Below are 137755 nucleotides of genomic sequence, written 5' to 3' on the forward strand. Positions count from 1 at the left end.
AGTGTGTGTGTGGGGAGAGGCATGAACTTCTTGGAAAACAACCTACTAAATGTTAAAGTTAGAATTAAAAAATTCCTCATGGAAAGCCAGGAGAAAACAGATGAGTCTTTTTGTTAGGCCCTTAGACAACCCAGCAAGGCCCTTGGGACCCCCAGGTGCGCTCCAGGTGGAGCACCTGGTAGCGTGGCAGTCGGTCCCCGAGGGTGGCCTTGGTCCCTCCCCGAGCGCAGGAAGACAGCAGGTGTAGCTGTGGATGGCAGCGTCACAGAGGGAGGCACAGGCAGTCACTGTGCCTCCCCCAGGAGCCCCGTGAGCCGACAGGCAGCGTTGTGGCGCCGGGTCCTGCCAGGCACCACCCGTGCACGCTGGCCAGGGGAGCGAGCTCAGGCTGGCCGGCGTACGGTGGCCATCCAGCTTTTTAACCAGCGTGTCAGAAACTCCTGGAATCACTCTGAAGGAGGATGGGCGTTTGTGAGACCCCTGCCAGTGACAGTAAGTGAAGAGAAGGCCCCTGGCTGTGTCCAGTTGGAACTAAGAGGGGCAGCAGCCGCTCACCTGCCCTTACCCCCTGCCTCTCACTCCATCCACGCTCAGCCGTCCTGGCCCCTGCAGGCGTCTGGTGTTGCCGTCAAGGTGACCTTTCCCACAGGGTGGCCCTGAGGACAGCAGCTGGACATGCCCAGTGCCTGTGTGCCCAGCTCCTCCCACCTCTCCACTTCCTCTCCCGGGCCTCCTGGTTCCCTCCAGGGCCCACCCTGGGCTGGGTCCCGGGTTCTCATGGGCTTTGTCACCGACCCCCCAGACGTGGGAGCGTCTGTGTGCCGAGGGCCCATGCCCCACCCTGTGCTGCACCAACTCCCAGCTGCAGCTGGTCTCAAGGGCCCACCCTGGGCTGGTCTGAGAGCTACCGGGAAGGGTGCTGTGGATGCCAGTGTCACTGCGGCTAAGAGCAGCCCAGCCGGCCCTCGCCCTGCTTGCCCAGTTGTTCCTGAGCTGCTGACCCCGACCCTCATCCTACCTGTTCCGCGCACTCTCCCCCGCTGCCCCACCACCCGCACCCAGTTTCCTCCTGGATCCTTTTTTGTGCCTCTGATGGCCTCCTCCCTGCTCCCACCTCCTCCTGCAAATCCACCTGGGCTTGCCTCCAGCCCAGGAATGCTCCGCAAACGCCCGAGCGGGTCGCTCTGCTCCCCACTGCAGCAGCCTGGCCCCCGGCCCCTGCTTCCGGCGAGCACCTGCTTTGTTGCGCTGGGCGTCCTCCTCGTGGCGTCCGGTGGTCCTGCCCGAAGCTGGTGTCACGCCTGGTCCTTGCCCCGGGACTGACTGCTGGAAATCCACTCCAGGGGTAGCAGCCCCCACACCAAGCTTTCTGTAGGAAAGTTTCGCTGCATTCTTGTCTGAAATGGTGAAAGCGTAGTGAGTAGGTGCGCACCCTGGCAGTGTAGTGCCTGGGCTTGATGCCGGCTCCGGCTCCGGCTCCAGCTTCCTGCCGATTCAGCCCCTGGAAGGCAGCAGTGATGTCTCAAGTACCTGGGTCCCTGCTGCCCACTTGGGAGACCTGGACTGGGGTCTAGGGTCCTGGCCTCAGCCCAGCCCTGCCTTGGCTGTGTGGGCAGGCGTTTGAGGAGTGAGCCTGCAGAGGGAACGTCTCTCTGTTTCTGTACTTGGCTCTCCACATTTTAAATACAATGAAAGCATAACAGTAATTTAAATATTGACCGAGAGAGTTAACCAAATTAATGTATATTTACCTAACTGAAGCATTAGGCAGATGTGAAAGACAGTGTGCTTGCTAACATTTTGTAGTAATACAGACGTATTATGATGCTATCAGAAATAAACATGTAGACTCGTGCGTCGTGTGCTAGAGACCATGTGCTGGGAACGTGGAGGGGCGTGGCATCGGCAGTCACGGCTGGGGTGGGCGGGGCCAGGTGAGACTCCACCTTCTCTGCAGGGAGGACGTCCTACTTGTAGGCCTCCTGGGCTGCTTACCAGAGACTCCAGATGCAAACAGAAACGTGCACAAAGATGAACAAGCAAAGGTGTACGCTCCAAATGCAAGCACAAAAGCCGCCTGGCCACCGTGGAGCACGCGCCTCACGGGTGGCCACAGGGCCACAGGCAGCAGTGCAGCGGCTCTGAGCGCCCTGGAAGGCGCAGGTCCCTGCACATACAGGGCAGCGCGTGGTCGTCGGAGACACCTGGGGACTGCAGGACAGGTTACAACCCAGTGTGGGAAGATGGCCGGTGCTCATATTCTGGTGAGTTCCCAGGCTCCTTTCTGCTTGTGGATTCTGTTCTGTCTGAAGCCGGAGGGAGACCAGGGTGTGCAGGAGGCACTTGAGGCAAAGGTTAGCACGGAGCAGCAGAGGTCACCGGAGCAGTGGGCACACAAAGAACCATGGGCGTCCCACACCCGCCTCCTCGTTGGAGGCGACAGACTGACAGATGTGTGACTCGTGAGCACAAGGAAAAGGGAAAAATAAAATCCTGGTTTACAATGAGAACAGATTTGAGACATAACTAATAATAAAACAAGCCCGTCTGCACGGTGGGATCGACGTCCTATGGAGCCCCTCGTTCACTTTGGATGTGGACGGAAACACCCCAGCAGTGGTCCTGTCGAGGCCGGGCTGGGCCACGGGGTCTGCAGTGGTTGGCAGGGGACACCTGAGGGGCAGGCTCCTTGCCTCCATCCTGTGCCTCGAGTGAGGACCTGTCCTCAGGATTGCAGGAGGGCTGCTGTGGGCCCAAGCACTGTGGTCAACTTCCAGGCAAGAGGAAGTGCAGGGGCGAGGGGACAGAACGTGCGTGCTGAACGGAGGTGTGGGCAGGAGGAAAAGCCGGTGTGAGGCAGTCCTGAGCCCAAGGGGAAGTGGGGGCGTGCCCCCACTGCTTCTCGGCCCTTGCAGGGCGAGGGCTGCCCCCAGCGTGTTCGCTCTCTGCCGCCCTGAGCCGCTCCCTGCCAGCTGAGGGGGTGAAGACGCTGTGGGGCCGGCGCTCAGCCTGGAGGTTAAGACCCGCGCGCCCTCCCTGCAGTCTGGGCCTGAGGCCTGCTGCCTTCTGATCCCAGGCTGCTACTGCACACCCTTGAAGGCAGCGGTGATGGCTCAAGTCCTTGGGTCCCTAACACCCACACGGGCAACCCCGAGGGAGTTCCTGCCTCTTGGCTTAGACCTGGCCCAGCCCTGACTGTCGTAGGCATTTGTGGAGTGAACCAGTGCAAGGGAAGTCTGCCTGTTCCTCTCTCTCTCAATCTCTCTCTTCCTCCCCACCCCCCATCCCGGGACCACCCATCCCACATCCAAGACCTGTACCCAGGCTTCTGAGCCATCAAAGCCGAGTGGTGGCTCTGATGTCCACAACAGAGGCAGAGAAAGGAACCCGTGGCCAGCGAGCAAGATGTTCTGCTACTGAGTGGGCCACCCAGAGGTCCCCCAAGCAGGAGGCGGGCAGTGGGGAAGATGGACGTCAGGAAGCATTGCCCTTGTGCTGAGCCGTGTGGAACACCAGGCACAGCACCCCAGAGGCCACGGCCCTGAGCTGGCCTCCCCTGCTGGGGACAGGTGCCGGTGGAATTGGCATAAAACCCGGCACACAGTCCTTGCCTGCCTGTCTCGTCCTGCAGCCCCCAAGGCCACGCACGCAGTGTCAGCCTGAACCTCGCCCTCTCCCATAGCAGTTCTGAAACACCCCTGCTGCCACTTGAGCTGACGGCCAAAGGACCACTTTGCTTCGATTTCTTGTTTCCTCTATGCAAATCTGGAGAGAGAGGAGCAGTCGGCCCCTGGTGTTTCCCAGGCCACAGAAGTGACTCTGGGGGTCTCACACCCACCACAACCCCTCACTTCCCTTGGGAACACCTTGGCAAGACATGACGGGGAAGTTCACTCTGGGAGGCGGCTCGGATCGGGGCTGTCCAGTCAGCAGTGACAGGGGAGGAAGGGAGTCAAGTGTCCAGACACAGCCCCTCCCCTGGGAGGGCGTGGCAGGGTGGGCGGGCGGTGTCCCAGGAAGCAGCCTCTGCCTCCAACCCCACGAACTGCAGATCTCTCCGCCGGGTCTGTGGGCCCAACTCTTGTCTCCAGCACACACTTGCTGGGATTAGAGCGTGGGGGTGTTAATATTTATTTTCGTCCTACACCAATGATTCTGTGGTCAGAGCTGACTACAGAAACTGATTCTGGTAAGTTAACCAACAGGAAATTTACTGGAGGATGTGGGGCACTGAAGAGGGGATGTGACAGCCTTGGGAGATGGGTGGGCAGGCTCTGTGGACAGGAACTGACCCCACCCCCTGGGCAGGCTCTGTGGACAGGAACTGACCCCACCCTCGGGCGGTTGTGCTGGCTCTGGGCTCCCAGCCCCATGAGGCTGCCAGGGGCGGGGCAGAGTCCCCGGAGGGAGTCGAGCGCACCTTGAGGAGGGCGGGCTCTGGACACGGCACAGCTGCGGGCGCTGCTTGTTCCGTTTCCTTGCTGTTTCCAAACCGCCAGGAAGGTGTTTCCACGCTGGATGTGGGATCCTGGACACGGGCACCCCAAGCTGCTCCTCCCTCCAGGGCTTGCGGGGAGGTGCCAGGCTCTCCCTGGCTGGAGAGGGACCTGGGGGCTGCCACAGCGGTGCGACGGGTGCCGGAACCCACCAGAGGCAGCCGCCTTAGCGGGGTCTTCACACAAGTGGCTGAGGAGGCTGGGGGGCTTCGTGACTGCTGCCCTCCCGCCCCCGGCCCAGGCCCCAGGGGTGAGGGGACACACGGGACATCCCAAAGGCAGTTTGAGTTGAGCTCAACAGCCAGGGTGAACATGCTCTTTGCAGGCCACAGAGCAGGATGAGGGTGGGGACGCCCAACCCCAGCACAGCTGACCCGAGGCCCAGCGACACCGGCAGTGCCCCGCCGAGAACTTGAGACAGATCTAGGAGGCAGTGCCGTGTGCGCCCCCTTCTGGTCACGGAGAAGTAGGTGAGCGGGTAGGAAAGGCAGGGCTCCCCCTGCAGGTGCAGCCAATCACGGCATGACTTGAAGGGAAACCAGGGAGCCGACAAGTCCCTGCCGAAGCTGCTCCGTGGGGACGCCAAGGCACAGGCAGCCTGGCCAGGGTTACTGCAACAGAAAGGTGCTGTTTTTTTTTTAATTTAGTTATTTTATTTATTTATTTTTTTTGATAGAGTGGACAGTGAGAGAGACAGAGAGAAAGGTCTTCCTTCCGTTGGTTCACCCCCCAAATGGCGGCTATGGCTGGCGCACCGCGCTGATCCGAAGGCAGGAGCCAGGTGCTTCTCCTGGTCTCCCATGGGGAGCACTTGGGCCATCCTCCACTGCACTCCCGGGCCACAGCAGAGAGCTGGCCTGGAAGAGGGGCAACCGGGACAGAATCCGGCACCCTGACCGGGACTAGAACCCGGGGTGCCGGCGCCGCAGGTGGAGGATTAGCCTAGTGAGCTGTGGCGCCGGCCTTAATTTACTTTATTGTTGTCAATCTCCTAGAATTGTTATGAGGATGAAGTGAACTGATCGTTGTAAGGTATGTAGAAGACCTCCTGACACATAATGAGAGCTCTACCATATTCTTTTATAAAAAGCATTTTAGGGACCAGCGCTGTGGCGCAGCAGGTTAACACCCTGGCCTGCAGCGCTGGCATATGGGCGCTGGTTTGAGATCTGGCTGCTCCACTTCCCATCCAGCTCTGCTGTGGTCTGGGAAAGAAGTAGAAGATGGCCCAAGTCCTTGGGCCCCTGCACCCGTGTGGGAGACCCGGACGAAGCTCCTGGCTCCTGGCTTCAGATTGGCATAGCTCCAGCCATTACGGCCAATGGGGAGTGAACCAGCAGATGGAAGACCTCTCTCTCCCTTCCTGCCTGTCCTCTCTGTGTAATTATTTCAAATAAATAAATAAATCTTTAAAAAAAAGCATCTTAGTTCAGAATAATTTTAAATTTACAAAACAAGAATTATGAAAGGGGCTGTTTTTAAATCAGCAACAGGGGCTGGCCCAGTGACGTGAGCATCCCTTGTGGGCGCCAGTTCATGTCCCGGCTGCTCCGCTTCTGAGCCATCTCCCCACTAACGCACCTGGGAAAGCAGCAGCAGATGGCTCAAGTGCTCGGACCACTGCACCCACGTGGCAGACCCAGCTGGAGTTCCAGGCTGCTGGCTTTGGCCTGGCCCAGCCTGACCATTGTGGGCATTTAGAGAGTCATCCAGTGGATGGAAAATCTGTCTCTAACTCTGCCTTTCAAATAAATAAATAATAAATATTTTTAATTTATTTTTTATAAAGATTTATTTATTTATTTGAAAGTCAGAGTTACAGAGAGAGCGAGGTCTTCCATCTGCTGGTTCACTCCCCAATTGGCTGCAATGGCCTGAGCTGAGCTGATCCAAAGCTAGGAGCCAGGAGCTTCTTCCAGGTCTCCCACACGGGTGCACGGGCCCAAGGGCTTGGGCCGTCTTCTACTGCTTTCTCGGGCCACAGCAGAGAGCTGGATCAAAAGTGGAGCAGCCAGGTCTCAAACCGGCGCCAATATGGGATGCTGGCGCTTCAGGCCAGGGCGTTAACCCATTGTACCACAGCCTCGGCCCCAATATAAATATTTTTTTTCTTTTCTTTTCTTTTTTTTTTACAGGCAGAGTGGACAGTGAGAGAGAGAGAGAGAGAGACAGAGAGAAAGGTCTTCCTTCCATTGGTTCACCCCCCAAATGGCGGCTATGGCTAGTGTGCTGTGCAGATCCAAAGCCAGGAGCCAGGTACTTCTCCTGGTCTCCCATGTGGGTGCAGGGCCCCAGCACCTGGGCCATCCTCCACTGCACTTCCGGGCCACAGCAGAGAACTGGCCTGGAAGAGGGGCAACTGGGACAGAATCTGGTGCCCCGACCGGGACTAGAACCCGGTGTGCCAGTGCCGCAGGCAGAGGATTAGCCTAGTGAGCTGCGGCGCCGGCCATAAATATTTTTTTAAAAAAGCAGCAGCGCAAAGAAAGTGCAGGGTCATAGTAACTGTGTGTCTACGAATGTGCATGTGAGTGTGATAGTAACTGTGTGTCTACGAATGTGCATGTGAGTGTGTAGGTGTGTGTGTATCCATGTGCATGCACATCCGTGCGTGTGTGTGCCTTAGGAAATGGGTGCAGGGGCCCGAAACAGCTCAGTGATGAAAAACAAGCATTTTTGCTTGAAAACGGATCACAGCAAAGCCTGAAGAGGAATGGGGAAGTACTTCCCAGTCACGCTCTGCACCACCGGGGCCTCTTCCTTTGGAGCACTCCTCACGGTGCATATGTTTACTGAGACACAAAACGATATCAAATACAGAGAATCCAAGGGTGCAGCCTGAAATCTCTACCTGTGTGTCTTCACCATTACGACGCCCAATGCGGAGGACGTCTGTAGCACTGGTGTCTGTGCACACGCGCTATGCACGCACAGGCCCGGCCCCACTGGAGGCCGTGGCTCCAGCTGAGCCTACGCGCGTCTACATCCCAGGGCGAAGCTCACTGCCGGTGGTGGCCTGCAGGCACTGCAGGAGCAGGGTGGTCTCCCCGTGAGCCCCAGGCCCCGTCCGTGCACACTGCCTGAGGAAAGCGGCTGCCTGCAGGCTGCACCTGGTTGGTAGCACTCAGAGTTCTTGCTGGAGGGCTGGTCTTTGGGGTTGTTTTGGAGAAGGCCCAGTGGACAAGAACTGAGAGCCAGCTGCCAGAGGAGGAAGGGCCTAGAGCCTGAAGGAAAGCAGGCAGGCCCAGCTCTGCCCGGGGGTGTTTACTGGGGGTCTTGCACTCAGACCCAGCGCTGCCCGGGGGTGTTTACTGGGGGTCTTGCACTCAGACCCAGTGCTGCCCGGGGGTGTTTACTGGGGGTCTTGCACTCAGACCCAGTGCTGCCCGGGGTGTTTACTGGGGGTCTTGCACGCAGGCAGTTCCAGCACTGCCCGGGGGTGTTTGCTGGGGGTCTTGCACGCAGACCCAGTGCTGCCCGGGGTTGTTTGCTGGGGGTCTTGCACGCAGACCCAGTGCTGCCCGGGGTTGTTTTTCAGGGGTCTTGCATGCAGGCCCAGCGCTGCACAGGGCTGTTTACTGGGGGTCTTGCAGACAGAAGCGTCCTCTGGGGCACCTGCCACAAGGCAGGAAAACAGACGTTCACAAAGGTGGCCTGTGGCCAACCACAGCACACCTGGGCTTACTCTACCTCGAGACATTGGGGCATCAGGTAAGAAGGTTGGGTAGAGTGAAAAGTTAGGTTAAGGACTTCATTTGCCAGTCACAGGACTCAGGCTGACCTCCAGGGGCACCTGGAGGGCAAGACAGCCATCGTACCGAAGACGGCAGTCCCGTCCACATCCAGGCCAGCTGTGGTTCCGTGAAGCTGAACCCCTACAGCGATACACAGACCCTGCGTGTGCCTTAGGTCCTTCCTGTCCTCACCCTACACCAAGACGCACCTGGGGCCACCCCTCCACTCAGCTCTGACCCCGAGAGCTGTGAGGAACCTGGAGGGGTCTGGGCACTGACAGCAAGGCTCACGCAGGCACATCCACGTCGCCCCCGGCAAGGCAGGCGGTGGAGGCCACGGGCAGCGCTTCGGCAGGCAGACAGCTGGGGACCCTGGCTTAGCAGCTGCAAGACCACCAGTCAGGGCCAATGACTGCTCCAAACCTTCTGACTGTGCTCACTCCTGGCCCCACCCCAGGACAACTGGCTCAAGCCGGTCACTCACTCCTGCCCATCACTGAGAGAAGCGGTCCATGAGTAAGGCAGGGGCAGCTGTTTGCTTGCCGTGTGGATGTCGTCCAGACAGGGTGCCTGGCCTCAGCTCAGGCGGCTGGACAGAGGCGGCGGTCAGCAGGTGCCCTCCCCAGGGGAAGCCAGAGCCAAGGCAGCACAGCCCGGTGACAGCGCAGCAGGGCACCCAGGCACTCTGGGCATAGAGGGGAGTCTGGGGATGTGCTAGGACATCATTTTGCTGGGTGGGAAATGGCAAGTCCTGGGTCAAAGGTGAATCCACGAGACAGGAGGAACGTACTGCCCAATGCAGGCTCAGGGAAGGGTGGAGGCGGCCCTAAAAGGCTCTTGGGAGTGGCTGCTGTGCCTCCAGCCCCCCCCCCCCAGGAATGTGCCTTCCTTCAGGCAGGTGTGAGAGGAACCCCTGCTCCAGGTCTCCCGCCCACAGGAATACTCCTCCTGCAGAACCCCCGTCAGGGCGCTGTGTCTTTGTGCCCTTCCAACACCTGGGCCCTCCCGCCTCCCACCCCATTCCTGGTGCCCAAGGTCCTGCTCCCTCGAGTGGATGTGTGCAGGGGGCTCCGACACACAGATCACAAGGTGGCGGACAGCTGCGGGGTTTTCCAGCTGAGGGAGCCTAACTACCCCTGTAGCTCTGCGCCTCCCAGAGTTCCTACACAGAGCGCATCCATGGCGACACCTCCAAGTCTCAGCTGTGTTATTTCATCTGTAGGAACAAACGCCCACACAGAGCTGTCCCTTCCCCCTCACCTGCCCGGGCCGGGCCAGGGGACCTGGGCTGGCCTCAAAGGGTCCCCCATGTGGACTTGGCCAGTGCCCTCAGGGCTGGGAGTCGGGGCAGTGGCAGCACACAGGGCGGGGGGTGCAGCTGGGTTGGCAGCAGATCTGCAGAGTGGGGTCTTCACCCCGGGCCATCTGGCTGGTGCCAAAGGTCATGGACGCATCAAACTCAGCCTTGAGCAGCTGGAGATGCTTCATGGCCTGCAGTGCCTCTGCCGGGACCTCGGCCACGCCCTCCAGGAGGTTGTAGTTCTCACCGGGGTCCTCCGACAGGTCGTAGAGCAGTGGTGGCTCATGGGCGGTCAGAGGGCTGGAGGCGTGGCAGGCAGCGTCTGCGGTGGTGTCGCTGTGTGGGGAGCCTGGGGAGAGGGCGGATTCTGTGTGCAGCTCAAGGGCAATGGAGCTGGGGGCCGGGGGGCTGGGGAGAGGGACCAGGGAGAAGTTACCCTGGGTGAAGAAGTGAGCCTTGTACTTCCCACTCCGAACGGCAAAGACTCCGCGCACTTCATCGGGGAAGGCCGAGTAGAAGAAGAGGGAGTTCCGAGGGCTCTGCGGGCACAGTCAAGCCGAGGAGTGGCGAGGGGCCCCGGGCACTGCCCACCCAGAACCGCTGGTCCTGTGCAGGCCCTGGTTGTGCACTTCCCAAACCTGGGTGGGGACAGCACTCAGCGTCGCTCAGCCACGGAGACCTGACGCAGACTCACAGGCGTCGCCCAAGGGCGCTGAACAGCTGGAAACAGGGGTCACTGGCTCTACCTTGCCTGTGCCCAGCAGCAGGGGACTGAGGTCAAAGCCATCCAAGGTGACGTTGGGCAGCGGGGCCCCAGCCAGGGACGCCAGCGTGGGCAGCAGGTCCAGGGAGCTGGCCAGCTCGTGGGTCACACCTGGTGCAGAGGAATGGCCAGTTACCCTGTTTTTTATCAAGGCTGGGGAGGCGGGGCCTGGAGAGAGCTGGAGGACTGACCAGGAGTGATGCGGCCTGGCCAGAAGGCCAAGGCAGGCTCCCGGACGCCTCCCTCGAAGGTCGTGCCCTTCCCGCAGCGCAGGAGGCCAGAGCAGCCGCCGCGGGACATACGCATGGTTTCAGGCCTGGGACACAAAAGGAGGTGGTCAGCGGTGAGGCACCCAGGGCCTCTGACCCTCACTTCTGAGTTCCAACCTTGCCCAGAAATGACCAGAACGTGCCATGGCTCCCCTCAGCTGACCTACCAACACCAGTACCTCTGTGTACCCGTGGCCCCCATGTCCCTGACCACATCTCTGGGTCACTGTCCCTGCCAGTGTGTCCTGAGACCCTAACCCACCACCAAAGAACCCAGACCCTGGCCCCAGCATACCCATTGTCTGCAGTGAAGATGACCAGTGTCTCTCCGAGCAGCCCCAGGTCCCCCACGGCCGTCATCAGGGCCCCCACGGCTGCATCCAGCTCCATCAGGGAGTCCCCAAAGGGCCCACGGCCTGAGTGGCCTGCAAAGCTGTGCCCACTAAACTGGGGGTAGTGGGTGTGCTGGGGGCAGAGACTGGAGTTAGCATTGAGTAGGGGTCACGGGCAGCCAGGAGGGCAGGGCCAGGGTCACTCACGTGGGAAGCGTAGTACAGGAAGAACGGACGGCCCTGGCGCTGGGCGTCGGCCATGAGGTCGCGGGCGAAAGCCACATAGCGGGCTTCCAGTCCAGGCAGCCAGGGGGGCTGTGCCTCCACAGACAGGTTGGCCAACAGTGGGATGGGAACCAGGCCCTGGTCACAGCCACCATCACAGGGAGTGGCTGGTGGGAAGCAGGTCAGGTTCTGGCAGGGGCCCTGGGGGAGAGAGGTCCAGTGAGGGCCCTGGTGGCTCCCTACCTGGTCATGGGAGTAGGGAGAGGGGGCAGGGAGGGCTCCCTACCTGGTCATGGGAGTAGGGGATGCCCAGGAAGCGGTGAAAGCCCTGATGGGGGGGCAGGAAGGCCCCCTCCGGCCCCACCCCAAGGTGCCATTTGCCGGCCATCCCTGTGAGGTAGCCTCGAGCAGACAGGACTTCAGCCAACGTCACCTCCTCCAGGGGCAGGCCGCCCCGGGAGCTGGGCTCCAGGACTCCAGGGTACATGCCCATCCGGATTGGGAGCCGGCCGGTCAGGAGCGCAGCCCTGCAGCACAGGTGAGCTCCGTGAGATAGACTGAGGCAGGCCCCTCCCGCGAAGGCCCTCTTCCTCCCCACCCGCACCAGGGAGCGAATCCGGCAAGAAGCAGACCGGCGGGCGTGGGCCCTGCTCACCGGGAGGGTGTGCACAGAGACACAGGGACGTAGAAGTCTGTGAACCGCAGCCCCCCTGTGGCCAGCTGGTCCAGGTTGGGGGTGGTGGAGCTGGGGTGTCCGTAGGAGCCCAGGTCCCCATAGCCCAGGTCATCAGCAAAGATCAGCACAATGTTAGGGGGGCTGGCAGAGGCCAGGCCCGCAGCCAAGGCCAGAGTGAGAGTCCACAGTGCTCGCATGGCGCGGGACAGGTGGGCTTGTCTGCAGAGACGCCTGGCAGGGAAGACAAGGCTGGTCCGTCGGGCTCTTCCCTAGACCCCGGGGCCCAGGCCCACCCTCCCCTGGACCTCAGACCGCCGTCCAGGAGCTCCAGCGGACCCGACAGAACCCCGGACACCGTGGCCGGGAGGTAACGCCCCCGGGCCCTCAAGGACCGGGACGCCTTCGGATTCCGCGCGGACACCCGACTCTCCTCGCCGACAGGCCCCGGCCCGGCCTCAGCGGCAGAAGTCACATGACAGGGCCCGGCGGAACCGAGCCGAGCAGCGCAGGGTCTCCGACCGCGGCCGCGCCGCCCGCGCTGCGCTTCCGCCTCCGCGCGCCCCGCCCCTCCTCGCCGGCCCCGCCCCTTGACCCCGTGACCCCGCGGCTGGGGCCCCGGGGCTGAGGCGGCTGGGGCGGCGGGGCGCAGCGCAGGGGCCGGAGCCGGGTCAGGCCGGGCGAGGAGGGGCCGGAGCGGGACTCAAGACTCGTCCTGCGCCGACGTGAGGCGGAAGCGGACGGCGGGCGTGGGCGGCGTGCGGAGCGCGAAAGCCCGCGGGCCCCGCCGGCGCCCCGAGGCCGTTGGCGACCGCGCGCGCGGGGCGGGGCCTGGGCGGTGGGGACGGCGCGAGGGGGCGGGGCGACGGGGGCGGGGCGAGCCGGAGGCGGGGGCGCGAGGGGGCGGTGCGCGGCGCGCAGGGGGCGGGGCCTGGTTGGTGGGGACGGCGCGAGGGGCGGGGCGACGTGGGGGCGGGGCGCGGCGCGGCGCGCAGGGGCCTGGGCGGTGGGGACGGCGCGAGGGGGCGGGGCGAGCCGGAGGCGGGGCCGAGAGGGGCGGGGCCTGGGCGGTGGGGACGGCGCGAGGGGGTAAGGGGGCGCGGCCGGAGGCGGGGCGCAGCGCGGCGCGGGAGGCGGGGCCTGAGGAGGGCGCGGCGCGGCGCGGGAGGCGGGCCCCGGGCTCCGGAGAGCTGCCCCGCGCTGCTGCCCCCGCCTCGGCGCTTGGTTCCCTGCGTGAGTGGCGCGTCCCCGGGCCTGAGCTCCCCGGGGAGGGGCGGCTTGTGCGCCCCCAGGCTTCCGGCGCTGGGAGATTTGCGGGGCCCTTCTTTAAAAGACCCGGATGTTGGCAGTGTCGCGGGCACCCCGTGAGTGGGCAAATCGGAAGGGTTCGCAATGGACAGCGGCTTTGCCTGCACCTTACCTCGGGCGCCTTTCTTCCGACCCCTTTCCCCCGTATCGGGGGTGTGGGCTGTGACACGTGTGTGTCTGGTGTGGCGTGGTGTGAGGTGTGAGGCGTGTGTGATGTGAGGCACGTGAAGTGTGTGTGTGGTGTGAGACGAGTGTGTTTGTGCAGGTTTGTGGTATGTGAGGTGTGAAGTGTGTGTGAGATGTGTGGTGTGTGAGGTGTGTCTGGTGTGAGGCACGTGAAGTGTGTGTGGTGTGTGAGACATGTGGTTGTGTGTATGGTGTGAGGCGTGTGTGTTTGTGGTGGTTGAGGTGTGTGGTTGTGTGTGAGGTGTGTTTGGTGTGTGTTGTGTGCGGTGTGAAATGTGTCTTGTCTGAAGTGTGTGAGGCGTGTGGTGTGTCAGGTATGTGGTGTGTGAGGTGTGTGGTGTGTGAGGTGTGTGTAAGGTTTGGTGTGAAATGTATCTTGTCTGAGGTGGGTGTGGTGTGAGTGTGAGGCTGTGGTGTGTGTTTGTGGTTTGTGTGTGGTGTGGTGTATGTGTGTGGTGTGAAATGAGTCTTGTCCGAGGTGTGTGTGGTGTGTGTGTGTGGTGTGTGAGGCGTGTGCTGTGAGGTGTGTCTGTGGTTTGTGTGCTGTGGTTTCTGACTGGTGTGTGTGATGTCTAGTGTGAGACGTGTGTTCCGTGTCTGATGTCGCGTGTGATTATGGAGTGTGTGTGTGTGTGTGGTGTGTGAGGTGTGTGCTGTGAGGTGTGTCTGTGGTTTGTGTGCTGTGGTTTCTGACTGGTGTGTGTGTGTGATGTCTAGTGTGAGACGTGTGTTCCGTGTCTGATGTCACATGTGATTATGGAGTGTGTCTGTGTGTGTGTGTGTGGTGTGTGAGGCGTGTGCTGTGAGGTGTGTCTGGTTTGTGTGCTGTGGTTTCTGACTGGTGTGTGTGTGATGTCTAGTGTGAGACGTGTGTTCTGTGATGTCGCGTGTGATTATGGAGTGTGTGTGTGTGGTGTGTGAGGTGTGTGCTGTGAGGCGTGTGTGTGATTATGGAGTGTGTGTGTGTGTGTGTGGTGTGTGAGGCGTGTGCTGTGAGGTGTGTATGTGATTATGGAGTGTGTGTGTGTTTCCGGCCTGGGTCTGGTCAGCCTCTGGGATACACGAGTCGGGAAGCCTCCGGCTAAGACTCGCCTGGTTCCTAGGCTGTCATTCTGACGCCTGGTACCTCGACCACAAGCAGTGCACTTGCCACGGAGGCGGGCTGTGCGGGTGTTTTACTCAGTGCGCGTGCGTGCACACACACACACACACACACACACACCACCGCCGCCATGTGACCCTCTTCAGGAGCTCGTGTTGGGCAGCTCTCTGGCCGTGGCACCCCCTGCACGCTTTGGGCACCTGTCTGGGAGCTCTGACCTCAGGAAGAGCAGGACCTGGGTGCCTGGGTGGGGCGAGTTTCCCCTGCGCACTGACCCTGGCACAGAGTTCGCACCGAGGCCCAGCTTGGCTGGAGAGCTGGCATCTCCCGATGAACCTTGAAAGCCCCGAGGTCAGGGCTGGGGCGGCAGGGATTCCCGACGATGGGACGGGGGAAGGGCTGGGCCCACCTGGCCTCACGGGAGCAGGAGGGAGCAGTCTCCCTGCAGCTTGTCACATTCCAGCCTCCTTTCTGGCCCGTGTGCCGTTGTGCTTCCAGTCCTGAGCCAGGACAGACGCTTCTTTGTGGCCCAGAAATCTTTGAACCTGTAATTGGAGCTATCACAGCTGGTCGGCGCTGTGAGTTGGAGTTTAAAAGCAACCGACCTAAAGCGCGTTCTTCTCTTTGAACAGCAGGCTGGGAAGTACCCCGGGACCTGCCTGTTATTCTGGGGAAGAGCCTGCGTGTGGTGGCAATGTCTTGCACAATGGTGGCACTTTCTCCCAGGGATCTGGGGGCCGCTCAGGTGTGTGCACACGTGCCATCTGACCTCGGGCTGGAGGAGGGGATGTGGTGCCGGCAGCTATGTTTGTTCAAAGCCAGGCTCTGCAGGCTGCCCTGGTCTTTTGGAGATGTGAGTTCTTTTTCTGCATTGACGGAGCCTCAATTGGAGGCAGCCTGCTGGGGTTCAGGAAGTGGCTGTGGACACCTAGGGCACTGCTAATTTGGGACTGACGCCCACAGTTAGGGGAGCGGCCTTGCAGTGAGCAGTGGGTCTTGTCTTTTTGTACCTTGGATAAGGGATGGGAAAGGCCTCTGTGTGTGGAGTTGGTGGGGGAGCGACGGGAATGCAGCTGTATCCGTGGGAACACACTTGGCCTGGATGAAGGAATTCTACAGCTCTTGAGGCGGGCTGAGTGTCCAGGGACATTGAGGACACCTGAGGACCCTGACCCCCACCTCCCCCATCCCTGTCCACCAGCTCCATCCTCCCCGCTGACAGTCATCACCTTCCTGCTGCCCCCACCCCTCCCCAGGCTGCGTTTTTCTCAGCCACCTTGAGGCCCTATGGTTTTCCCCGGTTCCAGAGGGCTGGTCCCGGCTGAGTGGTGCAAGCCTCTTCCAAGGGGGTGTCAGTACTGACTGAAGCTTCTCAGGCCGCCTGTTGGGGTGCAGGGGAAGGCTGGGGGGTTCCCAGGAAGGAGGGTGGGGTTCTGAGCGTGTGCGAGCCGCGCTGCCTCTCCGGCTGCTGGGTGGCACCAAAGATTCTGTGCTTGACCACACTGCAGTCAGGCTCCTGAACCTTCTGGGCCCGTCTGGCACATACTTGTAAAATCCAGGCCTAGCAAGGGCCCTGCTTAGCTTAGCACAAATTTCTGAACCCCCCTCCTTGATCTCCAAATCTGGGGCCTGCATATCTGGACAGGTTCCTCGTCCTCCATCCCCTCGAGAATTTCTCTCCAGCAAGAATCCTGTTGGGTGGGATTGGCTAACATCCCCCTAGCACCTGATGTCTCTTAATAGTGTTCCATTTCCTGACCCCAACCCATTCCTTGGCTGTAAATGCCTGCTTGCCTGTCTGTGCTGCACCCAGAGCTGGGTCCAGTCTCTGTCCCCTGCTGCAGTCTTTCTCCAGTGGTCGCTACACCTACTGTGGTCCTGATGAAGCTGCCTTGCACCGGGTGACCCACAACACTGTCCCTTAGCCCTCTATCCCTGCCGACTGTAGCCCAGCAAGCATCCTGCAGCCTCAGGCCTGGGGCCTTGCTGGTCCTCTCTGGAACTCTTGTCTGGCTCCCGAGGTCCACTGCAGTGTCAGGTTCTCTGTGAGGCCTTCCCTGGCCCCAAACTCTTCGCCCACCTCCTCTACCCAGGTGTGAGTGGCTTCTCTTTACTCCCAGGTAGGCTGAGTTGGGCAAGTTGCCGTTGCCCTCTCCAGGCCTTGATTTGCCACCTGTAAATGGGGTACAATAGTACCCACTCTGGTGTGTTGGCGGAAGGCACGGATCAGTTAACATAGGCAAGACGCTTTGCTAGGCTGGCCTATGGAAGTCTGTGTTCTGACTTGTCGTCACACAGCTGCTGGTGTTGTGTAGAGCTGGGTGGAGCCACGAGAACTCCAGACAGGGTGAGTCTTCAACACAAGGGGAGCCTTGTGGAGATGATCTGGTTGGCAAGATGAGAGGCCTGTGTGGCACCGCGAGGCATCACACGCCAGGGAGGCCGTGAGAGAACCTTCAAGTCCACTCAGGGACGGGATGAGCCACTATCCGACTAGACGTGCAAACAACCTCTGATTATGGATAACTTGATCCCCTGGATGACAGTCAGCTGCGCAGGTGACCAGGTCCCATCATCCCCAGCCCTTACTGTCATCATATTTCATAAAATTATAGAAAATTGCTTACGCGTTTTACCAGAAACATTACTTTCTTCCCAGGAGGAACTTCTACCCAGGCTGTTCCTTTCCCAGTGTTTCCAAGGGATCAGAGAGAGCTTAGGAGGAGCAGGTTGGCCCCCAAGTGACCAGGACAGCGATCCCGGGTCTGGCATCCATGGCAGCCAGGAGCTCCAGGGCAGGTGTGCCGTTGGCCATGGTGGGTGGGTAGGCATTCAAACGACCTGTGACTGCTGTAAAGTTTACTGTCTGTGGGGGAAGTGGTCATCTCTCCATTTGATTACTGTTTACAGCCCTCGTCTGTATTTTCACTACACCGCAGCCAGGCCCAAGGGCTTGGGCAGTGCAAGCACTGTGAGATGGACCCGTGACTAGGTCATTGTCCAGTCTTCCAGAGCAGGGTGGGGCAGTTCGAAGTGCACTCGGGAAGAGAAGACTTAGATACCAAAGGAACTGCATCCTTTTGCAGATTTTGTTGAGCAGAATTCCGAGGAACGAATGTTGGGGGAGGATGGTTCTAAATCAAGAGAAACCGATGCAGTGCTGGAGGTCAGGGTTGGCAGGGCCGGTGGAACGCCTGGCTATCTGCACTCTAGTCTTTCACCAGGTTAGAGTAGGCACTTGGCCTAGCAGTTTGAGTGCCCACACCCTATCTCAGGGTACTGGGTTCCACACCGGCTTCAACTCCTGACTCCAGCTTTGTGCCAGCGCAGACTTTGGGAGGCACGGAGATGGCTCAAGTGATTGGGTTCCTGTCACGTGTGGGAGGCCTGGACTGGGCTCCTGGCCCCGCTTGTTGTGGGCATTTGGGGAGTGGACCAGCAGATGTGTGCTCTGTCTCTCTCTGCCTCACAAATAAATAAAATTTAAAACAAACACCAGCAGGACTGGCACTGTGGCATAGTAGGTTAAGCCTCTGCCTGCAGTGCCGGCATCCCATATGGGCGCCAATATGTGTCCTGGCTGCTCCTCTTCCAATGCAGCTCCCTGATAATGGTTTGGGAAAGCAGTGGAGGATGGCCCAAGTGCTTGGGTCCTGCACCCATGTGGGAGACCCTGAGGAAGCTCCTGGCTCCTGGCTTCGGATCGGCGCAGCTCCGGCCATTGCAGCTATTTGGGGAGTGAACCAGCGGATGGAAGACCTCTCTCTGTCTCTCCTTCTCTCTGTAACTCTGCCTCTCAAATAAAAAGTAAATCTTTATAAAAATATATTATTTCAAAAACTAAAGAAAGAAACAGGGAGGGAGAGAAGAAGGGAATGTCATTATATATTTAGAATTGTATTTATGACCTATATTGAATCTGTCAAAAACTAAAAACAAATAAATAATTAAAGCAGAATAAAGGGGCCGGCACTGTGGCACAGTAGGTTAATCCTCCGCCTTCAGCGCCGGAATCCCATGTGGGCACCGGTTTGATTCCGGCTGCTCCACTTCCGATCCTCTCTCTGCTGTGGCCTGGGAAAGCAGTGGAAGATGGCCCAAGTCCTTGGGCCCCTGCACCCGCGTGGGAGACCTGGAAGAAGCTTCTGGCTCCTGGCTTTGGATCAGCGCAGCCCTGGTCATTGTGGCCATTTGGGGAGTGAACCAGTGGAAGGGAGACCTTTCTCTCTGTCTCTCCCTTTCACTGTCTGTAACTCTACCTCTCAAATAAATAAATAAAATGTTTAAAAAAATAAAAAAGAAAACCAGGTTTCAGTAGGCTATGGGAACAAAGGTGACATATGAGAAGTTCCTTGATATAACCAAGAAAAGGCATCCAGAGACTGGAGGAGCTAGGATGGCATCGTGCGTCACCGGGAGGCCCTGCCTCACCAGGAATTAAGGGCTGTGCCGTGCGACGGGAGAGAGGGGCAGGAGCACCCACAAGCAGCTAGGGACGCTGGATGCAGGGGCCAAGACATCCTGGGGTGGCAGAAGCCACGTGGCCAACCAGGCAGGCGAGGCCCCTGTGGTGGGCAAGCAGAGTTGTCACCTTCAGAGACCACTGGCCGTGGGGCCAACTTCCAGGACAGAAGCAGAGGGCAGCATGGAAGTGAGGGTGTGGGTGGTGGAAAAACCCTGGTCTCAGGAATATGCCTGGCCTGGGTCACAGGGCAGGGGAGCCGAAGTTCCCTTTGCAATTCCTGGATGTGAGTCACTGCCAGACCCGGAGCCTTCTGCTGGACGGACAGGCCTGGTGGGAACACCCAAGGCTGAGCTAAGTCTTCCCAGCCTCCCCAGAGGAAGGTGTGCCTGTCAGCCAGGACGATGCCGCTGCAGGCTCCCAGGGACTCGGCTGACTTTGCTGCCCCACTGTCCACAGGGCAGAGGCGGCTTGGGAGGGCAGATGGACTGCACTTTGGGCTGCGGTCCATCTCACAGTGGACACACTGGTATGTGAATCCACTCTGGTGTGTTTCCCAGCCGGCATCTGGCTGGGGCAAGGACTCTAAGAGTGAGAGCGGCCTCCCTAAATCGGTAGAGGAAACACCTCCTACTCTGACAGAGCAAACCCTAAATAAACCCAATCAAACCCTAAACTGGCTTAATAGAATGAATAGACATGTACTTTTGGCCCACAGAAAGTTCAGTTTGCAACCTGGGTGGGTGTGGGAGGCTCTCTGTTCTATTTAGTCATTCAGGGTCCCATTTTTGATATCTGGGTTTAAGGCTGTCCCGGAGTTCACAGCAGCCAGCAGGAGGGAAAAGCGTGCACACGGAGGACTGGGCAGGTGTGGCTGTGGCTTACAAATGGGACACATCATTCCCACTCATGCTGATTCTAGAACTCAGCGATGTGACACTGCCTTGACCCCGAAGGGGCTGGGACACAGACTGGCCGAGGTGTGGTGTGTCAGGAGCCAGCAGCTGGGGCATCTGCGTTCTCACCCTCAGCTGTCCGACCGGCAGACAGAGGGACTCGCCAGGGGCCGTCTGTGGGTGCTGTTTCAGGCAGATTGTATTTCTAGAAGCCAGGCCTCTTCTGTTTCGGTTTCCAACGGTGTTTTGGGCAGCATCTCCCTGTGTTCATTCCCTTTCTGCTCCCTCTAGGTACACAGGAGCCTGTGCTCTCCACCTGGACCCGGGCTGTTACCGTCAGTGAGACAAGGACCTGAGGGGCCACGGGAAGAGACACAGGTGAAGTCAGGAACAGGGCTGCGCAGGCAGCTGGTGATCCCGACCGCCGGGGCGCTGCGCAGCGACGTGTAAATGAAGCATCTCCTGTCCATCTCTATATTCACTCATGCTCTGCCCAGCAAGCAGTCATTAAAGTGTGTGCGCACACACACACACACACACGAGTACGAGTGCTCCGCTGAATAAGAAACAGGTTTCCAACAATATCACATAAAACCCATTTATTACAGAATGCTGGAAATGCTGATCAAAGCATAACAAACACTGTTATATGCACAGCCGACCTTGAAAGAAAATGGATGTATGCTCAGAAACACTGAAGAGAAGACGACCAGTCAGGTAAGAGCATGAAACCCGTGGGACTCTCCCTGCGAGGAACTTGAGCCTTGGGTTTAAGGCCGTGTGGTGGGCAAGAGGGAGGGGCCTGGGCCCACACCACAGAAGTTGGAAGGGAGATTCTCACAGAGAAGCAGGGCTTTTGAAGACCCATGGTATCAATGAATGACTAGAAAGACTAGGAAGGGCAGGCACTGTGGTGCAGCGGGTTAACGCCCTGGCCTGAAGCGCTGTCATCCCCTGTGGGCACCGGTTCTAGTCCTGGCTGCTCCTCTTCAATCCAGCTCTCTGCTACGTCCTGGGACAGCAGTGGAAGATGGTCCAAGTCCTTGGGCCCCTGCACCCACGTGGGAAACCTGGAAGAAGCTCCTGGCTCCTGGCTTTGGATTGGCGCAGCTCTGGCCATTGTGGCCATCTGGGGAGTGAACCAGTGGATGGAAGACCTCTCTCCTCAATCTCTCTCTCTCTGTAACTCTGTCTTTCAAATAAATAAAATTAATCTAAAAAAAAAAAAAAGGACTAGGAAAAATATCTGCCTTCCAGGAAAGAGAAATGAAAGATTTTGTGGTGACCTCAACATCAGATGGAAACCCAGTCTGAGAATTTGTGAGTACAGAATTGGACTTACCTTCACGTGGTGCAAGGCTGAAATACAAGCTGCCTGGGCAGTTTGGGATGGAGTGGAAGTCACTGCAGGGTGACAGCCCTGGGCACTGGTGGGAGAAGGCACCCACCACCTGACTCCCAGGCCCCACGTGCAGGAGCCTGGAGCTCCATCTCGCCTCCCCTGTGGCAGACGGACCCAGATGCTTCAGCGGTCACCTGCTGCCTGATTCAACAGGAAGCAGAATCAGGAGTGCAGCTGGGACTCAAACCCAGGCACTCTGATAGGAGATGTGGGTATCCCGAATGGTGTCTGCACTGCTAGGCCAAATGCCTGCCTGTTATTTGTTTTATGGCAGGTGAAAATTGTATATATATATATCATATAGAAAAACATGTTTTTAGTTATATATACATTGTGGAATGGTTAAATAAAGCTATCTGGGGCCGGTGCTGTGGCGTAGTGGGTAAAGCCACTGCCTGCATTGCCAGCATCCCATATGGGCACCGATTCGAGTCCCGGCTGTTGTGGGGAGCAACTCGGACTAGACTGTTACTGGAATTAAGGCTTATTCTATGCATCTGCTCTCCCACAATATGGCGCTGGGAGAGGAGGAAATAGCTTCTACACAGCTGCCTCCAGTTCAACCAATAAACAGCAGGACCTGCTCCTGATTGGAGGAGAGCAGCGTACTCGGCGTGTGGGCAGCAGAGTTGGGATTGGTGGAAGAGGACTACAAAGGAGGAGAGAGACAACATGCACCAGGAACATCTATCTGAAGGAACACCTGTGCAGCCCCCGAGAGAGCCGGCTGGTGGTGTGCCGCTCCCCCGCGGAAGTGGGGAAAGTGGCAGGGGGAACCGCCCTTCCACGGAGGTGGAAGGGTTGGTAGCCAACCCGGGAAGAACCAGCAGCAAACCCGGGAAGGGCCGAGCAGACAAAAGAACAGTGCAGGGTCCTGTGTCGTTCCTCCACGAAGAGGGGGAGCGACAGGCTGCTCCACTTCTGATCCAGCTGTCCGCTCTGGCCTGGGAAGGTAGTGGAAGATGGCCCAAGTGCTTGGGCCCTTGTACGTGTGTGGGAGACCCAGAGGAAGATCCTGGCTCCTGGCTTTGGATCAGCCCAGCTCTGGCTGTTGCGGCCATTTGGGGAGTGAATCAGCAGATGGAAGATCTCTCTCTGTCTCTGTGCCTCTGCCTCTCTGTAAACTCTGCCTTTCAAATAAACAAATAAATCTTTAGAGAGAGAGCGAGCGAGTAAGCGAGCGAGCTGGCTTAGCATTTAAAAAAAATAAAGCTAATCAACAAATTGCATTATCTCATACATTAGTTTTTGTGGTGAGAATGCTTAAGATCTCTCTCAGCAATCATTCTTTTTAAAAATATTTATTTATTTATTTATTTGAAAGTCAGAGTTGGGGCTGTGGCTCACTTGGTTAATCCTCCACCTGTGGCGCTGGCATCCCATATGGGCACCAGTTCTAGTCCCGGCTGCTCTTCTTCCAGTCCAGCTCTCTGCTGTGGCCTGGGAAGGCAGTGGAGGATGGCTCTGGTGCTTGGGCCCCTGCACCCAAATGGGAGACCAGGAGGAAGCACCTGGCTCCTGGCTTCAGATCGGCACAGTTCTGGCTGTAGTGGTCATTTGGGGGTGAACCAACGGAAGAAAGACCTTTCTCTCTCTCACTGTCTATAACTCTGTCAAATAAAAAAAAAAGAAATGAAAGAGTTACACAGAGAGAGGAGAGACGGGGGGGGGTGGTCTTCCATCCGATGGTCACGCCCAACTGGCCGCAATGGCTGGAGCTGCACCAGTCTGAAACAAGGAGCCAGGAGCTTCTTCCAGTCTCCCATGTGGGTGCAGGGGCCCAAGCACTTGGGCCACCTTCTACTGCTTTCCACCAGGCCATAGCAGAGAGCTGGATGGGAAGTGGAGCAGCAGGGACTAGAACCAGAGCCCATATGGGATGCCGGTGCTTCAGGCCAGGGTGTTAACCTGCTGCACCACAGCACCGGCCCCAGCAATCATTCTTGTCATTAACTGTGGCCACTGTGTCGTACAGCAGATCTCCCACACACACTGCTCCCTAAATGGAACGTGGTGGCTGGACCAGCATCCTGTGTGTCTCCCCTGGCCCTGCCCCTGGCAACCACGGATTCCTCTCTGCTTCTGTGAGATCAGTGGCATCTGCCTTTCTGTGCCAGACTTATTTCTCTTCACAGAGTCCTCCAGGCTCATTCATGTTGTTGCCAAGGCTGTGCATATATTCTCTCTTTTTCTTTCTTTCTTTTTTTTTTTTTTTTTTTGACAGGCAGAGTTAGACAGTGAGAGAGAGATGGAGAGATAGGTCTTCCTTCTGTTGGTTCACTCCCCAAATGGCCGCTATGGCTGGTGCGCTGCGGCCAGCACGCTGTGCCGGTCCGAACCCAGGAGCCAGGCACTTCCTCCTGGTCTTCCATGCAGGTGCAGGGTCCAAGCACTTGGGCCATCCTCTACTGCACTCCTGGGCCACAGCAGAGAGCTGGCCTGGAAGAGGGGCAACCGGGACAGAATCCGGTGCCCCGACCGGGACTAGAACCCGGGGTGCTGGCACTGCAGGCGGAGGATTAGCCAAGTGAGCCGCGGCGCCGGCCAATATTCCGTTTTTCTAATCCATTCATTCACAGATAGGTAGGTTGACTCCGTATCTTGGCTATTGTAAATAATAAATAATTGAAATTTCAATAGGCAGGTTGAGTAGCAGATTAGGCCCAGTGAAAGGGTGACTGAACTGGAAGATGCGTGTGAAGAAATACTCCAGGACACAGAAGAGCCTAGGAGATGAGGACTTCTTACAAAAGGCAGAACAAGCAAGTTTAGTACATTTTAAAAATTATCATTTTTATAAGTTTTTTTAAAAAAAGATTTATTTATTTGAAAGGCAGGGTTACAGAGAGGCAGAGGTAGAGGCAGAGAGAATCTTCCATCTGATGGTTCACTCCACAGATGGCCGCAAAGGCCAGAGCTGTGCTGATCTGAAACTAGGAATCAGGAGCTTCTTCCAGGTCTCCCACGTGGGTGCAGGGTCCAAACACTTGGGCCACTTTCCACTGCTTTCCCAGGCCACAGCAAACTGGATTGGAAGTGGAGCAGCCGAGCCTTGACCCTACGCCCATACGGGATGCGGGCACTTCAGGCCGTGGCTTTATCTGCTATACCACAGCATCAGCCCCAAATTATCATCTTTTAAAAAGTTTCAATAATTATATTCACAACCTTTTCATCATCCCAAACGTCAGGTGCTCTCTGTCCTCCCTCTCCCCGCCCTGTAACCTCTGTGTGGTTTCCACCTTCATGACTCACCCACTCTAGATGCTTCATTCAAAATCATAGAAATCGTAGAATCTTTGTCTTTTGTGTCTGGCTTATTTCATTTCACATAATGTTTTCAGCATTCATCTGTAAAGCCTCAAATTTTTAAATAGGAGATGCCAAGGAAATAAAATATTCAAAAATATCAGAGAGTTCCCAGATTTCATCAAAGATAGAAATTCTCAGGTTCAGGAATCACAACAAATCTCAAACAGGGTTAGTAAAATTGAAACAATGTCTAGGAAAATCATGTTGAAGCCCAGCGACATTAAAAACGACAGGGTCTTAAAAGTAACCGAAAGAACGCATTGCCTACTGGGAGACTGACGACGAGACTGACAGCACTGGATGGGATGGCAGCGACAGGACAGCAGTATAAAGCCCGGGTGCAGTGCCAGTGCTGTGCTGCAGCGGGCGAAGCCACTACCCGCGACGCCGGCATCCCATATAGGCGCCAGTTCAAGTCCTGGCTGCTCTACTTCTGATCCAGCTCCCTGCTAATGCTCCTGGGAAAGCAGTAGAAGATGGCCCAAGTATTTGCGGCCCTGCACCCACGGGGGAGACCCGGAAGAAACTCCCAGCTCCTGGCTTCAGCCTTGTCCAGCTGCAGCCCTGGCCACGTGGCCATTTGGAGAGTAAACCAGTAAATAGAAGCTCTCTCTTAGTGTAGCTCTGCCTTTCAAATAAGGAAATAAATCTTTAAAGCATTAAAATATAATGAGTGCAAATAACTGTCCTGGGTTTATACTTCCAGGGTGACGTTTGCTGCTGCCTTCTGCCTTCTCCCTCGGTAACAGGGTCCTGATTTCGCAAGGGCTGAGCAGTCCCACAAGAAAGCACCGGATTCCCCGGCCCCACTGCAGCCAACAAGATGCACACCGCGTCGCGGGCGAGGTTCCGGGCAAGCTCCTCATGAACTCAGATGTGTGCTCGGATGACGGCTGCAGACGGGACTAAAGAGAACGGACACTGATCGCGAAGTCTACCAGATCCCTTCAGGGACACCACGCTGACCATTTCCCTACAACTGGGAGCCCACCAGGGACGCCTGCGCTCATCACTTCTACACAGCACCTTCTGTGGTTCCAGCCATTGTACATAGGCAAGAAAAAGAAATAAAGGAGGAAGTAAAACTGCCTCTGTTTGCTGATCTGGTTGTTTATGTAAGGTTCTTCCCCTCCCCCGACACTCTCACCCCCTCCCTCTCCTGTTCCCATTCTTATTTACTAAGATCTGTTTTCAATTAACTTTATACACACATGATTAATTCTATACTAGGTAAAGAGTTTAACAAGTAGTATGAAACAAACCTGTTCAAAGTCGTTGCATCTCGAAGTGTCACCCTCAGTCCTGCAGGTGGCCTTGCTGGGCGTTACAGATCAGGGAGAACGTGGCGTTTGTTCTCTTGGAGCTGGCTTATTTCACTAAGTGTGATGTTTTCCAGTTTCATCCATTTTGTTGCAAATGACAGAATTTCATTTTTTAACCCCTGTGTAGTATTCCATGTAACAACATTTTTAGGAATAAATTAAGCAAAAATGTACAAGTAATTTTTAAGATGAGATACCAATTCAATTCTGGTGAATTGTAGTTGGGTATATAGATGATAAATACCACACAGGAGAGATTGGGTTCTCTAAGCATAAAACTGTTCTTGGTTTCAAGAGAATTAAAGAACAAAGAATAAAAAAAAAAAGAAAAAATATACAAGTACTCTACATTGAAAACAATAAACCTCGCTGGGATAAATTAATGAAAACCACAATAAATAGTAAATAGTAAATAATAAAAGAGGGGATATACCCTGTTGGTGTGTGGGTAAGTTTATTGCTACAATGTACATTCTCCGTAAGTATTTTTTTTTGTAAAAACTAATAAGCTGGAGCAGGCATTGTGGTATAGTGGGTAGGGCCACTGCTGCCTGCAGTGCCGGCATCCCGTGTGGGCACCAGTTTATGTCCCGGCTGCTCCACTTCCAGTCCAGCTCCCTGCTAATGGCCTGGAAGGCGGTGAAGATGGCACGTGGGCCCCTGCACCCATGTGGGAGACCTGGAAGAAGTTCCTGGCTTCCATCAGGCCCAGCCCTGGCTGTCGTAGCTATCTGTGGAGTGAACCAGCAGATGGAAGACCTGTGTGTGTGTGTGTGTGTGTGTGTGTGTGTCTCCCCTTCTCTCTGTGTAACTCTTTCAAAGAAATGAATAAATATTAATAAAAACTAAAGGGCTGATCATAAAATTTATACAAAAATGAAAATGATCTAGAATAGACAAGAGAATTCAAAAGGAATAAAGTAGTAGGAGTTACACTACCTAATTTCCAGACTTCTTCTTATAAAGTTACAGAAATTAAGCAGTGGCATTAAAGAAAGCATGTAAATAAAGATCAAAGGGAGAGGAAGGAGAGAGGGTCCAGAAACAGAGGGCGCATTGTGAGCAGCCCATTTTCTACAAGGGTGCAGAGAAGTTCCGTGGGGCGGCAGTCTTTCCAGGAGAGAGCTGGCACTGGGCGCTGTGGTCACAACCCCGCTTGGGACGCCAGCGTGCGGCATCACAGGGCCTGGGCTGCAGCCCTGGCTCCACTTTGAGTTCCAGCTTCCTGCTGGTGCACATCCTGGGAGGCAGCGGGTGATGGCTCATGGAGGGGCTTCCTGCCACCCACGGGGGCCTCGACTGAGACCCCTGCTCTTGGCTGCAGTCCGGCCCAGCCCCGGTCGTTGTGGACACTGGGGAGTGAACCAGCAGTTGGGAGGCCTCTGTCTCTCTGCTTTTCACATGAGTAAAATTAAGTAACTAGGAACATTTCCACATGGTGCTAGGAGGTGCCTAGAGCAGACAAATGCACGGAGCAGAGTGTACAGCAGTGTCTTCAGTGGGGCTGAAATGACAGGGAATTGGCTCTGGTTTGGGTTTGGTTTGTTCCCCGAAGGTTCAAGGACGGAGCCCTAGCTTTGAGAGGGGTGGGCCCCTGAGTGGGGGCCAGGGAGGACTTGGGTCCCTCAGAGGGAAGCGACCCGCACCCTGCTGTGTGGAAGGGCAGCTTCTGGCTTTGCCCACCTGCTCCCTCCCCACACAGCGGGCTGTCCACTACGGGGCAACACAGCCAGGGGGCCTTGCTGGAGCCAGTGCTGTCCTGCTTGGACTTCCCAGACACCAGAACTGAGCCAAATAAAGCACGTTTATTTTTAAAGTACCCAGCCTTAGGGGTTTGTTGTAGTAACACAAAATAGTTTTAGTTCAAATGACGAGAAGTTCTGGAGATGGGAGGTGGTGAAGACGGTACAACACGAATGTATTAAAGCCACGGAACTGTACACTTAAACTGGTAAAATGGCACACTTTATGTTATGTATATTTCACTACAATAAAAATATTTTTCAAAGGCTCTGGGACAACTGGAGAAATGAGTATCAACCTTTTCTCAATACCAAAAACAGAAGTTAACTTGAAATTAATGAGTTAAAAATGTAAAGGCTAAAACTATAAGTTTTTTATCTTTTCTTTAAAGATTTTTTATTTGAAAGTCAGAGTTACACAGGGAGAGGCAAAGGCAGAGTGAGAAAAAGAGAGAGAGGTCTTCTGTCTGCTGTTCACTCCCCAAAAACAATGGACAGGGCTGGGCCAGGCCGAAGCCAGGAGCCAGGAGCCAGGAGCCTCTTCCGGGTCTCCCACGTGGGTGCAGGGGCCCAAGCACTTGGGCCATCTTCCACTGCTTTCCGAGGCCATAGCAGAGAGCTGGACCAGAAGTGGAGTAGCCAGGTCTCGAACTGGCACCCGTATGGGATGCTGGTGTCAAAGGCAGTTGCTTGGCCAGCGCCGTGGCTCACTTGGCTAATCCTCCACCTGCGGCGCCGGCACCCCGGGGTGCTAGTCCCGGTTGGGGCGCCAGATTCTGTCCCGGTTGCTCCTCTTCCAGTCCAGCTCTCTGCTGTGGCCCGGGAGTTCAGTGGAGATGGTCCAGGTGCTTGGGCCCTGCACCTGCATGGGAGACCAGGAGAAGCACCTGGCTCCTGGCTTCGGATTGGCGCAGTGCACTGGCTGTAGCAGCCATTTGGGGGGTGAACCAACGGAAGGAAGACCTTTTTCTCTGTCTCTCTCTCTCTAACTCTGCCTGTCAAAAACAAACAAACAAAATAAAAAAAAAAAAAGGCAGTTGCTTTACCTGCTATACCACAGCAGTAGGCCAAAATTTTTTATCTTGAGGTCGACAAAAGACTTCTTAGCTGGGACCCACAGAATATGAAAGATAAATAAGGTGAAGCTTCACTCACTACACCACAGAGCCAGGGGCCCCGCCTTGCGCTCTCAAACTGTCAAGGCCTTTGCAATGGAAGGGAGGTAAACATATCGTCTATTTTTTTTTTCTTTTTTGGACAGGCAGAGTGGACAGTGAGAGAGAGAGATGGAGAGAAAGATCTTCCTTTGCCGTTGGTTCACCCTCTAATGGCTGCTGTGGCCGGCGCACCGCGCTGATCCAAAGGCAGGAGCCAGGTGCTTCTCCTGGTCTCCCATGGGGTGCAGGGCCCAAGCACTTGGGCCATCCTCCACTGCACTCCCGGGCCACAGCAGAGAGCTGGCCTGGAAGAGGGGCAACCGGGACAGATTCCGGCGCCCCGACCAGGACTAGAACCCGTGTGCCGGCGCCACAAGGCGGAGGATTAGCCTAGTGAGGCACGGCGCCAGCAAACACATCATCTTAAATTAAAAGATAACTGGAATCGGAAATATGAGATTAACTAGACAACTGTGTTTCTCACTTTTAATTTCATATTTCAATGTTAAAATAATATTTTAACTCTAATTCTAAGAAAATCAGACGAAGATCTGGTGACCCCACACAGCCACGCTGCTCTCCCTGTGAAGAGCGTCCCATGGAACGCTAACATCCACGGCACACCACACAGCTCTCCACTCGGTCCCTCGGGCCCACACGGTGGCCCAGGAGGTTGTGAGCCGGCCCAGTCCCAGCACTCCAAACAGGGCATGCGTGTGGCCCTAACGATGAGGAAATGAAACAGTTCCCACTATTGTTCTGACTTCACTGAGCAGACACGAGATGCAGGCAGGCCAAGGAGTTTCCTGAGGCCACCTGGGTGTCCAGGGCCCGAGCTGTTCTTCTAATCAAGTCACCTGTTCCAAGTCCAGCCCTTCAACCTCTATTATGTGGACTTTCAACCAAGAAGGGGGAGGGGTTTATTTCCTGCAGAAACATAACTGCAAGAAAAGCAGAAGTGATATCAGATGTCAGGGGCTAAAATTAGACTAAAACCCACTTGGAGTTTCTGTCACCGTCTGCTTGCTCTGAAGGCTGGACCCTGGGTGGCCTGTAGGGGAAGGGTCCACGCTCCTGCCCATCCTGTCTCTCTCTCCCTCACTGTCTAATTCTGCCTGTCCAAAAAAAAAAAAAAAAAAATGATAGTAGGGGGCTGGCACCGTGGGGTAGTGGGTTAAGCCTCTGCCTGTGGTGCCAGTTGTAGTCCCAGCTGCTCCTCTTCCAATCCAGCTCTCTGCTGTGGCCTAGGGCAGCAGAAGGTGGCCCAAGGGCTGGGGCCCCTGCACCCACATGGGAGACCTGGATGGAGCTCCTGGTTCCTGGCTTCAGCCTGGCCCAGCCCTCCCTTGTTCCTTTAGACTTCAGTCAAGTGTGTCGAAAATCTAAGTGTTTAGGCCGGCTCTGTGGTGTACTAGGTAAAGCTGCCGCCTGCAGCGCCGCCATTCCAGACGGGTGCTTGTTCAGGTCCCGGCTCCACTTCCAATCCAGCTCTTTGCTGTGGCCTGGGAAAGCAGTAGAAGATGGCCCAAGTCCTTGGGCCCCTACACCTATGTGGGAGACCTGGAAGAAACTCCTGGCCCCTGGCTTCGGATCGGCCTAACTCCGGCAGCTGCAGCCAATTGAGAAGTGAATCAGCAGTTGGAAGACCTGTCTCTCTCTCTCTCTCTGCTTCTGCCTCTCTGTAAATCTGCCTTTCAAACCAATCAATCAATCAAAAAAGAAAATCTAAGGTTTTTTTATTGAAAGATTTTATTTATTTATCTGAGAGGTAGAGTTACAGACAGAGAGAGGTAGAGCCAGATCCAAAGCCAGGAGCAGGGGCTTCTTCCAGGTCTCCCACGCAGGTGCAGGGGCCCCAACCACTTGGGCTATCTTCTACTGCGTTCTCAGGCCATAGCAGAGAGCTGGATCAGAAGAGGAGCAGCAGGACTCAAACTGGCAGCCATTTGAGATGTTGGTGCCAAGCTGGCCCCTCTAAGTGTGTTTAAGAAAATGATAGTAAGGGCCGGCGCCGCGGCTCACTTGGCTAATCCTCCGCCTGCGGGGCCAGCACCCGGGGTTCTTGTGCTGGTTGGGGCGCTGGATCCTGTCCCGGTTGCTCCTCTTCCAGTCCAGCTCTCTGCTGTGCAGGCAGTGGAGGATGGCCCAGGTCCTTGGGCCCTGTACCCACATGGGAGACTGGGAGGGAGCATCTGGCTCCTGGCTTCGAATCGGTGCAGTGTGCTGGCCACAGCGCGCCGGCCGTAGCGGCCATTTGGGGGGGTGAACCAACGGAAGGAAGACCTTTCTGTCTCTCTCTCCCTCACTGTCTAATTCTGCCTGTCCAAAAAAAAAAAAAATGATAGTAGGGTGCTGGCACCGTGGGGTAGTGGGTTAAGCCTCTGCCTGTGGTGCCAGTTGTAGTCCCAGCTGCTCCTCTTCCAATCCAGCTCTCTGCTGTGGCCTAGGGCAGCAGAAGGTGGCCCAAGGGCTGGGGCCCCTGCACCCACATGGGAGACCTGGATGGAGCTCCTGGTTCCTGGCTTCAGCCTGGCCCAGCCTGGGCCATTCAGAACATTTGGGGAGTGAACCTGCAGATGAAAGATCTCTTTGTCTCTCCTTCTCTCTCTCTCTGTAACTCTGCTTTTCAAGCAAATAAAGAATAAATCTTTAAAAACAAACAAACAAACAAACACAGGACTAAAGCCTTTTAAAGCAATCCAGCCTTACACGCCACTTCCCAGACACACAGCCAAGAACAGAAAGACAGAAAGGATAAAAGGAAAATCGAGGCGATCATGAGGCCGGCCCTTGTGAAAAAGGTGCTGCAGTCAATTAACTGCTGGAGAAAGATGAAATTAAGGCAAAAAGTACGGCCAGGGGCAGAGTGGCCCTGTGCTGCCTCACAGGCTCCCCCCGCCAGCGGCGCACTACGTGGTCTCCAAGTGCGCAGCATCCAGCAAGCAACGGCGAGGAGAGCCGCCAGAACGGACCCCTGATTTTCACGACAAATATAGTAACGTGTTAGCTGGCGGAGCAGCGCTGACACACACGGCAGCACAGGTTGTAACAGAATGGGACGTGGCCCCCGCCGGCACAGTCACCCCAAAGGAACGGAGGGGTCAGTCCTCAGCCCAGCTGGGGTCACACGGAATTGTTTCAAAACCAACTCATAACTGATGCCAAGTAAAAGCACTGTACCTGCTAAGCACTCCAACACCTTACAAAAGAGAGTGGCCCCAGAGAATGATAAAAGGAGCAATTTAGCAGGAGGCCATCATGATTCCAAAACTGTTAGCATTTCATAACAAAACCTCAAAATACATGCTATAAAAACTGGCAAAATTTCAAGAAGAAACTGGTAATTACCACATTACCACAGCAGAGACTCTAACACACCCCACTGTAACACTCATAAATCAAACAGACAAAATATTAGAAAAGGTATATGGTATTTGAATTACACAAGAAGCTTGGCTTAATGGAGACTGTATATGTGAACAGATATGAATTTATATTTATCTTATGCAAGGCTTCTTCAAAAATTCATGGAAACATGGAATTAAAGATATGAATTTATTTTGGTGCAAAATATTGCAATCCAGGCTTAATTTGCTAATAATACACATTTTCCACATCTTATGGAAGAAGCATATTACAAAATTACACATACCTGCATTTAACAATTCTCAACATTTGTTTTTTAAAGATTTTATTTACTGAACCAGTGGATGCAAGACTTCTCTCTGTTTCTGCCTCTCCTTCTTTCTGTGTAACTCTAACTTTCAAATAAGTAAATAAACCTTTTTTTAAAAAAATGTATTTATTTGACAGGTAGAGTTACAGAGAGAGGGAGAGCAGAGATCTTCCATATGCTGGTTCACTCCCCAAATGGCCGCAACGGCCAGAGCTGAGCTGATCTGAAACCAGGAACTTCTTACGGTCTCCCATGTGGGTGCAGGGGCCCAAGCACTTGGGTCATCTTTCACTGCTTTTCCCAGGCCATAAGCAGAGAGTTGGATCAGAAGTGGAGCAGCGGGGACTTGAACTGGCACCACAGGCAGAGGCTTAGCCTACTGCACCACAGCTCTGGCTCCTCTAAAGATGGGGGTAGGGGCCGGCCACTATGGCTTAGTGGGTAGAGCCGCCGCCTGCAGTGCCAGCATCCCATATGGGTGCCAGTTCTAGTTCCGGCTGCTCCACTTCCGATTCAGCTCTCTGCCATGGCCTGGGAAAGCAGTAGCAGATGGCCCAAGTCCTTGGGCCCCTGCACCCTCATGGGAGACCAGGAAGAAGCTCCTGGCTCCTGGCTTCAGATCAGCTCAGCTCTGGCTGTTGCAGCTATCTGGGGAGAGAACCAGTGGATGGAGGACCTCTCTCTCTGTCTCTCCCTCCTTCTGTCTGTAACTCAACTTCTCAAATAAATGATACTAAACACACACACACACACACACACACACACACAAAGATGGGGGAGTTAGAGTCTGTCCTGTTCGGTGATTCACTCCCTAAATGTCTGCCATAGCCGGGAGGGAGGGGGTGGTGGTCAGGCTAACCCAGGAGCCAGGAACTCCAGCTGAGTCTCCCATGTGGGTGGCAGGGGCCCAAGTACTTGACCCGGTCATGCGCTGCTACAAAGGGTGTGCATTAGCTGGGAGCTGGATTTGGTAATGGAGCTGAAACTCCAACTCAGGCACTGTGACATGGGACGTGTGAAACACCCGCCCCCAGTCCCCCTGAGCTCTCAGGGCTCCTGCCTTCGGTAACCTGCCCTGGTGTTTGGGCCAGGCTGTGGTCTGAAGGCAGAAAGCCCGGCATGAACTTGCAGAAGCAGGTTTGAGCTTTGCTTTATCTGTTCAGCAAAACACGGTGAGGCCACACTGTGCACAGGGGCTCAGACACGCGGCAACTGCAGAAGGCTGTGTCGCATCAGGCAGACAGACAGTAAACCACCAGCAAGTGACTCAGCCGAGGGGCATTTGAGGCCTCGGGGGACTGACGATATCCAGTAAGGGGGTGGATGAGCGGGGCTGAGGTGGGTCCACCCAGGGAACGAGGCAGGCTGGGAGAGGAAGAGCACGTGGTGGGGGGACTGGGAGGGAAGGACCCTCTTAGTTGTCATGGAAACCAAGGGAGAGGCGAGTTTAAAGGGGGCCAGGAGCCACACCTGTGTGGTCTGTGGCAAGCAGGTCCTGGTGGTGGCCTGTGGGGGACATTTGCAGGGGCTGTGGGGTGAGGAGCGTGAAGGGAGTATGCAGTTGGGGTTCGAGAGAGGAAGTGGCTGGACGCAGTGATGGCAGTGGCATGGCAGGAACAGCTGAAATGAGGCCAAGGACCTGGCCCAGACGGGGGCCAGCTGGTGGGCCAGCAGGCAGGGCTGGGCTGCAGGAGCCAGGAGGGGCCTGTGGCACCAAGGCCGCATGCTGACGCTGCGGGGACGCCTCGGGCTCAGTGGGCTCTGAGCTGTCGGGTGGCCAAGCTCCCACGCCTCCGCCAGGCACTCTTCGGGGGGTCTGCCCAAGAGCTCCCCCAGGCCCATGTGGCCTGTTTGTCTGAACGTGTGGTAGGAGGTGGGAAGAAGTGGAGATGATGAGAGATTTTCTAGAATTTTGGCCCTGATGCAAGCAGGAGGAAGCAGAGGGGCCACCCAGGAGCGTGGACGGGCCGCTGAGGTGGCTTTGCCGGGGTGGGGTGGGGTGGGTGAGTTCCCCCGGCAGGGGCTGTGCAGGGAGCACGCCATGTTTGCGAGCGCTTGTAGGTATTGCTACTTCTGCTGCTTGCCAGGCAGTGCTGGTGGGGCTGAGGGGTCAGCAGGTCACAGGTGCACAGAACCCAGCCAGCCAGCAGGGACCACCCATCTGCTGCGTGCCAGTTAGCAAAGATGTGAGATTTTCCTCTTAAAGTCTTTTTACTTATTTTATTTAAGAGGCAGAGAGGCAGCCAGACAGACAGAATTGCCATTTGCTAGTTCACTCCCCGCATGCCCACAACTGAATGCAAACCAGGTCTCCCACACGGGTGGCAGGGACCCAAGTGCTTTAGCCATCACCTGCTGCCTGCTGGAATCGGGGCAGTCGGGGCTGGAACCCAGGTTCTCTGGTAGGGGATGTGGGCATCCCAAGTGGCACTGAGCAGCTGCGTCAAATCCCTGACTCAAAGATGTCAGATTTTCTCTTGGTCAGCCAGGTCTCAAGGCTAGAGTGGGGTGGCAGGGGAGGCTGGAAGGGCTCCCATTGGGCCAGGAGGGACTGCATGGCCAGGGGGCTCTGGGCCCACCCAGGTCAAGGCAGGAGACCCTGCGATGGTCTGAAGTTCTGAGTGTGGGAAGGGGGCAGCCTCCCCCATCCTGTCCACTGCTGGTGCGCCCTGCTGAGCACTGTCCACCACTGTGAAGCGGCCACAGTGGACTGAAAGGCAGGTGCAGGCCTGGGAAGGCAGGGAGGGAGCTGGCAGAGCGCTTGTGGACTGCAGAGACAAGGGCAGGAAGATGGTGGAGACACCAAGGGCCGGGAAGCTCACGCTTCCGCTCTCCGGGGCTGGGCCGCAGGAAACCCAGTCCTCTGCTTCCCCAGGTGCTTCCTGCAGATAAGGGAGCCTCCCGGCCCCTTCCTGCTCCCTCTCCCCCACTCCCATCCTGCCCCAATCCCCAGGGGGCCCTTGGCGGCCCCGCTCCGGGCAGGCCAGCGGCCTTGGGAGGAGCCTGGACAAGGGCGGGAAGCCTGGGCATCCTGGGGCCCCACTCCCCCCCGCAGGGAGGGTCCACCCGGCTCAGGGAGAAGAGGAGCCCCGCAGACAGCGCGGGAGGCTCCGTGGTGCGGTCAGCGTGTCCAGGGAGGCAGAGACTGCTCCTCAGGGTCTGGCAGGAGGGGGTGAGTGTTCCCGAGAAGCGGCCTCGCGCCGGGGTTTGCCCAGAGGCCGTTCTGGGGCGGAGAAGAGGACAGAAAGCCTTGTGGGGGCCAGGGAGCGCTCTGGAGGTGGGCGAGCGGGCCCAGCACAGTTGTGTGGGGGGCCAGGGCATTTCCGGAACGACCCGGCTGCCATGGGGACGGTCAGCGAGGGTTAAGGTGCGTGGGGCGCTGGGCACCCCAAGGTTATTCCCAGGAGGCTCAGGAACAGCCCAGTGTCTTGGAGGATCTGGCACCAACGCCCTGGGCAGGGGTGTCCCCTCCGCTGGGCTGCGTTGGAGGACGAGCGTGTGGCGCGCCGGAGCTGGGCAGGAGTCGGGAGCCGCCCGGCGAGACCTCCGGACTCTCCAGACCTTTAGGGGCCGCCCTCGGCTCTCGAGGCACCCGCGGTCCTGCGAGGTCTCTGGGCGGGAGCCCCGCACGCTCCAAGGGGGCGGCGGCGCCCGAGCGGGCTCTGCGCCGGGCTCCGCGCGCCGCCCACTCACCACCCCTCCCCGTTGCCACGACAACGCGCAAAACTAAAATTCACTCCCCGCGGCAGGTGGAGACTGGGCGCCCCCTCCCCTAAGCCCTTCCCGCAGGTCGCGCCCCCATCCTGTCGTCGCTAAGGCGACGGGGAGGGGGCGACAGGCGCTGGCTCCGGGCCGACCCGAGGGTCCGCGGAGGGCTAGGAAAGGGGGCCTGGGAGTCCGCGGCCAACTCCCCAAACTCGGCTGCTGGGTCGGGGGCAGCCGCGCGGAACTGCGCCGGGTGCGGCCCGAAGGGTTAACTCCGAGGGCGCCGGGAAAGCCCCAGGCCGGGGTCCCCACCGTCCGACCCCCGGGAAGGGCTGGGTCCTCGCCAGCGCCTCCGGGTCTGGAGTAGGGGTTAGCAAAGTGGGGGAGCGACAGTCACCCCCGGAAGCCAGCCCTCCCGTTTCTGTCCCCTTTTCAGCCCTGCCTCTGCGCCTCCTGCCCCACGCGGCCCCCGCCCCGGCGCCGGGACCCCCGCGCCCGGACCTCTCCTCCGCGGCGCGGTTCCCGGCCGGCGGGTGCCCGCCCGCAGCGGAAGGCGGCGTGGCCCTCGTCGCTCAGCCACTCCCCCCACCCCCCGAATAGCCCCCCGCGGCCCCCGCCCCGGGGCCCGGGCCTCGCCCTCCGCCCACGTCCCCCCTGGGACCCCGCAGTGCCCCCCCCGCCCGACCGGCCCCGAGTCCTCCCGGCCCCCGCCTCCGGTGCAGCCCCCTCCCCGCCCCCGCTTCCCTCCCGGCTCAGGCCCCCTCCCCCCGCCGCCCCCGCCCCCGGGGAAGGCAGGCGCCGAGCTGAGCCGGGGCCGATGCAGCTGAGCCGCGCCGCCGCCGCCGCCGCCGCCGCCGCTCCCGCGGAGCCCCCGGAGCCGCTGTCCCCCGCGCCGGCCCCGGCCCCGGCCCCCCCCGGCCCCCTCCCGCGCAGTGCGGTCGGCGGGGCTCCGGCGGGGGGCCAGGGGGGGCCGGGGCGCCGCGCGGAGTCCCCGTGCGCTCCGCTCCCGGCCGCTGCCGGCCCTGGCCCCGGCCCGGGCCCCGGCCCCGGCGCGGGCATGGACGGCCCCGGGGCCAGCGCCGTGGTCGTGCGCATCGGCATCCCGGACCTGCAGCAGACGGTGAGCACCCGCGCAGCCCGCAGCGCCCCAGCACCCAGCTGGACGCCCCCGGCCCCCCGCTAGGCGCGCCAGACCCCCGGCCCGCGGCTACTCACCCCTCCCCCGCCGCCTCCGCCGGGACCCTCCCCAGCGCCGGGGCGGGGCCCAGGGAAGCCCAGCCCCCGGGGCGGGGCCGCGGAGCGCGGAGCGCGGAGGCGCGGGCTCCGGAGCCCGGCGCTCCCGCGGGGGCCCTGGGGCGCGGGGCCGGGCGGGGTCGGGCAGCGCTCACGAGTCCGTTGCGCCGCAGAAGTGCCTGCGCCTGGACCCGGCCGCGCCCGTGTGGGCTGCCAAGCAGCGCGTGCTGTGCGCGCTCAACCACAGCCTCCAGGACGCGCTCAACTACGGGCTCTTCCAGCCGCCCTCCCGCGGCCGCGCGGGCAAGTTCCTGGACGAAGAGCGGCTCCTGCGGGATTACCCGCCCAACCTGGACACGCCCCTGCCCTACCTGGAGGTGAGCCGCGGACTCGGGGCCGGGGCAGCGCGCGGGGTGCGACCGCCGAGCTCTATGATGGGAGCGGGAAGGGCCAGGAGGTGCACCGGGGGGGTTAGGGTTGTGGCGGGGGGCGGGAGCGCCCTGTGCGGTGTGCCTGGGCGATGCGTGCAGTGGACAGCGTGCAGAGAGCCGTGGTGCAGTGAGCAGCGTGCAGTGGGTGGCGCTGGCACATGCACTGAGCAGGGGGCAGTGTGGTGGCCGCGTGCACCATGGTTCTGGGAGGTGGGCAGCAGTGAGTGGCTGAGGTGTGTGTGGCCTGGGTGACCGTACCTGTGGGCACGTTTGGCCCCTCTGGCGGCTCCCATGACCTGCGCACTGCAGCTGAGCGTGGTGGGGGCAGCCTCTGTGACTGCCCTGTCTACCGTGTGGTCAGCGTGTCTGGGACCACGTGGTCTGCAGCGAGGCTGGGTGAGTGGTGTCTCTGTTGGCTGATGGCCTTCCCTCCACCTTGTCTCTCCCCGAGCAGTTTCGTTACAAGCGGCGAGTTTATGCCCAGAACCTCATTGACGATAAGCAGTTTGCAAAGCTTCACACGAAGGTAAAGAGACGTCGTGGGGGTGGCTGCAGAGTGGCCACTGCCTCCAGCCCCGCGTGGGGCTGACCGTGGCCCTTAAGCACTGGCTCAGCCTGTCTCCTGTCGGGCCTGTGGTGGGGTAGTGGGGGGTGTCTCATGAGACGGTGGCTGACAGCTGTGGTGAGCCCCTGGGTGAGTGGCAGGAGGAAGGCGGATGGACACTGGCTATGCGGCAGTTAGGGAGAGGGAGCCCAGCAGGCGGGCACCCTGGCCGGGCGCTCCCGATTAGGTTCTCATTACTTCTCTCTTTCGGGGAGAAAGGGACTAGTTCCCCACTTCACAGGTAAGGAAACTGTACCTGAGGAGTGAAGTCACCCTCTCATGACCGCCTGTTTGACCCCAGGCGCACCTGCGAGGGGCCTTTTCTGCTTGGTGTTCTTTGGGAGCCCCTAGCGTCTCCTCTGAGTGTTGGGGGGTCAGGATGCACGCTGCAGCCCCTCCTCGTGGGCACACAGGGTCTCTGAGACCCCACTGTAGGCCGTGAGGGCCAGTGGCCATTTGCCTGATGGATACTTCTTTGACGGGGTCTAGAGCCTTGGAGAGAGGACCCCTGTGCCCTATGACCCCATCTGACCCTGGAGCCTCAGGCTCCCCTGGGCAGGTGCCGTCAGGGCCGTGGCTCTGTGGCTGGGGAGAAGCCGTTGCAGAAGCTGGCCCTGGTCATCCTGAGAACCCCCTACCGGATGTCTCCTCAGGAACCAGCTGGGCGTGGTGGTGCTTGCTCTTCAGAGCTCCTTAGCACAGCCCTGACCGCCTTGGTGGTGGTGGGCTATCGCCTCCCACGGCAGTGGTCCCTGCGGCCTCTTCTCCAAGTGTTTCCAGAAGGCCTGGGGCCTTTGGCAGGGACACCTTGCCTTGTGCAGCAGCTGGGTCAAGTGAGCCCTTGCTGGGTGGACTTACCCACAGTCTGAGGCGTGTTTCGGGGAGCAGGTGTCTCAGGTGGGGAGGGGCTCCTGAGGGTGTCCATCTGCTCTGGGGAGAGCTGGCAAGGACGATGGACCCAAGAAAGAGCAGGTGCTGTGGGAGTGAACAGGTCGGGGCTTTCTAGGCGAGGCAGGTTGACGCGCTAGGGCAGGGGGCACAGAGCCTGACTGAGTTGGGGGAAGTCTCCTGGGCACACAGCTGGAGCTCTGTGCCTTTGGTGAAGGGCTGGCTGGAGTCAGGCTGAGAGGTGTGGGGAATTGGCTTCCAGTGGTGCCTGGGCTGAGGGTGGCACAGGCTGGCCGACGGGTCAGACTGATGGGGTGGGGCAGTGTACGCCTTACCCTAGGCTTGCTGGAGGAAGGTGGGTGATGACCAGGTGACAGTGGCCACAGTGCGGCTGACTGGGACCCTGGTGTTGTAGGCGAATCTGAAGAAGTTCATGGACTATGTCCAGCTGCACAGCACAGACAAGGTGGCCCGCCTGCTGGACAAGGGGCTGGACCCCAATTTCCATGACCCTGACTCAGGAGGTGAGGAGCTGGGCTGGGAGGGTGGTAGCCTTCTAGTGACTGGGACCCTGATCTCGACCTGCCTTCTGGACCCAGAGTGCCCCCTGAGCCTGGCAGCCCAGCTGGACAACTCCACGGACTTGCTGAAGGTGCTGCGAAATGGCGGTGCCCACCTCGACTTCCGCACCCGCGACGGGCTGACCGCCGTGCACTGTGCCACGCGCCAGCGGAATGCAGGGGCGTTGACGGTCAGTGGGGCAGGGCCCTGCTCTGGGGTGCATGTGGCCTTGGGGGAGGAAGTGGGCCTGACACAGATGCTGAGGCGTGTTGCCCGCAGACCCTGCTGGACCTGGGGGCTTCGCCTGACTACAAGGACAGCCGTGGCCTGACTCCCCTGTACCACAGTGCCCTGGGGGGCGGGGATGCTCTCTGCTGTGAGCTGCTTCTCCATGACCATGCTCAGCTGGGGACCACTGATGAGAATGGCTGGCAGGAGATCCACCAGGTAGGCAGGGTGTGCGAGTCCCAGGCTCTGTCAGGGGCAGGCGTCCTGCTCTCTGTGTGACAGTGGAGGGGGTCCTAGCTTCATCTGTGGTGGGCTGGGGCGGGGACCTGCAGCACCACCCTTTCCCCAGGCCTGCCGCTTTGGGCACGTGCAGCATCTGGAGCACCTGCTGTTCTACGGCGCCGACATGGGAGCCCAGAATGCCTCAGGGAACACAGCCTTGCACATCTGTGCCCTCTACAACCAGGTATGGCCTTGCGGGTTGCACCTGCCGTGTCTGTGCCCACTGTGTGCGTCTAGGATGTGGGCATGCCGGCCTGAGGTGTGTGTGTGCCTGTGTACCGGTGCACGTCCCAGCCTGGACGCTACTCCTCTGTGCATGCCGTGGGTTGTGGTTATAGCATGGCCTCGTGGGCCTGGGTGTGCACATACACCCCATGCACACCTGTGTGCAAAACAGCCAGGTAGGAGCTGCCTGTATGCACCTACCTGCCACTCGCGTATTCTGAGTACACAGGTGTGAGTGTGCACGTGTGAGTCCTGTGCCACGCACACCCACGTGTGTGTCCATGAGCATCTCTGCAGCCCCCAGCTGTGACCTCCACTGTCCCCAACAGGAGAGCTGTGCCCGTGTCCTCCTTTTCCGGGGCGCTGACAAGGACGTCCGCAATTACAACAGCCAGACGGCCTTCCAGGTGCCCGGGGCGTGGCGGGCGCAGCACTGTGTGGCTCGGCTTTTCTGGACCTTGGTTCTTCCCGTGCCCAGGCTTGCCGGGGGAGGAGGTCGGGGTGCTTGCCGGTGCAGTGCCTAGCACGTGGGGAGGTTCTTCACCCTTCCAGGGAGAGAGCCCTGTTAGAGGGGCCGGGATGGGGGTGGGGAGGTGAGAAGACTGGAGAACAGGTGTGGGCCTGACCCCAGAGGCCTAGTCCAGGTGGTGTTGGTACTGGATGCCCAGGTGGCCTGGGACTTGTGGGGGAGTCGGGAACACTGGCGCAGCAAGGGAGCAGCAGGGACTCTGTGTCGGTGGGAGCAGAGGCCTCCAAAGGCCTGTGGCTGCTGTGGCTTTGCGGCTGGGGAGGTGAGGGACCCAAGGGTCTGGGGCAGGTCGAGAAGGAGCCACCCAGGGTCTGTTGCACAGCCAGACTCAGGGCTGGGGGCAGGGGTAGGGCAGGAGAGGTGACCAGTGTCTATCAGTAGTCTGATGTCTGGGAAGCCCCCGGACCCAGAAGGCTGGGGCTCATCCCAGTCGTAGACAGGAGAACGTGCTGAGGAAAGGGGTGCCCTGGTGTGGCTCAGCACCCCCTGCCTGCTGACCCCTCAGGTGGCCATCATCGCGGGGAACTTTGAGCTTGCGGAGGTCATCAAGACGCACAAGGACTCCGACGTCGGTGAGTGTTGCCCACGGGGACCCCTCTGAGTGTGGGTTTGCGTGGGTCCCAGGGCCCGGCAGCCATGTGCCCATGTGGCTGATCTCTTCCTTCAGCAACCCCGTGTGTCACTGGGGTCAGTTAGTGGCCCCTGCAGGGGTAGAGGCTGTATGCAGGGAAGACCTGTGTGGAGTGGATGAAGGTTTTGGGCAGCACTGGGCTTAGGGGCCAGCTGAGGCTGCGTGGGGTTGAAGTTGGGGTCAGGACCTGTGTTTCCCACTCAGTCCTAGGAGCGACCAGCATGGCGTGTGGGGGCAGTGGGTTCTGCTCCGGGTGGGGATGCAGAGAGGGTGTAGTGCCCCTCGCTCTCCAACCTGCTTGCAAAGAACAGTGACTGGGACCAGAATGAGGCTGGGGATACGGTGGCAGTGCCCTGAGGACAAGGGGCCTTGAGCTCCCAGTGGCCTGGCCCATGTGACTGGGCAGGTGGGAGGGAGGTGCCTCAGCCCCTCCTGGGCCTCTGAGGGGTGTGGTGCCCGTGTTGCCAGGCCGGGCCATCCTGTGAGTGGGGCTCGGGCTGCAGGAGACACTGCCCCTTCCCAGCCAGCTGGCCCCCAGGAGTGCTCTCAGCCCCTCCTGTCACCTTGGTGCAGACTGCTGGAATGTGGCTCCCTGTCGGGCATGAGGGTTACTTGGCATTGTCCCCACGTTAGGCTTTGGAGATTCTAAAATTTGAAGTGACTGCAGGCAGCAGTGGGCTGGGGCTGGCTTTGGGGTTAGAATCTCGCTGGTTTCAACACGGGATTGTGGTGAGGACTGAAGTTGAATTTGGGACTGGAGTTGAGGTTAAGGTCAGGTTTGTGTTTAGGGACTGGAGAGTTCCCCTGAACAGCCGCTGCCTTGGCCTGGCTGTGAGCCCCTCCCCCCCGTGACGCCCTCGTGCCAGCGGACTGGCTGAGCAGGTGGATTGGCACAGGGCCGGGTCAGAGCTAGGGTGAGAGTGCGGCGGGGAAGTTTGGGGTTTGCATTAGGGCACAGAGGTCGCCTGGGAGATGCTGTAAGCGTCTGGAGCTGGCCGCTGGCCTGGCCGGACCCTGGATGTGGATGTGATCTCTCCTGTCTGTGGGCTGTAGTGCCTCAGTTTCCCCTAAGTGCACTGAAGTCCTTCATGACTGGCCCCGTCTCGCTTCGTCTCCTGTGGCGTTCGATACCGAGGTAGCCTGGGTGCAGCTGATTACAGGCCGAGCTGGCTGGCGATGAGGCTGAGAGGCAGGAAGACCTGTGATGTGCGCAGAAGTACCAGGGCTCCTGGATTGTCACCGGCTTCCTGCCCATCCGAGCTCTGGTGTGCTTGCTTGGTGCCTGGGCAGGGGCTGTGAGCTCTGCTGGCCCCAGGTGCTCTGGCGGCACAGCCAGATGAGGGCGGTACACTCCTGGGATCGGCTGTGAACCCCTCATCTCCGTGACCCCCCCAGTGAATGAGGCTGCCGAGGCCCCAGGAGTCAGAGGCAGAGTTGTCTGGGTCTGGGCGAGTCAGGTCTGTGTCCCCTCACTCCTGCTGCACACGGTCATTCCCAGATCTGGCTGAGTCCTAGCCCGGGCCTCAGGCCCCTGGATGGGACCTGCACTGCCAGTGGAGCCAGACAGGGGCTCCCTCCCGCTTCAGGGAACCTGCCTGCCTGGCGGGGTCTGTTGGTTGGGATTTGTGCTTCTCTTTGGGGACAGGGCTGGGATTTGCCTCTGTGGCCTTGGGCAGCCTGGCGGGTCCACGTTCTCTCTTGGGCGCACACCCATGTTCTCCTAGACTCACTGCCCTGTAGTGGGTTTGACAGATGTCCTGGAAATGCCACCCAGAGGCCTGGTCAGTGCAGATTCCGACTCTGCACTGGGTCTGGGTGGGGCCTGGGGCTCTGCATTCCAGGGCAGGTCCTTGGGCCCCACTGCTCACAGGAGTCCACAGCGGGGCTTCGGGGACGGTGCCCTGCGGCTAGGCGAGCCGACAGCCTGTTTAGTTTTCTAGTCGAGGTGAGACGTGTAGAACGAGAAGTTAATCATTCCAGTAAATAATTCAGTGACACTTCTTACATTCACTGTGTTGTGCAGCCCACGCCCAGGAGTGGTGTTCCTTAGCCCCTCCCCACACCTGTTAGCTGCCAACTTTCTGGTCCCGTGATTTACCTGCTCCTGACAGTTCTGTTAACAGTTGTGCGGTGTGTGCCGTCTCCGCTCCTCTGTCGACCTGTGTGTGTGCACTTGTTTGCAGCTCTGCGGGATGTGCCTGGGAGTGGGACTGCAGGGTAACGTGAGAGTTCTGTGTGACTTGGTGAGGAACTGCCACACGGTCTTCTACCATTTTGCACTCTGACCAGCTGTGTATGAGCTTTCCTTTTGTTTACATTCTTCCCAATACTTATTTCCTGTTTATTAATTACAACCATCCTGGGAGGTGTGAAGGGGCATTTCACTGTATTTTTAAAAGATTTACTTGGAGATATATATAGCATCCATCTGCTGGTTCATTCCCCAGATGGCCTCAATAACGAGGTTTGGGCCAGACTGAAACCAGGAGCCAGGATCTCTGTGCAGGTCTCCCATGTGGGTGCAGGGGCCCAAGCGTGTAGCCCATCTTCTGGCTTCCCAGGTGCATTAACAGGAAGCTGGATTGGAAGCAGAGCAGCTGAGACCCAAATGGGCACTCTGATGTGACTGTGCTACTGTGCCACAGTACTGGCCCCTTAGGGTGGGGCCAGTATTTTTGTATTTTTCTAATGCCTAATGATACTGAGCACGTTTCACGTGCTTGCTTTTATTTATATGTCTTCTTTGGAGAAATGCCAGTCCTTTGCCCATGTACTTTGAAAAGTGTATATATGTTTATTTTAATTTACTGGAGAAGTCTACTCTAATCTACTGGAGAGGCATCAAGGGGAAGAGATCTTCCATCCTCTGGTTCCTTCCTCAAATGGCTGCAACATCTAGGGTCTGGCCAGGCTAAATCCCAGCCAGGTACCTGGAACTCCATCGGGGTCTCCCACTTGGGTGACAGGAGCCCAAGCCCTTGGGCCCTCATCTGCTGTATCCCAGGAGGTGTTAGCTGGAAGCTGGATCAGAAGTGGAGGTGCTGAGACTTGAACAAACCCTTGATATAGGATGGGGCGGGGCTATTGCTATGGCGTAGTGGGTAAAGCTGCCGTCTGCAGTGCCAGCATCCCATATAGGTGCCAGTTCTTGTCCTGGCTGCTCCACTTCTGATCCAGCTCTCTGCTGTGGCCTGGGAAAGCAGTGGAAGATGGCCCAAGTCCTTGGGCCCCTGCACCCATGTGGGAGACCTGGAAGAAGCTTCTGGCTCCTGGCTTTGGATCAGCCCAGCTCTGGCCATTGCAGCCATCTGGGGAGTGAACCAGTGGATGGAAAACCTCTCTCTCTCTGCCTCTCCTTCTCTCTCTCTGTAACTCTTTCAAATAAATAAATAAACCTAAAAAAAAAAAAAAAAAAGAGGATGTTAGCATCTCCAGCAGTGGTCGCACCGCACCGCACCTCTCACCCATATTTTCTGTGTAATTTTGTTTGTTTGAGAGGCAGTGGGGAGATAGACAGAAAGGGAGAGGTGAGAGAGAGAGAGACAGAGTGAGCCCCCATGTCCCCACGTGCCTGCAATGGCCAGGGCCTGGACCACACCAGACTGAAGTTGGATCTGCACTGGCAGGAAGCTGGAGTCAAGAGCAGAGCCAGGCCTTGAGCCCAGGCGTCCTGGTGCGGAGCATGGGTATCTTAGCCAGGCCAGATGGTCTGTGCCCTCCTCACCATTGTTTTTTAAAAAAGATAGATTTATTTATTTGAAAGGGAGGGAGGGAGGGAGGCGGGGGGGGGGAGAGAGAGAGAGAGAGAGAGAGAGAGAGAGAGATGGATCTTCCATCCACTGGGCCACTCCCCAGATGGCTGTAATGGCTGGGTCTGGGCAGATGGAGCCAGAAGCCTGGAACTGCATCTCTTCCGTTGCTTTCCCCAGGTGCGTTAGCAAGGAGCTGGATCAGGTGTGGAGCAGCCGAGCCTTGAACTGGTGCCTTTATGGGATACTGGCATCATAGGTGGCAGCCCCCTCTTTGCCCATATATTTTTTTAAAGATTTATTTATTTGAGAGACAGAGTTACAGAGAGGCAGAGGCAGAGAGAGAGAGGTCTTCCATTCACTGGTTCACTCCCCAAATGGCTGCAACGGCCAGAGCTGGGCTGATCCAAAGCCAGGAGCCAGGAGCTTCCTGTGTCTCCCATGTGGGTACAGGGGCCCAAATACCCAGGCCATCCTCTACTGCCTTCCCAGGCCATCAGCAGGGAGCAGGATCGGAAGTCCCATATGGGACTGGCACCCATATGGGATGCTGGTGCCACAGGTGGAGGCCTAACCTTCTATGCCACAGTGTTGGCCCCCAATTTAAAACTGAGTGGCTTATACTGTGTGTTATATGTTGTGAGGATTCTTTATATGCTCTGCATACTAAACAAATCATTAATGATTGTAAATACTCTCGTATTTGCTCAGGTAACTTTTTGCTTTCTGTTCTTTGATGTACAAAAGTTTTTAATTTTTTAAAAATAAATTTTTTGTAAGGCAGAGCGATTGGGGGGGGGTGCAGAGAGAGAGAGAGAGATTGATCTTCCATCTGCTAGTTCACTCCCCAAGTGGCTGCCACAGGAGCCAGGAGCTCCATCCTGGTCTCCCATGTAGGTGTTGGATTTAGGCACCTGGGCCATCTTTTGCCTTCCCAGGCACATTAGCAGGAAGCTGGGTTGGAAGGGGAGGAGCTAGAACTGAAGCCGCCGCTCTGATGTGGGATGCCAGCTTTGTAAGCAGTGGCCCAAATGCATTCATTTTGTTGCTTATGCTTTTGACATATAAGAATTCATTGCCAAATCTAAAGTTATGAGGGTTTACATCTGATAAAAGAATAACTTAATCCTATTTAAATTTTATTGTTAAAATTGATTTGAAGGGCAGAGAGAGAGAGAGAGAAAGTGCTCCCATGTGCTGGTTCACTCCCCAGATGCCCACGTGGGTCAGACTGGGCCAGGCCAAAGCCAGGAGCCCAGAATGCAACCAGGGTGGCAGGAAGCCTGCTGCTTGAGCCATCACTGCTGCCTCCCGGGGCCTGCCCTGGCTGGGCGCTGGAGTCAGGAGTGAGGCTGAGACTCAAGTCCTGGCACTCTGGGATGTGAGCGTCCCCAGTAGTGTCCTAATCCACCGGCCAAACACTTGCCCCCTGTAAGTTTAAAACTTGTTTATCATTCACCCGTTCATGAGCTGGATAATGCAAGGCCCCAAAGGGCTCCCAGGCACCCTCTGCTGGGAGGTGCGAGAGAGGGGCTCTGAAGACAAGGGAAACAGTTGTGATTGGCTGGAAGTTAGGTGGTGGCTTCTGATTGGTGCTGTGCTGTCTACGCTGGGCTCTGGTTTGTTCCTACAGGAATTTAAAGTGCCAGAGCCGGTCCAGTCTAATGACCTCCCAGAAGGAATTCTTTCTTCAGCGATTCCCCACTTTGGGTCTGCCCCTCTTTATGAGATCGACCAGACGTGGGCGTCAGCGGCTGGATTTTCTTGTGGAACTCCTGAGTCCCGGCATCCGGCTTGAGGAAGAAAGATTCCTCTTGTTGTTCATCTCATTTTTGTTGCTCTAATCACAGCGAGACCATCTGGCTCGTCGCTGATGGCTGTGAACACACATTCAGGATCCTTGAGAGAGTGTAGAACAGAGCGGTGCTCTTGCTGTCAGGAAGTTGGGCATCGGAGGCAGACAAACAGCTGAGTCCGGAGGGGAGCGCGTCCAGGTGTCTGGGCCTGAGCGGGAAGTGTGTTTTTCTGGTCTGCAGCCAGTCTACGGTGGACATGGACTTGAAAACGATGTACAGGGCTGCAGTCTAGCAACAGGTGCACGGCCGCTTCCTTCTGAAGCCTGACTTTTCTCCCCATGACCATCCCAGTTTCTACGTTGCGATTGCCTGGTGAAGTCACATCAGATCTGCCTGGGAATGATCAGCCACAGAGGCTCTTTCTAAGTTGGTTTTGAGAGTCAGAATTAGAGAGAGGGAGGGAGAGAGAGGGATCGGTTTTCCTTCTGCTGGTTCACTCCCCATGTGGCTGCAGCAGCCAGGACTGGACCAGTCCCGAGCCAGGAGCCAGGAGCCTCTTCTGGGTCTCCCACATGGGTTCGGGGCCAAGTGCTTGGGCCATCTTCTGTTTTCCCAGGCTCATTAGCAGAAAGCTCGATTGGAAGTACAGCAGCTGGACTTGAACCTGCATCCATATGGGACGCTGGTGCTTCAGACTGCAGCTTAACCCACTGTGCCACAGCATCAGCCCCAGATTTTTAAGATTTATTTTGGGGCCGGCATTGTGGTGTAGCACATGAGTTGCAGTCAGGAGTAGAGGAGGGGCCTGAAGCTAGGCGCTGCGATGTGGGGTGTGGGCATCCCAGTCCACGTCCTTTTTTTTTTTTTTTTGACAGGCAGAGTGGACAGTGAGAGAGAGACGGAGACAAAGGTCTTCCTTTGCCGTTGGTTCACCCTCCAATGGCTGCCGCAGCCGGTGCACTGCGGCCAGCGCACTGCGCTGATCCGAAGGCAGGAGCCAGGTGCTTCTCCTGGTCTCCCATGGGGTGCAGGGCCCAAGCACTTGGGCCATCCTCCACTGCACTCCCGAGCCACAGCAGAGAGCTAGACTGGAAGAGGAGCAACCGGGACAGAATCCAGTGCCCCAACCGGGACTAGAACCCGGTGTGTCGGTGCCGCAGGATTAGCTTATTGAGCCGCGGCGCCGGCCCCCAGTCCATGTCTTAACTGACAGGCCAAGTGCCTGCCCTAGATTGTTTTTTTAAGTGTATTTTCACTTTCAGTTGATACACAGTAATTGTGTATATTTATGGGTACTGCTGACGTTTCAATACATGTATACAATGTGTAACCATCAGATCAGGGAAGAGAACAGATTCTTATTGAACTTATGCAAATAACTATATTGTCATAAAATAAAAATATCCACAAGTAGCTTTCCAAATTCTACAAGATTAGGCAGAGAGAAAAAGCCAACATTTCAATTTTTATTCAGAAAAGTATATTTTACCAAATTGCTACAAGCTATAGATAGCATAAGAGAAAATGAAAAAAAAAAGATTCTTAAGTCTGGAAACTAAAACATTAAAATAAAGAACAAGCAGAATTGCAAGTGAGAAGTTACGGTGTGTGTTGTGGCACAGCAGGTGGAGCTGCCGCTGTCAATGGCGGCGTCCCCTGTCATAGCGCCCGTGAGAGTGGCTGCTCCGCTCCCGGTCCAGCTTCCTGCTGAGGTGCCTGGTGGCAGCGGGTGAGGGCCCCCTCGGTGGAGTGGCCTGGTTGGCGCTCCTGGCTCACCCTCTGCCCCCTCGGTGGAAGTGGCCTGGTTGGCGCTCCTGGCTCACCCTCTGCCCCCTCGGTGGAAGTGGCCTGGTTGGCGCTCCTGGCTCACCCTCTGCCCCCTCGGTGGAAGTGGCCTGGTTGGCGCTCCTGGCTCACCCTCTGCCCCCTCGGTGGAGTGGCCTGGTTGGCGCTCCTGGCTCACTCTCTGCTCCCTGCATCTGCAGCCGTGGCTGTTGCGCCATGTGGAGGATGGACCAGCAGGTGGTCTCTCCCCACCTCTGTTCCTCCTCTCTCTCTCTCACTCTTTCACACAAACAACAGACGAATGACCCTCATCTGAAGCTGTCACAGCCAAGCTGTGGGGACAGTCCCCACTGCACTTGTAGCCTCTTCATCAGGGCTCTGGGATTCCTCAGAAGCCTGTGTGGCTCCTTGGAGAAGAGAAAAGTTCACACTGTAGTTGGTTGCAGGACCAAAGATGGCGATGGTGAAGTTCTGATGAGGGCCCATTCTAATAATTATCCCGCTGACAAGAAACTTGGTTATTTTTTGTGACATGCAGTATTTTAACATCATAACCAAAATGATGGCTGACAGCACTGTGCCAGATTTCTAGGAATTTCATATTGCTCTAGAGTATCCACAAATGTAACTTAAAGCTTGATATCATTTATCAGTTGACAGTGTTCCCCACATAGTTAACTTATCAAAAAGCCTAACCAGTTTAATCTTTCTCTTCTGGACGTTTCAGGGGTCCTTCTGGAATGTCCTAGAGTTAGTTGGGGTCAGAGAAGCTTAGCTCAGAGTTTGGCTTGGGAAGTCTGTGGACGACGTCGAGGATGTGAGCCCTTGACCCGGAGCCCGCGCAGTGCCTGGTCACCAGGCTGCTGAGCGGGGACTGCAGAGAGCCACGCGGCTAAGGAAGCCTCGGCTCTTTCAGCGGCGAGGACTCCACTTTCTTAAGGGTTAAAAACATAACAAAGACAGCATGATGCATAGGAAGCCACGGATAACTTACAAACCCTAGGGGCCGGCTCTGTGGCACAGTATGTTAAAGCCCTAACCTGCAGCTCTGGCTTCCCCTATGGGTGCCAATTCGTGTCCCGGCTGCGCCTCTTCCAATCCAGCTCCCTGCTAATGCACTTGGGAAAGCAGTGGAAGATGGCCCAAGCCCTTGAGCCCCTGTACCCACATGGGAGACCGGATGAAGCTCCTGGCTCCTGGCTTCAGATCGGCTCAGCTCTAGCTATTGCAGCCATTTGGGGTTTGAACCAACAGATGGAAGACCTCTCCCTCTCTCTGCCTCTACCTCTCTCTCTAACTCTGTCTTTCAAATAGACAAAATAAATCTTTAAAAAAAAAAAAAGACACAAACCTTAGTCTGCTAGGCTGACTGCCTAAAAGGTAAGTATACCTCTTAGGAATCCAGCTTCTGGCTTTATACCAGGGCAGTTGTGATATTAAGCCCCATTTTATTTTATTTTATTTTTTAGAACAGAATGTGAAGAGGCCAAGACTTCCCTGTAAGGTTCTGTCACTTTTTTAAAAAAGATTTATTTATTTATTTGAAAGAGTTATATGGAAAGAGGAAGAGAGGCAGAGAGAGAGAGAGAGAGAGAGAGAGGTAGGTAGGTCTTCCATCCTATGGTTCACTCCCCAATTGGCTACAACAGCTGGAGCTGTGCGGATCTTTTTTTTTTTTTTTTTTGACAGGCAGAGTGGACAGTGAGAGAGAGAGACAGAGAGAAAGGTCTTCCTTTGCCGTTGGTTCACCCTCCAATGGCCGCTGCGGCCGGTGCGCTGCAGCCGGCGCACCGCGCTGATCCGATGGCAGGAGCCAGGAGCCAGGTGCTTTTCCTGGTCTCCCATGGGGTGCAGGGCCCAAGCACCTGGGCCATCCTCCACTGCACTCCCTGGCCACAGCAGAGGGCTGGCCTGGAAGAGGGGTAACCGGGACAGAATCCGGCGCCCCAACCGGGACTAGAACCCGGTGTGCCGGCGCCGCTAGGCGGAGGATTAGCCTAGTGAGCCGTGGCGCCAGCAAGCTGTGCTGATCTTAAGCCAGGAGCCAGGAGCCTCCTCCAAGTCTCCCACATGGGTGCAGGGGCCCAAGGACTTGGGCCATCTTCCACTGCTTTCCCAGGCCACAGCAGAGAGCTGGATTGGAAGTGGAGCAGCCTGGACTTGAACCAGTGTCCATATGGAATGCTGGCACTGCAGGAGGCGGCTTTACCCGCTACGCCACAGCACTGGCCCCTGGAGTTTTCTTAGAACCTCTTAGTTTGTCCTGTACTCTTCCTCTTTCCCACTGTGAAACAGTTGTTCTGCCGGAGGACAGAAATTAGGCTTTATTCCCTTAAACTCACCCTCCTGGCTTCCTGTATGAGAGATGTCTGGGCTGGGCGTTCAGCCTAGTGGCTAAGATGCCGGTTGGGAACCCCATGTTGGGGCTGGCATGGTGGTGCAGTGGGTTGGCCTGTGACCTGTCATGCTCGCATCTCATGTGAGTACTGGTTTCAGTGCTGGCTGCTCCACTTCCAATCCAGTTCCCTGCTAACGTGCCTGGGAAGCCAGCAGGAGATGAAGTGCTTGGGCCCCTGCCATCCACGTGGATGGAGCTCCTGGCTCCTGGCCATCTGAGGAGGGAACCGCTGGAGGGAAGATACTCCCTCTCCCTCTCCCCCTCCCCCTCCCCGTCCCCCTCCCCCTCCCTCTCCTCCTCTGTAACTCTGGCTTTCAAATAAATGAAACACCTCTTTTTTAAGAAGATTGATGCCCACGGCCAATATGAGTGTCCCAGCTCAGGTCCCGACTGCAGCTTCCTGCTCGTGGAGCTCTTGGGGGCCACTGGGGGTGGCTCAGGAGGTGGGGCTCCTGCCATCACCCAGGAGCTCTTGGCTGAGTTCTTGGCTCCCAGCCTGGGCTTGGCTCGGCCCAGCCCCACCTGTTGCAGGCACTTGGGGAGTGAACTAGCAGGTGGGAGTGCACTCTCTCTGTCTCTCAAATGAAGTATGCCTTACTTCCCTCACATGCAGAATTATTTAACCGTATTTCTAGAGGTTTAATTACACACATTAATTAGAACTTTTAGCTCTTATTGACTTTGTAGATTAATAAGTGTCATGAACTGTCTGTGTCAGTGTTCTATAGGTGAGTACTATCCTACAATGCAGTTTTGTGCTTTTCACTAACACCCTGAATGTAATCTACGTGCTCTGTAGGCCAAGATGAAGGTGCAGGCAGACTTCAAGCTTGTACTCAGCATCAGCGTGTTAGTGTTTACCTAGAAATGCAGATGTTCAGTGAGTCTCTTTATTTAACGTAGCCTTGAGATTCCAGGGCACGGAAACATCTTTTTACAACCATTTTTAGGCAGGCCTGCTTGGTAAGACCTCCTGTTTTGAAGCATTAGTTTGAACGTTTGTTTCACTCACATTTACTCAGTTTACTTTTTCTTGATGGTTATTCTTGGGTCCTTCCTGGAAACAGGCGAGCGGCGGGCGCCTGAGAAGCTCCAGTTGTTGCCGCCGTTTGGGAGTGAACCAGCCAATGGAAGACTTTCTCTCTTTCGCTCTCTGCCTCTGCTTCTAACGCTGCCTTTCAAATAAATAAATAATAAATCTTTGACAGAGTTAAGAGAGAGGGAGAGACAAGAGAAAGAGAAATCTTCCATCGGCTGATTCACTCCCCAGATGGCCACAGCAGTCACGCGTGGACCAATCCAAAGCAAGGACTCAGGAGTTGTTTCTGGGCCTCCCATGTGGGTACAGAGCCCAAGCGTGTGGGCCATCTGCCACTGCTTTCCCAGGCACATTAGCAGAGAGCTGAATCAGAAGTGGAGCACCCGGGACTCGAACGAGCACCCACATGGGATGCCAGCGCTGCAGTTCAGTTCTTTAACCCACTGCGCCACAGTGCAGGCCCCTAAATAAATCTTTAAAAAAAAAGTTACCACCCTTAGTCTCAGCCAAATCTGGATTAGCAGAGCTTCATCTGGGACTCCCACATGGGAAGTAGGGGTGCAAGCACTTGGGCCATTTTCTACTGCTTTTCCCAGACCATTAACAGGGAGTGGGGTCGGAAGTGGAGCAGTGGGACATGAACTGGCACCCATATGGGCTGCTGGCATTGCACCTGGTAGCTTTCCCTGCTGTGCTACGCTGTTAGCCCCTGCTTCTCTATTAAAAAATGTTTGCTTATTTAAGTGAAAGGCAGAGTGACGGTGCTGGGGGGAGCAGAGATTGATTCCACTCACTGCTTTACTCCCCAGAAACCCACAACAGCCAGGCGTGGGCCAAGCCAAAGCCAGGAGCTAAGAACTCTGTCTGGGTCTCTCGCATGAGTGCTGCATGGCACTTGGGCCACCGTCTGTCGCCTCCCTGGATGCCGGGTTGCCGGGGTTTGGTTCAGGCCCTGGTGTAGGATGTGGCTCCGCCTGCTGTGCCACAGACCTCCCCGTCCTGTCCGGCCTCTCCTGACCCCACGTGGCTTTGAGGATTGCTTTTCTGTTTCTGCTAAGGGACTCTGGAATCTGGGTAGTGATGGGATTGAATCTGTTGTCACTCTGGGCAGTGTTAGCACGTCAGCAATACTGCTTTCCAATTCATGAACATGGGATGTTCTTTTTTAGATCTTTTAGCAGTTTAAAAAAATTTGAGTATACAAATCTTTTTTTTTTCTTTTTTTGATAGGCAGAGTTAGAGAGAGACAGAGAGAAAGGTCTTCCTTTCCATTGGTTCACCCTCCAAATGGCCACCAAGGCCGGTGCGCTGCGGCCGGCAAGCTGCACCCATCTGAAGCCAGGAGCCAGGCGTTTCCTCCTGGTCTCCCATGGGGTGCAGGGCCCAAGCACCTGGGCCATCCTCCACTGTCTCCCAGGCACAGCAGGGAGCTGGACTGGAAGAGGAGCAACCGGGACAGAATCTGGCACCCCAACCAGGACTAGAACCCAGGGTGCCGGTGCCGCAGGCGGAGGATTAGCCAAGTGAGCCGCGGCGCCTGCTGAGTATACAAATCTTACTTCCTCCGTTGAATTCAGTCTTAGATATTTTATTCTTTTGGCTGCTGTTATAAGTGGAATTCTCTTCTTAATTTCCTTTTTGTTCATTTCTGGCTTACAGAACACAAGTAATTTTTGGGTGTTGCTCTTGAACCCAACAACTTTATTCCGTTTGTTTATTGGCTCTGGTAGGATTTTTGGCGGATTCTCGGGTATTTTCTGTCTGGGTCCTTCCCTCTGCAGCTGTAGGGGCAGCTTCACGTCTTCCTCTCGGTTGGGATGCCTTCTTACGCTCCTCGTCTGATTGCTTGGCTACAGCTTCCAGCCCAGCGCTGAATCACACACTGCACACGGCACCCTTGCCTCGTTCCGATCTGAGCGGAAGCCTCCCATCTTTTGCCTTTGATGATGGTGTTAGCTGTGGGGTTTTGAGAACTGTCTGTTCCTCAGCTCCGTGTACTACAGTGAAACACCTGAGACAGGTTGCATAGGAAGTAGAGGCTTCCCAAGCTTGAGGAGTGGGAGGCTCACGGGCGTGGTCTACCATCACGCGTGGCTGAGAGCAGTGGTGGGTGTGTGCTCGTGGGAGCGAGCCATTGCATCTCAAACCAGGAGCAATTCCACCACCTCAGGAACCAAGCCTTTCCTCACAGCTGGGGCTTTGGGGACACAAACTGTCTTCAAACATAGCAACGCCTTGTGATGTTGAGGCACTTCCCTTCCAATAATAGTTTTCTGAGTGTGTTTATCATGAAGCAGTGCTGGTTTGTGGCAAATGCTTTTTCTGTGTCAGTAAAAATGCTCATGTAGCATTTCTTCTTTTTTATTTTTAGTTTCTTTTATTTATTTGAGAGGCAGAGTTACAGAGGGAGAGACAGAGAAGGGTCTTCCATCTGCTGGTTCACCCCATAAATGGCCACCATGGCCGGAGCGGGGCTGATCAGAAGCCAGGAGCCAGGAACTTCTTCCAGGTCCCCCACATGGCTGCAGGGGCCCAAGCACTTGGGCCATCTTCCACTGCTTTTCCAGGCCGTAGCAGGGAGCTGGATTGGAAGAGGAGCAGCCAGGACAGGAGCTGGTGCCCGTAAGTGCTGCCGGCGCTGCAGGTGGAGGATCAGCCTACGTGGCACAGTGCTGGCCCTGCCTATGTAGCTTTCTCTTTTTTTCTATTAATGTGATGTATTACCTTGATTACACTGGGCTGTGTGTTTCTTTCTATGTAATGTCTTTGGCCTTGATATCAGGGTGATATGGGCATCACAGAAGGAATTCAGAAGTGTTCCTTCCTGTTCTGTTTTTGGAAGGACTTGAGAAGATTTCGTGTTAATTCCTTCAGTGCTTAGGATTCACTGGTGAGGCCGCCCTGTGGTTGGCTCTGTTGGGAGTTCCATGATGACTGATGGATCTGTTTAGACTTTCTGTTTCATCTGGAGTCAGTTTGGTAATCTGATGGCCTGGTGGAATCCATCCACCTCATGTAGCTCACCTAACGTGTTGACATACGGTTATCCATGGAATTACCTTAGAGCTCTTTTTACTTCTGCAAGACCAGTAGTAATGCCCCAAATGCCATTTTTAAAAGCGATTTACTTACATGAAAGGCAGAGTTACAGAGGGGGGGGGGAAGGAGAGAGAGAGAGGGAAGGAGAGAGAGAGAGGTCTTCCATCTGCTGGTGCACTCCCCAAGTGGCTGCAACAGCTGGGGCTGGGCCTGGCCAAAGCGAAGAGCTGGGAGCTGCTTCTGAGTCTCTTACTTGGGTGCAGGGGCCCAAGCACTTGGGCCACCTTCTGCTGCTTTCCCAGGCGCATTAGCAGGGAGCTGGATCAGAAGTGGAGCATGGGAGACCAGGAGAAGCACCTGGCTCCTGGCTTTGGATCAGCACAGTGCGCCGGCCGCAGTGCGCCAGCCGTGGCGGCCATTGGGGGGATGAGCCAACGGAAAAGGAAGACCTTTCTCTCTGTCTCTCTCACTGTCCACTCTGCCTGTCAACAACAGCAACAACAACAACAACAACACCAACAACAAAAAAAAAAAAAAAAAAAAAGAAGAAGAAGAAGAAGAAGAGGTAGAGCAGCTGGGATGCAAACCAGCCAGCCCTATGGGATGCAGGCACTGCAGGCAGTGGCTTTACCTGAGCCACATGCTGGCTCCCCTCTCTCTCTCTTTTTAAAAATTAATGAATCTGTCATTTCCTTCCTTCTGCTTGCTTTCATTCCTTTTGGCAATTTGATTAGCTCTTCTTTTTTCTAGTTCCTTAAGATGTACAATTAGGTTATTGATTTGAGAACTTTCCCTACTTTTAAAAAAATTTGAGATGGAGAGAGATATCCCATCAACTGGTCCACTCCTCAAATGTCCAGAAGCTGGGCAGCGGGGGCAGCTACGTGGCTGTCATCTCTGCCTCCCAGGTGTGTTGGTGAGGAGCTGGATTGAAAGTGGAGCGGCTGGGACTCCGGCTGGTGCTCCAGGGTGGGTTGCTGGTGTTGCAGGCTGGACCACGATGCTGGCCCTCCCAGTGGCATTTTAACCACACCACCACCTGTCCAATCTGATTTCTTCTTTCTAAAGGAGGGGTTTAAAGCTATATATTTCCTCCAAGTACTGCTTTTGCTGCATCCCATAACGTTCGTTATGCTGTGTTTTTGTTTTCATTTGTCTCAGAGTTCTGCAGTTTTCCTTATGACCCCTTTTTTGACAAATTGGCTGTTTCAAGGTGTGGCGTTTAATTTCTACATATTTGTGAATTCTCCAAATTTCTTTCTTTCTGTTTTCAAGATTTATTTATTTGAAAGAGTTGCAAAGAAAGAGAAGGAGAGACAGAGAAATCTTCCATCGACTGGAAGCCAAAGCCAGGAGCCAGGAGCTCCATCCAGGTCTCCCATGTGGGTGCAGGGGCCAAGGACTTGGGCCATTGCCACTGCTTCCCCAGGTGCATTAGCGCCCATATGGGGGCCGGCACTTCAGGCTGTGCTTTAACCTGCTGTGCCACAGCGCCAGCCCCCAGGTTCTTTGTGTTACTTTTAGTTTCATTCCATTGGAGAAGACTGGGGAAGATATTTTGTATGTCTTCAGTCTTTTTAAGATTTATTGAAGCTTGTGTTGTGGATGAACGTATGGTCTCTGCTGGAGAATGTCCCGTGTGCACTAGAGAAGGCTTCTTAGGTGTATTTTCTGTGGAAGAGCTGAGTGTCTCCGGGCCCAGTGGTTGATCCCTCTAGAGGTTCTACCCATTCCTGAAGGAGGCACATCGACATCTCCACTGCTACTGTAGACCCATCTGCTTCTCTCTTTAATTGTGTCAGTCTTCTCTTGTTTGGTATGCTTGTTAATATGCATGTATGTAAATATGCACATATGTGTTAATAGCTGTTAATCTTCTAGATGACTTGATCCTTCTATCAATATAGGAGTATAATGATCTTCTCTGTCTTGTTACAGTTTCTATTTTTTTAAAAGATTTATTTATTTGAAAGAGTGACACAGAGAGAGAAGAGACGGAGAGAGAGGGAGGTCTTCCATCCACTGGTTCACTTCCCAACTGGCCGCAATGGCCGGAGCTGCACCGATCCAAAGCCAGGAGCCAAGAGCTTTCTCCGGATCTCTCACTTGGGTGCAGGGGCCCAAGCAGAGAGCTGGATCGGAAGTGGAGCAGCTGGGACTCGAACCAGTGCCCATATAGGATGCCGGCACTGCAGGTGGCGGCTTTATCCACTGCGCCACAGCGCCAGCCCCAGTTTCTATGTTAATGTTCGTTTTGTCTGACATTAATATATCCATTAATTAATTAATATATCCATTAATATATCCATCTTTTAGTTATTTGAGATGTCTTTTATCTTTCCAATTTTAATTTATATGTATTTGAATCAAAAGTGATTGTCTTGTAAATAGTATGTAGTTGGATCATATTCCTTAACTTACTATCTTTTCTTCTTCTTCTTCTTTTTTTTTTTTTTTTTGGTAAGATTTATTTATTTGAAAGTCAGAGTTACAGATAGAAAGGGAGAAACAGAGAGAGATCTTCTATTCACTTGTTGACTTCCCAGCTGGCCACAACATCCAGGGCTGGGCTGATCTGAAGCCAGGAGCCAGGAGTTCCATCCAGGTCTCCCATGTGGGTGCAGGGGTCCAAGCACTCAGGCCATCCTCCACTGCTTTCCCGGGGGCATTAGCAGGGAGCTGGGTTGGAAGTGGAGCAGCTGGGACTTGAACTGCCACTCCTGGGATGCAGGCACTTAGGCCATGGCTTAACCCACTGTGCCATGACGCCAGTGCCTGCAGTCTAGAGTACCTCTCATGGCTTCTCTGGCTACAGTTAGCTATAAGTGGTCTGTAGCAGACGGAGCTTGTGGGGCAGGCAGCTCTGAGAGCACATCTGGGCATCTTCAAGGCTTCATCTGGTTGAGGGCAGGAGCAGGCTCCTCCCTTGAAGCCAGAGTAGAGGTGGCCCGGCTGCCGCGTGATCCCTCAGTGGTAGGTCCTGTCTGAGGGCAGCCAACCTGTGGCTGAAGCAGTGCCTGGAACACAGGATTTGAGTTTTAAAATCCAGGGGGATTGGGTAGCGGGGAAAAGCGGGTCACCCAGCTGGTCGCTCACAGTCTCACCTGTGCCCCTCCAGTGCCGTTCAGGGAGACGCCCAGCTATGCCAAGCGGCGGCGACTGGCCGGCCCCAGTGGCTTGGCGTCCCCTCGGCCACTGCAGCGCTCGGCCAGCGACATCAACCTGAAGGGTGAGGTGCAGCCGGCCGCTTCTCCCGGACCCTCTCTGCGAAGCCTTCCCCACCAGTTGCTGCTCCAGAGGCTGCAGGAGGAGAAAGATCGTGACCGGGATGGCGACCAGGAGAACGACGCCAGCGGTCCCTCGGCAGGCAGGGGCAGCCAGAGCAAGATCAGGTACCAGGGGGCTGGGTGGCCCTGGAAAGTGCCAGGACCTGAGCCAGGAGTGGCTGGCCCTGGGAGGCCGGGAGATAAGGCGTCTGTGATGCTTGGCACTATGTTGTGATGTGCTGTAGCTGGGGGAGGGGAGCTCCCAGGCCTCCCTGTGGGCCTCCACGGTGGGGAAGGAAGAGGTAGGCTGCCCTGTGATCTGACTTGAGGGCTAGGAGGCTCATTGGGGTGTCCTGGAGGGCTGGTGGCCTGGGGTAAACAGATTGGGGATGGATGGAGGCCCCTCTCTATGAGGTCTCCCAGCCTACAGTGACCCCCAGTCCTGCCTCAATGGACAGCGCTGGCCTCTCCCACCCCCAAAGTTCAGTGATTTCTGTTTTACTGTTCACCCTGAGTCCCAGAACCCCGAGAACCCCGGGATCCTGAGCGACTCAGTATCCCCAGAACTAGCATAGGCGGCGTGAGCTGTGCAGTGAGGCTGGGGGACCCTGGCTCTTGGGCAGTCTGTGCCTGGGTTCCTCATCAGTGAGGGCGGCTGCCTGGGCAGGTGCTGATCCCCTCTGGGACCCCCGGTGCGCAGTACAGGCTGCTAGTTGAGGTGCCCTTGTGTCTTGAGGGTATGAGCTGGCATTCTCACGCCTGGTTGCCCCAGAGCAGACACAGAGGAGGCATTTGGAGATATGGCAAACAGCATTGGCATCACCCGGTGCCTGCCATTGAGCCGAGCGGCCTTAGCGTGTTGTCTCGTGAAACCTGGACAACACAGGAGGCTGTGCTCAGAGGAGGGGCCAGATGCCCGGGTCGGCTGAGGGGCTTGTCTGGAGTCCCAGAGCTGGGAGTGGGCTTCCCTGGGTGCAGGTGCTCACAGCAGCGGGTGCAGCCCACAGCCCGGTCCTGGTGGTCTTTCTGAGGCCCCGAGGCTGAAAGACCACATTCTGGGAGTTTCTGTCTCAAGGCTGCACCGGTCCCTCCTTGCGTTCCTTCCTGTGTGTGCATGTGTTGGTCTTTGCAGCGGATGCAGAATTAAGACTTGCCCTGTAAGGACAGCAGAATCCTTTATCTTCTTCCCCAAGAGCGTGTGTGGGTGCCAGGTGTGGTGGGCTGACATTCGGGGTCCTGAGAACATGGAAAGCTGGGGCTGGGTAGGTGGGCTGTGTCCAGGCGAGGGGGTGTTCTGGTAAGGGGGTGCAAGTCTAGCCTTTGGGAAGGTTGGGGCACTAAGGAGAGAAAAGCCGCAGGGCAGGGGTCACCGTGGTCCTGGGTGAGAAGACAGCCTTTGAGCGTGGTGGTCGGGGGCCCCCTGTTGGCGGAGCCCCTGCCCCACTGCTGTCCCTGGTGTGTGCGGCTGACAGTAACTGAATCCCTGGCAGAATGGGCAGCATCAGAGTAGTTCAGTGCTGGTGGCCGCGTGATGAGCGGCCCAGAAGGAAGGCAAGGACCCACCCCTGTGGCTGGGGCGCCCCAGAGGGCCTGGCCTCTCCAGTACTAGGGAGCCTGTGTAGGCTCCGTGCAGAATTGAAGTGGAGGACCCAGACCTCGGGCTGTTCCCAGTGGTCTGGGAAAGGTCGTCAGTGGGTGTGGGCGCCAGGGGCAGGTGTCCGGGACCGGAGGACGCAGGCCTGGCAGGGGCTTGGGGCGCCCAGCCCGTGGACGTGAGGAGGCCGAGGCCCCAGCCGGGAGGGCTGGGGCCCCGCTCCCGCCGCGCCCCTCCCTGCTCCCCGGCGCCCCAGCCCGCGGCTGCCACCCTCGACCCCTGCGCTGCAGCCCTCTGCTGCCGGCCGCAGCCCGTGGGGTCCGCGGCGAGGGGCGCGGGTGGCGAGCGAGGGAGCAGGGCCGGCCGCCGCCGCCCGCAGAGGGAGGAGCCGGGCCGCGGAGGAGGCGGGGCGCGCGGAGCGGCCGCGGCATGGAGCGAGCCCGGCGCGCCCGGGAGCGCAGCCCCGCGGCCCCGGAGCCCTGAGCGGGCGCGGCTCGTGCGCTGGCGGGAGCGGGCCGGGCGCGGCGGCGCGGCCCATGGAGCGGCCCCGGGCCGGGCCCCCGGCGGGCGGGCGGGCGGCGGGCGGCGGGCGGCGGGCGCTGCGGCGGCGGCTGCGGTGAGGCCGGCGGCGGGGCCGGGCCGAGCGCCATGGAGGCCCCGGGCGCCGGCTTCGCGTGCCCGCTGCCCCCCGGCATCGCGTCCGTCACCTACGTGTTCGTCTACAGCCCGAGCGGGCCCGGCGGCCCCGGCCCCGCGCCCGGCCCTGGCCCGGCGCCCCCCGCGCCCCCCGCGCCGCCGCCGCGGGGCCCGAAGCGGAAACTTTACAGCGCCGTCCCCGGCCGCAAGTTCATTGCCGTGAAGGCGCACAGCCCGCAGGGCGAGGGCGAGATCCCGCTGCACCGCGGCGAGGCCGTGAAGGGTGAGGGGCGCGGGGGGCGGGGCCGCGCGGGGAGGGGCCGGGGCGGCCGGCCAGGGCGCTCTCTCTCCTCGGGGGCGACTCTGGGCTGTGCGGAGTGCACCTGCCGCGGGGGACTCCTCGCGTCCCCGTGAAGGGCTCCGGCCCGAGCGGCGTCCACCTTGCTGGGGTTCCTCCTCACCTCTGCCCTCTCCCGAGTCACTTCCAGGGCTGCTGGGTTGGAATCCCTGGGCGGGGGGAAGGGGGGAGCCCTGGCCCCTACGGGGAGAGGGTCTGTGTGTTCTGCGGGTTTCTGTCACTAAGGCTTCCAGGGTCGTGGGACCCTGTGACGTGAGGGTCTCTGTCATCCGTGGGGTACTCAGCTCCCAGACACCTCTACAGCACCCTGGCCCTGGGCTCCTGGCAGTGGCCCTTGGTTGGCCAGGGAGGTGGGAGCAGGGTGATCAGCTGGTGAGGGCCAGGATGGTGGCCCCTGCCTTCTGCCCCCCCGGAGTGTGTCCATCCGCCTGTCTCTGTCCCCCACATGCCCATCCCGAGCTCAGCCCATCTGTTCCTTTTTCTCTTCTGTGTGGATCCCAAAATCTTCCCAGGGAGACAGCCAGGAGGATGTGGGAAGGGAAGGGCAGGGTGGGGGGCGGGGGGGCGGGGCGGGGGCCCTGCGCTCCTCTAACTCCTGTCTGGCTTCTGCCCCTCCAGTGCTCAGCATTGGGGAGGGCGGTTTCTGGGAGGGGACCGTGAAGGGCCGCACAGGCTGGTTCCCTGCTGACTGCGTGGAGGAGGTGCAGATGAGACAGTATGATGCCAGGCACGGTGAGTGACCCCACCATGCCCCCAGCAGCCCCCGAAGCGCATGCCCCTGCCAGCTTCCCTCTGGTCTCTCTTGGCACTAAATCCACATGAGTATTCACAGAGAAGGAACTAGATGTCACGTCAGACACACCTGAAGTAGACGCAAACTTGCGTGTCCGACACAGACACACCATGCATGAACTCATGAACATGTGTGCCTGTGTGCACACTGCCAGACGCCACCTACGCAGTGGGCATCCATGGGACATACCCACAAGAGTCACATGGGTGTGGCCACGCCTCTGCCCATGAGACTCCACATGTGACTCCGGCAGCGTCCTCACAGAAACACCAGGTGCTTGGAGCGCGAGTCATGCGTAGCTGGCAGACAAGGAAGGAGGTCAGTGTGAGAAAAGAGGCGTTTTTCCAAAATGGACAGATTGTCCAAGTGGGCAGAGCAGGGAGGCCTGGCTCGGCCAAGAGGAAATGAGGCCAGTCGGGCCCCGAGGGGCTGTCATGGGCGCCCGTGGCCCGGATGGTCTGAGGGCAGCAGGTGGGCCCTGAGACAGCAGGGGGAAGTGAAGGTGAAGGCCACAGCTCCTGGGCTTGGGGCACAGCTTCCGTGCAGCCCTGCCGACTACCCGGGTTCCCAGGACGTATACTCCTGTGTCCTGGGATCTGAGGGGCCCACTGTTGGAGACCCCCAGGCCAGAGCTGACCATGTGTGTGTCTTGGCAACAGCCTTCTGGGGCCCTGGGAGGCCCTTTGATCTGTGGTGTAACCTGAGGCCTGGAGAGCCAGTGGAGCAAGGGGTGCTCCTGGACTGAGGGTAGGCGGGTCCCACCCTCTGCGTGCCAGGGGCTCAGGCCTGGGTGGCTGCATCTCCTCCCTGGTTGGAGAATTTGCCAAGGGAGCCCACCAGGTGGCCCCTTGGTGGAGGCCTAGGGAGCCAGTTCAGCTGCTGACTCGCTCTTGGATGGCTGCCCCCTGCCTGCCCACGGGGCTCCCCTGGCAGTATGGAACGGGGAAGGGATTGGGCCCCTTTGCTGTGCTGTGCTGCGGAGGCAGATGGGGCGAGGTCCAGGTGGGAGAGGATTTTGGTCCCCACTGGACCCGTTGAGGGAGGGCCTGTCACGGTGATGAGAGTTCTGCTCGTGAACTGTGTGTATCCAGGAGTGTTTGGACCTGTCTGACGCTGAGGAGGGAGGGAAGCAGGTTTGGGCTAGGGTCAGAATTTGGGAGGAACAAGTGTTAGGTGTTTGCTGTTAGCTAAGCCCAGCTCACAGCCTGCTAGCAGGGACTCAGAGGGCTTCAGAGGGTAGGGGTCCCTGTGCCGCGTCCCCTACGTGGTCACCTGACTGGGGTGGGAGGAGTATGGTGTTCTCGGGCTGCAGGTGCCAGCACCGTGTGTTGGAGCAGCCCTGGGCGCTTGCACGGTTTTGCCACTTTTTTGGCTAAGAAGCCATTGACTTGTCCTGGTTGTTGTTAGTGCATTTCTAGGGCACCACTTGGCCCTGAGGGGCCGGCTCCTTTTGCAACACGGTAGGCAGTTAGCTGTGTGAGGGGTGGCAAGGCTGGAAGGGGAGCCTGAGGCCACTCAGGTGGCCTTGGGGGTCAAGGAGAGAGAGGGCACTGCTGCAGGAAGAGACCAGGCAGGCGCTGCCTTGCTTTGTAGGTTGTATGGGGTCGGGATCAAGGCCTGGGCAGGCTGCAGAGGTTACAGAGAAGGGAGGGTGCAGATGAGCAGGTTGGCGTGACGGAGCGGAAACCTCCAGGCAGTTGCTGAGTTCCTAGACTGGGACAGCAGCTGTGGCCATGTGACCCTGGGGGAGTGAACAGCAGAGCCACCTGGGTGGACAGGAGAATTTCATGGGAGGGACCTGCAGGTGGAGTGGGAGCAGCTGTGGTCCACCGAGACTCTGTTGTGAGCCTGGTTGGCTGTTCTGAGCAGAAACTCCCATCTGGGGCCCAGAGACCAGGCTCTGCCAAAGGGCAGCCCAGGAGCAGGAACCTGCTTCCAACAGGCCTAGATCCAAAGGAAAAACAATCTTCCTGGGACTGGAGTGAGAACAGAGAAGGACTTGAAGACCAAGGAGGGACTACTGTAGCCACAGGTACAGGGCTGGATCAGGACCTCTGGCCTGGTCCCTCACTGAGCAGAGGTGTGGAGCAAGCAGAGAGCTGAGCTGTGAGGGCAGGGGTTGCTGCCTTCTGGGGCCAGTTTATGTAGGGCCCTTGAGGCCCAGCGTGACAGGCATGGGACTGCCTCTCCTCCCACCCACCCTTTCTTTCCAGGGGGGCACTGCCTGCGGGACTTGTGCTGCGCAGTGTCACTCCAGCTGGCTTCATGTGACGGGCTAGGAAGGCCAGGAAATGCATTTGTATTATATAAGAAGAACAGTTTGGTCAACAGAAATCATGACGAGAGGCAGGTGAACTCAAGCTTGCCGGGGTGGGGACCCTTCTGTGGGCAGAGACCGTGAGCATTGCTGGGCTGGCTGGACCTGGAGAGGGCCTGGGGTGTGAGGTCCTTGGACAGTGGTGAGGCCTGGCCGTGCTGGTCTAGAGAGCGCCAGGGCTGTGGGTGTCGGTGTGTGAGGACCTCAGCGACAGGGGCCCTGGTGTGGGAAGAGAGAAGAGAGTTGCTTGGGAGATGACAGGCCTCAGGGCCTGAGGGGTCCTCTAGGGGAGTTCCCTGCTGTATAGGGAGAGGCCCAGTGGGGGCTGTGCACTCCCGAGGGTTACTCAGGTCAGTGGCAGAGACCTGCAGCCTGGGCCTGTGTTGGACATGGACAGGAGCTTCCGTCTGTGCAGCCTCTGCTCCATCTGCACCTGCTCCTGTCCTTGAGTCCCCACACGTCCCACCCCCTTACTCACCCACCAGTCCCCCAGCCAGCCCAGGCCACCCAGGCTCTCCCTAATCCAGGGTGGGGAACCTTTCTTCTGCCAAGGGCCATTTGGATTCGTATAACATCATTCATGGGCCATACACATTGTCAGTTTAAAAACCAGCCTGCTGTAGACTTACTGAATTGCAAGTCGCACCTGCAGTTGGCCTTTAGCAGGGCCAGACTGAGTGATTCTGTGGGCCCTCGTGGCCTGCAGGCTGGACGTTCCCCACCCCTACAAATCTGCCGGCCGCCCACCGTCTGCTCCTTGACTGTTGCCCTCTCACCCCTCCTCCCCTCCTTCCCTTCACCTGCCAGTTGGCCCCTTGTCCTCTATCTGTGCCTTGCAGCGTGCATCCTCCTGTTGTCCATCACAGATCCTCCTGCCCCGCCAGCCAGCACGCAGAGGGCCTTTCTGCTCCAGGTGCTGTCCCGGGTGCTAAGATTGCAGAGACAGATGCCCGTAAGCCCGCGATGAGTGAGAGAGACAGGCCCCTTCCTGCCCTCACTTCCTGCCCTCTCTCGAGCTCCTTGTGCTGCAGCCCCCAAACTGCCTCTCAGGTGCACCCTTGGTGTGGGCCTGGCCCTGACTGTCCCTCTCCTGGGAATGTTTGCCCGCAGAGCTGTAGGCTGCTCCCTCCCATCCTGGACCTCTGCGGAGCTGTGGCTTGCTGGGGAGGCCTTCAGACCATCACCCTAGAGCTGTGGACTTTCCCTGTGTGCTTTTCTCTAAAGCGCTGGCTGTGCTGGACGTATGTGTTTCAGCTGCCTGTCCCCACTCTCCCTGAATAGATGACAGAGACCTTGCTGTGTCATCAGATCCCAAAGCACACGGCACCTGGTATACAGTGAGGGCTCTAAAAGTACTTGTTGAAGGAAAAATGGGTTTCAGAAACTCTACAAGAGGAAAGGAAGGTGGTGCTCAGGGGTGATGGCGCCACCTGGGGGGCCTTTGAGGTCCTGCGAGTGGAGCCTGTGCACCAGGAAGTGGACTCAGACCTGCAGGCTGCTGGGGAGGGATGCAGGAGGCCAGGGAGACAGGACCCGGCAGCAGACTGCAGCTGGCCAGCTCCCCAGTGGCCGTGAGGGACTCAGATCAAGGAGACAGATGAGGGCAGAACTCTGGCTCGCATTGAGGGCAGGGAAGAGGACACCCAGCTCCCCACTCGGGAACCCTCTGCCCAACTCGGGGGCGAGGTCTGGAGCAAGGGACCCCGTGAGGCTGTTGTGAGGAGGTCACCTGACGACACTGCCGGTTCCATGCCAGTGCAGGTGAGCACAGTGAGGCCACGCCCACACAGATGCACACACCTGTGAGTCATGCACACACAGATACACACATGAACACGGGCCTCGCACATGCCTGCGGGCTCACACACACACGCCTGAACACAGACCTCACACATGCCTGCAGGCTCACACACACACGCCTGAACACGGGCCTCACACATGCTGCGGGCTCACACACACATGCCTGAACACAGACCTCACACATGCCTGCGGGCTCACACACACACGCCTGAACACAGACCTCACACATGCCTGCAGGCTCACACACACACGCCTGAACACGGGCCTCACACATGCCTGCGGGCTCACACACACACGCCTGAACACGGGCCTCACACATGCCTGTGGGCTCACACACACACGCCTGAACACGGACCTCACGCATGCCTGCGGGCTCACACACACGCCTGAACACGGGCCTTGCACATGCCTGCGGGCTCACACACACACGCCTGAACACGGGCCTCACGCATGCCTGCGGGCTCACACACACGCCTGAACACGGGCCTTGCACATGCTGCGGGCTCACACACACACGCCTGAACACGGACCTCACACATGCTGCAGGCTCGTGACACTTGCTTCCCTTCTTGGCCCTCAGTTTTGGGGCCCACTGATCCTGTGAATGGCTCTGGCTGTGCCTGTCCCCCGTGTCCAGCTGCGTGCACTCGGGAGAGCACTCAGGGTGCTGCCCCTCCGGCACCCACCCCCTGCATGCTTCCCACAGCGTCCCTCTGTACCCAGGACCCCGTGGTTTGGGATTCCACTTGCATGTGGGCAACAGCCAGGCTAAGGGTGTGTATGGGCAGAGACTGGTGGCCAGCACAGTGGAGAGCAGCTCAGGCCAGCTGGACACCAGGACCGGCTGTCATCTACTGATGCTCTCTTCAGAAACCCGAGAGGACCGGACAAAGCGGCTTTTCCGCCACTACACGGTGGGCTCCTATGACAGCCTCACCTCGCACAGGTATGGGCCCGTGGGTGAGGGGCTGGCTGGGTCACGTGGGCCCCGGGGTGGGGGCTGGAGGCGGAGTGCCCAAAGGAGAGGGAGGCCAGAGCTAGTCCTGGAGGCCAGGGTGTGAGGCGGTCAGAGGAGGTGGGGGGCAAGCCCTGGGGTGGCCTGGGCCTGTGGGATTCCATGGTCAGCCTGGCTGTCGAGCTGCCTGTGGGGCTCACCTCACCCCCACCCCTCTGTGCCAGCGACTACGTCATTGAGGACAAGGTGGCTGTGCTGCAGAAGCGGGACCACGAGGGCTTCGGCTTCGTGCTGCGGGGGGCCAAAGGTAAGGGCAAAGCCGCACAACCTCTGGGACGCGCCCCTTCCCTGTTCCCCTTCCTGTGCCCCCGGCCCCTCCCTCTGTCTGGGTTTGGCACATGCCCTACAGTGCAGCCGTTGCTTTCCTCCCATGGTTTCCGCCCTCCCTGCTGTGGGGGAGGTGGCAGAGTGGGGTCTTTCTGGTGAGAGTGGGTGGGGGTTTCTCGTGCTGCACTTGGGGCCCCCAGTAGTCACCGGCTCCACGCACGGGACTGTGGGGAGGTGGCTGTGTGGCAGCCGCCCCGCCTGAGCCACACTGTGAGGCGCCTTCCTCCCTGCCCTGCAGCAGAGACCCCCATTGAGGAGTTCACGCCCACACCCGCCTTCCCTGCGCTCCAGTACCTCGAGTCCGTGGACGTGGAGGGGGTGGCCTGGAGGGCTGGGCTGCGCACAGGAGACTTCCTCATTGAGGTGAGGCCTGCTGCAGCGCAGGGCCGTGTGGGGAGCCCCGAGGGGGATGCCCTGCAGCACCCCCACAGCTGCCTGTCTGTCCCAGGTGAACGGGGTGAACGTGGTCAAAGTTGGACACAAGCAGGTGGTGGCTTTGATCCGCCAGGGCGGCAACCGCCTGGTCATGAAAGTCGTGTCGGTGACGCGGAAGCCCGAGGAGGATGCGGCCCGGCGCAGAGGTGAGGGGGCTTCAGGCCTCTGGGCCTTGGACCTTTGACCTTGTCCCTGCCCGACTTCAGAGTCAGAGCAGCAGGTGAAGGGCCACTCTCCTCCTGGGTCCCCTCCCAACCTGCCCCCTGGCCTGGGGCCTCTGACCCCTGACCCCGGGTTGCCCCTCCCCAGATCCCCACCCCCTCCTTCCCGGCATCCCCCAGCCCCTGGCGTGGCAGAGCCTCCTTCCCGACACCGCCGGCAGCTGCCTGGAGGCCGGGGTTGCCATGGCAACTGTGAGGTTGACGCTGTTGCTGCTGCTTATTGTCGGAGGGAAGGGGGAGGCGGCACCTGAGGGAAGAGGAAGAGCGTCTTCTCCCCGCGCCACGACGCGGCACAGCCTGTGCCACGGAGCCTTTGCTGCCTGGCCCAGCCAGGCCGGTGGCTTGGCCGGCCACACCCTGGCCCACCAAGGGGCAGTGGTCCCCTGGGCTCGGGGGGCACCCTGGAGCAACGGGAGCCTATTCTGCCGGGAGACCCTCCTCCCAGCCCCCATCCCATGGCCCTGGTGCCCTCTGGCTTGGCCCTTGGAACCTGCAGGGTGGGTGCTCAGACCAGGGCCAGCCAGCACTGTGACCCCTGCTGGTGCCCTTGACCACTGCTGAGGCCCGGCTCTGGGGTCCCGGGAGCCCCCCAGGCCCCAGCTGCCCTGAGCTCTCAGCGCCATGAAGAAGTTCGCCTCCAGCCGCAGCCTGAACAAGATCTTGGCACAGTGCGACTCATCCTCCCGGGAGTACGAGGAGATCCAGGCGGTGGAGCGCAAGTGGCACCTGCACCTGGCCACGCCGCGCCGCCTGCTGCTGGACAGGAGGTCCAAGGCCTCCCTCTTCTTTGCAGCCCCGCCGCCCCCCAAGAGGGCTCCCAGCACCACGCTGACCCTGCGCTCCAAGTCCATGACAGCTGAGCTTGAGGAACTTGGTGAGTGCTGGCAGGGGCTGGGGTGGACAGTGCAGGCATAGCCCAGGGCAGGGTGGACACAGGCAGTGTGGGTAGCTGGGGGGCCAGGGTGGGGCTGAAGCTGGGCAGAGACATAGGAGAGGAGGGACAGGTGGCCGCGGGCAGGTCAGACGTATGGGTTGGGGTGCTGAGGCAGTTGGGTGATTTGCTTCCTGTGGGGTGAGGAGGGGCTGGCACGTGGAAAGGATGCAAGGGCTGCGCGGCTCGGGCCGGGGCTGGGGATGGACAGGGGTGCCCTGGTGTGTGCCCGTGTGAGCTTGTGTGTGTGCAGTACATCCTCTGGTTCCCTGTCACCACCCTGCCTTTGGTCAGGCACCTTGGGGTCTGCGTCAGCTGTGCCGGGTGTTGTCTGTGTCCCCTTTGTGCTCCATGTACCCTGGCCCCCACTTGCAGCCTGGTGACCTCACGCGGCCGTGGTGAGCGCCAGGGGCGCTGGGTTTTGATGGGGCATGTTGATGCTTGACAGTGCACGTGGCCATCATGCTGGTTTGTGTGCTGATGCACCCAAGCATTGACCACCGTGTGGGGTGCCCAGTCCCCCAGAGCTTGTCCTGGGCATGTTCCGACACGTGTACCAGTTACAGACTCTGAGCCAGCCCTCGTATCAGACTTTGCTGTGGCTCCAGTTACAGAAAGGACCCTGGCTCTAGTCTCAAATCCCTGGAAGCGTCTGGTCCTGGCTCTCAGCTGAGACCCAGTCTCAGCTTCAGTCTTGTTCTGCCGCAGCTGTGGAAGGAGCCCCCGCCCTGGCCCCAGAATTCCCGGACAGGGTCTGCCTCTGCCCTCGCCACAGCTCGGCAGCCCCGTTCCAGGCAGGTACTGCTGCCTGCAGTTTGGTTCGTGTGGAGAATGGCGACCAAGATAGAATGGGTGACATGGTCAGGGCTTTCTGTGCCATGAGCATTTTGAATAAAATAAAAGTAGGAAGCCACACAGATAATGCAAAGCCAAAGGAGAGGAATCTGCAGGTTTCAAAACTGGAGAAAACAAAGCCAGTGGGGAGTAGAGGAAACCGATGCTTCCACAGTCCACAGTGCAGGGCCCAGGAGCAAAGGGTGCGGGCCAGAGGCCCTCGGAAGGCCAGCGGGTGTAGCCGTGGACCTGTGAGAACTGGGAGAGCCAGGACCAAGCCCAGGGCCAGGAACCAACATCCGAAGAACTGGAAGTCACAGGGGTACATGAGAGAGATGGTAAAATGTGTAAATTATTACAGAGCTTACGAGAGCTCACAGAACTCCTCCTAGAAGAACAGGACAGAATAAGCACATTTGAAAAGGATCCCTAGGCCGGCGCCGCGGCTCACTAGGCTAATCCTCCACCTAGCGGCGCCGGCACACCGGGTTCTAGTCCCGGTCGGGGCGCCGGATTCTGTCCCGGTTGCTCCTCTTCCAGGCCAGCTCTCTGCTGTGGCCCGGGAGTGCAGTGGAGGATGGCCCAGGTGCTTGGGCCCTGCACCCCATGGGAGACCAGGAAAAGCACCTGGCTCCTGGCTCCTGCCATCGGATCAGCGCGGTGCGCCGGCCGCAGCGCGCTGGCCGCGGCGGCCATTGGAGGGTAAACCAACGGCAAAGGAAGACCTTTCTCTCTGTCTCTCTCTCTCACTGTCCACTCTGCCTGTCAAAAAAAAAAAAAAAAAAAAAAAAAAAGGATCTCTAAAGAACTATTGAAACAGAAAGTATGGTTACAGCTAAAAAAAATATATCCATGTCTGAGATAAACAGTATACCTAACCCAGCTAGAAAAGAAGCAATGAGTTAGAAAACGAAGAACAGTTAAGAGACATGGAGGCGGGACCAGCATTGTGGCTGAGGATGGAACTGGGAAAGCCACATCCCATGTGGGGGTCAGTTTGTATCCTGGCTGCTCCACTTCTGATGCAGCTCCCTGCTAATGTGCCTGGGAAAGCAGCAGAGGATGGAACAAGTGCTTGGACCCCGACACCATGTGGGAGACCAGGGTGAAGCTGCTGGCTTCTGGATTCGCCTGGCCCAGCCCCGGCTGTTACTGCCATCTGGGGAGTTAACCGGTGGATGGGAGATCTCCCTCTGTCTCTGTCTCTCCCTCTCTTTCTCTGTAAGGCTGCCTTTCAAATAAATAAATAAATCTTTTAAAAAAAGAAATGAGACGTGGAGGAGGTAGAACCCAGCACCTACCCAAGAGACTCCCAGAGGAAAGAAAAGAATGGCAGTGTTAGGAAAGTAAGTGGCTAAGAATTTCCTAAAATTGAACAAAGATGTGAGATTCTAGTTTGAAGAAGTGTAAGACCTGAGCGAGAAAATAAAAACAGATCCACATCTAAATCTGTCTCAGTAAAACTTCAGGGTACCATGGCCAAATAGGAAAACCTTAAAACTATAAGAGGCTGGTGCCGTGGCGCAGTAGGCTGATCCTCCGCCTGCGGCGCCGGCATCCCATATACGCGCCAGTTCTAGTCCCGGCTGCTCCTCTTCCAATCCTGCTCTCTGCTGTGGCTGGGAAAGGTAGAAGATGGCCAAGTGCTTGGGCCTCTGCACCCGTGTGGGAGACCCAGAAGAAGCTGCTGGCTCCTGGCTTCGGATTGGCGCAGCTCCAGCCGTTGCAGCCATTTGGGGAGTGAACCAATGGAAAGAAGACCTTTCTCTCTCTCCCTCTCCCTGTAACTCTCGCAAATAAATAAGTAAATAAATCTTTAAAAATTAAATTAAAAACTATAAGAGAGAAGGCAAGGAATGACAGCTTAAGCTTCTGACATACTTGGATCAGCATTAATAGTGACAGGAGTTGATGGAACAACAGTTTTTAAATTTTTTTAAAAATTAATAACTTGCGTTTATGAGATTCTTCAAATTCAGTTTATCCCTACAACAATCTTTTTTTTTTTTTTTAAAGTTATTTATTTATTTGAAAGGCAGAGAGTTGCAGAGAGGCAGATACAGAGAGAGAGTTCCTCCATCCACTGGTTCACTCCCCAGATGGCTGCAACGGCCAGAGCTGTGTGGGTCTGAAGCCAGGAGCCAGGAGCTTCTTCCATGTCTCCCACGTGGGTGCAGGGGCCCAAGCACTTGGGCCATCTTTCACTGTTATCCCAGGCCATAGCAGAGAGCTGGATTGGAAGAGAAGCAGCCGGGACTTGAACTGGCACCCATATGGGATATTGGCGCTTCAGGCAGTAGCTTTACCCACTGTGCCATAGCGCCGGCCCGTTTAAAAATCTTAAGTAGCCAGCACTGTGGTTCAGGGGTTAAGCTGATTGAGATGCTAGCACCCTATAACGGAGCATGGGTTTGAGTCCCGGCTGCTGTGCTTCTGATCCAGCTCCCGGCTAATGCACCTGGGAAAGCAGCAGAAGACAGCCCACGATGGACCCCTGGGCCCTTGCCACCCCCGTGGGAGACCGGATGGGGCTTGCCTCCTAGTTTCAGCCTGGCCCAGCCCCAGCTGCTGTAGACATTTGGGGAGTGAACCAGCAGATGAACAATTCTCTCTCTCTTCCTCTCTCTTTTTCCCTCTCTCTCTCTCTCTCTCTCTGCGCCTTTCTCCCTGTTTCTGATACTCTGCCTTTCAAAAAATAAATCTTTTAAAAAGATTCTTAAGTCAAAATACCTTTCCATCTAGAATTCTATACCCAGCTAAACCTGCTCACTCAAGACCAAGAAGCCAGCTGACTTCTGGCTCCAGGGTCACAAGGGCCAAAGGTCAGTCTCAGGGAGCTGACCTGTAAACTGACCATTAAGCCAATACCTGTAGGCAGCTGCGTCTGTCTGGACACCAGGCCGAGGCTCTGTAGTTCTCTGCCATAGGCTGTCACCTGGCATGCTCAGCTGCGTGCTTAGAAGGGACCCTGCGTTCTGCACTGAGGGGTCGTTGGCCTCTACAATTCTGGAACCCTGGAAACCCGCCTTTTAAAGCAGTAATCACCTTCTCACTGGGCTTTTCTGTCTGGAAACCGATGAATGAGTGCAGCTCATCATCCTCTCTGGTTCCGTCTGGGCATTTTCTCTGCTATGTAAGCTCAGGACAGGGACCTCACTCGGCTTTCAGCTTTTCCTTGAACAGACTGGCAGAGGATGAAGGGGTCACTTGGCACGTAGCCTCTGCCTGTGCTTACAGACTGGACTGGCTGTTCATGGTGCTTTGTCCAGAGGAGGGCCAGGGTAGCCGGGGGCTCCGAAAACCACCCTTTCCAAGGAAGGCAGCCCCTCTGCTGGGCTTCTGACCAGTTCCCTCTGGCTGGAGGAAGCCAGGCCAGTTGCAGGGTTTCCCCAGGTACCCAATCCACAACACAGCACTTGTGCTCCTAAAAGAGCAATAAGACCTTTTGGGTCATCATGGGCATAAACGTGTCCACTCTGCCAGCCACACTGCCAAACTGGTAGAGCCCTTTGAGTCTAGTGCACGCAGATGCTGTGGGCACGGGGAAGGAGGGGAGAGTGAGGTGGCCGCAGGTGGCCCGCAAGGAGGCTCAGGTAAGGCCTGCAGCAGGAAGGGGAGCGAGGGGGCTCTTGCTGGGGAATGGGATGAACAAAGCCAGAGAGTGGTCACAGAGGCAGGGTCGGGGCGAGGCAGCGCAGCCCCTCCGTCCGCTCAGCAGGACCAGGGCGGCGGGGGCCCAGGTCAGGGAGGGCCCCTCCTGTTTGTCCCCTTTCCCAGGAGCTATCTAGACGTGGCTGTGACTTCTGGGTCGTTGTTTTGTTTGTGATCTGGATGTCATCGTGGTGCCACGCTCAGTGTCGCTGACATTTGTTCTGCCTTTTGTCTGAAACCTGCTTTGCACGGACACTCAAGGGGCCCCCTTGGTTTTTGGTGGCCTCAGAACTTGGTTTCTGCCCTTTTTGTCTCAACAAGGCTTAGGTTGGACCAAGTGTGTTGTCTGTCTCCACTCGTGTGTGTCTGGACGAATGGGTGGGTGGACGTACAGTGTGGTTATTTCCTCCTGGAGTTTCCTTGGGCTGGGTGGGAGGATCTGGGAGGTCCTGACCCTGGAGAGGTGGGATGGCAGGGAGGGGGCGTGGGAGTGAGTGTGGAGGGGGCCGGTGCTGGGGGATGAAGCCTGCCTCTTACTGCTTGTTCTGTCTCTTGATTCCAAGCCTCCATTCGGAGAAGAAAAGGGGGTGAGTCATCTGCTTGTGTCCCAGGGCCCCAGCTTTGCCCGACCCCTGACCTGGGGGTGCTGGTGGTGTGTGAGGAGGCTCCGTTCAGGTCAGGGTGGTCTGGGAACCTGGGCTACGGCCTCCTGCTGGCTTTCCCCTGGGGATCTGGTAGGGGCACGGAAGAGGGGCCTGGGCATGATGGTGGGGCAACCCCAGGGGCGTGATGAGGGTCATAGCCATGGGCCTTGGGGTCAGGTGAGCAGATGTAGCTGGGTGGGCAGGAGCTAGGGAGGGTGTGGCGTCAGGGTACTCGGCCCTGGCCTGCACTGCAACTTCCTGCCAGCCTCTGGGGGCTGCCGGGACCCACGCCCGTGCAGAGCTACAAGCTGGCAGTGCCCTCAGAGCTGGGAAGGAGCACAGTGCTCCCTGCCCACACCAACACCTCCACCTCCACCTCCTCCTCCTCTGCGGGCTGTCGACCCTGCCACTCCTCTTCCGGACTCACCCTTTATCCTTTGAGGCCCCTCCCTGTGCATTCTGGGCGTTCAGCCTGGCTGCAGGGGACACAGTGTCCAGGCAGGGACAGAGTCACCTGGGCCTAGGCCTGGGCCCTGAGGTCCAAGTCTGGCAAGGTCTTGGGAGCAAAGGGAAGCTCCAGGGGACTTGGTGGCCCTGGGAGTGTGTACTTGCCCCTTGTCCGTGTGCCTGGCACCCACGGGTCCCTCGCTCTGGGTCCACTGGGCCTCCCCCAGGGCGGGGATGCTCACCTGTCCCCAGCCCCACTGGCCTGTGCTGTGTTCAGTCTCCACACTCCCTGACCCTCTCAGGTCTTGTGTCACCCCAGGCCCAGGGGAGGGACTTTCCCTGGTGTGTTTTCAGGTCTCCTTCTGGGACCCTTTTCTCTGCCTATTTGTGGAATATTTTGGTTCTGCCCTTCTGCTTATTAGTGGGGTCCCTGTGGCCTGTGGTGGAGGAAGTGGTGGGCAGCATCTCCCCCTGTGGACCCCTCATCCCTCCAGGATCTGCCACGTGCCCAGGGGCCCTGTGGAAGGCCAGCAGGAGTGCCTGGCCTTGGCGCAGTGGACTTCACTTCCTGTCTAAAGTACCCAAGTGATTTATTTAAGAATGTATCTTCTGATTTTGTTGGGGATTTATGCCACTCTCGTCAGCTTGTAGTTTGTTAAAAAATTTTGTCTTCCTTTTGAAGATGATTCTCCTGGCCCTCGTGCCATTACCTTGTGACCCAAAAGAGCTGCTTTGCCGAGCTTCACTGTGGGGCTGGGGCTGGGCTCTCCTACACCGAGAGACGCTCAGGTCGCAGGGTGTGCCGGGAGACACCCGCACGGGCCCACTCCCGTCCTCACGTCTGTGGTTTTCTCACTTGCTGGGGCTGTGATCTGGGGCAGTTTATGTCTTTGCCAGCTTCATTTTACTTCTGGGTGAAGTGAAGGTGACACGGGTCTGAACACAAAACGCTGCGCACCCTGGAAGTCTCCAGGGACTTGGCAGGTGGTGGTGGTGGGATCTTCAGCTTTCAAAAGGAAATTACTCACTTGTTACAAAAACATGGGAAGACCTGTCATGCCCGCAGTCCCTGGTCTGTCACCTGTTGGTGGGGGGAGCCACATTCCCCTCCCCCCACCACACACACACACGTGCACATGCGCACACATGCACACACACACACACTTGTTCTGGGGAGCTCCTGGACTGCTCAGTGCACACACATATGTGCACGCACACGCGTACACACAATGCACACACACATGCGCACACACATGTACACTTATTCTGGGAGCTCCTGGACTGCTCAGTACACACACATGCACACCCTCACACAATGCACACCTGTTCTGGGGAGCTCCTGGACTGCTTGGTGCTGAGGGCAGAGAGAGTGCTTGCTCTCCCAGGGGTCCACGGTGCTTGGGGAGACGGTGCACGCATGTGAAGCCATGAGAGTGGGTGTGTTCCCAGCTCCTGCACAGAGCCTGCAGGGCTGTGGGCCCTTCTTACGTGCTCGTTCTCACTGTAGGTCTGCTCTATCAGTGAGGTCACTGAGTCAGAGACAGGAGGTCAGAACAGAGTGGCAGGGTCAGTCTGATCTGGATTGGGTGCAGGAGTGTCTCAGCTCAGCAGGCTGCAGAGGTCATCAGCAGGTTCTGGCGGGCAGCTGCAGGTTGGAGTGGGAGGGGCAGGAGGCATCTGGGCTGATCATAGAAGCTCCAACAAGCGGTGCCAGGGTGGTGTCCTTGGAGAGAAGGCACAGTGCCCAGAGTCACAGCTCCTGGGGATGGTGGGATGTCTTTGGGCTGGCGTAGCAGCCAGGTGGGCACAGTGCGGGTGCTGCCCCCAGCCCCTAGTGCAGGTCCTGAATTGTCGCTGGGATAGAGCTGAGTGGACGCCCCAGGGGCGAGAACCTCTGTCTCCCGGAGCAGGGATGCAATCAGAGCTGTCACTGTCCTTAGGCACTCATGTCCCATGTCCCCAGGTCATCCTGGTCGTCAGAAACACTGCTTTTTAACACTCTGCTCTGACAAACACCTGCACACAAAGCTTTCTCTGGCCATGGCTGGTGCCTTGCCTTCCACTGTGCCTCCTTCAGCGTCGGCCCTGCCTGGTCTGAGGCTCCTGACTGCTTTCTCGGGGGCTGGCGCTGTCCAGCACGGTTGTTTCCCCTACAGGGGCTGCTTTCCTCCAGGGCAGAGGAAGGTGACTCCTGGCCTGCTGCCCAGCAGGAGTGAACCCAGCCCCCGTCCGTTGTTGATGGCTCACCGTTCTGACATCTGTGTGCGTCAGGGCCGTGATGCTGCCAAGAGTGGCTCACCTCCTCGAGTGAGCACTGAACAGTTCTGCCCCACTCTGGTCTTTCCCTCGTGGTCAGTCAGGGCAGGCTTTGCTTAGGTGGGGTCTGCAGTGTCACCTGAAGGCTGGGGTAGGGGTAGAGGGACTCGGATGGGAGGCAGGCCGTGGCCTCCTCCCGGGGCCCTGCTGCCGTCAGCGCTGGTGAGGGGGGCTGGGCCTGGCGCGTACAGGCAGTGGTGCTGAAGAGGAACTGTCCCCCTGGCTGCACAGAGAAGCTGGACGAGATCCTGGCGGCGGCCGCGGAGCCGACGCTGAGGCCGGACATCGCGGAGGCTGACTCCCGAGCTGCCACCGTCAAACAGCGGCCCACCAGTCGGAGGATCACCCCTGCCGAGATCAGTGTAAGCAGCCCTGGGCTCGGGCCGGGTGCCAGCGTGGCGCATCCCCTCTTCTGAGGCGGGGGCGAGGAGCCAGTCTCTCGGAGGAACGTGGGCCCTCAGCCCCCTGGAGGCTGCACCTGCGGGGTTTCCCCTCCCTTTGCCGGTGCCTCTGGCCTCAAGCAGCTCACGTCACTCCCATCAGGATGCATCTTTCTTTTTTTGACAGGCAGGGTTAGAGAGAGAGAGAGAGCAAGAGGCAGAGAGAAAGGTCTTCCCTCCGCCAGTTCACCCCCCAAATGGCTGCCACGGTGGTGCACCGCGCTGATCCGAGGGCAGGAGCCAGGTGCTTCTCCTGGTCTCCCATGGGGTACAGGGCCCAAGCACTTGGGCCATCCTCCACTGCCTTCCCAGGCCACAGCAGAAAGCTGGACTGGAAGAGGAGCAACCGGGACAGAATCCGGCGCCCCAGCTGGGACTGGAACCCAGGCTGCTGGCACCACAGGCAGAGGATTGGCCAAGTGAGCCACGGCGCCAGCCCAGGGTGCATCTTTGTCCCCTGCTCCCTCCCTCACTCCCCTCACCCAGTGTCTGCACCATTTTACTGTCCGCGTGGCCCCTGCTGCCTGAAGGCAGGGTCTGGGACTGCTTCCTGGGTCCAGGCCCCACGGGCACCAGCACAGTCAGAGGAGAGCGTGGGAGGAGCAGCCTGGGGCTGGGTGGAGAACTGGGGGCTCAGTGCCTTGAAACCTCCATTTCCTCTGCTTCCCCCACAGTCACTGTTTGAGCGCCAGGGACTCCCGGGCCCAGAGAAGCTGCCGGGTTCTCTGCGGAAGGGGCTTCCACGGACCAAGTCTGTAGGTACGGCCGGGCTCGGGGACTGCAGCGCTGGGGGCACAGGGCTAGGCTGACTGCATTCAGCGGTAGGAGACCCTGCCTCTCCCTGTGGGCACCTGGGGTTTCCCCAAGCCCTGTCTCTGCGGACTGCCCTGTGTCCTCCCCTGGCTGTGCCCAGGTCAGCTTTCAGACCCTAACCCTGCCCCTCCCCTACGCTTCGTCCTCCCTTCCACGGTCAGTTCTTAAAAACTCCCCACACTCGCTGCTGCTCCTCCGCTGTGTCAGGCGCGCTCCCTCTGTACCCAGGGCTGAAACTCTCCCAGCAGGGTCACCGTTGGCCTCCGGGACACTTCCCAGTGGACACACGAACAGCCTCCCTCCTCCTGACCTCAATCGGTCCTCCATCTCTTCGCTCCCTTCTCCATGAAAGTCCTCCTGGGGTTTGGGATGTTTCCTCGTTTTCTCCTCTTTTCTCCGTCCCTGCTCTGCTCATTCCAGCAAACATGGGACCTTCTCAAGGCCACGTCCTCAGTGTTCCTCCTGCAGCTCAGCCACCCCAGCCGCCGTCATGCCCCACGTGTGGCCATCTCCTTTCCCGACCCCAGATGGAGACGTCAACAAGCCCCTCTGCAGGCATCCAGTCCCCCTCATCTGCCCACCACACCACCAGCAGCTTCCCGTCAGAGCGCATGCTGCTTAGCACTCTGGGCTGTGCATTTAGTACTCACAGTAACATGCGGGGTAGCGTCAGGAGTGCTTCTGTCTTAGCGATGAGGGGATGCAAGCAAGCTGACCTTCCTGAGGCCGCGCTGCGGCTTCTGCCCACCCTCCTGCCAACCACTGCCCAAGCTGTGACCCTTGCCCCTCACCCTGGGCGGGAGCTGCCAGGTCTTAGGTCGGCCCAGCTGTTACTCGGTGTGTACCACAGGAGGCTGGAGTGTACCTGAGTGTGTGCGGGGCTGGGGTGGTGGTGGTGTTTGAGCCTAGATGGGTCAAGCAGGAGCTTGGACAGAATAACAGGACCAACTGCTGATAGAGAGCAGCGTGTAGAAGGCACAGGCACAAGGCATGGTCCTTCAGCAACCGCCAAGGATCCTTCTCGGGGGTGGGAAGGTGGGGCCGAAGGTAGTGAGACTGCAGCCACTGTGGAGTCGGGAGGCTGCCCCCTTCTCCATCTGAGCCCCACGTGTCCTCCATGGTTTCTTCCTTATCTTCCACCTCACCTGCCTTGGGGGTGGGCTCCCCCTCACAAGCCTCGCAGCCCTGTCCAGCAGAGGCCTTGTCGAATTGCATGTGGACCTTGGCTTTCTTCGCTTCATGGTCTCCTGCCCAGACTGGAGTCTGTCCTGGCCAGAAGCCACTTTGTGCAGCAGGGGGGCCACCCTCCCCCATGGCCCTTTGGGGGCTCCGCCCTGCCCTCCCCTGGCATCTGGGGACCTCTGACCTGGGTCTTCACTTGCTGTCCCCTGCCTGCCGTCATTTCCCACATGGCTTGTCCTTCAGCGCTGCCCAGTCCCAGAACTGACCGCTGCAGGTGCGGATCCACACATCTGCTCTGTAGCCCGGAGCCTCGCAGCAGAGATGGACGCCTGCTCCTCACTGGTTCCTCCTGCATGCTCCTGCGCTCAGTTGCTGTGTGAGCTGACAGGTGCTTGCATTTTTAAATATTTATAAGTTTCTTTGAAAGGCAGAGAGAGAGAGACACATCTTCCATCTAGTGTTTCTCTTCCCAAATGGCTGCAACAGCTGGGACTGGGTCAGGCCGGATCCAAGAGCCAGGAACTCCATCCAGGCCGCCCGTGTGGGTGGCAGGAGCTCAAGTACTTGAGCCATCATTCCCCGCTCCCCAGGCACAGAATCAGGGAGCCGGTTGGAAGCTGAGTAGCTGGCACTCTGATGTGGGATGCTGATGTCTCAAATGGCGGCTTAACCTGTCGTGCAGTGCCTACCCCGGGTGCTCATCTTGTACCCAGCCAGCCAAGTGTGGGTTGAGTTGTCAGGTTCTGTGGGCTCCCACTGCGTGTCCTGGCTGTGTGACCCCAGAGCAAGGAGATCACCCAGCGCCGAGCTCCCAGCACAGCTCATATGCAGGCTGCGGTCTGTGCTTGGTGCCCAGGGAATGCCTAGTGACTGTTCGCATTAGGAGAAACAGCTCCTACATCTTGCGAGTGCTCAAGAGGCGCTCCTGCCGTATGTGAGCAGAGAGGGTCTGCCTTTGCCCCAGGGGACCCTGCCACCCCTCCCCCACAGTGGTGCCAGAGTGGAGTCCCTATTCCTATGCGGCAGCAGTGACTTCTTGCCTGACATAAGAACTTGTTCCCTTCTTCATCTTCACACGTCACCCCCGCCTTCAGCACCCTTGAGGTGCGCTAGTTTTTCAAGCTGATGCACAGGCTTGTAGGTGTTCAGATGTACGGGGAGAAACGCAGCAAGGAGGAGACCAGGGGAAGCTGGGCACAGATTCTGTGTCCAGCAGCAGGCGGGAGGCAGACCTAAAAATAATGCGGATGACAATCTCGGCTTCCATCCTAGGACGCTGCTACCAGTTCAGCCTTCCACTGTAAATTTTAAGTGACCCTGAGACAGGGGCAGGCAGTCCTCTTAAGAGGGGGAAACTCTAGAGGTTAAGAAAGATCACACCCTGGTAGGGTTGGAATTCAAGCCCAAGTTCCTGCCCCAAGCTACAGTTTCTGTGCAGCGGCCTCATCAGCACTGTGGTGGGGAGCAGGCAGTCTGCAGGGTGGTGAGTTCACAAAAATGTTGACCACAGCGAGTGAGGCCTGCTGCTCTCCTGCACAGGCGTCCACGTTATGTCCACAGGAACGCGGAAGGCTCTGTCAGGCGCGAGCTGGCAGCAGGGTGATGGGGTCCCGGGCACTGGGGTCCTCCCTGCACAGACCCCTAGTGATGTCTAAGCCAGCCAGGCCTGGGCTGCGCATGGGAGGGGTCTTGTTCAGCCTGTGCTGGCCCTGAGAGAACTGAGGTTGAGAGTGTCCCTTCCTGGCCTGAGGTCACACAGCTAACGGGTAAAACCTGCACGGGGTGCCCGGCTGAACAGTTCCATTGCAATGCATCCTTCTTCCTCCCACCCACCACAGCATGCTGGCCCTGGGAGGAGCCTCTCCCCGGGGCTGTAACCCACCCCTTGTCTGCATCCACTGCGGCTGTGGGCCGTGGCCCCGCAGTTACTACCTCTCTCATTTCTGACTATCCGCCATCTCCCTCGCACCTCTGGCTGCCTCCCAGAGGGCTCTGCGCCATCTTAGGTGGGAAGCCCTGCACAAGCCCCTTCCAGCCCGTCTCCGTTCTCCCTAGGCCCAGGGCGCCGCCTCTTTCCCGGCGTGTCTTCTCCAGGGCGGCGATATCCTCAGGTGTGGGCAGTTTGGGGTCCTTCCCAGAGCCGCCTCAGCCGGGCCTCCCTCAGCTTACAGCTGAGCTGAGCCTTGCGCACAGGAATGCCCTGCACCCAGCGCGTGGCTTGGGCCAGCCCTAACCCTGCCTCCCCCGACCAGCCCCGACCCCACTCCGAGCCGGCAGAACGCGGGGCCGGGGCCGGGATTGGAGGGGGCTCAGCCCGGCTCACGGGGACCGTCGTTCGCAGGGGAGGACGAGAAGCTGGCCTCTCTGCTGGAGGGGCGCTTCCCGCGGAGCACGTCCATGCAGGACTCGGTGCGTGAGGGCCGCGGCATCCCGCCCCCACCGCAGACCGCGCCGCCGCCGCCGCCCGCGCCCTACTACCTGGACTCCGGGCCGCCCCCAGCCTTCTCGCCGCCGCCGCCGCCGCCGGGCCGCGCCTACGACACTGTGCGCTCCAGCTTCAAGCCGGGCCTGGAGGCGCGCCTAGGCGCGGGCGCCCCCGGTCTGTACGAGCCCGGCGCGGCCCTGGGCCCGCTGCCCTACCCGGAGCGGCAGAAGCGCGCGCGCTCCATGATCATCCTGCAGGACTCGGCGCCCGAGGCGGGCGACGGTCCCCGGCCCCCGCCCGCGGCCACCCCGCCCGAGCGCCCCAAGCGCCGACCGCGGCCTCCGGGCCCCGACAGCCCCTACGCCAACCTGGGCGCCTTCAGCGCCAGCCTCTTCACGCCGTCTAAGCCGCAGCGCCGCAAAAGCCCGCTGGTGAAGCAGCTGCAGGTGGAGGACGCGCAGGAGCGCGCGGCCCTGGCGGTGGGCAGCCCCGGCCCGGGCGGCGGCAGCTTCGCCCGTGAGCCATCCCCGACGCACCGCGGCCCGCGGCCGGGTGCCCTGGACTACGGTGCGGAGGACGGCCTGGGGCTCGCGTTTGGGGGCTCAAGCCCCGGCCCGGGTCCGGGCCCTGCCAAAGACCGGCGGCTGGAGGAGCGGCGCCGTTCCACCGTGTTCCTGTCAGTTGGAGCCGTCGAAGGCAGCGCCCCCAGCGTGGACCTGCCGTCCCTGCAGCCCTCGCGGTCCATCGATGAGCGCCTCCTGGGGCCCGGCGCCACCCCAGGCCGCGACCTGCTGCTCCCTTCCCCGGTCTCTGCTCTGAAGCCATTGGTCAGCGGCCCGAGCCTCAGTCCTGCGGGCTCCACCTTCATCCACCCCCTCACTGGCAAACCCCTGGATCCCAGCTCGCCTCTGGCCCTTGCCCTGGCTGCCCGCGAGAGGGCCCTGGCTTCCCAGGCGCCCTCGAGGTCCCCCACACCGGTGCACAGCCCTGATGCTGACCGCCCTGGACCGCTGTTTGTGGACGTGCAGGCCCGGGACTCAGAGCGGGGGGCCCTGGCCTCCCCAGCCTTCTCCCCGCGGAGTCCGGCCTGGATTCCTGTACCTGCCCGCAGGGAGGCAGAGAAGGCGCCCCGGGAGGAGCGGAAGTCACCCGAGGACAAGAAGTCCCTGATCCTGAGCGTCTTGGATACGTCCTTGCAGCGGCCAGCCGGCCTCATTGTTGTGCATGCCACCAGCAACGGGCAGGAGCCCAGCAGGCTGGGGGCCGAAGAGCAGCGCCCGGGCAGCCCCGAGCGGGCCCCGGCCCCCATGCCAACAGCAGCTGTGGCAGAGCCCCTGCCCAGCCCCCGGGCCCAGCCTGCTGGCAGCACCCCAGTAGACCCTGGGCCAGGCCAGGGCAGCTCAGAGGAGGAGCCAGAGCTGGTGTTTGCTGTCAACCTGCCGCCTGCTCAGCTGTCCTCCAGCGACGAGGAGACCAGAGAGGAGCTGGCCCGCATCGGACTGGTGCCACCCCCAGAGGAGTTCGCCAATGGGATCCTGCTGGCCACTCCACCTCCTGGCCCGGGCCCCTCACCCACCACGGTGCCCAGCCCGGCCTCAGGGAAGCCTAGCAGCGAGCCGCCCCCTGCCCCTGAGTCTGCTGCCGACTCTGGGGTGGAGGAGGCCGACACACGCAGCTCCAGTGACCCCCACCTGGAGACCACAAGCACCATCTCCACGGTGTCCAGCATGTCCACCCTGAGCTCGGAGAGCGGAGAGCTCACCGACACCCACACCTCCTTCGCTGACGGACACACTTTTCTACTCGAGAAGCCACCAGTGCCTCCCAAGCCCAAGCTCAAGTCCCCGCTGGGGAAGGGGCCGGTGACCTTCAGGGACCCGCTGCTGAAGCAGTCCTCGGACAGCGAGCTCATGGCCCAGCAGCACCACGCCGCCTCCGCCGGGCCCGCCCGCCCTCGCTACCTCTTCCAGAGAAGGTCCAAGCTGTGGGGGGACCCCGTGGAGAGCCGGGGGCTCCCTGGGCCTGAAGACGACAAACCAACTGTGATCAGTGAGCTCAGCTCCCGCCTGCAGCAACTCAACAAAGACACGCGCTCCCTGGGGGAGGAGCCGGTCGGCGGCCTGGGCGGCCTGCTGGACCCTGCCAAGAAGTCGCCTATCGCAGCAGCTCGGTGAGCGGGGCGCTGTGGGGAGGGGCCTGTCCTGTGCCTCCTGTCCTCCCTGTTTTTCCTCCTGTCCACCCACTGGCTCCCCTCCATCCCACTTCCGTCCTGTGGTATACCTCCCACTGGTCCTCCACCCTTTGTCTGCCTGGTCCTGCTGAGACAGAGGTCCCTTGGGCTGCCAGCAGCAGCAGCAGGACTTCAGCTCTCTGCACCTCTGCTGGTGCACATCAGACCCCCAAGCTGGACATGTGCACCTCCCCTTACTCTCACTGCCCGTGTCAAGCTGCCTGTGCCACTGGGGATTGGTCCATGGTGCACTTGGGAGCTGTCTGGCGTCTCTGTGGCTCTGCACACACCCCTACTCCCCACACACCATACACAGGCCTCATACCCGCCCATACCCACATATGTATACACTGCACACCCATACACACCCCACATACCCACACACCACTACATACATACCCACTCCTCCACACATACCACACACCCCCCCACACCTACCCACACACCTCTCACCCCACGTACACCCACACACCTACATGTATACCTCACACCCCCCCACATATCCCACACCCTGACACACACACACCCCACACCTACCCACACACCTCTCACCCCACGTACACCCACACACCTACATGTATACCTCACACCCCCCCACATATCCCACATCCTGACACACACACCCCATACCTACCCACACATCTCTCACCCCACGTACACCCACACACCTACATGTATACCTCACACCCCCCCAACACATATCCCACACCCTGACACACACACACCCCACACCTACCCACACACCTCTCACCCCACGTACACCCACACACCTACATGTATACCTCACACCCCCCCACATATCCCACACCCTGACACACACACCCCCCACACCTACCCACACATCTCTCACCCCACGTACACCCACACACCTACATGTGTACCTCACACCCCCCCACATATCCCACACCCTGACACACACACACCCCACACCTACACACACACCTCTCACCCCACGTACACCCACACACCTACATGTGTACCTCACACCCCCCCACATATCCCACACCCTGACACACACACCCCCCACACCTACCCACACATCTCTCACCCCACGTACACCCACACACCTACATGTATACCTCACACCCCCCCACATATCCCACACCCTGACACACACACACCCCACACCTACCCACACACCTCTCACCCCACGTACACCCACACACCTACATGTATACCTCACACCCCCCCACATATCCCACACCCTGACACACACACACCCCACACCTACCCACACACCTCTCACCCCACGTACACCCACACACCTACATGTATACCTCACACCCCCCCACATATCCCACACCCTGACACACACACACCCCATACCTACCCACACACCTCTCACCCCACGTACACCCACACACCTACATGTATACCTCACACCCCCCCACATATCCCACACCCTGACACACACACACCCCACACCTACACACACACCTCTCACCCCACGTACACCCACACACCTACATGTATACCTCACACCCCCCCACATATCCCACATCCTGACACACACACACCCCACACCTACCCACACACCTCTCACCCCACGTACACCCACACACCTACATGTATACCTCACACCCCCCCACATATCCCACACCCTGACACACACACCCCCCACACCTACCCACACATCTCTCACCCCACGTACACCCACACACCTACATGTGTACCTCACACCCCCCCACATATCCCACACCCTGACACACACACACCCCACACCTACCCACACACCTCTCACCCCACGTACACCCACACACCTACATGTGTACCTCACACCCCCCCACATATCCCACACCCTGACACACACACACCCCACACCTACACACACACCTCTCACCCCACGTACACCCACACACCTACATGTATACCTCACACCCCCCCACATATCCCACACCCTGACACATACACACCCCACACCTACCCACACACCTCTCACCCCACGTACACCCACACACCTACATGTATACCTCACACCCCCCCACATATCCCACACCCTGACACATACCTCACACCCCCCACATACCTACACACGCATACCTCACTCCCCCCATACACACCCATGCAGACACCCCATATGTACCCCTACACACATACACCCTGACCCCCCTACGCCCCACACACCTGCTGTGCCCCTCTGCCCTGCGTCCTTTAGAGCCTTGGAGTATGCACTGGCTCCTCTTCTCTCAGGGACTGGCCACCTCCTTCCTGTTTCCTTTCCCAGAAACTTTGCTGCTCTCCTTTGAGTCCCTTTAAAAACAGTCCTGTTTGTGGCTTGTGCGTTAGGAAAACACTTGGAGGCTGCACCCCTGCCCTCTCACCGTCTCCCACCCCCATCCCAGTCCCCCTGTCTGTCCTCCCCTCCCCCTTCTAGCCCGGGTGGGGCTGTGGGGGAGGTGCTGGCATGGGGAGAGGAGCTGAGCAGAGGCCCACGTGCTGCTGAGGGTGCTGCCGCTCTGTACAGTGCAAGTTGCTAGAGCCCCTGGGCCGACCCCCTTTCCTTGAGGACCCCTCCCCACTCGGGCCGGCAAGCTGAATGGGTGTTGTAGGGGAGCCGGGCACCCCCTGCCAGCCCTGCTCCCTGCCTTTCCCAAGCTGCACTTGCCTTCTGGGACCCCAGCCCCCGCCCTCCTCCTGGGAGTGGGGATGGGGTGCTGCCTCCTGAGTCCTCCTCGCCCTCTGACTCGGAGTTCACGGAGTCAGGAGAGGTTCCGAGGGTAAGGATTTTGCAGACCTTATTCCAAGGACCTGCTCCTTCCACCTTGTTCCAGCCCAGCTTCAGAGGATTGGTGGGAGTTTGGGGTGCTCAGGAAGGCTCCCTGAGTCATCCAGGAATGTGGCCTGCAGCTCCTGTCATCCTGGAGCCTTGCTCTGGGGCCTTCTCCCCTCAGCCTCTTCCAACTCCCAGCCAAAGTTGAAAGTTTTTTACTTGTGATGTAGGCACTTCAGGTCTGCACAGAAAGTGTCCAGTGAGGCTGAGCAGCCTGGGTCCCAGGCCTCTGCAGGACTAGATCCCAATAATGGGCCTTCTGACCCAGCCCCGGCCAGTTCCCTGTCTTGCCTCTGCCTCTCCTCCCTCCGGCAGCCCCTCTTTTCCTCCCTGCCTCTTGATCCCGTGAAGATCAAAGCCATGGAAGTGCATAGCTCAGTGCCTGGCCCCGTGTGATGCCCTCAATAAACGTGTGTTCAGTGCATGAAATTGTGAGGCTAAACGCAAGTACTGTCTCTTGTGATTTGAGCAGGGGACTTGGGATGCATTGCAGGAAAGGGTGGACACAGAGATTCAGGTCTTCAGGGTGCTGAGCCCCCTGGTCTGGCCCAGGTGAGCCTGTCTTATTGTTGGCTCTGCTTGCTGCCACAGGGTGGCTGGGTGGTCACAGGGCAGGGTCTAGGGAAGTCCCGTGAGCTTCGGGCTCTCCTCTGAGCTCGTCTTTCACTGTGACCGTTGGCGATTTGCCTCTGTCAGGTGGAGATTCTTGTGTCCAGTGGCTCTGCTTTTCAGCAGGTCCCTGTGTGTTTTCCGTTCTCAGGTGTGGGCTGAGGAAGGCAAGACGAGCGCCTCCAGCCCGCACGCCCGTCCGTTCGCAGGCCCTGCAGAGGGAGCTCTCAGTAGTCTGTGCTGAATTCCAGCCTCTGGTGTTAGCTTCACAGGATCCCTGCTTTCCTCTTACTAGTCCCTGGGGTTACTGGCTGGGCTTGTGTCCACCTAGGGGCCAGGCCACCTGGCAAACAGATGAAGGTGAGGAGTGTCCCTAGCACTGATGGCCTGGATTGTAGTCTCAGCAGGTCGATCTTGTTTCTGTGGTCCTGGGCAAGCCACTTAGCTTCTGTGAACAGCTGTCCCTCTGTGAGGTGGGCAAGGTAACGCTTGGACTTCAGGTGCCGCCACGTCACCACTGAAGCTGCACACGGGAGGACCAGGGTCTGTCCTCCTGGCTGTCCCCCGGTTCTCAGCTGCTGGGTGAAGTTTTAGGGTTCTTTTTGGGCACTGAGCATGCTTGAGATAGACTGGAGAATGTCACGTCATATTATTTTGTCTTCACAACCGTTCCGCTAGATAATACCATCTCCATTTTCCAGACGGTAAAACTGAAGTGGGGGCTTCTGTCTGCCCAAGGCCTGTTCTGGGATCTCTGTCGTGACCTCTTCTGAGGACCACACAGATCCCTTCCCCATGCTTGTCGCAGAGCACAACTCGCGCAGCCCTGTGTGTCATCATGTATGTCAGCAGCGGCACCTGCTGGGCCAGCTGCACGCTGTTCCTGCTGCATCTTGGCCTCACACCTGGACAGCATCATAGCCCTCGAGAGTGGCCCCACTGCCCCCGCTGGACCCTCTGTTTCTGGCTGCAGGCTGAGCAGGATGCCTATGGCCATGTCGGTGCCCAGTCCTGTGTCAGGTCTGGCTTCTTGTGTGGCTGACTGGCTTTGGTGTCCACCAGGACTGCTTATACACTCTTGTCCTACAGCTGAGGTGGCTGGGGTCTGGCACTCATGTCTCACTTAGGGATAAAACTGCTAGTCATCTGTCTCTTAGAAAAATGTCCAAAATGTGGGAAGTTCTGGTATCCAGGCGTGGCTGTCTCCCTCCATGACCAGTCCTGGCAGAGGCCCTGGGTCACTGACCCCGGCTACCCTCCTCAGCATCACAGTCCTGAGCTGTGTCCCTGATCCCCGTGGGTCTCCCTCTCCTTACCCCTCGACACCGCTGGGAGGGAAATGCCTATCTCGCTGGCCTTCTCCACCGGTGGCTGTATCCAGGCTCCGGTGAGCGTCAGCCACGAGGTGCTCTACGGCCTGAGTTCTTTATGGGCAGGGGAAGCCGCCCCGTGCGACACAGAACCACAGCTCAGTGTCTTGTGGAGAACCTGCCGCTCCTTTGCACTGGGCCTGTCCTTTGGCCTCTTTTGAAACCTGATCCCAGGAGCCCAGCGCTCTGGTCCTCTGTGCCAGCCCTGCTGAACAGAGCCATTGTCTGCTCAGAGCCACACGCCTGTCTTTGAGGCCCACACCTGTCTGAACCACATGTGTCTTCCAGGCCTCGCTTGTTGGTCTGAATCCCACGTTTGGTCTGAGCCCCACGGCAGTGCCAGGTCTGCCTTGGCTCTGTTTCACACCTGTCTGACCTGCACGTCTGCTCTGTGGAAAAGCTCCGTGGTGGTGTAGCTTTGGAAACAGAGTCAGCCCCTGCTGCGCTGCCTCTCGGTGCCTTTGATAAGGTTGTGTGGACGAGGCACCTGTGCTGTGGATTTGGGCGGAGTCTGTGCTTTTCCGGTCCTACCTGCAGGGGCTTCAAGGCCAGCAGGGCCCGTCCTGAGGACCAGACTGAAGGTGCCCTGGGGCACCCAGGCTTGGGTGTCCGCTGCGCTCGAAGGCCGCGTGCAGCTGGCTTTCTGCAGGTGTGTTCCCAGGAGGGAGTGGCTGTCAGGGCTGGAGCTGTGAGCAGGCGTGGGTGGTGAGGACTAAGATGCCATCAGCAGGACAGAGGCCCCCAGAAGCCTCTGGAGCGTGTCTGGGTTTGTGTTCCCGTGGAGGATTGTTCCTCTTAATAAGGCCCCCAAATTGCAAAAGGCCACAGGCCTAGACCTTCCCTGGACTGAGCCAGAGTGGCGCTTCTTCTGCTTGTTGGCACGGGAGGGTCAACAGAGGCGCGCATTCTTGGGAGAGACAGGCCCTGTTACTGCGATCTTCTTCCGGGTGTCTTGTGCTCCTGGCTTTGGGCGAGGAACGGGAGTCAAGGAGAGCCATTAGGACACGGCTGAAAGGCCCTGGGACTGTGGAGAGTCTGGGGGCAGAAGTGGCTGGAGGTGAGCAGGCGCCCCGTGCACACATTCGGGTTAGTGACTTGGAGGCCACTGAGGAGAGGGGACAGGTCCTGCCGTGCACTAGAGCTCTGGGAGAAATGGCATTGCTGGGCACAGCAGCCTTCATGAAGGGCGTGAGTGGGACACAGGGCCCAGAAGAAAGTAGAGAAGCAGAGGAAAATCTTCAGGAAGGGAGATGCTGAATGGGGTGCTTGGAGGGAAGACGGACAGGTCACGGGGTGGGGTGGGGGTCCTGCCGACAGCCTGAGCCACTGCAGGGGACAGGGGCCTCACTGGAGACGCTGGCACTGTCCAAGATTCAGATCTCGGTGAAGACCGCCCTGACACGTCACAGCCTGGACTTGGCCGTGGAGGGGGGCTGCTAAGGGTGCCCCATAGCTCTAGGACACCTGGAAGGTGGTAGGAGTGTGGCCCAGTGGAACCCAGTTCTCAGTTTCTTGCTCCCTGGTATCTTTGGAGCCTGCCTGCCCTCGGCCTGGGTCTCCGCTTACCCTGCTGAGCAGGACGACTCCAGTACCAACCAGACGGGCTCTGGACTCTGACGGCCTCCCCACGTGCTGCCACCACTGCTCAGCTGTGGTCACGCTTCTGTCACACTGAACTCCAAACCTCAGAGTGGGGTCAGAGCAGACATCTGTGCCGCAGGCCCCCAGGCCAGGGTTGCTCTGTGAGGGTCAGGGGTGGCAGGTGAGGTGCATGTGCCCGGCCTTACTCCTTGCTGGGTGTCCACTGTCTGGTCTCAGAGGCGCAGTTCCCTGAGTCTCTCCTAGCAGTCACCGCCCATGGGCACCCAGCACCCAGCACCACATGGTACCTCCCCCGGCTGCTGCCCCACTTCATCCTGAAGCCCTGGTGACTCCGTGGAGTCCAGGTTGGAGTTGGCTCCTGTTCTTGCACCCACCCGAGTGTTCCTGGAGCCCCTATCCAGCGGGGGCACAGTCTAACTCCTCGGGGAGCCTGAGCAGTTGGGAGGAGGCAGTGGGATAGGCTGAGGAGAGGGCCAGCGGAAGGGGGTGGAAGCCAGTCCAGTAGGAGAGACGGCGCCGCTCTCTGGAGAGGGCTCCCATTGCTCGTAGGACACGAGAGCAAAGCCTGCTGCAAGGGAGCCCGTGCTGCTGGGCGATGGGCACTGTGCGTGCCGTGTGCTCAGGACAGCACACACGTGGGTGGCAACCCAGAGAAGGGATCCTTAGCCCAGTGTGGGAGGGGAGGGATGGTGGCTGGACAGAGGCCAGTCAGATGACAGAGGATGGTGGTGGGGGTGCGGGGTGCTGCTGCGCACTTCCCAGGCAGTGCTGAGGCAGCGTGCGAGGTCTGCAGTGCACAGACGAGGGCCCCAGAGCACGGGTTCCATGCAGGCCATCAGGAGGCCGCTGTCTGCCAGTCCTCCGCACTTCCGGACGTCCTCAAGGTGTTCCCCTCTCCCAGCAGCTGCCTTCCACAGCAGCTGCACCCACTGCACCCAACTCCCTCCCTCCACAAGGGGCTGGCCAGGGGGTTCCTGCACCTGGCTGCCTGCTGTGTGGCTGTGACTGTGGCCACGTGAGCCTGGCCTGCTAACACTCTCTCTCATTGCTCTCTCCTGCCCATCTGCATGTGGCTGCTCTGTCTAGCTGCGCGGTGGTCCCGAGCGCCGGCTGTGTAAGTGAGCATGCCCATCCCATGCCTCTCGCCGTCCACCTGGGTCTCTGCTCTGCATGGCTGCGTGGGCCTTCTGTGTCGCTGACAGCCCCGAGGCTTCCCCTGGCCACAGTAAGGGATACGCTTAGGGACGGGAATGGGGGAATATGGGAGTGGGTGTTCTCAGGAATCACCACAGGCAGTCCTGCCATGGCCAGGCTGAAGAGGGGCTAGAGGTCAGGGTCCTGAGAGGTGAGCTGGGAAGTGAGGTGCCACCAGCCTCTGTGTGTGTGTGCGCACATGCACGTGCTGCCTCGTGTCTGCACCATGGGGTGCATTGCTGCCGTGCATGCTGCCCTGTGTAGGGCGGCTGCCTCGCCTGCCCTGCCTGTGCTGCTGCTCTGTGTGGGTGTGGGCGCCGCCTGGTGTCTTCGGTGCCGTGGGCCTGTTCAGCCTGGTGCTGCTGCCAGTCTTGACCACGACTCAGCCACCCCCCAAGGCTCCGGGCTCCACTCAGCACTGTGGGCACTGCGGGGTGTGGCCCCAGTCTTGCTGCCTAGAGCACCTGTGGATGGGGCGCATATCTGAGGCTGGTAGGGAGGGGACAGCCCAGCCCTGTGCCAGGAGAGGCTGTCTTGCCACTGGAGCCTCAGCGGAGGGGGAGGGCACCAGTCCTCTCAGAATGCAGTCTAGGGCCCGCCAGAGCCAAGCCCTGGCTCTGACTCTGGCGGCCAAGAGACGGCCAGGGTAATGTGGGATGTTCCCACCAGCCCACCCTTCTCCCCTCCGCCCATCCCCTTCGCTGCGAGCCCCTCGCCTCGCCCTGAACCCCTCTCCCTCCACAGGCTCTTCAGCAGCCTCGGTGAGCTGAGCTCCATTTCAGCGCAGCGCAGCCCCACGGGCCCGGGCGGCGGGGCCTCCTACGCGGTGCGGCCCAGTGGCCGCTACCCCGTGGCGCGACGCGCCCCGAGCCCAGTGAAGCCCGCGTCGCTGGAGCGGGTGGAGGGGCTGGGGGCGGGCGCGGGGGGCGCGGGGCGGCCCTTCGGCCTCACGCCCCCCACCATCCTCAAGTCGTCCAGCCTCTCCATTCCGCATGAGCCCAAGGAGGTGCGCTTCGTGGTGCGCAGCGTGAGCGCGCGCAGCCGCTCCCCGTCGCCGTCGCCGCTGCCCTCGCCCGCGCCCGGCCCCGGCCCCGGCGCACCCGGCCCGCGCAGGCCCTTCCAGCAGAAGCCAATGCAGCTCTGGAGCAAGTTCGATGTGGGCGACTGGCTGGAGAGCATCCACCTAGGCGAGCACCGCGACCGCTTCGAGGACCACGAGATCGAGGGCGCGCACCTGCCCGCGCTCACCAAGGAAGACTTCGTGGAGCTGGGCGTCACACGCGTGGGCCACCGCATGAACATCGAGCGCGCGCTGCGGCAGCTGGAGGGCAGCTGACGCCGCACCCCCGCTCCCGTCCCAGCCGCGCCCTGCGGGCAGGGCCCTGACCCCTCCCGGGCCGCGGGCTCGGCCCGCCCCCGCCATGGCGCCGGGCCGGGAATGTTGCATGAATCGTGCTGTTTGCTGTTGCTCGGAGACTTGCCCTGTACATTGCTTAGTGCCCTCCCGGGCCGCCGAGCCGGACCCAGCGCGCAGTCGGGACGGCTCGGACCAGGGAGGCCGGGCGGGAGGGCCGGGGTGCGGTGCTCTGACCGGCGCCTCCTCCGCAGCTCCTGGTGGCCCTTCTCCCAGAGGGGGAACCTAGTCCAGCATGCGAGGCCAGGACACGCCTTGGCGACTCGGGGGGAGGGGGGAGACATTGGGGTTCTCGACGGGGGCCAAGGAGCCCCCTGTTTTGCATATTTTAATCCACTCTATATTTGGAACGAGAAAAGGAACAAATATCTCTGTCCGTAACAGTTTCCTCTTCCCCCCACCCCCTGGCCCTCCCGCCGGTCCCGCTGCAGCTGCCCAGTCTTCCATCTGCGGCCCTCACTGCCACTGCCGCCCCACACGGGGCAGGGGACGCTCCAGCTGGTCTGGGGTTGGCCAGGGTCCTGGTGGCCGGCCCTAGGGCCCCGCTCGCTCGGCCCCTTCCCTCGCTGAGCTGTAGTGAGCCCCATCGACCCTTCAGGTGCTGCTCGGGGGAGGGGCGGCAGGCGGCCCGTCCTGCTGGGCGCCAGCGCGGTCCAGTCCGGTCACAGGTGGCCTGGGAGGCCAGCGCCCTGGGGGTGGGGCAGGGTCCCTAACACTCCACCCTCAGCCATCTTCCTCACAGGGTCTCTCCCCAAGGAGGGGTCCAGCCTCCTCCCACTTTTTTGGGCAACTACAGCAGAAAAGTCTCCCTGCCTTGGGCCCCACTGTCTCTTGCCCCTGCCCTGTGTGTGCGCGCGTGTGTGCGTGTGCACGTGTGTGTGAAACTGGGTGCGACTGAGCACATGGGAGCCCCCGTGTGCGCTGGGCTTGCAGAGGGGGGCTGTGCAAGTGTGTGCCGGGAGCCGGCGGGGTGGGGGGCGGAGGTGTGTGTGTGCCTGTGACAGCGTCCTGTCTCCTCGTGGAGAGAAGGTCAGAGGCTGTCTTGCCCCGGGTCCTTCCAGAGCCCCACCCAGCCTGAGCTGGGTTCGCTGTTGAACCCTGGCCGCTGGGGGCGGCCCCAGAGACCCCTTGGAGGCAGCTCTGTTCTTTGGGCTTCTGAGGGTATCCTGGGGGACCGCTAGAGTCAGGCCACCACGGGGCCCTAGGGAGAGTCAAAGACCCCTGAGGGCGCCCCAGTCCCCCTTACTGTGACTCCTCACAGTCAGCAGCGACCTGTGGGGCGGGGGCCCTGGGGCGTTTTTAAACCTAGGGTTTGGAGTCTGGACTAAGCTCCATCCACGTCACTCACAAGTTTCTGTTTATATTTATAGCTTTTTTTAATAAAAGAAAAAAAAAGAAAACATAAGTTTTCACAGCCCAGGGGCCTGGCACGCCGGTCTGTGCCCGCCTGCCCCGCCCCCGCCCACCGGCCCCATTCCCTGGGCAGAGTCACACCCACACCGTCTCCCGACACACCAGGTCACACACAGCAGTCACTGTAACGACTGCCACATACACACGCGGTCTCACACTCACCTGTGGGTTTTTGGTTCCGTTCAATTTGGGTTTTTAACTTTACAGGGTCAGTTCTGCTTCACCCTCCTTTTGTATGGAGTTCCATCCGGGGGAGTTCGCCCCCTGCTCCAGTCCTGAGGCCTCCTGACCCTGACGTTGTGATACACCCCACAGAGATCTATGTTTCTTATATTATTATTATTATTATTGATAATAATTATTATAATATTATGTAATAAATTTATAAGAAATGAAGCCGCGTCTCACTCGCCTGGTTGAGGATCCTGGGAGCATGCGGCTGTCCCTCAGGGGGGTCGCAGACCCCGCGCCTGGGGCCGCCGTGACTTCCACGGAGCAGACCCTGGCCCTGTGCCGACGCCTGCCTCGAGTCTGCGGGGGCCTCACCCCTGCTTCCCTGGACTCTGCCTTCCGCTCAGCACCTCCTGAGCGAGAAGTCTGGCCGTCCCCCGGCACCCCTATCAGGGCTGCTTCCAGCGTCCAGCTGTTTTACCAGGTCTGCTGCCCCGACCTGTGGCCCTCGCCTACTTCTCCGCCATCCTGCCTGTGCTGCGGCTGTGTTCAGGCCTGGCGTCTTCCCCTGGGCAGGTTCAGTGGTTTTGTCTCCATCCCTGCCTTTGGCTCCCTCACCGCAGAGGGTACCTGCAGTGAAGAAGCTGACCGGCCCCGTCTGCGCCTGCCTCTCCCTCTCCCCCGTGCAGGTGCTGAAGCCCACCGCGGGCATGGACTCTGTCCCTACTCAAGCCCACTCCTTCCTCTGCCTCCACAATGCCCACACAGCCTCGGAGGCTGCACTCCAGGTCGCTTCGTCCAGGAAGCCATTCCCTGACCCCCAGAGTGTCAGGGTTAGCGTCTGTGCTCTCACTGCCCTGGTGGCACCTCAGATTGGAGCAAGGGACGCTTCTTGGCTTGGGTCCTCTCCCTCCCTGACTTGGGTCCTCTCCCTCCCTGCACTGGGCTCTGCACGGACGTAAGGCTGTCGTTTGTGCTACCCCAGCCCTGCAGACACTGTCCTTCAAGGGTGGACAGGCGACCATAAGCCGCTACCTGCCTGTGGTGCGGCAAGGGAGGCATGTCCTATTGGCACCTGGTGAGGGCGGCTGGGCCACAGGGGAGGCAAACACCTCAGCAAGTGGACAGAGAGGGCGTGCCGTCTCGAAGGATGGACAGTGAGTGAGCAGGCACTGGAGACAAGATGGAGCGGAGACCACCAAGGGCCCAGGGCTAAGAGGGTTAGTGATGTCTCCTGAGGGGAGGGGCTTACGGAGGGCAGTGGACCAAAGCCATGCTGTGTCGAGGGAACTACTGTAGATGCTGGCTCTGAGGTTGTCCTAGACTGGGGCTGGAGCCGAGGGGAGCGAGGCCTGGGAAGTGTGGCCTGGGATCTCTCAGCAGGAGGGTCTGCCTCAGAGGTCACTTCAAGGGTGGCCCAGAGGGAGCTGCTAAGGCTGGGGACCATGACCCTCAGTCTGTCTAGAAAGTCCCAGAGTCCCATGTCTTCAACATTTTTTTAAAATTTTTCATCTCATGTTCAAGTCATCATACAGAAGGAACTACACAGGAAGTTAGGGAGGGTCCCTGGGAGGAAATGAGTGGGAGGGCAGAGAGACCCCAACTGCATCTGGCTGAGCACTGCAGTGTGGGGACCAGGGGTCTCCTCTGAGCTGCACCTGGAACCCTGGATCTCTAACCAGGACCCAGCTGGGGTAGCGGGAAAGGAAAAGTTAAGGCACAGGGCCCCTGCCTTCCAAGGAACAGCAGTGCCCAGCTGGTACCAAGGGACCCGGGGGCGGGGCAGAGATGAAGGCCTTCCAGGTTCAAAGACCTTCAAGACCTGCACGGCCTGGGCCATGGAGACCTGCTGCAGGGGTGGGGAGCGGCAGGGCTCCTCCTGCCCACGCTGCTCCAGCAATCCCTCGGGCCCTCAGAACACTCTGGAACCTGCCCGGGGAGGTCTGCGTGGGGAGCGGAGGTAGGGATGGGCGGGGGGCTGGAGGGAATGGGGATCCGGGTGAGAGACAAAGGGGTGGGAGTGGGGAAGCAGGGGTGTCCGGAGATCAGGGGCTTGGAGAGGGGGCAGGGCTGGGGAGATGAGGTGGGGAGCGGTAGGAGCCAAGAGCAGGGAGGAGGAGGGTGGGGACCGCTGGGCACCCCGTCCTGCCGCCTGTGCTGGGAGTTCCGCCTCAGCCTCAGCCCAGGCCCCAGTGGCCACCAGGACTCCGTCCTCTGCCCCCAGAGCCTGCTGTCCCGCACCTTCCTCTCCCTCCCTCACTCTTGGAATGGCGTGGAGAAGCCAAGCCATTCCCACTCCCTCCAGGACTCCGTCCTCTGCCCCCAGAGCCTGCTGTCCCCCACCTTCCTCTCCCTCCCTCTCTTGGAATGGCGTGGAGAAGCCAAGCCATTCCCACTCCCTCAAGGTGCTCATTGGCAAACAGCCCTGGTTGGCCACATGCCTCACCATCACTTTGGGTGGGGCCTTTCTAGAATCCGAGCGGGTTAGTTCAGCAGGGCAAGCAATAATCATCTTCTAGAAGCTGCACGTAGGGTCTCCAGAATTTGCTATTGCATACCTCCTAAAGATTTATTTATTTATTTGAGAGATAGACTTACAGACAGTGAGAGGGAGAGATAGAAAGAAAGGTCTTCCATCCGCTGGTTCATTCCCCAGATGGCAACAACAGCCAGAGCTGCCCTGATCTGAAGCTGGGAGCCAGATTCTTCCAGGTCTCCTATGCAGGTGCAGGGGCCCAAGTGTCTGGGCCACCTTCTGCTGTCCCAGGCCATAGCAGAGAGCTGGACTGGAAGAGGAGCAGCAGGGACTAGAACCACCACCTATATGGGATGCTGGCACTGCAGGCAGAGGATAACCTACTGAGCCACAGTGCCAGCCCCCTAAATATTTTTTTAAATTAGGTACTAGGGCAGGCATTGTGGTACAGGAAGTTAAGCCACTGCCTGGGATGCCATTATCCCATATCGGAGTGCCAGTTCAAGTCTTGACTTCACTGCTTCCCAACCAGCTCCTCCTAATGCAGATCCTTGGAGGGAGTAGGTGATGGCTCAAGTACCTGGACCCTTGCCACCCATGTGGGAGATCTGGATTGAGTTCCAGGCTTCTGGTTCCGACCTGGCCCAGCCCCTGTTGTTGTAGGCATTAGAGGGGTGAATCAGCAGACAGAAGATCTCTCTCTCTCTCTCAAGTCTTTTGCTATCTCTGCCTTTCAAATAGATAAAAATAAATTTTTAAAGATTTATTCATTTGAAAGGTAGAGTTACAGAGAGGGAGAGACAGGAAGCAGAGAGTGAGATCTTCCACCTGCTGGTTCACTCCCCAAATGGCCACAACCCCCAGGACTGGGCCAGCCCAAAGCCAGGAGCCAGGAGCCAGGAGCTTCATCTGGGTCTCCCAAGTGGGTGCTGGGGTCCAAGCACTTGGGCCATCTTCTGTTTCTTTCCCAAGTGCATTAGCAAGGAGCTGGATCCAAAGTGGGGTAGTCAGGACATGAGTTGTGCCCTTATGGGGTGCTGGTGCTGCAGGCAGCAGAGTAACCTGCTGTACCACAGTGCAGGCCCTGAAAACACACTTTTTAAAACGAGGGGCCAGTGTTGTGGTGTAGCAAGTAAAGCTGCTGCCTGCTATGCCAGCATTCAGCATAGGCGCCAGTTTGAGGCCCAGCTGCTCCACTTCAGATTAGTGCCCTGCTAACGTGCCTGGGAAAGCAGTAGAAGATGGCCTAAGTGCTTGGGTCCTGCACCCACGTGGGAGACCCAAATGAAGCTCCTGGCTCCTGGCTTCAGCCTGGCCCAGCCCTGGTCATTGCAGCCATCTGGGGAGTGAACTAGCAGATAGAAGACTTCTCTGCTTCTTTCTCTATCTCAGCCCTTGTCCTGACTGTTGATGAACAACTTAATACTTTATCCCTTTTAGTATTTTTTTTTTGTTCTACTTAATACTATTGGTTGAACTCTTTAATTAACACACAATTATTCTTAGGTGTTTAAATTTAACTGAAAAGTGATTCCTGTTAAATATAAGAATGGGAATAAGAGAGGGAGGAGATGTACAATTTGGGACATGCTCAATCGGACTTGCCCCAAACGGTAGAGTTAGAAGCGTGCCAGGGGATTCCAATTCAATCCCATCAAGGTGGCATGTACCAATGCCATCTCACTAGTCCAAGTGATCAATTTCTGTTCACAATTGATCATAATGATAAGATTAAGAGTCAAAGGGACCACACAAACAAGACTAGTGTCTGCTGATACTAACTGATAGAATTAAAAAGGAGAGAACAATCCAACATGGGAAGTGGGATACACAGCAGACCCATAGAATGGCAGATGTCCTAAACAGCACCCTGGCCTCAGAATCAGCCCTTAAGGCATTCGGATCTGGCTGAAGAGCCCATGAGAGTATTTTAGGCATGGAAAGCCAAGACACTCTGAAAAAAAAAAAAAAAAACCCTAAATGGAAGATCTCTGTGAGAGAGATCCCAGTGGAAAGAATAGGTCATCAAAGAAGGTACCTTTTTCTGAAGGGAGGAGAGAACTTCCACTTTGACTATGACCTTGTCTAAATAAGATTGGAGTTGGCGAACTCAGAAGGCTTCCATAGCCTTGGCAACTCATGACAAGAGCCTAGAGTGATTACTGACACCATAAACAAGAGTGTTAATTGTTTAGTCAACAACAGGAGTCACTGTGCACTTACTCCCCATGTAGGATCTCTGTCTTTAATGTGTTATACAATGTGAATTAATGCAATAACTAGTACTCTAACAGTACTTTACACTTTGTGTTTCTGTGTGGGTGAAAACTGTTGAAATCTTTACTTAATATATACCAAATTGATCTTCTGTATATAAAGAGAATTGAAAATGAATCTTGATGTGAATGGAATGGGAGAGGGAGCGGGAGATGGGAGGGTTGCAGGACAGAGGGAAGTTATGGGGGGAAGTTATAGCCACCCACTATAATTCAAAAGCTGTACTTTGGAAATTTATATTTATTAAATAAAGTTAAAAAATAAATAACTAGGTACTACCTTTCATTTTACAGTTTATCCTAACATTTTCATGTTTAAATAGTTGCAAAGGTTATGATCTCTATAAAATTGTACATATCAAAATTTACAATTAAATGTTAATCATTCTTTAAGTAATTCTCATGGATCTAAATGCTATAGCAATTTTATGCCCATGAAAGTCCTCCTTTAAAAACACTGAGGCTGGCGCCGCAGCTCAATAGGCTAATCCTCCGCCTGCAGCACTTGCATACCGGGTTCTAGTCCTGGTCGGGCGCCGGATTCTTTCCCGGTTGCCCCTCTTCCAGGCCAGCTCTCTGCTGTGGCCCGGGAGTGCAGTGGAGGATGGCCCAAGTGCTTGGGCCCTGCACCCCATGGGAGACCAGGAGAAGCACCTGGCTCCTGCCTTCAGATCAGCGCGGTGCGCCGGCCACGGCGGCCATTGGAGGGTGAACCAACGGCAAAGGGAAGACCTTTCTCTCTGTCTCTCTCTCACTGTCCACTTGCCTGTCAAAAAAAAAAAAAAAAAAAAAAAAAAAAAAAAAAAAAAAAGAAAAGAAAAGAAAACACTGAATAATCTTTTCTTTAACAATCAAAAAACTTTAATATCAGTTCCTTGGTGCCATTTCTTGGACTGCTATTCTGAAGTCCTTTTTAGTTATTTATCAGGTACAACCTGACACTCAAGTAAACTAACAGAGGCCTGGGACTGGCATTTTTTGTAGTGGTTAGATGTGACTTAGATGTCTGCCTTCCACATTCCCGCGGATTGGGTACCAGTCCCAGCTCTGAGCCCAACTCCAGGTTTCTGCTAAGGCATACCCTGGGAGGAAACAAGTGATGGCTCAGACGGTTGGGGCCCTACCACTCACGTGCAAGATGGGGACTGAGCCCAACCTTGGCTGTTCTGGTCATTTAGGGAGTGAGTGAACCTGCAGATGGGAAATTGCAGTCTGTCTCTCTCTACCTTTCAAATAAATTATATTGATAGATTTTAAAAAAAGAGGCCTCTGACAGTGCTAGCACTGAGGCTAGTGCAACAGGGTCTTCCGACCTTCAGTGGAGGTGAGACCACCCCACACAAAGGTGGAAAAGACTCCACTCGCTCCGTGGGAGACAGGAGCCCTCCTGACACTCAGGCAGAAGAACCGTGTCCGAGGGACACTCAAGTGTGAGCGTGCAAGAGCACCTGATACTCAGATAAAATTCCCAACAGCCTGACACTGATGCGGGGAGACAAATTCTTACACTGACGCAGAGGGGTGACCTCCTGATGCACAGGCAGCAGAGATAAGAATCTCAGTGCTGAGGTACTGTTGAGATGACCTCTCATATTTACCGAGAGGAAATTTTTAGAAGGTTTTTATTTAATGAATACAAATTTCATATGGACAGCTTTTAGGAATATAGTGGTTCTTCTCCCCATTCTTGCCCTGCCACCCCCACTCCCATCCCACCTCTAATACCTCTCCCATCCCATGCTTCATTAAGATTTGTTTTCAATTGACATTATATACAGAAGACCAACTCTAGACAAGTAGAGATTTCAACAGTTTGCACCCACACTGACACACAAATTATAAAGTACAGTTTGAAGACAAGTTTTACCATTAATTCTCATAGTATACCTCATTAAGGACAGAGTTCCTACATGGGGAATAAGTGCACATGACTCCTGTTGCCTAGAGGAAATTAAACCTCTTGCTTAGCAGATCAACACTCAGGGAAGATAATTAGATCATCCTGCCACTCCCTGGGAAACAGAGATGAGATGTCCTGGCCCAGTGATGGGAGAGCCCTTCTGACCTGCAGGGACAGGAGACAGTGGACACGTGTGTAGAGGAAATGATAGCTCCTGGTATTCAGGTGCAGGAGAGGAGCCCTCCGGACAACCCTCTGGAGGAAATGAGGTGCTCTGACGACCAGGAGACAGAAACTCGGGTAGGGAAGGTAAGACCTGGTGACATTTAAACAGAGTAGACGAGACGTGCTGGCCCTCCAGGGGGACAACGAGGTCTTTAGGAAAAGATTGACTGTCCTCACAATCAGACAGAAAACAGGACCCTTCACGAAAACTCTTAACTTTTTTTTTTTTTTTTGACAGGCAGAGTGGACAGTGAGAGAGAGAGACAGAGAGAAAGGTCTTCCTTTGCCGTTGGTTCACCCTCCAATGGCCGCTGCGGCCGGCACACCGCGCTGATCCGATGGCAGGAGCCAGGAGCCAGGTGCTTTTCCTGGTCTCCCATGGGGTGCAGGGCCCAAGCACCTGGGCCATCCTCCACTGCACTCCCTGGCCACAGCAGAGAGCTGGCCTGGAAGAGGGGCAACCGGGACAGAATCCGGCGCCCCAACCGGGACTAGAACCCGGTGTGCCGGCGCCGCTAAGCGGAGGATTAGCCTAGTGAGCCGCGGCGATGGCCGTAAACATCTAACTTTTGAGGAGGTGACACCTTGCTGCACTGGAGAAACCTGGAAACATTCAGGAAGGAAAAGCAAAATTCTGTGATTTTTGGCAATGGACAGGAAGGTGAGCTTCAGGGTCAGGAATCAGAGAAGTTTAACAGGCTCGTCGAAACCATTGCTGATAACATGTACTTGAAAAGAGGATTCGGGGCTGGCGCTTCGGTGCAGCAGGTTAATGCCCTGGCCTGCAGTTCCGGCATCCCACTTCCAATCCGGCTCTCTTCTATGGCCTGGGAGGGCAGTAAAATATGGCCTGAGTCCTTGGGCCCCTGCGTGGGAGACTCAGAAGAAGCTCCTGGCTCCCGGCTTTGGATCAGTGCAGCTCCGGCTTTGTGGCCAACTGGGGAGTGGACCATTGGATGGAAGTTCTCTCTCTCTCTCTCTCTCTCTCTCTCTCTGCCTCTCCTCTCTCTAACTCTGACTTTCAAATAAATAAATAAATAAATAAATCTTTAAAATAAAAAAAAAGGAGGATTGAAAAGGGTTGGTGCTGTAGTGCAGTGGGTTAAGCCGCTACCTGTGATGCCAGCATCTCATATAGGCACTGGTTGGAGTCCCGGTTGCTGCACTTCGGATCCAGCTCCCTGCTAATGAGCCTGGGAAAGCAGCAGAAAATGGCCCAAATGCTTGGGCCCCTGCACCATAGATGAAGCTCCTGGCTCCTGGCTTCGGTCTGGCTAAGCCCTGGCCATTGTGGCCATTTGGGGAGTGAACCAGCAGATGAAAGCGCCCTCCCAATGTCTTTGTCTCTCCTTCTCTCTCTGTAACTCTTTCAAATAAAATAAATCTAAAATAAATAAATAAATAAAAGAAAGGCGGGTTGGGCATGTGGTGTGGCAGTTAAGCTCCCACTGGGGACATCTGCATTCCACATCAGAGTGCCTGATTCAGTCCCAGCTCCTGCACTTCCAATCCAGCTTCCTGCTAATGAACTGGCCAGGAGGGCCTAAGACCTTGGGTCCCTGCCACTCACGTGGGAGACCCACAGTGAGTTCCAGGCTCCTGGCTTCAGACTGGCCCAGACCTGGCTGGTGTGGCCATCTGAACCGGTAGATGTAAGACCTCTCTCTGTGTCTCTCTGCATTTCAAATAAATAAATAGAATTTAACACACAGACCAAAAGATGGAAAGACAATTCCCCCCAGCGGGCATTAAGGATCTGTTCTCTTAAACCTGACCCTTTGCAGGCACTGGCAGGTGGAAGCTCTGTCCATCACAGAGGCATGCTGAGATGCTCGTAGTCCGCGAGTCTGACAGCCAGAACCTGAAATGCGCCGAGCCAGAGCTTTGGATGGGGGGGGGGGGGGGGTGTCCAGCAAGAGCAACTGGAATAACGACCCTGGCCTTGGGACTGAGGGAATGGGGCTGCACATGGGTCTCCCATCCTCTGGCTGGGAAGGGCGTGTGGGGAGCCTTACAGGAAGTCAGGAAGTCACTTCCACGAATCAGTTAAGCCAGGGGCTTGCCTGGCCTTGCTGCTGGGGGTGGGGGTGGGAGGTCCCCCTGCTGATTGGCCAGCAAGCCACGGAGCTTTATGAGGTCACCAGGCTCGAGGCCAAGGCTGGGGCAGGAGTACGGCGGAGATGCTGCCAACTGCCGTTCTGCTGGTCTTGGTAGTGTCCGTGGTTGCCAAGGATAACGCCACGTGTGAGTAAGTGTCAGGACGCCTCAGCTGGGGAGAGCAGGCCACACTAGACTCCCCCTGCGGCCTGGGCCTTAGCTGTGCCTCAGCTCCTGTGGTCTCCAGCTCAGACTCTCCTTGCTTCCAGAACTGTCAGTCTGGAGCTCTGAGCCCCCAGTTGTGCAGTTTCTCCCTGAAGCGGACCCTCCGCTCCTAGAACCTGCACAGCACCAAGACCTGTGTCCCCTGTCGTCTCTGCTGTGGCTGAACCCCCCTTGCAGATCTCAGCCTGATTTCCAGGGCCCCGTCTTCCCACAGACACCTGAAGCGCTCCCCCGACTCCGTGGCTGACTCCAAAGGCCCCAAGAGCATCACGTCATGCCCTTAGCACCTCCCTCCCTGTGGCCTCTCTAAGACACCCACAAGCCAACACCTTCCCGCCTGTTGGTGGCTGCACTTCTCCGTTCCGGATCCTCCATGGCTCCTCCTACCTGTGTGCTACTGCGCCTGCCTGTGGCTACTCTCCTGCCACTGCTAACCCAGCCCTGAGACCCAAGACCCGCTTGGTCACCCACGATTTCCCTGAAGGCCACAGGCTTCACAACCCTCTCCCCAGGCCCTCCCCCCACCCCTCTCTCTGCTCATACCTCCAGGGTCTACATAGTAGGCCCCCCTTTTTCCTGTAAGACTCTAGAAATTATAACTCCAAAGCCGTCTCATGAAGCCTGCAGCTTCCTGCATGCCCCAGAACCCTACAGCCCTGCCTCCTGTGGGTGTGGGGGCCTACTGACAGGCTGTGCGGATTCTTGGTTTGACCCGTGCCCTGGTCTCTCCTCAGTGGCCCCTGTGGGTTGCGGTTCAGGCAGAACCCACAAGGGGGGTTCCGAGTCGTCGGAGGGCAGGCTGCCCAGCAGGGGGCCTGGCCCTGGATGGTCAGCCTCCAGATCTTCACGCCCCGCAACAATCGCAGATACCACGCGTGCGGAGGCGTCCTGCTGAATGCCCACTGGGTGCTCACTGCTGCCCACTGCTTCAACAACAAACAGTACGTGTGGGGACACAGCGGGCGGCCTGCAGGGTGGCTTCTGTCTGACACGGCCCCTCTCCTGGGCCTCTGCAGGGCCTCCCTGTGGCAACCTGCCCCCAGCTGGGCTGACCCAGCCCCTGGTGGGGGCAAGGCGCGGAGGGCCGCCTTCACCGAGGGGGTCTGCCCAGCCAGCCCACCCTGCCAGTGACCGGCTTACCTCTGCGCCCACAGGAAAGTCTATGAGTGGAGGATGGTTTTTGGGGCACAGGAAATCGAGTACGGGACGGACAAGCCAGTGAGGCCACCTCTGCAGGAGAGATACGTGGAGAAAGTCGTCACTCACGACCAATACAACTATATGACAGAGGGAAATGACATCGCTCTCCTGAAGATCACTCCTCCTGTTCCCTGTGGGCCCTTCATTGGACCTGGCTGTCTGCCTAATTCAAAGGCAGGCCCACCTAAAGCTGCCCAGACGTGCTACGTGGCCGGCTGGGGGTACGTCAAAGAGAACGGTGAGTATGGGAGGGACTCCCGGGGGGCAGCACTGCCCCTCCTTCTCCTGGGGTCTTGGGGGTGCAAGATGTTATGCAGGCTGAGGAATTTTCAGTCCTTGTCTCTGTGCCCTTTCACAACTGGAGAAGCTGAGGGTGAGAGGAGTGAAGTCCCTTCTTCAAGGTCCCACGACTGGTGCCTGGGCTTGCCTCTTTGGGGAAGGCTGCACGGCACGCATTTTTAGAGTGCGGTCAAGACTGTGTCTGTATTTGGCACATGGAAACGCAGTTGGGAAACTGGGAGCAGACCCTGAATCAGCAGCTGGGAGAGAGCTGCAGCCGTGGTTCTGGGGCCATGTTTTCTGCATCTGTAGAGGGAAGGGCTGAATCAGGTGGTCTCTGAGCTGAGCGTTTCACAGCTTGGTGCAATTCCAGGGCTCAGCCCTCCTGTGTCCAGGACTGTCTGTATCCCTGGGGAACTGTAGCCCACCCTTGGCCAGTGAGGGCACCAACATCCACCCCTCCCAACCGAGTGCCTTGAAGTTTTCTCTGTAGGCTGGGAGGGGGCAGCTGGTGTGGTTTTCTGTGAGTCAGGTATTCAGGTGTTTGAGGCTCCTTGGAGCTGTCCCCCAGGTTCCTTGCCTTTCCAGATGGGCATGGCTGCCTCTCTAGACCTCTCTGTCCTGTCCAAGCAGCCTGGCCCAGGAGAACTGGTCACTCAGCACTGCCTTGTCCTCTTGAAACTTGAGTAGTGGCTGAGTAGGGGGTTCTCTCCCACACCAGACCAAGCTCACCAAGGGTCCAGGGTGTGACCTAACAAGTGCCACTGCTGACCTCAGGGTTACAACTGTGAGCCCCAGAGACCCCTCCCCCCATTCTGAGAGTCTTGAGACACTGTTTACTCCAGAAGCAACCGGTGACCCCACTAGCTGGTGGTAATGGACAGCAAGGTTTTGCCAGGAGAACAAAGTCACAAAGGGCTAGGTCTCTGCATGTGACCCATGCTTTCAGTTCCCCCCAAGTGGCCATATGACCTTTAATCAGACACACTAAGAATGTGAAACTGTGAAATACTGACTTAGCTATCAATCTCTTCTTTTTCTTTGATATTGGAAAATTTAAGTTCCTAATTCAAGGCAGTTTAGTCACTTGGACCTTAAACTCAGCCTTTTTTTTTTTTTTAACAAAAAATAATTCCAGCATTCCTCCCTGAACTCTTACTCCCAGAGACCGAACTGAATTTCTGACAGGTTTGTCACCTGCCCTGTTCCTCAGAGCAGGGGTCCCATCCCAGCCCCTCGTTGCCACCCTTTCTTGGCCTATGGTGTCCACCTCTATTTCAGCTGCTGACGCCCGTGGCTCTGCCCTAGTGTTTGGAGTGAGGACATGTGTTCTTCCTGTCTGGCCCTCTCTCTGTCCACCCATCTGACCATGTCCACAGCTCTTGTATTCCCTGGGAGGCTGATCTCAGGGCCCCCCGGCACCCACCTTTGCTACCCTATTGAGCAGGATTCTGAGCTCCCAGATGCACCTTGGATGTCCTGCAAGATCTTTTGTTTCTGGAATCCCCTTAAACTTAATGGAGTCTCTATCTCTCAGTCTCTCTCTCTCTCTCTCTCTCCCCTCCTCCTCCTCTCTCCTCTCTCCTCTCTCTCTCTCCACAGCCCCCACCCCTAAGTCCAAGTCATAAATTCCCAGGCTCCAAATTCCTCTTACTTTCTAACTACCTACTCCTTGGACTGGTTCACTTTGGGGGCTGGAAGAACTGTCCTAGGTGCTATCCTAGCATTTCTGTGGAATGCTGAGTTCCTGCAGCCTCCTTGCATTTGTCGTTTAGAGCTGGGGTTTGGATTGAAAAAACTGCTGTGCGCCTGCCCTAGGTCTAGAAACCATCCTAATTGCTAGCAGGCCGGGGTTGCTGTCATTGTCATCTCAGTGTCACTCCTACCCCAAGAGCAGTGCAGGTACAACTCTCACTGCTGTTGGACTGTAAGGAAGGTTGAAGCTGAAGGGACTGAAAAATGTAAGAAAGATCCAGCAAATTGTGCTTGGCATGCGCTTACCAAGGGCCTGTTGCATGTGAGCCTGCGCTTCCCGCTTGGCCTTCTGGCCTGCACAGTTCTGTTCCACTCCCTCAGGCAGGGTCCTCCCCTGCGCTGCAGACAAGATCCAGACCCACCCCTCCGGCTGAGGGTGCTGCTGCCAGTGGTGGGGGCTAGTGTCTGTGGCACCGATTGTTGGGCTCTAAGCCATACGCAGTGCAGGCTGCACAGGCTGGGCCTTCCATAACCCAAAGTGCAGGACCTTACGTGTCCAGGGGCTACGGAGGAAGTTCTAACAGCTTCAGAGGTCACTGTCCATGCTTGTAACAGGTGCTCCTGAGTGTGGAGGCACCGCCCCATGTCCCCTCCCTAGAATCTCAAAGCAGATGTAAGGGAAGATCTCGTCCCCACCCAAGTGGAGGAGGCCTAGTAGGGGATGGGAAGCAGGGAGGTGATTTCCAGCCACAATGCAGGGGAAGAAGGTATGTCTCAGACGAAGTGTGGAAGGGGGAATCCGGGGCCCTGGTTCAGCTCCACCACACTCCTGCTGTGGCCTGCACAGATCCAGAGCAGGCGTAAGAGGACCTGTGGCCAGAGTGAGCACTTGCTTGGCACCCGCTCCATTCCCACCATGAACACTCGCATCCTCTGGCCCACCCTTCTCTCTCCCCACTCTTCCTGGGAACACTCAAATGTCACCACTACCTCTGCTTTCTCCATTGCGTATTATCTTCCCTTGAGGAGTGCATAAGTCAGAGGCCAAGGGCACAGACTGTGTGGATCTTAGGTTTAATTAGAGCACCACAGAGGAGGAGGTGGGGCTTCCTCCACAGCCTCTGTGCTCTCTGACCGCGGTGTGGCCTGACTGCAGCCCCCAGGCCATCACCTACACTGATGGAGGCGCGTGTGGACCTCATCAACCTCGAACTGTGTAATTCGACTCAGTGGTACAATGGGCGCATTACTGCAAGCAATCTGTGCGCAGGGTATCCTTCAGGCAAGATTGACACCTGCCAGGTAACCTCCCTTGATGTGCCCAGACCCCCTGGGTCCCTGCAGGATTCCCCAGGCCCCTAAGGACACCTCTTCCTGGAGCCCTAAGCTCCACCATCTCCAGTCCATCGTGCAGGACCCTATTCTAGTGACTTCTTCCCTGGTTCCTTCCTGGGAGGTGACCCTCACCAGCTGCCCTCACAGTAACAGTCACCAGACTCAGCACTCTACCCCAACCCTAATATCCAGAGCAGGTTGCTGAAACCTTGCTCCCGAAGACACTGTTCACCTCTCTCCCCTGAACACAAAGCACCAAAGCCACACGTGCTCAGGGGTGCAGGTAAAGCCACATGCATGACACGCACGCTCACACGGAGCTGTTGGCACCGCCTCAGATGGTGGCACACCACGTGCGTTGAAGGCAGCAGCCAGTCACTGTCCCCCAGAGCCCTCTGGCCAGGGAAGAGTGGCTCAGGCAGAGTGACCTCTGTGTCCTTCCGAGCAGGGGGACAGCGGCGGGCCTCTCATGTGCAGAGAAAACCAGGGCGAGCCCTTCGTGGTCCAGGGCATCACGAGCTGGGGCGTAGGCTGTGCTCGTGCTAAGCGCCCTGGGATCTACACGGCTACCTGGCCCTTCCTGGACTGGATCGCTTCTAGAATCGGCTCTAATGCCTTGCGCATGATTCAACCAGCTACCCCTACCCCTCCCACTACCCGATCCCCGCCCCCCACCCGCCCCCCCGGCGTGCACCAGCCGCCCTCTGCGCACCCTCCTTGGTATTTCCAACATGCTTCTGGACCACCTCACCCTCACCCTCACCCTCACCCTCACCCTCACCCTCGACCCCCGCAACCACCTGCAGCCCAAGCCCCGCCTCCGCCCCCGCCCCCGCCTCCGCCCCCTCCTCCGCCCCCGCCCCCTCCCCCGCCCCCACCCCCGCCCCCGCCCCCGCATCACACCAAGCCTCCCCAAGCACTTTCTTTTGCCAAGCGCCTACAGCAGCTGGTAGAGGTGTTGAAGGGGGGCAGCACCTTTTCTGGTGCCAAGAGGGTTGACACCGCGGCAGCGGCAGCGGAGGCCACAGAGATCCCAGAAGTGACCCTGGCTTCCTGATCGGACCTGCTCTCAGTAGACCCAGTGGACTCTTCAGTCCCGAGAGGAAAGGATGAAATAAACAGATATATTTATACAAATACATATCCATACGTGTGTAAAAATATACACAAAGAGACGTTCTGGAATTCTTTCTAGGTGCCTTCCCTAACTCAGCCCAGACCCCATCATGCCGACCTTGCACCTTCCACGAAGGTGGAGCTCCTTGTTCGTGCCTGTCAGCTGTGTTTTTCAAATCCTGATTGTTAACACCAAAGAGGAGCCAGGGCCACCCTTGGGCACAGCAGTGGTGGGGTGGGGTCCCGGAAGGCAGCTGCTGCTGCTGGCCTGACCGAAGGAGTCGAGCGTCTGGGTCTGATCACGAGGCCGTGTGCTCCTGGTGCTCTCAGAGATGGCTCTGTGGGGAAAGTTGGCTTCCCCAGATCACAAAGGATAATAGGGCCGCAGGGACAGCCACGGGTCACCAGGAAGCACAGCGTTGCCGGTGACCGACAGACATCTGAATGGACATGGCTTGTTCAAGTCCATTACTGCCTTTCCTAGTTCCTGAATTCATGCAAATTTAAAAAATGATTTCTAAACTTTCCAGGAATATCAGTGTGGGAATCTTTTGGGTGCCCAAAGTGTGGCTTGCCATCCTGGGGAGTTTATTTTAAGGTCTTCCATTTTATTTATTTATTTATTTATTTATTTATTTATTTTTGACAGGCAGAGTGGATAGTGAGAGAGACAGAGAGAAAGGTCTTCCCTTTGCCATTGGTTCACCCTCCAATGGCCACCACGGCCATGCTGATCCGAAGGCAGGAGCCAGGTGCTTCTCCTGGTCTCCCATGGGGTACAGGGCCCAAGCACTTGGGCCATCCTCCACTGCCTTCCCTGGCCACAGCAGAGAGCTGGCCTGGAAGAGGGGCAACCGGGACAGAATCCAGCGCCCCGACTGGGACTAGAACCCGGTGTGCCGGTGCCGCTAGGTGGAGGATTAGCCTAGTGAGCCATGAATCTGGCCAGGTCTTCCATTATAAAGAAGAGAAACCAATTGGAGGCATTTGAATGATGAAGACACAAAGAGGTCACACAGAGCCAACAGAACAGGTCAGAGCACACCGGGGAGTCCAGGTGGGGCCTGGCTGGTCTGCAGTGTTGGCAGAGGCTGGGTGCCAGACTGGCCCTCTCCATTTCAGGTGCCGTCGACCAAAACTGCTCCCAATTACTTGAAAATTGCTGGGAAGGGAATCCTGGTGGTGCGGTGTCACCTGCTCACTGTGATTAGGGAGTCAATCAGACTTGATGGCTGGATTAGCCCCTTCAGGTCCCAGAAAGAGAAAACCGTGTTTTCTAGCAGAGCAGTGTGTGGGGGTCGAGTGCAGGACAGACCAACTCTGGTTACTGTCGGACAGCCAAGAGCAGGGGCTGGAGCTGGTGCGAGGAACCTGGGCTGAGTCAACGTCCATGGGTGTTTGTCTTTGGGATTCACTGGCCTTGGGCTCAAACAAAGCCGCCATCCTGCCCCATCAGCTCTGTGCCCTTGGGCAGATGTACCGGAGAGTCACATGACCATGAAGTAAGGCCAAGTGGGGAGCATTCAGAGCAGGGCTTGGCGCACTCGCTGCAGGTGCTCACCAATGGAGGCTGCAAAGTCGCATACTTCGTGAACATGTTGACACATCGTACAATTCCTTCCTATTCTGTCACTCGTCATAATATTCTATGGTTTCCTTTGCCATTTAGCAACTGCAGAGACATTTCTACAATAGCATATGCAGACCCACCTTGTTTCTGTAGGTTGATCTTCCACTGAGAGGATATCTCTAAGCCATAGTGCCACATTTCCTTCCCAGGGGGATTGTGTTACTCTCTGTGCATAAAAATGCCCACCTCCCCACATCTAACCAACACTAGTTCTTATTGTATGTACTGATATTTGCCAATGTAATTAGCATTCTGACTTTCACTTTGTAAACTACAAGTTGCTGCTTGAGATGCCTACGTCCCATGCTGGAGTGCCTGAGTTCAAGTCTCAGCTCTGCTTCCAATTCCAGCGTCCTGCTAATGTGCATCTTGGAAAGCAGGTGATGGCTCATGCACTCAGTGGAAACTGTTAGCAAGTCCAATTTAGAGCAGCAGGGAGTGAAACGTTGGCTCCCTGAGGCTGGGGAGCTGGAAGATTGAGGAGACGCTGGTGAAAGGACACATTTCCATTAAAAGAGGAAAGAGCTCAGGCTACTGCGCAGCGTGGCAACTACAGTGACTAACAGCACAACATTGACATGAAGATTGCCACAAGAACAGGGCTAGATTTTAAGTGTCCACACACACACACACACACACACACACCCCGTGTGTGTGAGGTCACTCAAGCAGGAAAGAGCTTGATGCGCCATCCCTCAGGTGCACACAAGCAGGAAAACGGCACGATGTGCCACGAGCGTCTGCGGAGCTGACTGTTGACTAAGAACCCTGCTGGGCTTTTGGTGCTGCTGGTGGTGAATCTATCGCCCGCTTCTGGGAGACAGGACATCTTAGCAATATCAAGTCTTGTGGGAAACAAGCCCACCTGAGACCACCTAGCCACCGAAGGATGGACTCAGACACGAGAAGAGAGCGAGAAGCAAAGCTTTGTTCATAACCTTGCAAGGCAGGCTCACTGGGGACAGAAACCAATCACTCTGATTTTCTAGTGTACAGCCCCCTGCTCCCGGTTCCTCAACCCCTCAGTACTTTGGGAGTCACAGTCTTCTTGGATGCTGCCTAAGATGGGGCAGGCGACTGGGTGTCTGGCCAGCCGCCGGGCAAACAGGAAGGGGAAGGGGCTTGGTTGGCACTGTGGCAGAGGCCTTGTAGGGGGAGACGCCGCAGTCCCACTTTGTTTTAAAACTACAGTAGGTGCATCTGGAGGGCTATGTGATGTATGGTCATGCCCTTTGAAGACAACCCATGGAGCGTTTTCTCAGCCTGCTGAATTGTGAGCATGCCAAGTCTACCTGCCTTTTAAGGGCTTCTTCACTTTCTACACAGCTTTGAGGATGCATGTTTTCACATATTCTGTCAGAATTATTCCTAAGTATTTCATATTTGGATACGCAATTGCTGATTTTTTGGTATGCAAGAATACAACTGATTTTTTTGTTTTTGTCATGTATCCTGAAACCTGCTGAACTTACTAATTCTAACAGTTTCTGCAGATTCCATTGGGTTCCTACATGGACAAGTCTGTGAATAAAGACAGCTTTATCTATTTTTCCATTATGAATGCATTTGCTTCTTCTTCTTGCCTTATTTCACTGACTAGAACTTCTAGCACAATGTTGAACGCAAGTGATGAAAGTGGACATTCTCGCCTTGTTCTAGATCTTAAAGGTAAATAATTGAGGTTTTCACCAGTAAGTATGTTAACTGTGGGCTTTCTACAGGTATCTCTTATTAGGTCGAGGTTACTCTCCTTTAGACCTATTTTGCCAAGAAGTTTTTATTTTAAAACCAGGAATAGGTGCTGGTGGTGTGGCACAGCAGGTTAAGCCACCACTTATAAAGCTGGCATCCCATAGTTGGTTTGAATTCCAGTTAATTTGCTTCTGATCCAGCTTCCTGTTAATGCTCCTGGGAAAGCAGAACATGGACCAAGTAACCCGGGCCCCTGCCACTCATGCAGGAGACCATGACGGAGGTCCTGGCTCCTGGCTTTGGCCTCACCTAGATTTGGCTGTTGCCATCATTTGAGGGCGTGAACCAGTGGACAGAAGAGTTCTCTTGCTCTCTCTCTGACATTCTGCCTTTCAAATAAATAAATAAATCTTTTTAAAAATCAGGAATAAATGTTTACTTCTGTCAGAAGTTTTTTCTGCATCTGTTAAAATGGGCACATAGTTTTTCTGTTTTACTTTGTTTATTTGGTGAATCATATATTTCTAAAATAAACTTTTTGGGGCTGGTGCTGTGGGGTGGTGGGTTAAGGTGCTGTGTTGTAGCACCAGCATTCCATATGGGCACCTATTTGAGTCCCGGCTACTCCACTCCCTGCTCCCTGCCTAGGAAAACAGTGGAAGATGGCCTAGGTGCTTGGGCCCCTGCATCCCAGTGAAGCTCCTGGCTCCTGGCTTCAGTCTGGCCCAGCCCTGACTGGTGCAGCCATTTGGGGAATGAACCAAAGGATGGAAGATATTTCTCTTTCCTTCTCTCTAATTCTGACTTTCAAATAAAATAAATACATCTTTTAAAAATAAACTTTTCATCTTGGAATAATTTTAGATTTACAGAAAAGATGCAAAATAGAGTTTTCTTCTGACCACTACCCCACTTGGTTTCCCCTAACATCTCACCTTGACATGTGAAGTGGTACTTGTATATCATCTTCCACACTATCTTACAAGACGGTATTAAGATATCAATACTGATACATTCTATTAAACTTGTCCAGATTGCATGCTTTTCCATTGCTGTCCTTTTTTCTGTGTCAAGATCAGTCCAGAGCACCACATCCCTATCATGTCTCTAGTCTCCCCTTTCTTTGCTTTTGTAAAAGATTTATTTACTTGAAAGGCAGAGTAGAGTGACAGAGAGAAGGAATGAGAGAGAGAGAGAGAGAGAGAGATCTTCCATCCTTTGCTTTACTCTCCAAATGCCTGTGTCAGTCAGGGCTGGGTCAGGCCAGAGCCAGGTCTCCCACGTGGGTGGCAGGGACTCAAGTACCTGGGCCATCAATCTGCTGCCTCCCAGGTGGGTTAGCAGGAAGCTGGATGAAAAGCAGAGCACTCTATATGGGATGTGGGTGTCTCAGATGGCGACTTACCTTGCTTCCCCACAGCTCCCTCCCATTTCTTTTTCTGTTCTATTTTTATGACCTTGACAGTTTTCAAGAATATTAGGATTGTGAGTTTTGAGAAAGAATCCCTCAGAGATGAAATATCCTTCTCATCACATCCTGTCATAGATTCATGGTACACACATAACAGCAAATTTTTTTTTTTGAGAATGTAGAAAGACAGACAGAGCATGCCCACTCCCATCTGTTGGGTCATTCCTCAAATGCCTACGATGGCTGGGTCTGAATCCTGGAGCCAGGAACTCTTCCCATATGGGGGTGACAGAAACTCAACTACTTGAACCACTGCGTTCCACAGTCTGTATTAGTAGGAAGCTGGAGTCCAGAGCTAGAGCCAGATATCAAGCCCAGGTACTCAGATGTGGGACACGGGCATTTAAATCACTAGGTTAGACATCTGATCATTTGGATAGGATGCTGCGTCCCAGGTTCTCCCACTGTTCCCTTCCAACATGCTCTACAAGTCAGCTCCTTACTGTGGTGGTGGTGTCCGCCTGAAGGTGGTAGTAGTTACACATACTATCTGGGTTCTTCTATAGGGATCTGTCATTCATTCATTCACATCATTCATAAACGTAAGGTTATTTGCATATTGGAGCACTTTTACATTGGCGCTTGTGTCTCTTTGACAAGGGCATCCTTTTTTTTAAAAAAGATTTTATTTATTATTTAAGAGGTAGAGTTACGGACAGTGAGAAGGCGATGAGACAGAGACAGTTCTTCCTCCCCAAACACAATGACCAGAGCTGCGCTGATCTGAAGCCAGGAGCCAGGAGCTTCTTCTGGGTCTCCCACGTGGATGCAGGGACCCAAGCACTTGGGCCATCTTCCACTGCTTTCCCAGGCCATCACAGAGAGCTGGATCGGAAGAGGAACAGCTGGGACTGAAACCAGTGCCCAGATGGGATGCTGGTACGTCAGGCCAGGGCTTTAACTCACTGAGCCACAGCACTGGCCCCAATAAATAAGTATTTTAAAAGATGTTCTAGGTTCATTTTGCATTTTCTTAAGCCCTGACATGAGTTTTTTTTTTTTAAAGATTTATTTATTTATTTGAAAGTCAGAGTTACACAGAGTGAGGAGAGGCAGAGAGAGAGAGAGAGAGAGAGAGAGAGAGAGTCTTCCACCCACTGGTTCACTCCCCAATTGGCCGCCAATGGCCAGAGCTGTGCTGATCCGAAGCCAGGAGCCAGGAGCTTCCGGGTCTCCCACGCGGGTGCAGGGGCCCAAGCACTTGGGCCATCTTCTACTGCTTTCCCAGGCCATAGCAGAGAGCTGGATTGGAAGTGGAGCAGCTGGGACCCGAACTAGTGCCCATATGAGATACTGGCACTGCAGGTGGTGGCTTTACCCGCTAAGCCACAGCGCCAGCCCTGACATGAGATTTTATTTAAAAAAAGATTAAAGGATGTCCTGTTAGACTCTTGTTTATCCATTTAATTTGGTTCCTGAAAAGACTGGTTGACTCACAGAGGATGACAGCGGTGTCCTCAAAACTTAACCAAGTAGTAGTCTAATGACAGCTACTGTGCAGGATGTGGTCTCTTTACTAGAACAGAATTCCAGAAGCTTGGAGACATAGCAGGTGACTGCTGAACTAAAAATGCATTCTTGGGGTGGTGCTGTGGCACAGCTGGTTAAACCACCACTGGGGATGCCAGCATCCTATTACCATACTGTGGGTTCAAGTGCTGGTTATTCCACTTCTGATCCAGCTTCTTCTTTTTTTTTTTTTTTTTTTTTTTTTGACAGGCAGAGTGGACAGTGAGAGAGAGTCAGAGAGAAAGGTCTTCCTTTTGCCGTTGGTTCACCCTCCAATGGCCGCCACTGCAGCCGGCGCACCGCGCTGATCCTGGCAGGAGCCAGGAGCCAGGTGCTTTTCCTGGTCTCCCATGGGGTGCAGGGCCCAAGCACCTGGGCCATCCTCCACTGCACTCCCTGGCCATAGCAGAGAGCTGGCCTGGAAGAGGGGCGACCGGGACAGAATCCGGCGCCCCAACCGGGACTAGAACCCGGTGTGCCGGCGCCGCAAGGTGGAGGATTAGCCTATTGAGCCACGGCGCCGGCCTGATCCAGCTTCTTGATAGTGTATCCTGGGAGACAGCTGGTGTTGGCTGGAATGCTGGGCTCCTGACACCCATGTGGAAGACCCAGGTGTTTTTTTTTTTTTTTTTTTTTTTTTTTAGATTTATTTGTTTTTATTTGAAAGGCAGAGTTACAGAGAGGCGGAGAGAGAGAGAGAGAGAGAGAGAGAGAGAGAGAGAGAGATCTCCCCTCTGCTGGTTCACTCCCCAGATGGCCGCAATGGCCAGAGCTGAGCCAATCTGAAGCCAAGAGCTCCTTCCAGGTCCCCCATAGGGGTGCAGGGCCCAAGGACTCCACTGCATTCCCAGGCCACAGCAGAGAGCCAGGTCAGAAGTGAAGCAGCTAGGACCTGAACCAGCGCCCATATGGGATGCCGGCACTGCAGGCGCTGGCTTTACCTGCTATACCACAGTGCCAGCCCCGAGACCCAGACTGATTTCCAGGCTCCTGGCTTGGCTTGTTCTGATCCAAGCTGTTGCAGGCGTTTGGGGGAATGGAATCAGTAGGTGGGAGTTCTCATTTATCTCTCTATTGTTCGGCCTTTCAAGCATTTGAAAATAAACATTTATAAAACATCTCTGGGACCAGTGTTGTGGCATAGCGAGTCAAGCTGCGGCCTGCGACACTGGCATCCCACATGGGTACCGGCTCGAGTCCCAGCTACTCCACTTCTGATCCAGCTCCCTGCTGATGGCTTGAGAAAATGGCCCACATGCAGTAGGCACAGTGGCAGGGCTGGAGGCTGAGCATGGGCCCCACAGCAAAGCGTGCGCTGCCTTCCACCAAGGCTGAGCCACCACTGCTGCAGCCACCTGCCAGGAAGTACACACTGAAGCCGCGTCGATGGCACCTCTGGAAGCCGTCACGCAGCCTTGGGTGAGCACACTGGAGTCTCCCACCTTAGAAAGTGCAGTGCTTCATGCTGAGTGGTATAGAAATGCACTCTGGGCATGGGCTGCCCTCCCTGCCTGTGGTGACTTTTCCAGCACCACTCAGCTTCCAGGGTCTCACACTTGCCCTATCAACACAGGATCCTGAAAAATCATCACCTCAGACCAAGGCAACTACTTTACGGCCCAGGAAGCAAAGTGGTAGGTGCATGATCATGGGACCCACTAGGCACCATCATGACCGGAAGCTATGACCCTGACACAGCAAGGGAAGTCTCTAAAGACCTTCCTGGGAAGGCCAGCTTGGAGATGACCCATGGAAGGATGGAGTTACAAAACCCAGTGGTTGGGACTGGCACTGTGGCGCAGTGGGTTAACGCCTTGGCCTAAAGCACCGGCACCCTATATGGGTGCCGGTTTAAAACCCGGCTGCTCCACTTCCTGTCCAGCTCTCTGCTATGGCCTGGGAAAGTAGTGGAAGATGGCCCAGGTCCTAGGGCCCCTGCACCCGCATGGGAGACCCGGAAGAACCTCCTGGCTCCTGGCTTTGGATCGGCGCAGCTCCGGCTGTTGTGGCCAATTGGGGAGTGAACCAGCGGATGGAAGGCCTCTCTCTCTCTCTGTAACTGACTTGCAAATAAATAAATAAATAAATATTTTTTAAAAAAACAAAAACAGAACCCAGTGGTCATCATGCGGCTCTGTCTCCAACGCGCCGGTAACAAATGCTGGGTATGGGCATGCCCTGCTCGCCATCACTCACAGCGACACACTCGGGGGACTGCTGCTTCCTTCAGAGCTGCAGGCTCTGTGAGTGGGTGGGGGAGGACTTTTTGCATACAGCACGTGCCGGTAAACTGGCAAGCTAAGAGAAGTTAGCATCTGGAAGAGTAATTGGCCCTGGGCACCATTAGGTAAAGGTGCTGCTACATGGTAGAGGCAGGGAGGAAAGTGTTTGGCAACCAGGTGATCTGTACTGTCTCTTGCACTTGCCTGCGGGCTATAAATGCAACCACAGCCTTGGGCAAAGGGAGCAGGATCAATTCACCAGGAAAACCTAGACCTGCAGCAGCAGGTGCAGAAGAGCCACATCAAGTCTGCGTCACAGAGGGCCTGAATGCGGGGCAGCTCATCTCACTGTCCATCCTGTTGTACACACCCCCAGAACTTGTGACAAGCCTGAATTCTGGGGAACCCTGCCTGCGTGGAATGAACTTTAAGAAGTGGCTCTAAGGGGCCAGCACTCTGGCACAGCGGGTAAAGCCATCACTTGCAGTGCCACATCCCATATAGGCACCAGGCCTGGGAAAGCAGCAGCAGATGGTCCAAGTCCTTGGGCCCCTGCACCGATGCTGGAGACCTGAAGAAGCTCCTGGCTGCAGATCAGCCCAACTCTGGCTGTTGTGGCCATTTGGGGAGCGAGCCAGACAATGGAAGTTCTCTCTGCCTCTCTGTAACTCTTTCAAGTAAATAAACCTTACAAAAAAAAAAAGTGGATCTGAGGAGATGGTGTTGTGCTGTAGCAGGTAAAGTCACTGCCCATGACTCTGGAATCCCATATGGGTACAAGTTCAAGTCCTGGCTGCTCCACTTCTGATCCAAATCCCTGCTAATGAGCCTGGGAAAGCAGAAGGTGGCCCAACTCCTTGGGCCCCTGTAACCATGTGGGAGACCCAGAAGCAGCTCCTGGTTTCAGTCTGGCCCAGCTGTGGCCATTGTTCATTGGGGAGTGAACAAGTGGATAGATGTCTGTCTCTCCCTCCCTCTAATTCTTTCAAATAAATAATTTATTTTTAAGTGGATCTGAGCAATGTAAGGGTTGGCGGCTGTAGATATTTTTGGCAACTTGCCTGAGTGTCTGACAGATAAAAGTCACAGCTGTCACTCTCTCCGAGAACTGCTCTTGCTGAAACAAGCTGCCTCTCTGCTCATATGCTCGCCTGACTAGCACAAAAGGCTCCTGGCCTTAGGGTAGGACCAGCTCTGGAGGTCATTTGTCCTCCAGCTCCCTTGGATTGGGCAGGCAGGGTGGCTGAAAGTGGCTTTCTGCTAAGACTGCAAACTTGTGCAGCTGCCTCCTACCCTCATCTTCTCCGAGAACGGACCTGCTCAGTCACTCAATCGCTTTCTCAAGCTCTGCTTCTCAGGCATCTGATAGAAAAGTCACACAAAAACGACTGATGGTGAATTTTAAGGTACGTAAACATTTTAAAAAAATATCTGAGAACCTGTCTGCTGGTTTACTCCCCAAATGGCCACAATGGCCAGGGCTGGCTCAGGCCAACCAGGAGCCTGGAACTCCTGCATTTCCCACATGGGGCCCAAGCAACTGGGTCGTCATCTGCTGTCTTCCCAGGCACATCTGCAGGGAGGTGCATCATAAGCAGAGCAGCTGGGACTCACAGCAATACCACTCTGGTGTGGGATGAAAGGCAGAGTTACAGAGAGGAAGAAACAGAGAAATCTGCCTTCTACTGGTTCACTCCCCAGATGGCCACAGCAATGACCAGGGCTACGCCAGCATCACAAGTGGTGTTGAGCCACAACACCGGCCACAAAGCTGTTGTATTTTAAGAAAATTCTTAGTCATCTACAACAACAAAAATTTCACTATTCTTTGTTTTAAAATCCCACCTTATGGGTAAGGTATGCCTGAAACCTTAGTCAGGTGAGAGCTCTTAAACTGGACATACATCACTTAAATTTATATGTATTTGAAAATAACAGGGCTGGTACTGTGGTGTTGGTGGGTTAACCCAGCACCTGTAGTGCTGGTATCTCATATAGGCACTGGTTCTAGTCCCAGCCGCTCCACTTCAGATCTACCTCTCTGCTAATGGCCTGAGAAAGCATTGGAAGATGGCCCAATTGCTTGGGCCCCTGCCACTGAAGTGGGAGGCCTAGAAGCAGCTCCTGGATCCTGGTTCCTGGCTTCAGCCTGGCGTAGCCCTGGTCGTTGCTGTGGCCATCTGGGGAGTGAACCAGTAGAAGGCAGATTTCTCTGTTTCTTCCTCTCTGTAACTCTGCCTTTCAAATAAATATAAAAATTAAATAACAAGGCATGCATGCATACATATACACACACACACGAGTGGGGGAGGGAGAGAGATGCCATATCCACTGGTTCACACCCCAAATAACACCCTGGAACTTGGTCCAGGTTTCCCATGTGGGTGGCAGGACCTAATTCCTTGAGCCATGACTGCTACCTCCCAGGGTCTGCATCAGCAGGAAGCTGGAATTGAGGGCAGAGTCAGATTTGACCCAGGCGTTCATTCAGAATGCAGGTGTCCAAAGTGGCATCTCCACCACTATGTCGGACGCATGACATGAAGGAGAAACATACTTGTTCTCGAGTGGGTGGGCATGTGATCTCTAAGTCTGTCACAGCAACCAGGTTCGAGGTTTAGCTCCATCTCCGACGCCAGCTTCCTCCTAACACAGACCCTGGGGAGTAGCAGTGATGGCTCCAGTGACTGGGTTCCTGTCACTCACGTGCAAGATGCAGGTTGGGTTCCTGCTTCCCAGTTTTGGCGTGGCCCAGCCCTATCATTATTGGTGTTTGAGGAGTAAATCAGAGGATGGGACCCCTCTTTCTCAACTAAGTAAAAAGTAAGAAATTTTAAAAATCAGCTTATTGTTAAAACACCAAGTTTCACTGAAACAGTCTCCATTGCAATGAATCATGAACCAGCTTGGTCACCCTGACAGGTCAAGGCAGCCTTCATGCAGCAGATACCCACGTTCTTCCGTCTTTTTGCTTGGCACACTTCAGTCCCACAAAGCACACATATACACTGTTTTTGCAACTCAACTTTAATGTAAAAAAAAAATAAATTAATGAAAGCAATGCAAATGCTGCACAAGTTGATCACAAAAACATACCAGTAGGCCCTAAGCACAGGGAAGGGGCAGTTCTTGGCCACCTAGAGGAGGCACAATATCCAAAAAAGGAAGACAAAAGGAAGCTTCTTATGCGAAATAGGAATTTTAACGCATTTAAACACAAACTAAATTTAAACTCCAGGTGGCGTCCCTTGTAGCACAGTTGCATTAACCTTTTGCCAAGGGCAGTGTCTCTGCATCATTAAATATGGCCAGGTCTGCCACCTGCTTTCAATTTTTATGTAGACCTGCTCGCATGATCCTGGCATACCTGGAGAAGCCCCTCAGAGCAGGTGTTCAAAAATACGGAATGAATTTACTGTCTGCTCAAATGGTTTTTAAAAAGTTAGCTGGAGACTGAAGAGGAAAGAAGGGAGAACTCAGGGAAAAGGATGGAGGCCTTACAAACGCTGCAGAAGGCTGGGCAGGTGTGGCCTAGGGTCAGGATGCTCACAGCCCCGTCAGAGAGCCTGCACTGGACACTTGGCTCTGGCTCCTGACTCCAGCCTCCTGCCAACGTGGACTCTGCGAGGCACCAGTCACGCCTCATTAGCTGGGTCTCTTCCACCCGTGTGGGAGAACCAGACTGAGTTCCTGGCTCCCAGCTTTGGCCTGGTCCACTCCTGGCCACTGGGCTTTCGGGGATTGAACCAGTAGATGGGAACCATTCCTCTGTTTCTTAAATAAATATTAAAGGGGGGGGGCAGGAGGAGAATTCAGCAATTACCTTGGTAGAAATAAATTTGTCCCTGAAGTCAGTTTTGTGAAGAAAATAAAACCCAACTATCTAAATTTCTTTTTATTCCAAAACATACCACATATACCTACATTCCCTTGGCTGATACGATTCCTAACTCTGCCCCAAGGAGGCATGGTGAGGATCACGTACCCCTGCCCAGTCTGCTGGCGCTGACCTCATCCTGCATTACAGGTCACAGATGTGGGAGAGGCAAGTGGGTGGCAGGGTCTGCAGCAGCTGGAGGAGGACATGGCCCGGAGAGTTTCCTAATTCAGAGCTGCAAGGTTCTAAAGGGGAGGGTTTTCTGAAAGCCCCCCATCCCGCTCCCCAAACCCCGAAGGCTGACTCAGGAGGGAGAGGGGCTCCCAATGCTGCCACTCTGTTCTTGGTCTGGCACATTCTCCTCTTTCTCTTCCAGCTTGAAGTTCTGTGAACAAGGTCACGGGTGAGGCCGGGCTCTGCACTTGCCCAGCTGTGGCTATTTGGGGGGAGCAAAAGCATGCAAGGGCCACTATACTGTGTATCTCGGAGAGAATTCTTGCTTTTCCCGCCCCACCCAAAATGTCTCCTGACCTACCTCAAGCTCTTGCAAAACTTCATCCATGAAGTCCGGGGAGGTCTGTTTGTAGTTCACAGCTAACTGAATTGCATCACTGAAGAGCTGGGGGTGACACGTGGTGGAAGCAAGGTGTAGCAGTCAGTAGGCGGGCCCTGGACCCTGCTGCTAGAGTAAGTAGGCTCACCCTTCAAGTCACCTTTTCCCCATCACCATGAAACCACATACGGTCAATGCATTTCTGCTTCAAGCCCGGGCCCTCCCTCCCCTCCCCTCCCCGATACACATGCCCATACGTTACCCCTATCCTCCCTAGCCCTTAGACTCTGCCTGCTGGCTTTACCGCCTGGCCCCCAATCTCACTAGCCCACTTCTGCAGGCTACTATTACCTTCACAACATTGGTGCCATCAGCAGCTGAGACAAAATACAGGGGTAGAGAGAATTTCTTTGCAAAATTGAAGCTTTTCTGGGTCACTTTTATGTCTGCTGTAGAGAAGAGTGGGACACTGGCCTGTCCATCAAGGAAAAGGGAGGGGCCCCATCCCAGAGAGTGAGATATGCAGGGATGGCCAGGTGGTGTACCCTGGAGAATTCAAGCTGGGAAGGGAGCAATGCATGCAAAGGCTGTGTCTTGGGGAGCAGTTTGGATCACAGGGCTCCCCACCCCAGGAAAAGTAGGAATGTGCAGCAGCGGGTCCCCCATGAATTGTTGATGCCCAGGTGCAGGGATGGCCCCACCATCAATTTTATTGGCCACTACGATGCACGGGATCTTTGGCCTGTACTCCCGAAGCTCGGCATACCAGGTGCTCAGGTTCTTATAGGTGATTCTCCTCTGCACATCAAACACCTGCCAAGGGCAAAGGACGGCAGCTCAGGTTCACCCACGTCTGCACCCCACCTCCAGGTGACACATACACCCAAGCAGACAAGCCATCAGCTTGGGAGTTCAGACTGGGTACCGGCTCTGAACTGTAATTCCTCTGATCACACAGGATTACACCTGCATGTCCCTGCAAGGTCTCTGAGCCTTCAAATCCAAAGGTGTTTTTAAAAATCTTCTATTCCTTTTTTGTTATCTTGTCATCTAATCCTATTTACCTAATTCAACCATTATAAACTGTACTGATTTACTGATCAAGGTTAGAATTATACTTTCTTTAAAAAAATTAATTTTTCTTTGAAAGGCAGAATGACAAAGACAGAGATATTCCATCTACTGGCTCGCTTACCAAATGGCTGTAGAGCTGGACTCAAACTGGCACTCCACTAGGGGGCGCCAGTATTGCAGGCAGTGGCTATACACAATGCAGGCCCCAAATTTTGTTTTTTTCTTATTTTTATGGCTGTTTTAAAATCCCTTTCTAATAAATTTAAGTGCTTGCAGAACTTTTCTTTAGTAATTATGACTTTTAAGCTTTTCTTTATTCTTGAGTTCATTTCGTATTTTGAATTTTTTAAAAGTAATTTTTCTGAATTATTTTATAGCTTATAATTGATTAACTTTCCATTGTTTTTCACCTACTTAAAAACATCAGGAAGAAACACAAGCCCTGCAGGCCACTCCGAGGGCAAAGATCTTCAGAAAGATTCCAAGCTGCCACTGCAGAAACCCTTCAAGCCCCTCACAGGAGGTCCTCCCGGACTCACATCCACAAAGCACTCCAGTACCAGTCAACGGTCACATCACAGATGGGGCAGGCGTCTGCACAGCTGCTAAGCTGCTGGTGGGTGCCCCTCCTGATTCCAGATTTCCACTAATGTGTTCTGGGAGGCAGCAGGCGATGGCTCGAGCAGCTGGCTTCCTGTCACCCACATGGGAGACCTGTGTTTAATTCCTTGCTCATGGCTTTGGCCTGGTTTAGCCCGAGCTGTTGTGGGTATTTGAGGGCAGGGGGTGAACCAGTGGATGGGAACTCTATCTGTCTCAAATAAAAAATTTCCATAAAGGTTATGGATGACAACAACCTGGTAGCTGTGGGAACAGCTACCAGATTTCTCAATCACCCAGCCCAGGGGCTCGTCCAGCACGTGGTGGGCGAGTCAGCAGCCAAAATACTTCGAGAAGTGTCAAGAAGTAGAGCTGGAATCTCTTCCATGGCACTTCCCAGGCCCAGTTTCAGTGAGTGATGATGAGCCCCAATAATGAATTCCCAACAACGGCTTCTTTTTGAAGCATGTTTGTAATGCAGCTTCTGGAATCTGCTTCCCACCAGGCTCAGTCATCATCTGTCCATGTCCGATGTCCTCAGTAACCTCTCATTCTTGCCAACTGTACACCTTCATCAGGGCTCCTTCCATGACTCCCTGGGACGGCAGTGAGTACATTCTCCCTGCCAGGCCCTGGACAGCAGACCACAGCTGGAGGCACCCAAGATACAGGGATGCTGGCAGGGCAAAAACTCGCAGCCGCAGGAAGAGGGTCTGACAGGAGCCAATGAAAACGTGTCAGAGGCAGGAGGAGGTCACTCCCAGAGAGGAAAAGTGAGCTCCAAACAGAAAATGCCAGAGCAGGGCTGAAACCGAAAGGCAAGGACCATCTGCCTTACCCCATAACCCCTGCAGTCATTAATATTAACATTTTGCAAGTTTTCAAGGCATTTTGTGCCTAAAGGACTATGGGAGGAGTCAGGGGATAAACTCCTTCCTTTACCCTCTGCAAAGGGCCAGGAGGGAGGGCTCGGCATTGCCCTCCCCAAGAAGCTCCTGGGGGAGGCTCCCAAGCTGTTCTACCCGTGGCATCTTACACACGCACAGGACAGAATCCACGTGCTCGACGTAGTCAGGGTGCTGTGGTCACGCAGACAAGTATCAGAGCAGGTGGCCTGGAGGTGGTGACATTTATGCAAGCCTGAAAAATGAGTTTACGTGGCCGGCGCCGTGGCTCACTAGGCTAATCCTCCACCTGTGGTGCCAGCACACCAGGTTCTAGTCCCGGTCGGGGCGCCGGATTCTGTCCCGGTTGCTCCTCTTCCAGTCCAGCTCTCTGCTGTGGACCGGGAAGGCAGGGAGGATGGCCCAGGTGCTTGGGGCCTGTACCCACATGGGAGACCAGGAGGAAGCACCTGGCTCTTGGCTTCAGATGGGCGCAGCGCGCCGGCCGTAGTGGCCATTTGGGGGGTGAACCAATGGAAGGAAGACCTTTCTCTCTCTCTCTGCCTGTCAAAAATAAATAAATAAAAATGAGTTTACAGGCAAAGGTTGTGAGGTAGGGGCAGCACAGAGGAAGGTGTGCAGAAGAGCAGAACCTGCGAGTTCCTGCTGCTGCTCCTGACACACGGGAAGACACCCGCTCAGCTGCAGGTCCTCCTCACGCCACGGTCCTTACCTTGCACACTGTGCGTACTGCAGGCAGCTGCTGGGGAAGGTGGGCGGAACAGAGCAGGGCTGGTTTTGTGGCATGTCAAGTTAAGCCCTTGGTACGCCTGCATCCCATCCTGGAGTGCTGCTACTCCACTTTGGTCCAATTTTCTGCTTAATGTGCTTGGAAGGTAGTTGATGATGGCCCAAACACTTGAGCCTCTGCCACCTACATGGGAGAACTGTATGGAATTCCTGGCTCTGGCCTGGTCAAGACCTGGCTTTTTGCAGGTATTTGGGGAGTGGACCAAGGGACAGATCTCTCTGTCTCTCCCTCCTTCTCTGTTACTCTGCCTTTCAAATAAACAAACAGCATACCTCTGAAGGTGCTTCCATACAGTTCCAGCCTATCACCCAGTCTTGGGGTCTTAGCTGAAGCCCCAGACATTATGGATTCCTGACCCATTAGAAATGGTTGCTTTGTGCCAATGCAAGACCTTGAATGCAGTTTGCTAAGTTTGAATGACCGAGGTTTTCACTTAGTCTAAACTGCCATGGATCATCAACCAGAAAAGCAGTCATCTTTTTTTTTTTTTTAATGTTTTTTTAAAAAAATTTATTTGAAAGGCAGAGTTAGAGAAAGAGACCTTCCATCTGCTGGTTCACTCCCCAAATGGCTGCCATGGCCAGGACTAGGCCAGGCCGAAGCCAGGAGCCAGGAGTTTCCTCTGGGTCTCCCACGTGGGTGCAGGGACCCAAGAACTTGGGCCACCTTCTGCCGCTTTCCCAGGTGCATTAGCAGAGAGCTGACTGGAAGTGGAGCACCCGGGCCTTGAACTGGAGCCTTCATCACAGGTGGAGGCTTAACCTGCTATGTCACGGCGTCAGCCCCAGTCCTTGTTTCTTGGGTTATAGATGGCTGGTATTCCTGAAAACATTTTAGAAGTGAACCAAAGTGAAATCATGCTCTTTTGAAACATCTAAATGTGGTGGCCTGAGAGTAAGACAGAGGATCCATGGACAGAAGCTCCCAGAAAACACAGGTTTATGTTGCTCCTTTCTCATTTCTTTGCCCTTTCCACAGCCACATTTCTTGTGGCACTGACCACACCATGGCTATTGGGGTTCAACCTGAGGACTGTGTCTTGGTCAGCAAAAGAGGCTAGGGAGGGGTCAGAGCCAGCACTGTGGTACAGTAGGTTAAGCTACCACCTGTGACACCATCATCCCATATGAGCACCAGTTTGAGTTCTGGCTGTTCCACTTCTGAGCCAGCTCCTAGATTATGCAACCTGGGAGGCAACAGATGATAGCCCAAGTGTTTGGGCCCCTTCCACCCACATGGGGTATCTAGATGGAGTTCTAGGCTCCTGGCTTTGGCTTGGCCCAGCCCCAGCTGATGTGGCCATTTGGGTGGTGAACAAGTAGACAGAAGATCTAATTCTGCATTTCAAATAAAATAATCTTTTTTTTTTAAAGGGAACTGGTGGGAGGCAAGGGGCTTGTGTGAGGTGAAGTCGCCTGAGAAGCAGCAGCCCAAGGAGCTGAGGGGATGGCCTCCTTCAGGGAGGGGCTGTGTCTCAGCCACATTTGCCTGTTGCATGCTGCACCTGACACTGAAGCCCTGCGCTTGCTGTTCCCCTTAGGATGGTAGTTCTCCACCTTTTCTCCGTTCACCCCACCTGACACGTTCCCACTCAGAAGCTCTGGGGAGAAACATGCTATGCAGGACCCCCAGGGCCCAGACCCCTCTCCCACACACCCTCAGGACAGATTTGCCAGGGCCTTTGTCTACTTCCCAGCTGATCTCGTACCATGATACAGGCATGGGCCTTGTGGTAGTAGGAGGCATGCATGCTCTGGAACCGCTCCTGGCCTGCTGTGTCCCAAAAGTCTGAAACACAAACACAGCTCTAAACGCCTGCTGGGCTGGAGGACGGACTCACATGCCCCAGCACTTCTGGGAAGAAACACAACCACAGCACGTCAGGGATGCATGTGGGGAGCACGTGGGTGAACAGACATCACACAGCTTCCCAGGTGTGTCCTTAGGGGACAGTGCACCTGCATGTGCCATGAGATGTATGCACTGCGTGTGCATGGAAGGACACAGGGCTAGGAGGACAGTGCTGATAGGAAGCCTCAGGAGAGGGGAGGTAGATGCCCCCCACAAGATGCAGGGCCCCCCAAATCCACGCATGACCACAGATGGGCAACCCAGTCCTGTTGGAGGCATGGCTTGGCCCAGAGGAGGCTGTGACCTCACAGAAGGTCAAGCCTGTGTGGGAGAGAAAGTTCTTTCTTTACACAGGCTGAATGAGGACCTGGGGAACGAGGAAAGAGGCTGCCTTGTCAGAGGCTGTGTTCCTCCTCCCTCTGGCAGGTACAGCTGTTCTGGATCTAGTTGAGAGCTTCACGCCCCTGTGTACTCCCGCCACCATTCCTGGCAGGCTGGCTTTCAGGCCTCTACAGACACTTGTTCCTGCCTGGGGTCTTGTTTCCCCCTCCCCCTCCCCATGAACCACTGACACCTCCCCTCTTCTCCCAAACCCTCCCTCCTGAGGGCTGGCACGGCTGGACCCCGTGCTGCTCACCCACGAGGATGGTCTTGCCGCCCACTGTGGCTGTGTGTTTGTACAGGGTCAAGGCGTATGTGGATAGCTGCTGTGGCCGACTGCACTCTGATTAAGGAGCAGAGATGAAGGAACGCGAGGGAAGGAAGGGGTGGGAGGGCAGGTGCTGGTGGGAGCACGTCCTTTCCCACCTTTTCTTTTGGAGCAGATTGTAAATGGAATGACTCTGGCATAGTGGTTGTCTCTGCCAGGGACGCCCACAGCCCACATAGCAGTGCCTGGTTTGAGGCAAGGTTACTTCCCTTCCAAACTAGCTTTCAGCTAATGTGAACCCTGGGAAGCAGCAAGTGACAGCCCAAGTACTTGGGTTCTTGCCACTTACACAGGAGACTCAAACAGAGTTCCTGGCTCCCGCCCAGCCCAGTTCTGGTTGCTGTGGGCATCTGGGGAGTAAGCCAGTGGATGGAAAATCTCTGTCTCTCCCTCTGTCATTCTGCCTTAAAAAAATAAATCAGGGCCCCAAGCTTTGAGATCAGAGACCTTGAGTGACTTGTCAAAAGTCAAAGGTTCCGGGCCGGCGCCGCGGCTCACTAGGCTAATCCTCCGCCTAGCGGCGCCGGCACACCGGGTTCTAGTCCCGGTCGGGGCGCCGGATTCTGTCCCGGTTGCCCCTCTTCCAGGCCAGCTCTCTGCTGTGGCCAGGGAGTGCAGTGGAGGATGGCCCAGGTGCTTGGGCCCTGCACCCCATGGGAGACCAGGAAAAGCACCTGGCTCCTGGCTCCTGCCATCGGATCAGCGCGGTGCACCGGCCGCAGCGCGCTGGCCGTGGCGGCCATTGGAGGGTGAACCAACGGCAAAGGAAGACCTTTCTCTCTGTCTCTCTCTCTCACTGTCCACTCTGCCTGTCAAAAAAAAAAAAAAAAAAAAAAAAGTCAAAGGTTCCAAGAATGAATCCAGGCATCTGTCCTAGACTGGGCGCGCTAGTGATGCTACCGCCTTCCTGATGTAAAACAAACCCCAACATGAGTGAACTCTGGGATGTACAGCGGTGACTGTGTGTACGGGAAGAGCCACAGGAACAGGCGTTTCCAACTCTGAAGGATACAATCCATCCATGAGGAATCTCTCCATGAGTCTGCAAGGAGAACATGCAAGGTCAGGCAGCATCCCCACTCCTCCGAGCCCTACTTTACCATCCCCAAGCCTGCGGCTCCTCCCCTCTTGCTCACCCCACAGCCACACAATCTCTGGGGCAAACCTGCATCCCGGGAATCACCATTTCCAGCCCTTCACAACAGACGGCTGTCGTGGCGAGGACACAGACCAGCCAGCGTGAGGCTCGCAGGCCCATCATTTCCCTGGCAGGACACTGCTGCCCACACAATTAGCTGTGCTTTATGCACGGGAAAGCGAGGCCAGGAAGGCTGTGTTTTCTACCCAAAGTCCATCCCCCAAACTCTGCAGGTCCTTCAGGGCCAGCAGTGAGACTGCCCCGACAACCTTCTTTACAACAGGAAAGTTTACCTCATCTTGTACACCTTCTCTCCTCTGTCCTGCAAATAACACCAACCAAACACCAAGTATTTTAATGCTGCACTGTCTTCCTCTCTCTCTCAATGTGCATCAGAAAGCTTTCTGGTCGTGTCGTTTGTTGCTGCATCCTCACTGCCTAGGACAGTGCTGACGCAATCAAAGTGAACACAGCTGTTCCGCCTAATTTCAGGCACAGCCCCACATCCAGTGAGAGAATGCATGTCCCTTTCTGGCTTTCACAACCACTAGCCACCAGTTAGACCACAACAAAACGAAGCTTAACACCCCTATATTCCAAAACTTAAAAACAATCAAACATAAAAGACCACATAAATAAGTTATGGGTTAGAAATCATAAAAAATACTTTAAAATATTTACAATTGAAAGATACAAAAGTTCTTTCTGTGGGGAGCAACCCGGACTGGACTGAGTTACTGGAATTAAGACTTATTCTATGCATCTGCTCTCCCACAATATGGCGCTGAGAAGGGAGAAGCAGCTTCTACACAGCTGCCTCCAGTTCAACCAATAAACTGTAGGACCTGCTCCTGATTGGAGGAGAGCAGCGTACTCGGCGTGTGGGTAGCAGAGTTGGGATTGGTGGAAGAGGACTATAAAGGAGGAGACAGACAACATGCACCGGGAACATCTAAGGGGAACATCTAAGGGGAACACCTGTGCAGCCCCCGAGAGAGCCGGCCAGCGGTGTGCCGCTCCCCCGCGGAAGTGGGGAATGTGGCAGGGGGAACCGCCCTTCCACAGAGGTGGAAGGGACGGTAGCCAACCCGGGAAGGACCAGCAGCAAACCCGGGAAGGACCAGCAGCCAACCCGGGAAGAACCAGCAGCAAACCCGGGGAGGGCCGAGCAGACAAAAGAACAACGCAGGGTCCTGTGTCGTTCCTCCACGAAGACGGGGAGCGACACTTTCCACATAATTTCTTATATAGAATTTCTTTTGGAAGGGTTGGCATTGTGGTGCAACAGATTAAACTGCTGCCTGTGACACTGGCATCCCACATGAGTGCCAGTTCCAGCCCTGGTTGTTCTATTTCTGATCCAGCTCCCTGATACTGTGCCTGGGAAAACAGTGGAGGATATCCCAAGTGCTTGGGCCCCTGTACCCATGTGGGAAACCTGGATGAGGCTCCCAGCTCTGGGCTTCGGCCTGGCCCAACCCCAGCCATTGCGGCCATTTGGGGAATGAACCAGCAGATGGAAGCTCTCTAACTCTTTCTCTGTAATTCTGCCTTTTAATTAAGAAAAATAAATCTTAAAGAAATAAGAAATTTATTGGAAAATTGAGAAGATGTACTTTTAGCACTCTTGTAAGGACAACTAAAAATGTGGACGTTACAGAAATCAAATGTAAAAAGACTCAGGGAGGGGCTGGCGCTATGGTGTAGTGGGTAAAGCTGCTGCCTGCAGTGCCGGCATCCCTTATGGGCGCTGGTTCAAGACTGGGCCGCTCCATTTCCTATCCAGCTCTCTGCTATGGCCTGGGAAAGCAGTGGAAGATGTCCCAAGTCCTTTGGCCCCTGCACGTGCATGGGAGACCCTGAAGAAGCTCCTGGCTCCTGATCGGCACAGCTCCAGCCATTGCGCCCAACTGGGGAGTGAACCATCAGATGGAAGACCTCTTTCTCTCTCTCTGCCTTTCCTCACTCCGTGTAACTCTTTCAAATAAATAAATAAATCTTAAAAAAAAAAAAAAAAGAAAAGAAAGGAGGCCTCTCTCCTCCCGCAGTGCCCTAGAGACTAGGGGAACCTGGACTTCACCCCATTGGCAGTAAAGGGGTGGTGTGTGGTACGTTGCCCCTTCTCCCACTGAAGTGAAACCAAAGCACAAAATGTAATTAAGGTCCAGAGACTCCTAACGTGATACTCAAATGTCCAAGATAACAGAAAACGCTAAGTGGCATCTCAAACCAAAGGAGAAAGACAATGCACACCTGCACCACAGTGACACAGGGTCACCACAGCCTTCATAAAGATGCTCTGACAAGCACCAACGATGCACACAGCTTCAGCAAAGACTATTTTACGGTACAGAAACAGAAGATGCGACAAGGAAACCAACAGAAATGCTAGCATGCTTGGAAAATACAGTAGCCAAAATAAAATGTCATGGATGGGCACATGGCAGAATGGAGAGGAAAGAGTTAAGAATTAGAGTTTTATTAGTTTGTTTTCAAAGATTCATTTGTTTATTTGAAAGGTAGAGTTACAGAGAGATTTGCCATCCACTGGCTCACTCCCCAAATGGCCTGACAGGGCTGTGTTAGGCCAAAGCCACGAGCCAGGAGCTTCATCTGGGTCTCCCACATGGGTATAGGGGCCTAGGGATTTGGGCCACCTGCTGTGGCTTTTCAGGAGCATAGCAGGGAGTGGATCTGAAGTGGAGCAGCCAGAACTCAAACTGGCACCCATATGGGATGTTGGCACTGCAGGTTGTGGCTTCATCACTGTGTCACAGTGCTAGCCCCTCAGGGAGCTTCAGAACAAAGCAAAGCAGGTACCCAACATGAACAGCAGAAGAGAATGGGGAAAGTGAACAGAGTCTGAAGGACCTGCAGGCCTGAGAGAGGACGTTTTTACTACTGATTCCAGTTAAAAAAAAAGTCTCGGAAACAGTGAGAGAAGCAACACTGTATCCATAGAGGAAAGTAACTGGAGTGACAGAGGGTGTCTACGGAAGTGGCACTCATGTCTCCAGCACTGAAAGACAACTAGGCTCAGAACCCAGGTCTGGCGGCCCTCTCCCAGGACTGGAGGTGGAGCCGAGACGTTCTCATGTGAAGGAACATGAACGGAATTTGTTTCCTGCAGACCTGCACTGGAAGAGGGCTGAGACAAGTTCTTGAAACAGAAAGGAAACAATAAAAGGAATCTTGGAATATCAGGAGGGAAGAAAGAACAAGGTCAGGAAAAAAATTCTGTGGCAAATACCACAGAATGTCTTCCATGCTTCAAAAATTTCTAATTATTTTTGATGGCTAAGGCATTGGTTAAGGAGCACTGAAGTTCTCAGTGAACACAGAAAAAATATTTCAGACAATTCAAAAGGAGGGTACAAGGGTATGAAAGAGGTGAGCTGTCCACATTTCACTCCACTGGGAAGTATCAACCTCAGTAATTAAAAAAGTTATACAGCTGGCCGGCGCCGTGGCTCACTAGGCTAATCCTCCGCCTTGAGGCGCCGGCACACCGGGTTCTAGTGCCGATCGAGGCGCCAGATTCTGTCCCAGTTGCCCCTCTTCCAGGCCAGCTCTCCGCTGTGGCCCGGAGTGCAGTGGAGGATGGCCCAAGTGCTTGGGCCCTGCACCCCATGGGAGACCAGGAGAAGCACCTGGCTCCTGCCATCGGATCAGCGCAGTGTGCCGGCTGCGGCGGCCATTGGAGGGTGAACCAACGGCAAAAGGAAGACCTTTCTCTCTGTCTCTCTCTCTCACTGTCCACTCTGCCTGTCAAAAAAAAAAAAAAAAAGTTATGCAGCTGTAATGTAAGTAGAACAACCACTACCAGAGCTATTCAGAGAGACATTTAGGGCTGGCGCTGTAGCGTAGTACGCTGAGCCTTCTGGAAGAGCAGTGGAAGATGGCCCAAGTGCTTGAGTTCCTGTACCAACGTGGGAGACCCAGAGGAAACTCCTGGCTTCAGATCAGCACAGCTCCGGCTGTTGCGGCCAGCTGGAGAGTGAACCAGCAGATGGAAGACACCCCCCCCCCCCCCCCGTCTCTCTCTCTCTCTCCCCGTCTCTCTCTCTCTGCCTCTCCTTCTCTGTGTAACTCTGCTTTTCAGGTAAATAAATAAATATTTTTTTTTTTTTTTTGACAGGCAGAGTGGACAGTGAGAGAGAGAGAGACAGAGAGAAAGGTCTTCCTTTTGCCGTTGGTTCACCCTCCAATGGCCGCCGCGGCTGGCGCACTGCGGCCGGCGCACCGCGCTGATCCGATGGCAGGAGCCAGGAGCCAGGTGCTTTTCCTGGTCTCCCATGGGGTGCAGGGCCCAAGCACCTGGGCCATCCTCCACTGCACTCCCTGGCCACAGCAGAGGGCTGGCCTGGAAGAGGGGCAACCGGGACAGAATCCGGCGCCCCGACCGGGACTAGAACCCGGTGTGCCGGCGCTGCTAGGCGGAGGATTAGCCTAGTGAGCCGCGGCGCCGGCCAAAATAAATATTTTTTTAAAGAAAGATCTCTCTGCCTTTCAAATAAATAAACAAAATCTTTTTTTTTAAAGACACCTTTTAAAATATATATCAGTGACTCACTGACACTGGTCTCACGGCCAGAAACACTGTCAGTCACGTCTCATGAGTGAATCTTATTTAGCATGCTTCTCCGTAAGGCACACTGTAGCTACAAACAACTTGACACACATGAACTTGGCAAGTTAAACAGGCCAATTCTTGAAAAGATAAAATGCCAAAATTCACCCAATATGAAACAGACCACTTGACTAACCTATTCAGAAACTTGATTTTTTACTTCAAAGAATCCCAAAAAAGATTCTTCAAGCATATACGGTTTCAGAAGAGAATTTTTAAAGAAAAATTAATACCAATTTTATATAGTGTATTCCAGAAAAAAAGAGGGGGGCACTGTCAGTTCATTTTATAAGGCTGGTTAAGCCTGATAACAAAGCGAGATAAAGTAAACAAAGCAAAATTTATAAATAAATACTTCATGAATATACTTGTAAAATCATTAACATAATGTTAGCAAAAGGAATTCAGCAATACATAAGAGAAGTCATATGCCATGAACAAATGTGATTTGTTTCCGGGATGCAAAGTTGGCTAATATTTGAAAATCAATCAGTGTAATCATATTCATAGGCTGAGAAAGAAAAATCACATGATCATTATCAACTGATACAGAAAATACACCTGAAGACAATACTCATTCATGATAAAAACTCTTAAAAAAAAAAAAAGTAGGGGACTGCTGTCGTGATGTATTGAGTAAAGCCAACGCCTGAAGTGCCGGCATCCCATATGGGTGCTGGTTCTAGTCCCGGCTGCTCTACTTCCAACCCAGCTCTCTGCTGAGGCCTGGGAAAGCAGTGGAAGATGGCCCAAGTCCTTGGGCCCCTGCACCCACATGGGAAACCCAGAAGAGCCCTGGCTCCTGGCTTCAGATAGGCACAGCTCCAGCCACTGCAGCCAATTGGGGAGCGAACCAGCGGATGGAAGACCTCTCCTTCTCTCTCTGTGTAACTCTTTCAAATAAATAAATAATTCTTTCGGAAAAAAAAAAAAAGTAGGAAGAGAGAGTAACTTGATAAAAAGCTTCTCTAAATTCGAAACCTATAGCTAACATCAAACTCAAGGTGAAAGACAGCAACGTGTTCTCCAAAGATCATGAACAAGGATGGATGTCCACTCTTACCACTCTTATTTCACACAGTAACAGAAGTTCAAGCCTGTGCAATAAGGCACAGAAAGGAATTAGAAGGCATACAGATCAGAGAAGAAACACAGCTCCCAGTATTTGCCATTACAATCTATGCAGGAAATCCCAAGGAAAACAAGGTGGACTGGAGCACCCGGGAGATAAGCCCAAAGCAGGCCTGCTGGGCACCGCTCTACCCTCATGCTGTAAATACAGAATTGGGCACTTGCCCTCACCAGGTGCAGGCAGGAAAGAGGTGCTGTGTGGAGACAAACTGTCAACTCTCCCAGAGAAGAGCGTCACACCTGTGCATGTAGGCACTGAAGTCAGTTAAAAGAATAAGCTGGGGTGGGTGTTAGGTGCAGCATGTAACACACCACTTGGGACACCCACATTCCATTATCCGGGTGCTAGGTTCGAGTCCTGGCTCTGCTTCCAGTTCCAGTTTCCTGCTAATGTGCACCCTTAGAGGCAGCAGGTGATGGCCCAAGTGCTCATGTCCCTGACACCCATATAGGAGACCCGGATTGAGTTCCAGGCTCCTGGCTTTAGCCTGGCCCAGCCTTGGCTGCTGTGGACATTTGAGGAGTGAACCAGTCTATCTGTTGCTTTCTCTCCGCCTTTCAAATTAAAAAGGTAAGCCAATCTTTACAGTGACTGCCGTCGAGTCATCATCCCCCGTCAAGCTTATCAACTTCAGTGAGTCCCTCCGAGAAGGCATCTGGTTCACCTGCACTCAGTCTGTTGTTAGTCCTGTTGTTCACGTGTTCCTCCAACTCCATCATGCCCTGCGCCTCCTGGTTCCTCAACCCACACACCACATACAGGAATACCCGTTTTCTTCTCCTTAGGGTTTTTTATTTATTTAAATGCAGAGTTACAAAGAGAGGAGAGAGATACAGAGAGAAAGATCTTCCACCTGCTGGTTCACTCCCGAAATGGTCACAACAGCTGGGGCTGGGCCAGGCTGAAGCCAGGTGCCGGGAGCTTCTTCTGGGTCTCCCACGTGGGTGCAGGGGCCCAAGGACTTAACCCACCTTCTGGTGCTTTCCAAGGTGGATCAGCAGTGAGCTGGATTAGAAGAGGAGCAGCGGGGCTGGCATCCTATATGGGCGCCGAGTTCTAGTCCCGGTTGCTCCTCTTCCAGTCCAGCTCTCTGTGGTAGCCCGGGAAGGCAGTAGAGGATGGCCCAGGTGCTTGGGTCCCTGCACCCGCATGGGAGACCAGGAAGAAGCACCTGGCTCCTGGCTTTGGATTGGCACAGCGCCGGCCATGGCGGCCATTTGGGGAGTGAACCAACGGAAGGAAGACCTTTCTCTCTGTCTCTCTCTCTCACTGTCTAGGACTCTACCTCTCAAAGAAAAAAAAAAAAAAAAAGAAGGGGAGCAGCTGGGACTCAAACCGGCTCCCTATGGGATGCTGGTGTTGCAGGCAGAGGCTTAACCTACTACGCCACACTGCCGGCCCCCAGAAATATCCCAGTTTGCCCCTCTTCAACCCTGAATTATTTCAGTAGTCTCTAGAGTGGCTCCCTCCACACCTTCTGTCAGGACTCCTGGAAAATGCCCAGATTCCTCGGTCCTCACGATGCCCCTAACACACACAATGCTGTGTGCTCCCACACGCACCCTGGATTCAGCCAAGACTGCTCCAGGGCATCAGCCACAGACGCCATGCTCCTGTGTCTCTGGAGGACACTGGGCCTGGTGTTAACTTTCCAACGTACTTGGACTTTCCCACGGCGCTGTCCCCCAGACAGATGATCTTCACGTTGTCATCAGCATCGTACTTCTCTTGGTCCAGCTCACTGGGTTCGGTTTTGTCTCCCGCCATTGGATCCTCACTGCACAAAGAGCCCCAGCCCAAGGGAGGGGGATCTTGTAACTGGGAAGATCAGTAAGAGACTGCTGTTAGAGATGTGAAGTCCCACAACCTCTTCCTGGACAGGACGGACAAGGAGCCCATGACAGACAGCCCCAAGGACACACATCCCACGCCACTCACCACTAACGTGGCCACCACATGCTGAGCCTGGTTCGCCCAAGATCCTCTTAGCGGTTTCTCCTGCATCCCTTCTCTACCACAACATGTGCAAGGCCACCCCTCCCACTCCCGGCTGGGGAAACAGTATTCTAAAGCTTTACAAGTTCAGCATCCAGTTTTCTCACGTGTAGAACAGGGACACGTCACACGGTCAACGTGAGACACTGAAAACGTCACTGAATGGCACCGAGAGGCGCGAAGAGCACGAGCGGCACGCAGACGGCACGAAGAGCCACGCCAGACGCGTGCACCGGGCCGGGGCCCGCTGCTCCCCGCCTGCCGCCGACAGCCAGGCCCTCGGCGCAGCAGCGGGCCCGCGTTTCGGAGGCTCCAGGCCAGCCCCAGGAGCGGCTCCGTGCGCAGGCCGAGGGGTCTGCGCGCCACCCCCGCCGTGCACACTGAGCGCCCTATCCGAGAACCAAAACCGGCACTACCGCTCCGAGGGCGCAGGCCTCGGTGGTTACGTCTGTCCC

General features: G+C 56.4%; 4 protein-coding genes and 1 long non-coding RNA gene across 41 annotated transcripts in view; 3 read left to right on the plus strand and 2 right to left on the minus strand.

Annotated features, from left to right (window-relative positions):
* Nucleotides 1-9420: 9420 nt before the first annotated feature.
* ARSA (arylsulfatase A) lies at nucleotides 9421-12616 on the minus strand. Of its 3 annotated transcripts, none has more exons than XM_070053142.1 (9): nucleotides 12132-12616; nucleotides 11775-12026; nucleotides 11406-11646; nucleotides 11102-11320; nucleotides 10858-11027; nucleotides 10485-10609; nucleotides 10277-10404; nucleotides 9967-10069; nucleotides 9421-9879 (listed from the first exon to the last, which is right to left on the minus strand). In XM_070053142.1, exons 2-9 carry the CDS (start codon nucleotides 11990-11992, stop codon nucleotides 9560-9562), a joined length of 1524 nt encoding a protein of 507 aa, XP_069909243.1. In that variant the 5' UTR covers nucleotides 11993-12026; nucleotides 12132-12616; the 3' UTR covers nucleotides 9421-9559. The 3 variants fall into 3 exon arrangements, with proteins under 3 accessions (XP_069909243.1, XP_069909244.1, XP_069909242.1); XM_070053143.1 differs by having other exon boundaries at nucleotides 12108-12616; XM_070053141.1 differs by having other exon boundaries at nucleotides 11775-12616.
* A 257-nt stretch (nucleotides 12617-12873) lies between these two features.
* On the plus strand, nucleotides 12874-25549 carry LOC103346040 (uncharacterized). Of its 15 annotated transcripts, XR_011380355.1 has the most exons (7): nucleotides 12874-16946; nucleotides 17048-17212; nucleotides 17989-18195; nucleotides 20038-20124; nucleotides 20355-20463; nucleotides 20745-21066; nucleotides 25167-25549. It is a non-coding gene; the product is annotated as an uncharacterized lncRNA (long non-coding RNA). The 15 variants fall into 15 exon arrangements; XR_011380348.1 differs by lacking the exon at nucleotides 20745-21066; XR_011380346.1 differs by lacking the exon at nucleotides 17989-18195.
* Nucleotides 25550-35360: 9811 nt separating this feature from the next.
* SHANK3 (SH3 and multiple ankyrin repeat domains 3) lies at nucleotides 35361-94923 on the plus strand. Of its 6 annotated transcripts, none has more exons than XM_070053147.1 (24): nucleotides 35362-35529; nucleotides 36499-37182; nucleotides 37469-37672; nucleotides 38181-38252; nucleotides 39634-39742; nucleotides 39818-39969; nucleotides 40059-40226; nucleotides 40357-40473; nucleotides 40844-40921; nucleotides 41549-41615; nucleotides 58599-58872; nucleotides 61066-61259; nucleotides 61953-62066; nucleotides 67115-67190; nucleotides 67424-67506; nucleotides 67825-67949; nucleotides 68035-68167; nucleotides 69036-69116; nucleotides 74222-74245; nucleotides 77297-77427; nucleotides 78180-78264; nucleotides 81842-84095; nucleotides 91593-91731; nucleotides 92445-92610. In XM_070053147.1, exons 2-24 carry the CDS (start codon nucleotides 36880-36882, stop codon nucleotides 92463-92465), a joined length of 5004 nt encoding a protein of 1667 aa, XP_069909248.1. In that variant the 5' UTR covers nucleotides 35362-35529; nucleotides 36499-36879; the 3' UTR covers nucleotides 92466-92610. The 6 variants fall into 6 exon arrangements, with proteins under 6 accessions (XP_069909245.1, XP_069909247.1, XP_069909248.1 ...); XM_070053149.1 differs by having other exon boundaries at nucleotides 35363-35529; nucleotides 91593-91620; XM_070053144.1 differs by lacking the exon at nucleotides 91593-91731 and having other exon boundaries at nucleotides 35361-35529; nucleotides 92445-94923.
* An 8814-nt stretch (nucleotides 94924-103737) lies between these two features.
* Nucleotides 103738-109545, plus strand: ACR (acrosin). The gene is given in 7 exon segments (NM_001082336.1): nucleotides 103738-103823; nucleotides 104632-104838; nucleotides 105052-105335; nucleotides 108228-108373; nucleotides 108855-109298; nucleotides 109301-109306; nucleotides 109308-109545. Coding segments are annotated over 7 exon segments (1311 nt in total). The 5' UTR covers nucleotides 103738-103755; the 3' UTR covers nucleotides 109464-109545.
* An 11512-nt stretch (nucleotides 109546-121057) lies between these two features.
* RABL2B (RAB, member of RAS oncogene family like 2B) overlaps nucleotides 121058-137755 on the minus strand; it is a 16996-nt gene continuing 298 nt past the window's right edge. For 2 of the 16 annotated variants that reach the window (XM_070053152.1, XM_070053153.1), the window contains exons 2-9: nucleotides 136966-137123; nucleotides 129418-129447; nucleotides 128334-128413; nucleotides 127554-127633; nucleotides 123178-123289; nucleotides 122828-122925; nucleotides 122459-122542; nucleotides 121058-122308 (exon numbers count right to left, since the gene is read on the minus strand). In XM_070053152.1, coding sequence (XP_069909253.1) covers nucleotides 122228-122308; nucleotides 122459-122542; nucleotides 122828-122925; nucleotides 123178-123289; nucleotides 127554-127633; nucleotides 128334-128413; nucleotides 129418-129447; nucleotides 136966-137072 — 672 coding nt within the window. In that variant the 5' untranslated portion in view covers nucleotides 137073-137123 and the 3' untranslated portion in view covers nucleotides 121058-122227. Of the gene's footprint in view, nucleotides 122309-122458; nucleotides 122543-122827; nucleotides 122926-123177; nucleotides 123290-127553; nucleotides 127634-128333; nucleotides 128414-129417; nucleotides 129448-136867; nucleotides 137124-137243 lie in introns of all 16 variants that reach the window. The other 14 variants (XM_070053165.1, XM_070053154.1, XM_070053155.1 and 11 more) reach the window with 10 other exon arrangements.

This window comes from Oryctolagus cuniculus, chromosome 11, assembly GCF_964237555.1.
Source record: "Oryctolagus cuniculus chromosome 11, mOryCun1.1, whole genome shotgun sequence".
In the NCBI taxonomy this organism is placed as follows: Eukaryota; Metazoa; Chordata; class Mammalia; order Lagomorpha; family Leporidae; genus Oryctolagus; species Oryctolagus cuniculus.

What these genes read in the sequence shown, in the direction of transcription:
- ARSA (XM_070053142.1), bottom strand. Translation starts at nt 11,992, where the DNA reads ATGCGAGCACTGTGGACTCTCACTCTGGCCTTGGCTGCGGGCCTGGCC. An exon ending in GCCAGGCCGCATCACTCCTG is followed by an intron (nt 10,405 to 10,484) that starts GTCAGTCCTCCA and finishes CCTCTGCACCAG; the next exon opens with GTGTGACCCACGAGCTGGCC. An exon ending in TGCTGCTGGGCACAGGCAAG is followed by an intron (nt 10,070 to 10,276) that starts GTAGAGCCAGTG and finishes CTGTGCCCGCAG; the next exon opens with AGCCCTCGGAACTCCCTCTT.
- SHANK3 (XM_070053144.1), top strand. Translation starts at nt 36,880, where the DNA reads ATGCAGCTGAGCCGCGCCGCCGCCGCCGCCGCCGCCGCCGCTCCCGCG. An exon ending in GCACAAGGACTCCGACGTCG is followed by an intron (nt 41,616 to 58,598) that starts GTGAGTGTTGCC and finishes GTGCCCCTCCAG; the next exon opens with TGCCGTTCAGGGAGACGCCC. An exon ending in GGCAGCCAGAGCAAGATCAG is followed by an intron (nt 58,873 to 61,065) that starts GTACCAGGGGGC and finishes GTTCGTCTACAG; the next exon opens with CCCGAGCGGGCCCGGCGGCC.